The 144,179-nt window shown below is 39.5% G+C and overlaps 1 long non-coding RNA gene across 1 annotated transcript; it reads left to right on the forward strand.

Moving 5' to 3' along the window:
• Positions 1 to 27,185: 27,185 nt before the first annotated feature.
• Positions 27,186 to 92,079, forward strand: LOC133260355 (uncharacterized). Its single transcript, XR_009740780.1, has 4 exons — positions 27,186 to 27,414; positions 89,778 to 89,955; positions 90,067 to 90,164; positions 91,064 to 92,079. It is a non-coding gene; the product is annotated as an uncharacterized LOC133260355 (long non-coding RNA).
• The last annotated feature ends 52,100 nt before the right edge of the window (positions 92,080 to 144,179 follow it).

Below are 144,179 nucleotides of genomic sequence, written 5' to 3' on the forward strand. Positions count from 1 at the left end.
TGAACAAGATATCAAAATTTAATTTTTCAAAATTTTAAAGATAATACTGACAACACTGTACTGAACCATATTGGAACCCAAGGCAAAAGGAAAAATGCAAGCTGCTATACATAGTTGGCCCTTGAACAACCAGAGGTTGGTTGCAACAACCCTCCAGAGAGTAGAAAATCTGCATGTAACTTCACAGTGGACCTTCTCTATTGGTGCTTCTGTATCCGTGGATTCAACCAACCAAGAATGCTGTAATACAGTAGTATTCACTGTTGAAAAAAACTTTGGTAGAGTTTTGAGCTAAGGAGTGTCATGAGCTGTTTTATATTTCTAAAGGATCCTACTGACCACTGCATTGAGACTTTGATCATTGAGGTCCAAGGACAGAAATAAAGAGCCCATTAAGTAGTCATGGCAACAATCCAGCGAGAGATTGTAGGAGCTTAAACAAGGGTTCCAGCAGTTACAGGTGAGGGGTGGTTGGATTCTAGACATACTTTTCAAGGTTGAAATGACAGAATTTTGTGAGTGCATTTGAAGTATAAGGGGAGAATCAAGAAAGCTGAATTTGATTTTCTTGTTTTTAAACTGAGTCCCTTGAAGAGTGGAATTGTTATTTACTGAAATGGAAAAGGCTAGGGTAGGAGTAATTTAGAGGAAATCAGAATTAGCATGTTTAATTTGGATGTTTCTAATATGAGGCTTCTATTCAAGCTGTCAAGTAAAAGAGGCCAAAAAATTGTATCCACTCTGTGAAATAAATATTACCATTAGTCCCATTTTGCAGATAAGGAACCAAAAGTTACATTGTCTAAGATCACCAGCTATTAAGTGATAACAGCCTAGATTCTGATGATACAAATTGACTTCTTGCTGAAAATCTCATCAGCCCCTCTTCCTGGGATGGTACCTCCTGGTCTCCATTTCAATGGATGGCCTTAACCAGCTATTAGAAAAATTCTCTGCACTAAAGTGAAGTCTTGAGATAGAGCCTTTTATGTAGTGGGTACCTGAAAATTAAGCTGCTGTCCTCTGCCAACTTTTTCTTTGAAAGATGTGCTAAAGCAAACCACGATGTAAAACCTTAAAGAGAAGAGGAGGATTCTGCAGTTGCAGGTGGCTTAGAAAATGACCATTTATTGAGCATCTACATTAGTTGGCCCCAGATCCTGATTCTGGGGGTTCTACAGACAAACTTGCTTTAAAATACAGTCTGTGTAACTCACTAGAGGTGATTTCCTGGGGCCAAAACTTAACTTTTCTAATTCTGTGTTGAGCAAGTAGATAATGTGTGTGAGGGCAGTATCTCTGTAATATGTCTACATAGACCATGTATTTGGCTTTTTCACCCCAGAGGCTGGGCTTATTCCTGATAAGCCCAGTTGAGAGGTCCGTTCTTAACTGCTTTAGTGGCCATAGAGTGTGTATCGTTCTTCTGTGTTTTTGTTTATGTCTGTGCCTCACTATAGAAAGTACACTTCCTGAGGGCAGGGGTTTGTCTGCTCTGTTTACTGTTTAGGACAGTTCCTGGCATATAGTAGGAGCTCACTGAATATCTTTTGAAAGAAGAAATGAATAATTCTCACTATAATCATCCCTGGGAGCTTGGTTCTATTTTCATCCCCATTTTACAGATGTGAAAACTGAGCCTTAGAGAAATGGAGCAAGGTACCCCAAGCTACCCAGCAGTAGGAGGAAGAACCCAGTCACATGTTATGAAATAAATGTCAGTCAGTTCAATTCAGTCACTCAGTTGTGTCCAACTCTTTTTGACCCCATGGACACCAGGCTTCCCTGTGCATCACCAATTCCCAGAGCTTACTCAAACTCATGCCCATCAAGACAGTGATGCCTTTCAACCATCTCATCCTTGTTCAACCCCTCCTCCTCCTGCCTTCAATCTTTCCCAGCATCAGAATCTTTTCAAATGAGTCAGTACTTCACATCAGGTGGCCAAAGTATTAGAGCTTCAGCTTCAGCATCAGTCCTTCCAATGAATATTCAGGACTGATTTCTTTTAGGATTGACTGGTTGGATCTCCTTGCAGTCCAAGGGACCCTTAAGGGTCTTCTCCAACACCACAGTTCAAAAATATTGATTCTTTGGAACTCAGCTTTCTTTATAGTCCAGCTCTCACATCTATACATGACTACTGGAAAAACCATGGCTTTGACAAGACGGACCTTTGTTCGCAAAGTAATGTCTGTGCTTTTTAATATGCTGTCTAGAAGGCAATGGCACCCCACTCCAGTACTCTTGCCTGGAAAATCCCATGGACGGAGGAGCCTGGTAGGCTGCAGTCCATGGGGTCGCGAAGAGTCAGACACAACTGAGTGACTTCACTTTCACTTTTCACTTTCATGTATTAGAGAAGGAGATGGCAACCCACTCCAGTGTTCTTGCCTGGAGAATCCCAGGGATGGGTGAGCCTGGTGGGCTGCCGTCTATGGGGTTGCACAGAGTCGGACATGACTGAAGCGACCTCGCAGCAGCAGCAGCAGTTTGGTCACAGCTTTTCTTCCAAGGAGCAAGCGTCTTTTAATTTCATGGCTACAGTCACCATCTGCAGTGATACTGGAGCCCAAGAAAATAAAGTCTGTCACTGTTTCCACTGTTTCCCCATCTACTTGCCATAAAGTGAGGGACCAGATGCCATGATCTTAGTTTTCTGCATGTCAAGTTTTAAGCCAACTTTTTTACTCTCCTCTTTCACTTTCATCAAGAGGCTCTTTGGTTCTTCACTTTCCGCTATAAGGGTGGTGTCATCTGCATATCTGAGGTTATTGATATTTCTGCCAGCAGTCTTGATTCCAGCTTGTGCTTCATCTAGCCTGGCATTTCACATGATGTACTCTGCATATATTAAATAAGTAGGGTGACATTATACAGCCTTGAGGTACTCCTTTCCCAATTTGGAACCAGTCTGTTGTTCATGTCCAATTCTAACTGTTGCTTCTTGACCTGCATACAGATTTCTCAGAGGCAGATCAGGTGGTCTGGTATTCCTATCTGTTAAAGAATTTTCCACAGTTTGTTGTGATCCACATAGTCAAAGGTTTTGGTATAGTCAATAAAGCAGAAGTAAATGTTTTTCTGGAACTATCTTGCTTTTTTGATGATCCAACAGACATTGGCAATTTGATCTCTGGTTCCTCTGCCTTTGCTAAATCCAGCTTGAACATCTGGAAACTCACGGTTCACGTACTATTGAAGCCTGGCTTGGAGGATTTTGAGTATTTCTTTGCGAACGTGTGAGATGAGTGCAATTGTGCAGTAGTTTGAACATTCTTTGGCATTGCCTTTCTTTGGGATGGGAATGAAAACTGACCTTTTCCAGTCCTGTGTCCACTGCTGAGTTTTCCATATTTGCTGGCATATTGAGTGCAGCACTTCCACAGCATCATCTTTTAGGATTTCAAGTAGCTCAACTGGAATTCCATCACCTCCACTAGCTTTGTTCATAGTGATGCTTCCTAAGGCCCACCTGACTTTGCATTCCAGGATGTCTGGCTCTAGGTGAGTGATCACACCATCATGGTTATCTGGTTATAGATGTAGAGCTTAGAAAACCCACAACTGAGCAGTAGTTATCTGATTATAGTAGTGGTTATAGTAGTGGTTATCTGGTTATAGCTGCAGATTTTAGAAAACCCATAACTGAGTAGTAGCAGTAGCAGAGTCTAATAATTAAATCTTTCTGAGTTCAATGCCCAGTTCTGTTTGACCTGTCTGCATCATAATTCCATCGTAAGTGGGAGATGACAGTAATAATACGCCTATATTACAGAGTGGGTGTGAAGATTGAATGGTCCTCACACTCAGTCAATATATAATTGATTCAATCAATTATATAATATAAATAAATATATATTCAATATAATCAATATATAAAAATCAGTATATATTTAATATATAATACAAATATACTGCAATGTAACAAGTGCTATTATGGGTATTAGGTAATATTAATATATTTTGTTTTTTAACTTGTAACAGATATACACCTTGCTCCCATCTTTCACCTCAAACTTGATATTTTCCAGCTATGTACAAACTTTAGCAAGGTATTTGCTTTTATACATATTTAGCTAATTTCAGTGTGTCTTATATTACCCATTATGAAAATGGCTTTGGTTTAGTAAGCAGAATATGCTAGGATATGGTTAATGGGTAATTGTTTTGTACAACTTAGAAAACAGAAGAGTCATAACAAAATCATCTAGAGAGATAGTTTGATGAAGGTGTAACCAGTACATTTTCAGGTTTTTATTTTTAAATAATAACCAGTCACTGATGCATTAATGGCTCAGAGCAGAGAATTGATTTCTCTACGGCAAGGTGGATTGTATTTTCCTGCTACATTGCCAACTCTCATCTTTGATATTAAGCTGCCTCCCTTCCATCCAATATCTGTCAATCTGGCTTTCAAGAAAGAAGCTTCAAAGCAGTGTGGAGGCTTTGTCATTTTTGTGGATGTGTGATAGAAGATTTTGTGTGTGTGCTTTATTTGGTTGGAGCCATTTACTTTTTAGCTGAGCTGAAATTTAACTTGATATGATGCTCTGTGCAGTTAAATTCCTTAGCAGACTGATGAGGCTCTTTAATTCTTTTAAAGAGAAGGCTCTTGGAGTTGGACCTTTTTCAGGTGCCCTGTGATGCCTTAGGCAGAACGGCTGTTTGATCTGTGGAAATCTCCCTCTAGCCTGGAAGAAGTGGATGGTCTTGGCTGAGGGGGGAATAGCATTGTTCAACTAGATCACAGTAGAACAAATCCCTGAGGAAACTTTAAAAACTCAAAAATGAAATCTTATTATTGAGTGTCCCCAACATCTTCTTTCCAAAAAAAAAAAAAACACAAAACCACCAAAAATAAACAAATAACAATCTTAGCTTGATGTGCAGATGTCAGAGATTATTAGCTAGGCCTCAGTGAAAAATTATCCCATTCATTCATTCACTCACTTATTCACTTAACATTGTTTAGCATGAGTTTATTTTATGTTGAGTATTTTGCTGGTGACAGAGGTGTGAGGTGGCTATACAATTAACAAAATTTTAAAAAGCACTTTCTTTATTTTCTTTATGAAAGCTGAGATTTCAAAGCGCATGTCCCCCTAAAACCTCTTTTTTTCTCTATTTAACAATCCATATTAAGCACCTTAATATGCAAAGAATTGTGCTAGGTACTGTGGATACACGAATGTGACCCTCAAGTCTCAGTCAGGAGAAACATAGTGTATGTATTCAAAATTCCTCTCCAACAGGTTTATGATCTGCGGTAGGCAGATTTCTAAAATGCCTTCTTCCCCAGATGTTTAGTCCTTATCCCCAAGAATGTGAATATGGTGAGATATCACACTCACAATTATGTTACATTTTATGGTGGAGAGTTTTTGTGGAGTAGTTAAGATTATTGATTACTTAACTTTGGGTAAATCAAAAGAATGATTGTTTTGGGGGACCTAATCTAATCACTTTAAAAGCAAAATTCTCTTTAGCTGATAGTAGAAGAGGAAGTCAGAGGAACAGAATTTGGTGTAAGGGAGGTTACTGAGATGGAGGAGGCCACAGGGCAAGTACCTAAAATCAGCCTTGAGATGATGAGAGGGTTACCTTGCTGACAGCCAGTAAAAAAATGGGGGACTTCCTTCCTACAGATCAGGGAATTGAATTCAATCAACAACATGAATGAGTTCTGAAGCAAACTCTTCCTCAGAGTCACCAGTGGACAGTTGCCCTCAGCCTTGTGAAATCCTAAGCAAAAAATCCAGTTGGGTCTGCCTGGACTGCTCCTCTCTCTGAACTGTGAGATAATAAATGGTTGTTGTTTTCAGCAGCTAAGTTTGTGGTTGTTTCTACACAGCAATAAATGTGTAAATTTCCTCCCTGATTATTTTGAATTTTCAGAGATACTTTGTAGTTATCTTAACACCTGAGTGAATGCTAAGTGATCTAGGTAGCTCTTTGTGACTGATAGTAAAATTACCTCCTTACAGTTGCGCAGAAAGTACTAAGTTTACTTAGTACTTTCACATACAATGCTCTCGTTTGATTTTCACAGTTTACAAGAATCATTATCCCCGTGATAAAGATGAAGAGCTTAAGTGGTAAGAGTGGGATTTGAATTCAGGCGCTGGGACTTCTATTTCACTTGGGCAAATACATCAGAAAGTTGGTGTGTATGTGCTCAGTCATGTACAACCCTTTGCAACACTATGGACTATAGCCTGCCAGGCTCCTCCGTCCATGGGATTATCCCTGGAGTGGGTTGCCATTTCCTCCTCCAGAGGACCTTTCAGACCCAGGGGCTGAACCTGAGTCTCCTGCAAAGCAAAGTGAATTCTTTCTGCTGAGTCACGTGGGAAGTCCCAGAAAGTTGATAGCTTACCTACCTGCTTTCTCTTCATTCCTCCTAAACATCATCATCATTCCTGTTATCAGTATTGAGGACATTCTCCTCCTTCTGCTTATTACTAAATGTTCATTAACTAAATAATGGCAATTAAAACAAAATTAAAAAAATTTTTTAAAGTCAAAACATTTATTGAATATTATGTATTTATTTATTAAATATCTATTATAATAGATAATATCTATCATATCTATTATGGCACTTGCTGTCCAACATGGTAAACAGAATGATGAGTGTCCTTTTATTTAAATACCTGATACTGAGTCTGAGAAGTAGTCATCAAGGGGATGCATTTCTGATGCATGTAGAATATATACAAAGAAATGGACTTCTTTTTCTACAGCTAGCTTACAAAATAAAACAATCCAGCAATCTTTTCTCTGCCTCTCTGGGGAAAATTTTTCCAGTTTTATTGAGATATAATTGACATACAGCATTATATATATAATATTGTATTAATATATAATTATTATATATAGAAAACAATTGTATAATATTATATTTATTAGAATTGTTTTGCTGCTGCTGCTGCTAAGTCGCTTCAGTCGTGTCCGACTCTGTGCAATCCCATAGACGGCAGCCCACCAGGCTTCCCTGTCCCTGGGATTCTCCAGGCAAGAACACTGGAGTGGGTTGCCATTTCCTTCTCCAATGCATGGAAGTGAGAAGTGAAAGTGAAGTCGCTCAGTCCTGTCCGACTCTTAGCGATCCCATGGACTGCAGCCCACCTGGCTCCTCCATCCATGGGATTTTCCAGGCAAGAGTACTGGAGTGGGAGAATTGTTTTATATATATGTAAAACAATTGTAACATAGTTAAATTTTTTTCTTGTGATGAGAGATTATAACACAGTTACGATTCCACCACCGACCCTCAATGTGGAAAGAACTTCTAAGATCTATTCTCTTAACACTTTCAACTATGCAATGCAGTGTTGTCAACTATAAACATAGTCACCATGCTGTACATTAGAACTTATTTATTGTATAACTGGAAATTTGTTTCTTTTGGTCACCTTCATCTATTTATCTCATTCTCTCATATCCTCTCCTTCCCCCACCCTCTGACAACTACCAATTTGCTCTCTGTTTCTATGAAATTGGGTGTTTTAGATTACAGACATAAATGAGATCATCTAGCATTTGTCTTTCTCCATCTGACTTATTTCACTTAGCATAACTCTATCAAGGTCCATCCATGTTGTCACTAAAGTCAGGATTTTCTTCTTTTTATGGCTAAATAATACTATTATTTATAATAATGAAATAATTATATTTCATATAATTTATAATCATACATATGATTAATTTATATAATCATAATTTATCATATAAATAATATTTCATATTATTTATAACAATTAAATAATACTATTTCATTGTGTGTGTGTGTGTGATATTGAGTATATAAACACATTTTCTTTAGTCATCCATTAACGGACACTTAGGTTGTTTTCATGTCTCAGCTATTGTGAATGGTGCTGCAATAAACATGGGGATGCAGATAGCCTGTGGATATGTAAACAATTTCAATTTCTGTATGACCTTGTTCTTTTCTCTGCAAAAATGTTTCTTTGGGGTTTCCCAGGTGGCCCTAGTGGTAAAGAATCTGCCTGCCAATGCAGGAGATGTAAGAGACGTGGGTTTAATCCATGGGTTAGGAAGATCCCCTGGAGAAGGAAATGGCAACCCACTCTAGTATTCTTACGTGGAGAATCCCACAGAGGAACCTGGTGGGCTACAGTCCATGGGGTTGCAAAGAGTTGGACATGACTGAAGCAACTTAGCATGCACATTCTTATTTCCAGATTTTTCTTTCAGAAAAATGTCAGGGCATTTTCATTTGTTCATTTGCTGGAGAGACTGGAATCTGGGAGAGCATAAGGTGAATTTCCAAGTTGTAATCCTACCGGTTTCCTAAACCAGTAACCCCTCCCTCCCAGCCTTCCTTCCACCTTGCCAGCCCCCTGAGGATGGTGGGGCAGAGAGCAGGCCTTGGGAGGGCAACAAAACCTGTACTCACTCTCTCACATAAGACTGCCTTTTGTCCATCTGAATCAATCCAGCTCCCTAGGGAGCCTGTCTGATAATGACCGAAGGCCAAACTGCTCTCAATATAGGGCAGAACACCTACTCAGTGAAGTTCAGTTGCTCAGTCCTGTCCTACTCTTTGTGACCACCTGGACTGCAGCACACCAGGCTTCCCTGTCCATCACCAACTCCCGGAGCCTGCTCAAACTCTTGTCCATCAAGTCGGTGGTGCCATCCAACCATCTCATCCTCTGTCATAGGGTAGTAGATGTTATATTGCATAACCAACTCAATGTACATGAATTAGAGCAAACTCTGGGAGATAGTGGAGGACAAAGGAGCCTGGCGTCCTGCAGACCGTGGGGTGGCAAAGAGTCAGGCATGACTTAGGGACGGAACAACAGCAAAGTGAAGGCACTGGGCAGGCCACACAGAACTGACTTCAGGATGAGTCCCAATACCTCCTGCCTTATGCTCTAGTTCCTCACTGTATTTTTCTCTTCCTTATAAATTTTTTTTTTTTCCTTTGAGGGTAATTTTTGGGTAGGAAGAAGTAAAGTCCCATAGTAAATTAAATTTGAAATCTGGTTTGAGAGGCTATCCAGCTACATTTGTTATCATCTAATCAAAGAATTTGAGGCTAGCTGGACCTAACCAGTCTTTCAGTGTCTGTTGTAATCTGCCCATATATCTACTATTTTCATGGGAATGAGATTATGTGGGGGAGCCCTCTGCCCCAAAGAGCATTTGGTGCATAGATCACACTCAAAGATCTCTGCTGGCAGTTAATGGGATGGCTTAGAAAGGACATGTTGTGACCAGGGTTAGCTCTGGAAGGCCTCTTTATGAGGGGCTTACGGGCTGCAATCTGTTGGGACTCATCTTGAAGTCAATTCTGTGTGGCCTGCCCACTGTCTTCACTTTGCTGTTGTTCAGTCCTTAAGTTGTGTCTGACTTTTTGTGACCCCATGGACTGCAGCACGCCAGGCTCCCCTGCCCTCCACCATCTCCCAGGGTTTACTCTAATTCATGTACATTGAGTTGGTGATGCAATATAATCATCTCATCCTCTGCCACCCTCTTCTCCTTTGCCTTCAGTATTTCCTGGTATCAGGGTCTTTTCCAATGAGCTGGCTCTTTGCATCAGGTGGCCAAAGTATTGGAGTTTCAGCTTCAGCATCAGTCCTTTAAATGAATATTCAATGTAGATTTCCTTCAGGATCAACTGGTTTGGTCTCTTGCAGCCCAAAAAACTCTCAAGAGTCTTTGCAGCATCACAGTTCTAAAGTCTTCAGTTCATTCAGTCACTCAGTCGTGTCCGACTCTTTGCAACCCATGGACTGCAGCACACCAGGCCTCCCTGTTGATCACCAACAGTTTATTCAAACTCATGTCTATTGAGTAGGTGATGCCATCCAACAAACTCATCCTCTGTGTCCCCTTCTCCTCCAGCCTTCTATCTTTCCCAGCGTCAGGGTCTTTTCCAATGAGTCAGTTCTTCATATCAGGAGGCCAAAGTATTGGAGTTTCAGCTTCATCTTCACTCCTTCCAAAGAATATTCAGGACTGATTTCCTTTAGGATAGACTGGTTTTATCTCCTTGCAGTCCAAGGGACTCTCAAGAGTCTTCTCCATCACCACAGTTCAAAAGCATCAATTCTTCAGCGCTCAGCTTTCTTTATAGTCCAACTCTCACATCCATGCATGACCACTGGAAAAACCATAGCTTTGACTATATGGACCTTTCTTGAGAAAGTAATGTCTGCTTTTTAATAAGCTGTCTAGGTTGGTTATAGCTTTTCTTCCAAGGAGCAAGTGTCTTTTAATTTCATGGCTGCAGTCACCACCTGCAGTGATTTGGAACCCAAGAAAATAAGGTCTGTCACTGTTTTCACTGTTTCCCCATCTATTTACCATAAAGTGATGGGACCAGATGCCATGATTTTAATTTTATGAATGTTGAATTTTAAGCCAACTTTTTCACTCTCCTCTTTTACTTTCATCAAGCGGCCCTTTAGTTCTTCACTTTCTGCCATAAGGGTGGTGTCATCTGCATATCTGCAGTTATTGATATTTCTCCTTGCAATCTTGATTCCAGCTTGTGCTTCATCCATCCCAGCGTTTCTCATGATGTACTCTGAATATAAGTTAAATAAGCAGGATGACAATATACAACCTTAACGTACTCCTTTCCTGATTTGGAACCTGTCTGTTGTTCCATGTCCAGTTCTAAATGTTACTTTTTCACCTGCATACAGATTTCTCAGGAGGCAGGTCAGGTGGTCTGGTATTCCCATCTCTTGAAAAATTTTCCACGGTTTGTTGTATTCCACACAGTCAAAGGTTTTAGTGTAGTCAATAAAGCAGAAGTAGATGATGTTTTTCTGGAACTATCTTGCTTTTTTGATGATACAATGGATGTTGGTAATTCTATCTCTGGTTTCTCTGCCTTTTTAAAATCCAGCTTGAACATCTGGAAGTTCACAGTTCGTGTACTTTTGAAGCCTGGCTTGGAGCATTTTGACCATTACTTTGCTAGAGTGTGAGATGAGTGCAATCGTGCAGTAGTTTGAGCATTCTTTGGCATTGCCTTTCTTTGGGATTGGAATGAAAACTGACCTTTTCCAGTCCTGTGGCCACTGCTGAGTTCTCCAAATTGCTGACATAGTGAGTGCAGCACTTTCACAGCATCATCTTTCAGGATTTGAAACAGCTCAACTGGAATTCCATCACCTGCACTAGTTTGCTCACAGTGATGCTTCCTAAGGCCCACCTGACTTTGCATTCCAGGATGTCTGGCTCTAGCTGAGTGATCACACCATGGTGGTTATCCAGGCCATGAAGATCTTTTTTGTACAGTTCTTCTGTGTATTCTTGCCACCTCTTCTTAATATCTTCTGCTTCTCTTAGGTCCATACCATTTCTGTCATTTATTGTGTCCATATTTGCATGAAAAGTTCCCTTAGTGTATCTAATTTTCTTGAAGAGATCTCTAGTCTTTCCCATTCTATTATTTTCCCTATTTGTTTGCGCTGATCACTGAGGAAGTCTTCACTTAGGTTACAGCAATGTCTGGGGCAGGTGAGGGTAATCGTCCCCCTGGTCTCAGGCTCAGCCATCACCTATCTTATTGCTTGTGAGTCCGAGGAGACTATTCCAATGTGCCTCTCTCGCAGCTGCTCCTTTGGGTCAGATGGAAGGGACCTGGGGGCAGTAACCCATATCGTGTCTGGGCGATCAGTAAAACAGGGCCCTGTCCAGCAGACTCCCAGTTACTGGAGGGATTGTTGAACAAACAAGGAGCAGGAACCCAAGAACTCTCAGTGTTAGCTGTGCATGTGATAAGAGGGGGAAAAAAAAAAAAAAGCCAAAGTTCTCCTTTCCCCTTAAAAAATCCATTATGTCTACTTCTCTTCTTTTAAGAACAGATTAAAAAAAAAAAAACAAAGCAACTCAAAGTCCCATCTGGTGTGTGTCAACATTAGAAATGGTACATTGTGTTTCATCACAGGCAGGCTTGCCATGGCAGTGAGAGTTGTATTTTTGGAACGTGCTTGAAAACCCAGAGTAACTGAAAACAGATCTTGACCCTTCAGGACCTTTCCTGATCCCTGTGTTTGGGTTTTACCAGCAACTGATGTTTTTGATTGATTTATTTGTTGATGAGAACCCTGGAAAAATAAGCAGATAAAGGCAGCTGTATAGGCACACAGGTAAGAAGATCCCCATGGCCATTAGCATGGCAGTTTTCCTGCTTGAATTTGTTCTCTGAGTTCACAGCAGCAGTCTTGCTAGGCCTGCAATGTCAAGGGTTCACATTTAAGGGATGATATTTAAATCTCGTCACAAGGTAGACATGTCTCCCTTCTAGAGCCTCCCTGGAGCCTCCCTTCTCTTCTTCCTTATCTCCTTCCTGGGATCCCCTCTGCTGGTCTGCTGATAAACACAGGTAGACCGGCTCCTGATTTCTTGGTTTCCAGGCCAGAAGAGGAAAAGGCAGAGAAAGCCGTCTGTTATGACTCTCCTCTTGCTGCATTCCCTTCCTGCCCTGACCAGGTTGCCCAGTGTCGACTCCATGCCCCTCTGAGGATGGAACACATTGTTATGTTCTGATGAAAAGGAAACAGCTACCATCCCACTCATACCCTTCAGCACTTGCTGCTTTCTGCGCAACAAGTGCTCTCACACTGATGAGGGAAATCCGGAAAAATAATGCCAGCCTCTTCTCAAACTAGAGGTAGTGACAAAAGTCCCAGAGGACTCTCTGTTCAAAGGAGAGTCATAAAATCACTCCTTCAGTTGCATCGATTTAGAATGAATAGGCATTCATGAGGAGAAGTGATGATTGGACACTTTGACCAAGGTTATGCCCTTCTCAATGCTGAGATCCCTGGCAGGGAATACTGATCCCTCAGGAAAAGAGGACTAGTTTGCATTAATAGTCCAAGGACAAAAAGGACAAGAAAATTTGAAGCTAAAAAGGTGGGCCAGGTGGTGTTCTAGCAGAAAGCCCCATGTTAGTGATGGAGAAAATAAAGATCCTCAGGGCTTCCCTGGTGGCTCAGGGGTAAAGAATCAACCTGCCAGTGCAGGAGACATAGGTTCTTAGTCAGGATCCCTTTAATCCCCATAGATATCCATCTCAATAAACTGGGTATTGTCTCGGCCTTGAGAACTATGCTTGCTCTCTGATGGCCCGCTGAGTAAGTCTCCTAGAATTGAAGGAATGCAGCAATAGTAGGTCAGTACATTCTTCAGTTGACCACTGGTGTTTTGAACCAATCCTCACAAAAATGTCTTTGAAGGATTTCAGACATTCTACACCTTCTCCTTTTGCTGTCAGAAATATCTCAGAATACACATTCCCCATGTGTTAAGGATAAGACAGATGAGATTGCAATTACAAAAAGCTAAAGATGGAGTTTTAGTCCTAAAATAACTCTTAAAATTCAGCTATAAATCTCACATGGATGATCTGATCTGGGAAGACCCCACGTGCCTCAGAGCAACTAAGCCTATGTGCCACAACAATTGAACCCGTGCTCTAGAGCCTGGGAACCACAACTACTGAGCCCGTGTGCCACACCACTGCAACCTGTGTGCCCCAGAGCCTGTCCTCCTTGACAAGAGAAGCTGTTGCAGTTAGAAGCCCGCCCACTGCGACTGGAGAGTAGCCTCCACTCTCCTTAGCGAGAGAAAAGCCCTCGCAACAATGAAGACCCAGCACAGCAAAAATAAATAAATCAACAAATAAAAGGAGAGACAGAACTATTGTGGCATCATGAGGAAAGAAGTGGTCTTAAAATACAATTCCTCAAAAGAAGTAGCCCAGGTAGGTGGCTGAGGCTCATAAGTGGATAGGGGTAGAAGTGAGATGATTTTGGCAAATTGTGGACCAGGAACACTGGATGAGCTTTGGGATCTAGTGGCCAGGCTTATCATCCAACACGAGGATTCTCTCGTCAGCGACTTATATCAACAAGGTCTTCTTAGCAACCATGATGTGCATCATGACACATTATGTAAGATCAGTCTGATAATGGCACGATGTGGCAGCAAGAAGAAATGATAATTGATGGATTAGACTTGATTTCTCTCTCCTCTTGCTATTTAGAAGCAGAATCAACTAGCTCCTCTTTTCTAGGTGGAATGAACATGATGACGTATTTCTATAGCAATTGTTGGGAAGGTTTCAAGTCTTAGCCTTTCTTGTTAGTAAGTTAGGTGGGTATTCTGGTGATTACTTTTTTTAAAAAATGAAAGAACTATAGCCATATTTGGAAGTCACATTGTTGAAGGAGGAATATTTTATAATTTCACCTCATATACTCTCAGCTTGATTGTAAGATTTATAGCTGAATTTTAAGAGTTATTTTAGGACTAAAACTCCATCTTTAGCTTTTTGTAATTGTAATCTCATCTGTCTTATCCTTAACATATGGGGAATGTGTATTCTGAGATATTTCTGACAGCAAAGGGAGGTGTGGAATGTCTGACCAAAGACATCCTTCAAAGACATTTTTTTGTGAGGATTGGTTCAAAACACCAGTAATCATCTGAAGAATGTACTGACCTACTATTGCTGCATTCCTTCAATTCTAGGAGACTTACACAGCGGGCCATCAGAGAGCAAGCATAGTTCTCAAGGCAGACAATACCCAGTTTATTGAGACGAATCTCTATGGGGATTAAAGGGATCCCAGCTAAGTTTGTGTTAGTGAAAGTGATTGAGCTTGAGGTTATCTTAAATCAGACTAGCATTGCTGACACTGATGGAATGGAATGCTTCTTGGTGCCTCTTCATGGCAGTGAGTGGAGGAGGGTGGGGGGTGGATAGGGCATGAGAGTGAACAGTCCTCCCTTCAGTGTTTGATTGATGGATTCTCCATGCTCAATTTGGAGTTAAAGTGATGGGCTTGAAGTGGTTTGGAAAATGTTTTCTCTGGACTGCAATTATTGATTCTTCAGGAGAAAAATAATGTATTTTTCTTCTTTTCACTCTCTACCAGTAAGTAGTAATATTTATGCAAAGAACGAAAACTATTGATATGCACTCAGAAGGCCTGGGTTTTAATCCAGAGTCCACCATTTTTAATCACTTCTGTGTCATTGCTACACTTGTGAATCTAATACTTTTTTTATCTTCCTGAATTGTGACAACCCTATCAATTTCCCAAACTAGTTGGAAAGGGAAACGAAATTAGTTTCCCAAACTAATTTATGCACTCCATAAGAAGGATGTGTCTGTATCTTATTTAGCTCAGGAGCTCATTGTTTAGCAAAAAGCTTGTTTGTTGTACCTTATTAATGAGAACATGGGCTCTGGGGTGAGATTTCTTGGTTTTACATCTTGGCTCCTTCATTTCCTAGCTGTGTGACCTCAGGCAAATTGCTTAACTTCTCTGTGGCTTAGAATAAGGATAACGGTATCACCAACTTCACAAAACTGTGAGAGAATTAAGTGACAAATACATTTAAAGTGTTTGGAACTGGAATATATATTCAGTAAATTTTAACTACCACTTTCCTTATTACCATTGTATCTTTTTTTTTTAAGCTGAAGTATAGTTGATTTATAATATTATGTTAGTTTCAGGTGTACAATAAGTGATTCAGTATTTTTCAATATTTAAATCAATATTGAATTTGAAAATATATTCAATATTTTCAATATAATTCAATAGATTATACTCCATTTAAAGTTTTAAAGTAATGGTTATGTTTCCTTTTGCCTATTATTATCATTGTTGGTAATATGTATTTGTCAGTGAAAACAACACTCCACTTCAGTGAACCTGTTTTCTTATCTATGATCTGGGGGCTATGATACAGTAATAACTGTAACACCCTGAAGAGCTGTTGTGAGGATCAAATGAGACAACAGCTAATAGTCAAAATGTCTTTTCGAATACTGTATTTTGAAACTCTCTGGTACCATTATTTATAATATTAACTGCAGCACAGAAAGGAGAAATGATTTTCACAAAATTCTGCAGTGTGAGTGATGCAGACAGAGCTGGAATATTCTTGGAACTTTCTTCTGTTCCCAGAGTGTACTGCTTAGCTGTGGTGCACATAGCCAAAGCCTCTGGGATTACTGAGCCTTTTTCAGTATTTACATTAAGATACAGCCACAGGTCTTTCAGCAAAGCATTGTGTTTTCATCAAAGCTACCCTGGCTTTACTGTGCTCATCCTCACTGTCCTTGCACAAAGGTCTGACAACTCTGCCTTGGTTTCTGAGATGCTCGATATCAACAGTCAACTCTTTAAGTGAAGACTGGATGCTCTATGGATAAATTGTAGTTGGTACTATTGAGTATCCAGAAGAGGTAGAAAAGGGCATAAACTAGGAATCAGAACACATGAGATGAAGGGGTAATATTTATCACTTATAAATCATGGTGCCCCAGACAAGCCCTGTTGGTTATTTGGGATACAGTTTTCATATATACAAATGAAAAGCCATCAGATTATTTCTGAGATTCCTGCAGAGTAAATGTCCTTGGAATCACAAGTCCTGTGCTTTGTCTTTCTCCTGCATTGTGACCTTGGGCAAGTCACAGTCTCTCTTCCATCTATAGTGTCCTCAGTTGCTCAGGACTCTTTCCTGAAACAGACAATCCTTTTGCTGCTGGATATCAGTCACTGTATCAGGCAATGAAAATGTGCATATGTACAAAAACAGGTGTACACACACTGGGCTTCCCTGGCGGCTCAGTGGTAAAGAACCTGACTGCCAGTGCAGGAGATGCATGTTCAATCCCTGGGCTGGGACAATCCCCTGGAGAAGGAAATGGAAAACTGCTCCAGTATTTTTGCCTGGTAAATCCCATGGTCAGAGGAGCCTGGCGGGCTACAGTCCGTGGGGTCGCAAAAGAGTCAGACACGACTTAGTGACTAAACAATAACATACATACATTATTAATGCATGCTGATGCCTATTGTATACAAAGAATTGTCATAGTTCTTTGCGTACATTATTCAGTGTAACCTTTATAACAAGTTTATGAGAATGTCATTTCTGTTCTTCTTTTACACATGAGACAACTGAGTCTAAGACAGAGTAACTAACTTGCCCAAATGGCAACCTTAGTATAGCTAGGGATTGAACCTAACGAATCTGACTCCACCCGACCATGAGGTTACAGAGTCATCTATCAAAGATAAAGGAAGTATCCTATCTTCCCTAGGCTAACCTCACTTCTTTTGTATTCCAGTTATTCAACTAGTGGACATTTAGGGAATTTTGACTCTTTGGGTGCCTAGATTTTAGCCTGAAATGTAACACAAGAGTTAGCTGGATTCATGGCAAGTTGCAAGACTATTCCTGTTCATTGAGCATTCTACCTCTGAACCCAGCAGCATCCTGAAGTGTTCTGCCTTTTTCTTTGTTAGGATTTTAAGCAATTGGCTGAATGAAGGCATGAACTGGAAAAATTCTCTGTGACATGAATTTGGAAGGGTTGGCAGATCTACCAAATGACAGGCTAAAAATGAGAAAAGCTATGACCTACTAATAACTTAATATGCATTATTACATTTTAAACTCAGTTCTCAGTTAGGACTATTATTATCTCCATTTTATGCACAAGGCGACCCAAGCTTAGCATAGAGACCATCCAAAGATAACACAGCCTGTAAACTGACCTTTTTTTCCAAAATAAATTTTATAGTCAAAAACCCCCATGAAAACCACAAAAACCCAAACCTTGCAAAGCTGGCACACAGCCCTCTTGTCATACTTACCTCATTTATCCTAGTGTCAACATCTTAAATTATGGTGATATACTTACCAAACTAAGAAACTGGCATCAATACACTATTATTAATTAGACTCTAGCCTTTATCTTGATTTTACTATTTTTTTTCACATTAATGTCCATTAATGTCTAGGGCTGCTACAACAAAGTACCACAAACTGGGTAACTTAAAACAACAGAAATTTATTCTCTCACAGTTCTGGAGCCTAGAAGTCCAAAATCAAGGTGGTCAGAGGACCATGCTCTCTCCAGAGCTTCTAGGGAAGAATCTTTCTTTGCCTCTTCTGGCGGTTTCTGGTAATCTGTGGAGTTCTTTTTGTGATATAGTGTGATGTTTGTGTCTCCTATAAGTTCATAAGTTGAGATCCTAATGTCCAGTGGAGATGGGGTCTTTTGGAGGTGATTAGGTCATGGGGACTCTGCCCTCATCAATGAATGAAATTGATGACCTTATAAGAGAGGTCCAAGAGAGCTCTCTCACTCTTTCTGCCATGTGAGGATGTAACAAGAATTCTAAGAAACAGATAAGTGCTCTTACCTGACCATCCTGCACTTTGGTCTTGAATTTCCAGCCTCCTGAAGTGTGAGAAATAAATTCCTGTTGTTTAAAAACCACCAATCTGTGAATAGGCTAAGACACTTGGCTTGTAGTTGCATCATTCCAGTCTCCACCTTCAACTTCACATGGGCTCCTCTCCTTGTGTCTGTGTTTCTGTATACAAATTTCCCTCTTTTTATAAGGACACCAGGCATACAAGTTTTATGGCTCAATAAATCAAGTATGATCTCAACGTATCTTGATTATATCTCCTTGTTGTTCAGTTGCTAAGTCTTGTCCAACTCTTTGCAACCCCCTGGACTGCAGGACACCAGCTCCTCTGTCTGCCACTATTTCCTGGAGTTTGCTCAAATTCATGTCCATCAAGTCAGTGATTCCATCTAGCCATCTCAAGTTCTGCTACCGTCTTCTTCTATTGCCTTCAGTCTTTCCCAGCATCAGGGTTTTTTCCCAATAAGTTGGCTCTTCGCATCAAACAGCCAAAGTATTGGAGCTTCAGCAACAGTCCTTCTAATGAATATTTAGGGTAATTTCCCTTCGAGTTGATTGGTTTGATCTCCTTGCAGTTCAAGGGACTCTCTAATCTTCTCCAGCACAATTTGAAAGCATCAGTTCTCCAGCACTCAAACTTCTTTATGGTCCAACTCTTACATCCATACATGACTCCTGGAAAAACCATAGCTTTGACCAGATAGACCTTTGTTGGCAAAGTGATGTCTCTGTTTTTTAATATGCTCTCTATGGAGAAAGTGTCTTTTTAATTTCATGGCTGTATCACCATCTGCAGTGATTTTGGCTCCAAGAAAAGAAAATCTGTCACTGCTTCCACTTTTCCCCCTTCTATTTGCTATTAAGTGATGGGACTTGATTCCACAATGTTAGTTTTTTTAATGTTGGGTTTCAAGTCAGTTTTTTCACTCTTCTCTTTCACCCTCATCAAGAGGCTCTTTATGGGACCAGTGGTTAATAATCCATGCTTCCATTGCCCAAGGCACTGGTTCTATCCCTGGTTGGGGAACTAAGACCCCACATGTCTCATGATGAGGCCAAAAAGAAAAAAAAAGTCTTAGGTAGTGGGACATCCATGGTGGTCCAGTGGCTAAGACTCCAGGACCTGGGTTCAATCCCTGGTCAGGCAACTAGATGCCACATGTGGCAACTTAAGATCCCGAGTGCTGCAACTAAGACCTGGTACAACCAAGTAGATTATAAATATATATGATAGGCTCTTTAGTTACTCTTTACTTTCTGCCATTAGAATGCTATCATCTGCTTGTCTGAGGTTGTTGATATTTCTCCCAGCAGTTTTGATTCCAACTTGTGGTTCAACTAGCCTGGAATTTCACATGCTGTATTCTGCATAAAAGTTAAATAAGCAGGATGACAATATACAGCCTTGTTGTACTCCTTTCCTAATTTTGCGCCAGTCACTTGTTCCATGTCTGATTCTAATTGTTTTGTGACCCGCACACACATTTCTTAGGAAACAGGTAAGATGGTTTCCTAAGAAATGTGTATGCGGGTAAGATGGTCTAGTACTCGCATCTCTAATTTGTTGTGATCCACCCAGTCAAAGTCTTTAACATAGTCAGTGAAACAAAAGTTGATGTTTTTCTGGAATTCCCTTGTTTTTTCCATGATGCAATGAATGTTTCAATTTGATCTCCTGTTCCTCTGCCTCTTTGAAACCCAGCTTGCACATCTGGAAATTCTCAGTTCACGTACTACTAATGCCTAGCTCAAAGGATATTAAGCATAACCTTACTAGCATGTGAAATGAATGCAATTGTGTGGTAGTTTGAACACGGGAATGAAAACTGACCTCTTCCAGTGATGTGGCCACTGCTGAATTTTCCAAATTTGCTGACATATTGAGTGCAGCACTTTAACAGCATCATCTTTTAGGATTTTAAATAGCTCCACTGAAATTCTGTTACCTTCACTAGCTTTGTTCATAGTAATGCTTCACAAGGCTCTCTTAAATTCATATTCCAGGATGTCCAGCTCTATGTGAGTGACCACACCATCATGATTATCTGGGTCACTAAGATCTTTTCTGTATAGTTCTTTGTGTAATTTTGTCACCTCTTCTTAATCTCTTCTGCTTTTGTTAGGTTCCTACTATTTCTGTCCTTTATAGTGCCCATCTTTGCATGAAATATTCCCTTTGTATCTCCAATTTTCTTGCAGAGATCTCTAGTTAGATTGTCTGGGTTTGTCTGATGCTTTTTCTCATTATTAGTGTGGGCTTATAGAATTTTGGGAGAGAATACTATGGAAGTCACATGCCCTTGTGAATTGGCCTTTAAAATCCAGAGCTCAGGTTTCAGTTATAAAACATATAATTAGACATTTCTCCAAAGAAGACATACAGATGGCTAACAAACACATGAAAAGATGCTCAACATCACTCATTATCAGATAAATGCAAATCAAAACCACAATGAGGTACCATTTCACGCCAGTCAGAATGGTTGCTATCCAAAAGTCTACAAGCAATAAATGCTGGAGAGGGTGTGGAGAAAAGGGAATCCTCTTACACTGTTGGTGGGAATGCAAACTAGTACAGCCACTATGGAGAACAGTGTGGAGACTCCTTAAAAAACTGGAAACAGAACTGCCATATGACCCAGCAATCCCACTGCTGGGCATACACACTGAGGAAACCAGAATTGAAAGAGACAAGTGTACCCCAATGTTTATCGCAGCACTGTTTTATAATAGCCAGGACATGGAAGCAACCTAGATGTCCATAGGCAGATGAATGGATAAGAAAGCAGTGGTACATATACACAATGGAGTATTACTCAGCCATTAAAAAGAATACGTTTGAACCAGTTCTAATGAGGTGGATGAAACTGGAGCCTATTATACAGAGTGAAGTAAACCAGAAAGAAAAACACCAGTACAGTATAGTAACACATATACATGGAATTTAGAAAGATGGTAACAATAACCCTGTATGTGAGACAGCAAAAGAGACACAGATGTATAGAACAGTCTTTTGGACTCTGTGGGAGAAGGCGAGGGTGGGATGCTTTGAGGAAATAGCATTGAAACATGTATAATCATACGTGAAATAGATCACCAGTCCAGGTTCAATGCATGAGGCAGGGTGCTCGGGGCTTGTGCACTGGGATGACCCTGAGGGATGGGATGGGGAGGGAGGAAGGAGGGGGGTTCAGGAACACTTGTATACCCATGGCTGATTCATGTCAAAGTATGGCAAAAACCACTACAATATTGTAAATTAACCTCCAATTAAAATAAATAAATTAAAAATTAATAAATAAAATAAAAAAACTAATATGACTGTCAGCAACAACAAAAAAAGACAAAACATTTCTTAGAATCAGCTGTACTGTTGGCTTACTCTTTTCCCTTTCTTCTGGGGGCCTTGCACTGCCTTGGACATATAACTGGAGGCCCAGGAAATTCCTGATGAACTGATGCAGGATCTGCTGTCCCGTGCAGCCCCAACTCCCGTACCTTTCCCCAGATGTGGAACTGCTACCTTCCCTCTCTCATATACGTGACAAACCTATGCACATTGCTAATGTTAATTTACCTTTTTTGAGCTCCACTAATACATCAGTGATCACTGAAGACATGGAGTTCGACATGACCCCTTCCTGGGAGGCTTGAAAATGCAAGTTTCAGGAAAGCGGAGGTCACCTGCAAGAGCTGAGTTGTGTATAAAGACTCCTCAGCTTCTCAGGGCCCAGATGAATTGACAAGTGGGAAAATTAGAACTTGCTCTTCTCTTGAAAAGGTGGATTATGTGGATTCAAATCCTCTCTTAAATATTAATGATAACCAAACAAATCTCTCTTATTAAACATACCTCAGCCTTCACTTCAATTTAGTAGTAAGGGAAAGTAGATATAAATTAGTGGATTAAAGTTTTGGAATTCTAGCCTCTCCTTGAGTTTTTTTGCTTGCTTATTTATATATTTACTCATATATTAATTTATTTATCCTGGGAGTGGGCAGGCTGATGCACAATGGAGTGGCTGGAAAGAGTACATCACTTTGAATCAGCAGAACTTTTTATAAGTCCCAGGTCTCTTATGTTACAAGCTGTACCTAAAGCTAAGAGCCAGTTTCCCCAGCTCTAAGGTCAGATGACACATCCCACTGCAGCACTGCTTTCAACTAGTCAGCGTTTACTCTCCCATGTTTACAGACAGTCCCGTAACTCCTTTCAGGGCACTCCCCACCCCTGTTGGCTGCAGTCTTATTCCAAACATCCCAGATTCCCTGCACCAAAGGCGGACACATGCCTTGGTTGGACTTCCTGTCCTGGAAAGTGCTATAAAGGCAGAAGTGACTGGTGAATTCATTCCAGAAGAGGCATCAGGAAGAGGCTCTCCACTGGTTCCCGATATCCGACCCCTGAGAATGACTAACTTCCATTTATTTTTTTCACAAGCCAGGTTCTTCCTCTTTCCCTTGCATTCTTGAGACTCCTCCTGTTTCCCCCTGATATACATATTCTGTCTTCTTGTAGAAGACACAGTTATTCTCTGTTGCCTGTGGCCAAGAGCCCTGATGCATTTCCCTTTAACTTTCTCAGAGCTCTGCCACATTCTCCAAGCTGTTCCTCCCTCAACTTCCATATTAGTTTATCCATTCCTGAGAGCTTACATAGCTCCTTCCCTTACATTCCCAATATTTTTGTATTACCTTTGTCTTTCACTTTTCACTTTCATGCATTGGAGAAGGAAATGGCAACCCACTCCAGTGTTCTTGCCTGGAGAATCCCAAGAACTGCGGGGCCTGGTGGGCTGCCATCTATGGGGTCGCACAGAGTCGAACACGACTGAAGTGACTTAGCAGCAGCAGCAGCAACAGCAGCCATGAAATAGACAATCCAGCACACCGGTTGTTATGGGGTAGATTGCGTTACCCCCAATTCATGTATTGTAGCCCTAATGCCCACTCTTTAAAGAGGTGACTAAGATAAAATGAGGGCATTCAAGTTGGCATTAATCCAGTATGTCTGATGTTCTCAGAAGAAAAGGAAATTAGGACAGACACACACACACAGACACACACACACACACAGGCACACACCAAGACCACATGCGGACACAGGGAGAAGATAATCATCTCCAAGACTAGGAAAGAGGCCTTAGAAGAAGCCAACTCTGTCAACACCTTGATCTTGGACTTCTAGCTTCCAGAACTGAGAGGAAATAAACCTCTATTGCTTAAGCCACCCAATCTGTGGTACTTTTTTTAAGCAGCTCTGGTAAACAAATGCAGTGGTCAAAGATAGAGACTCTGGGGTGAGCCCGCCTGGATTCCTGTCTATGCACAACCGTGGACAGGTCACTTTACCGTGTTGTGCCAGCATTTTTCGGTAGTGATGTGAAGGGCAGAGAGAGGGCAGGGAGGAAGACAGCAGAAGATGCGCTTGCTCACTTGGGTAAGTCTAAGGAGGAAATGAGAGAAAAGGACCAGGTATGTAGTTTCCCTTTCCATATGGCTGATCTTCTCAAGTCACCTTTCCTCCCCTCCACATGCTTTGCTAGTGGAGTTTCCGCCATACAGGAGGAGCTGTCAGGGATGAGAAAGAGGCTCCCCTCCTAACAAGATAATGGTGAAAAATAAAAGGAAAGCAGTTAGGAGCAGAAAGGAGTGGCATTCATATGCTTTGAGGGAGTCACCTAACCTTCCTAATTGTGTTTCCTAATCTCTAAAATGGTTATAATGACCCCTGCATCTTACAGCCCTGTGGCAAGCAACTCAGGGCAGAAAAAAACCTTCTCTACCAGTCTATAAATTCCTTAAAGGCAGGCACTCTGCTTATATTATTCATCTTTTTATTACCACTTTACAATTCAAGGCTGGATACATGGTAGGCATTCTGTTTATATTTGTGGATGACTAAGAAGTGGCTGTTGTTATTGAGGGAGAGAGTAAACAGATGGACAGCTGCTCAGAGCTGGGGTTGCTGTCTCTGGGTTTTATGTGCCAGCCCCAGGCTAGTGCAGGCGATGACAGAGTAGGATTTAAGGATCAGGATGGAGCATACACTAAAAACAGTGATAGAGAAGAATACATATAGTTTTCTAAATCTAGAGTTTTCTGCTTGAATCTACATATCTGGAGTAGGTGAGAATTCCTAAACCAATTACAGTGAATTAGTTGTAAATGAGGGAGTATGTCCATTGGGTTGGAGTTGGGGGAGCACTATTGAAGTTACCTCTCTACTTTATCTCCCCCACAAATCCCCTAACAGATACACACACACATACAGAGCAGCCCATCCATACATTACAGCAGACATGAAGACATAAATATGGAGAATTTCTGGGCTGAAATTTACTAATTGCCTCCCTTTTCCTATGGGGTAAAATTCAAATCCTCATTCTCATATTTAAAACCTTTGCATCAGGCTCCCTGCCCACTTGTTTATCCCATTTCCTCCCTCCTGCCTTGCATCCCAGAATCAGAACACTATTTGCTCAGCCTCCACATATTTGCACATGATTCGCCTTCTGCCTGGATTTGTCTTTTTCCACATGTCTGCCTGGCAGACTCTCCTTTTCACCCTCAGCTCCAGCATCTCCTCCTTACAAGCAGACCATGCTGGTCTCCTCCATCAAAGCTCTTTGCACCAAAGTTTAATCACTTGTTTCTATATTCAGCTCCCACACTGAGCCTGGGGCTCCCCAGAGCAGTGTCTGCCATCTTTATCTTTGCACACATAGGTTTCAGCAAATCTGATGACGGAGTGAACAACTTTTCCGATTTCCTTTAATTGAAAGTTTACTATGTCCCATTCACTTTGCAAAACAATTTGCATACTCTCATATCTCATTTAGCCTCCTGATATGAAGAAGCTAAGGCTAAGAGAGGCTAAATAACTTGCCTGAAACCTCCCAGTAATTCAATCGAATGTGAGGTCTGGGACTCTGCAAACTGACTCAGTTTGCATCTACTGTGAGCATCTAATGCACTTAGCGAGCATCTACTGTGTTCAGGATTAGTTGTTGTAGGGTTTGCTGGTTTTAGCACAAAATATTTTAAAGCATCCTCTTTTAAACTAGCAGGTCTGGGAGAGGAAAGGTGACATAGTTTATTCAGAAAAGTCAGAAATCTAAGCAAAGGCAGAAAAGAGGAAGAAGACAGGAGAGGCCAGACTGATAAACACTCCTGATGGAAAGGTTTCTTTGCATTCATTCCCATAGGGAAGAAAGAAGCGGGCTTAACAGCCCCAGAAGGGCCCTGAGTACTAAATAAGGAAACTCTTCAACTTCAAGATCTGGAATCTGTCAGTGAGGGAGGTTGCGGTTCTGTCTCTGATGTTGATTGCTGGCTTTTCCATGATCCAGGGCTCAAATGTTGTAAGTCAATGAGAAATGCTACTCTAAATATTCTTTCCACTTAAAAACATAATTTTAATCATAGCAACCAATGCACAGGTATCCCAAATTGATACCCCTCCTCCCATCCTGCACTCTTGGCACAGGCTTCTGCCCTTCTCTGGACCCCATTTCCCTGGCTAACTGCTTACATTCCTTCAGGCTCAGTTCATGAGTCTCCTCCTCCAGGAAGGCTTCCTGATTCTCAGGCTCCCATTTTGCATTTACTTACATCATTATATATACGATGCATGCATGCATGCTCAGTTGCTTCAGTCATGTCCAATTCTTTGCGATCGCATGGACTGTAGCCCCCCAGGCTCCTCTGTCCATGGGATTCTCTAGGCAAGAATAGTGGAGTGGGTTGCCATTCTTATCTCCAGGGGATCTTCCCGACCCAAGGATCGAACCTGGGTTTCCTACGTCTTCTGCATTGCGGGTGCATTCTTTACCCACTGAGCCATCTGGGAAGTCCTTATAAATACCACTTACTCTCAAAAGTGGATCGACTTTGAAGTTAATGATGCCTAAGTTTTGGGACCCTTCCCCATGTGGGTCTCTCTGGGTACTAGGCATCATTTATATTATAGAATGTTCTACGTGGTGAAGAGAAGGCAGTGAGCAGTCAAGGAGAACTTATATATATATGTTTATTTATTATAAATTGTGCAAAGGGAGCTCAGAAGAGAGGGACCTGCATGTGAAAAGCTTTAGAAATGTGTTGATTATTCTCATCCTGAATAAATATTCACTCATTTACTTCTGAACCTTCTTTTGTGAATTGGTCTTAATATTCTTGTTTTCCAGTGGACCCACTAAATCATGTAAGCTTCAGGCCCCACAAAACTTACATCTCTATTCCACTGCCCCTCCCTCTGCTTTGCAACTGCCTCCATTTCTTTATCTCTCCCACTCAGAGCCATCCCTCATGCTTCACAGAGACTGTACTGCCTTTGTATTTTTAGGGAACAGTTACTAGCATGCAGTCACTGGTCACTGAGCATCGTTGTGGAAGTGGAAGCAGTCGTGACAGGCCTGCAAGGAGCAAAGCACTGCCTGGTCGTTTCGTTTGTCAGAGAAGAGCTGTCTCTCTCAGACCCTTCTCTAGACTGTTGTCTATAAATTTAGACAGCTGATTAGGAACAGCTCCAAGGTGCTGAGAAAAGATTACCAATAAAAAGGCTAAATCCTGAGTCATCAAGGGAAGATTATGTTATGTTTTGTTTTCTCAGTTTAAAATCAAAGGGGAAGTGTGGTTTTTTTTTTGGTTTGAAAAATATCCTTAAAATTAGCATTTCCCAAACCTTGACAAATGTTCATTCATTTGTGGAGACTGCCCCTTACTTCAAACAACACTGACTAAGCGTTGAATCATGCTGTGTGTTCTGGTTTCTTCTTTCAAAGCATTTTTAAACCTTTTGAGAATAATATACAGGACAGTTGCCTCCTCCGTGAAGCCTTCTCTAATTCCTAGCAGACTCTGAAGAACTGATTACTTCTGCCTCTAGGAGGGACTAGTATGTGTGTGTTTCTAGGAAGAATGTGTGTGTGTGTGTGTGTGTGTGTGTACGTTTGTGAATTGTACAGGTTATGTGTCAAGTACCATTCTAAATCCTTGCTTATATAAACTCATTTAATCCTCACAACAACCCTTTGCTGTGTTTTCATGTCCACAGATTTCATGAGAGGCATTCGGACTCGGACACCCACTGCTTCCTGTTTGAGTATATCTCTGTTTCACCACTTCTGTGTCCAAAGTGACATTGTCTGAGGACCAGCTGATAAATGTGAGCTCTCTGAGTTAGGTGCTACCTCTAGGTTTTGTATCCCTGGGGACAGGGGTTGCCCAATGGGTTGAGGAGAGAAGAGCTCAGCAGGTGACCAGGGCCGGTGAGTCAGTTCCTTCAGGGATTCATCACTGTTCCTGAGCAGAGGATTTAAGGCTCACTGATCCAGTCCTTTAACACGTACACAGGGGCTATGCTAGATCCCAAGTCTTCCTTTTTACATTTGTGAAATCTGAAAGATACCATGTGTCCTTTACAATCCAGGAGTAAATTTAGAAGCCCTTTATAGAGAATAAAGTATGTCACAGATTCAAAGTATTTTAATAATTAGCAAGGCTTTGAAAATACATAAAAAGGCTGCATTACAACATCACCAACTACACTGTGCTGCACAAATCAGCTAATATTGCTGGGCCAATGCATTCCTGTAAGGCAATAATCTTCCCTCTCAAATCTATCCATCACACTGTCATTGGTATAATCCCCTTTTGAAGGCAATAAGCTGTAATAAATTCCATTTTGCCCATTTGGGGCAGTTCTAACATTAACAAAAATGCCCCTAATCCTTAATGAGAACCTACTTTGTACCTGGCACAGGGCTAGTTGGGTTGGCTGAAAACACGGCGATGCCTCTTGGTATAATCTCAACCAAATTACTGAACCTCTGAGACCTTCAGTTTTCTTTTCTGCAAAACAGGGATAGCAATCATAGCTACAGGTGTGCTAGAGGCAGTGTGCAAATTGTAGAGTGAACAAAGGCATCAAATCTAGGGGAACACCATACACATCACTAGTATGAGAGACCGTGTGCTTCCTGCCCACAGTTCCCAGCAGATTCTAATAGGGTTTTTCATTGTAACAAAAATAGTTTATTGGGACGGTTTTCCAACAGATGGAAGTAAAATGTCTTGAAGAAAGGGAGGCTTTTATTGCTTTACACATAGGCAAAGAGCAACCTCATGTGCCTAACTCTTAGGTTCATTATGTGGTTTTATTGAATAGATGTGTAGACAGCACATAGAACCCATAAGAACAGTTTATAAATGGTAGCAATTCTAGTTTTTCTGCATTTTCTGACTTATCTCCTTTATCCTCTTTGTCCTATCACAACCTTAAAAGGAAACTATTTTTAATCCTTGTTTTACAAATAAAATGAGAATTGGGGAGATTAAATAATATGTTAAATTTCAATTAGGTGGTGAGTGACTGAGTTTAGGATCCTAACTGAAGCTTGCCTGAGCTGTTAACCACTGTGCTTAATCGCTCAGTCATGTCTGCCTCTTTGCAACCCCATGAACTGTAGCCCGCCAGGCTCCTCTATCACCGGGATTCTCCAGCCTAGAATACTCGAGTCGGCTGCCATGCCCTTCTCCAGGGGATCTTCCCAACCCAGAGACTGAACCTAGGTCTCCCACATTGCAGGCAGATTCTTTACTGTCTGTGCCACCAGGAGAGCCCTGTTAACCCCTGCCTTGTGCTGTTCTATGTGTGTCAGGGAAAATCCTGCCCCAGCCATCTGCCTGAGTTATGACCACTCCCATGGCGTCCTCATCCTGAAATATCATGGGAAGGACAGGGCAGCCAAGTCCATTCTTTATTGCTCCCCAGAGTTTCAGAATCACTTGTATTCCCTCCATAGTATCCTAGCCTCCAAGGCTTCTTCTCTGTGTAGATAGGTTAAGACAGTTTTCTGGAGCCTGCTCCTGGCTTACCTTTCCCCGCACAATCCCTCTGAATCCTACTTGACCTTCTAAGGGCAGGAGTTGGAAAGGGGGCTGGGAGGACTGGAAATGGATTGCAAGCCTTCTTTAAATTCTGGCCCTTCATCCTACCTTGTTAAATGAGAAGGACGAGCACAGAGAGAGGAGACTCCTAGGATAACCTCTCTGAGTAGAAGGAAACAATTGTCTCAGTCTGATTTCTGCTTTGAACCCTTACTCCTTACAGTGAGTCTCTGCTCAATCCCATTTTCTTTCTTCTTATTCCCACTATTACACTTCATTGCGTCCTTGACATTCATTTCTTCTTTGACTCCCAGCAAAATGCTTCTGTGCTTGAGGAGGAATCAAGGTAGGGAAAATAATGAGATCCTTGGGTTTCTCTAGAGGTCGGGAGGGTATGGCAGCTAATGCTGGTATTGGAAGCCAGGTCCATGGGTCATGCAGATGAATGTAGTGCAAACGTATGCACGTAAGTACTTGGCACAGGGCAATGGACAAAGTAGTGGAGAGATGTTTTGAAACTTTCTTTAATTTTTTATGTCTTTAAAAATTCAAGAGAATTTTCTATTATCTTGCTGGTTATATCTACTTCTCTTAATATAGATGTAATTTTTCAGATTTACTATCGTAGAATAAAGTCAATAGATCAGAAAGATAATACAGCCCTGAGACTTTGTGAATAGCTTGTGTTGTGGTTAATTTTATGTGTCAACTTGGGTAGGCTATGGTGCCAGCTGTTTGGTCAGACAATAGTCTAGACATTTTTATTTTTTAGATAGGATTAATATTTACAATCAATAGACTTTAAGTAAAACATATTATTCTACAGAATGCAGATGGGCCTTATCCAATCAGCTGAAGGCCTTAAGAACAAAGATGGAGGTTTCTTGAGGAAAATTGAATTCTGCTTCCAGATTGCAACATAGAAATTTTATCTGAGTTTCCAGGCTTTGGACTCAAGACTGCAACATCAGTTCTTACCTTCTTACCTGAATCTCCAGTCCACCAGCCTGCCCTTCAAATTTCTGAAATTTGCCAGTGTGCACAATCATATGAGCCAGTTATTTTAAAATACATCTCTAACTTTCTCTTGTACACACACAGAATACACACACACACACACACACATTTCTGGACGTGTGTATATAACTTAAAGATCTCAAAGGCCAAACAAATATGTTTATATATCTATCTCCTTTTGGTTCTGTTTCTCTGGAAACCCCAGACTAATAACACTGCTTGATACAGAGAGTCTCAAGAGTATGTTATTTCCCCATAGATTATATCAGTGACAACAGAGAAGCCCCATGTATTAGTCACATAGGCTGGCTTTGCAATGGCAATAAATAAACCCTCAATCTCAATGGCTTAACACTATACAGACTTACTTGTCCCTCTTATCACAGCCTACCACAGGAGACACAAACTCAAATGACTACCAGGCCAGACAGGTGCAGTAAATGCCTGATGGAGGCTGTGGGTACTGTAGTGACTTAGAGAGCAAATATCTTATCCTAAATTAGGAAATTGTTCTTACTTTGTGGGAAAAGGAGCTCATGGGTCCAAATAGCTCAATCTTCCAATAGACAGAATACACTGGGATTTTAAAATATGAAATGTCTAACTCTGATACCCTGATAATATAGTACATTCCAATTAACAAAAAAAGTTCTGGGTAGTACAAACAAAATCTTTCTGCAGGTTGCAATAGGCTCAAGGTCCTCCAGCTGGCAAGTTCTGCTTGAAAATGATTGTCCAACAATATTCATTCTTATTTATTCTGAGCTCAGGCTCAGCTTTGATCAAAATCATAGTCTAGGAAAAGGCGATGAGGTCCTGCTTATGAAGTACAGGGAACTTTATCTGTCAGGACTATGTGGAAACTCAAGACACTCATATGATAAGAACAGAAAACTAGCCTGCATGGATACTCATAAATATACATGCAACTAAGTGTACTGATCCTGAGTGAACAGACCAGGAAATAAGTGAAACCTTCAAAAGATCACTTTTCACTTGCATAGATTGGAGCCCTCCTTTGTTTAAAAGTTCTTGCCAGAAACATTTGAATTGGAGTTGGTTATCAGTACAATATTTTCTATTTGTTTGAATGACATTATCTTAATTATCTTCAGAAAAGGGATATTGAGTTCCAGGAAGAGAAGACAAGCTGTAGGCCTGAATCCCTAGGCAGAGAAAGGCGGGAGAATGGTGTTGTGTGTGGTAAGGCAACAAGAATGAATTAAGTACCATCTGCATGTTTTTTGGGAAACCAGAATCATTTCCTCAGAAATCATCCTGGACAATGGCCTTTTGTACTTAGCCAGGTGACAAAAAACACTTGGAGTGTTTTCAACAGAGGGAAGTCATGGTATAGAAAGAATTACACAGGAAATAAAAGGGCTTGATGATGAGAAGGAAGGAACCCAGAAATTAGCCACCCCGAAAGATCAGGAAGCTACTATTACCCTTAAATGGGAGGGGCTAAGGGTCAGGGTCCCCTACGAGAGGTCAGGACCACGGCAAACCATTGGCAAGCTGGAGCTAGAGCTGCAGAGAGACACAGTTGCTGCCAGAAATGCGACCGCAGCAGCAAGGAGAAAGAAGATTTTTTTTTCCCCTTTGTTTTTACCTAACCTTTCCAGCACTTTCTATTGACCATCCCCCAAAACCAGCTGGTATTGAGAAATGCACTCTAAAGAGGTTTGGTGGGGGTGCAAGAAGGACATCTAGAGTGCACGGGGTCAGGATGAGCATGGTCACAATTGACACCCAGATTCAGCCCCACAATTTCTCCCCACAGCACACGTCCAAGGCAAATCACCAGGGGCTTTTACTCACCACAGTACTGATATTTCTGAATATCAATGCCTTATCAGCAAAGTGTGTATGTTAGAGTCTTAGAGTTAAGGGATTCATTCATTCATTCACTCATTCATTCATTCAGTGAGATGATTTGGCTTAGCACATAATTGGGAGAGAAGCTTCAATGAAATTAATTACTATTTTGTTGACAATTTTTTCCCAGTCCGTCGCACAGAGATCTGGGAGTTGGATTAAGCTCTGAGCAGCTCTGAGACACACAGAATTCTCAGAATGGACCCACCAATCCAGTCTCAGAAACTCACCCAGGCTTTGTTACCCTCCCATTCTGAAGCAGGTACCACCCTTACACAATTAAAGTGGGTAAGCCCATCCAGGTCAGATTTGCCATCTTTATTTAGAGCAAATCATGGACAAGTCACTTTCTATGACACACCCTATTCCCTTCAACATTAAAATCTGAAGTTAGGTATGAGTCCTTTTTCAAAAGGCAAAAATAAAGCTCATAGAGACTAAGCAATTTGCCAAAACTCACACAGTTAATGAATGAGTCACCAAGGTAGAAATTAAGTTAATGTATGCTCATCCTGAAGCCTGTTCAATATTCATTCATTCATTTATCTATTGTCCATTATTCGTTAGGTATTACATTGCAATACTACAAGTATATCCCAGGCTTTATTGAGAAGTACAGAGTAGTATAATATAAACCTATGTTTGTCCTCAAATATTTTAGGGAGAGTGAGCCTTTTAGGACATAAGTCAGATCATGTTCGCTGCTCTGCTGAAAACCCTGGAGTGGGTTGTCAGTTCACAGAATTAAATTCAAAGTTTATCATAGTCTTCCAGTCCCTACAGACATCTCACTACCTTATTAATCAGGTACTTCCTCTGTTTCTTTTCCTTGCTGTTACTTTTCACCTTAATGCTAATCAGGCTATGGAATTTACATGTTTGTTTATTGTTTATCTCCCTCCACTAGTATGTACGTTTTATGGATGTAGAGACTTCATATGTTTGCTCATTGCCCTATTAATCATGCTTAGAATAGTGTGCCTGTCTGTATTTGTATACTAGGGCTGCCATAACAAAACACCATAGACTGAGTGGCTGAAGCAACACAAATGTATTTTCTCACAATTCTGTGTGCTAGAAGTCCACAGTTAGGGTTGATACCTGGGGAGGCTGTTCATCCTTGTTTCTTGCTGTGTCATCACATGGCCTTTCCTCTGTGTTTACGGAGGAAAAGAGACAGAGAGAAAGGGAATGAGAACTCTGATGTCTCTTGGATTATGGTCCAACCCTTATGACCTTAAGTCCAACACTTATCTCCTCATAGGCTTTATTTCCAAACCCAGTCACACTGAGTGTTAGAGCTTCAATGTATGAATCTTGGGGAAGTCCCATTTGGCCTATAGCACTGGTGCATAGGGAGTTCTCAATATTTATGGAACTGAATTGCATTTCTTTTATCCTATTTCATGTTGTACGTTCTGCACTGGCTTTAAACTCTTTGCTGTCGTGCAGAAACCTCTCTAAATTGTCAGAGGGGGTTATTCTGCTCTACAGTGAGATGGAATTATTGAAACACTGAAGGGACTTCATCCCAGGTGTCCTTTCATTGGCCACCCTAGGCCTCCTCGGCCTTAGAGGAGCAAGGCACATGTCTTCAAAGTATATCCTGGGACAAGTTTGTGTTCATCTTAAGACCAAAAATGTGTAGTGCCACCAGGGATGTTGAGTATGAGGGAGATGAGAATATCATGCAATTCACCCACAGAATACTTGGTAGAAGGAGTATTTGGCAGCTTTGTGTTGAGCGAAAAAGAATGTGCATTTGGGAGTGGGTGTATATCCATGGGTAGAAACTGGAGAACACAGAAGTTGAAAATGCATGATATGAAATCACTCTTTTGTAGGTATGGCATAGTGGAAAATACATACTGGTCTGTACCGTCATTTGCTGGCACAGAACCCCTGAAACCCTTGACATTTCCTAAGTGGTGAGAGCACTAGGAGCATCTTTTGTTCTAATATTTGGTCTTTTTTTTAAATTTAAATTTATTTATTTTAATTGGAGGCTAATTACTTTACAATATTGTGTTGGTTTTGCCATACATCAACATGAATCTGCCATGGGTGTACACGTGTTCTCCATTCTGAACCCCTTTCCCACCTCCCTCCCCGTACCATCCCTCCTCTGGCTCCTGACACAAGCTTTCTGAAAACCTTGTAATTTCCCGGATGACAGAATGTCTTTTGTTCTGATGAGGACACTCTAGATAGGCTTCTGGATGAGGGCTGGTTATCAGAAAGACCAAGCCCTGATTAGAGGCTTGGGATTTTCATCCCCACCTCCATTTTCTAGACTAGGGAGAAGGGCTAAAAATGGAGTTAATAATCTATCATGCCTCTTTGATGAAGCCTCAATAAAAATCACAATAGTGTGGGGTTTGGAGAACTTCCAGGCTGGTGAACACGTGGAGATTTGGGGAGACTGGAGTGTTTGGAGGACATGGAATCTCCGGGCCCTTCAGTACATACCTTGTCCCATGCATGTCTTCTATCTGGATGTTTATCTCTATATCCTGTTTATCTATACACTTTTATAATAAACCAGCAAACATAAGTATACTCTTTTCTTGAGTTCTGTGAACTGCTCTGGCAAACTAATCAAATCCAAGGAGAGGGTTGTGAGAATCTCAGATTTATAGTTGATCAGTCAGAAACACAAATGACAACCTGAACTTGTGGTTGGCATCTGAAATGGGGTGGGAGCAGTCCTGTGGGATTGAGCCCTTAGCCTGAGGGATCAGGAGGCAGAAGGAGAGTAGGAAAGAGAGAGGAAGGTGGACAGGGATGAGAAGGGCAGAGATTCGAGGAAGAGGAAGAAAGGAAGAAGCAACAAGGATAAGAGAGCTAAACCAAAAGTCAGAGGTAGGGTGAGAGCAGAAAGGAGAGGAGGGCTCTGGGAGAAAAATTAAATGCTCACTGTATAGAATAGTTTGAGACCTGGGAGGTAGCATCTCTCTGAGGGAAATAATGTTGCTTGAGTAGGTCTACACCTGCCTGTCAGAACTTTCTCTGAGAAACTGAGAACTAGACATGGCTTTGAAGGGGGCTGAATGTTTCTCCATCGTCTTGCTAATTTCCCTTTGTATCCTGAGCTAGAGCCCTGGAACACCACCTCATCCCCATCTGAAAGCAGCTTGATTTCACAGCCCCTGGGTCCTTGATGTGGCTGCTCTGACTTTTTTTTTCATGGGTTTTCCATCTGCTCCAACCATTGCAAATCCAATTTCATATTTGGCATAAAGTAGATTAGTTTCAAGAAATATCTTGTCATCATCCAAATCAAAATGCCACATTGAAAATGCTCAATGCCAGCTACAAATTGTCAGAAGGAGTTGAGGAAAGAGGAAAAGATTTTTGCTCTGGACAAGAGGGGGTGAAAAAATACGTATTTGAATGCATCATAGTAGATCTGTGGTGCCTAAATCATTTAAATAAAGCTGGAAAAAATATTTGAAAGCTTGACTAATCTGTTCTTTTATTAACATAGTCTTTCCCCTCCCTAGCACCCCACTTTCCTCTGTTCTAGCAGTGTCTTAACAAGAATGACTTCTGAGTGTGAACAAGTCTATTTCTTCTGAGTTTCTGAAAAAGTAAATCCTATTTGCTGCAATTCCGGGTGCTGTTCAAGTAACTCCACTAGGTTACCCCACATCTCTCTGTCTTGCCACTCACCCAAGCCCTAGAAATGGGAATTCATGGTCAGCATACAATCTCTTAACCTACCGTTAGTTAATCCACTTCTTACTAGATTGTCTTAAACACCCTTAATTTCATTTGTCAAATTCTTTAAAGCGTTATATGCATGATCATCTGGAAGAGAGTCTACATTAGCAAGTTACCAAATAAAAAGTTGATTTTATTTCCTGTGATGTAGAGAAGCACCACAGGAAGAGGAACTGGAATGTTTTGAGAAGTGAGAAGACAGGAAAAATGGAAGACTAAGGAGAGCCCTTTTTATTTGCCTACATTCCTTTATATCAGTCACTGTCTTTGCCTTTGAATTCCTCCCCCCTTGATCACTTAGCTAACTCAGTCAAGCTCTAGAATGTTCAAGGGTATATTCCTAGAAGGTCCAGGCTGTGCTTGGCATTTAGTGATTATTCAAAAATGTCTGCTGAAAGAATGAATGCAGGAAGCAAACATTCCTCTTTTGTGTTACTTTTACCAACTTCCCATCTTACCCCATAAGGTTAAGTTGAACACTTCCTTTTAACTCTCAGGAGTCCTCTACTGTGTCTCTTACCCTCTTTGCTGTCGGAAAGAATCTATTATTATGTGAGTTCCTTAAATGTAGAAATTTTGTCTTATTGATCTTTTCATTCCGAGCATGTAGCACACCTCATATATACTCATCTCATAGATACTCAATACATGTTGAGTAAATTGTGAATGAATGAAGGGTATATAAGCAAATTGATGGCTGCATGAAGGTACTGAACCTGAGTGATGAGGGATTACATCAGTCAAATAAGCTGCAAGGCCCCCGAATTTAAGTGACAAAACCCTAAGAGCAACCTCAGGGTCATCAATCAAGATATCAGTTATGGACTATATTCATATTTAGTATCAGAGAAGGCAATGGCACCCCACTCCAGTACTCTTGCCTGGAAAATCCCATGGACGGAGGAGCCTGGTGGGCTGCAGTCCATGGGGTCACGAAGAGTCAGACACGACTGAGTGACTTCACTTTCACTTTTCACTTTCATGCTTTGGAGAAGGAAATGGCAATCCACTCCAGTGTTCTTGCCTGGAGAATCCCAGGGAAGGGGTAGCCTGGTGGGCTGCCGTTTCTGGGGTCACACAGAGTCGGACATGACTGCAGTGACTTAGCAGCAGCAGCAGCAGCATATTTAATATAACCAAAGAGCTGGAAATGGGGTGCAGAGTGAGCACCAAGCAAGCCTTAGCAGTACTTGTGAGTTACTCCTAGGGGCTCCTAACCTCTTTAGACCCAGATCACCAGAGCTACCAGGCTCTAAGCATAAAAAGTTGGGGGTTTTGTGCTGGCAATTAAGGCAGATAGGCTTCTTAAGTGATGTGATTGAGGGACACCAAAGTCCTCCTCTGTCCAAAACTCCTTCCTCACTCGACATTTTTGCAGGAGGAAAATGTCCACAGAGCCCCTCTCATGTGGGAGCAAGAGATTTGGTCCTATTAGTAGCTCTCATCATGATCATTGATTTTGTTAATGAGGTACCCAAAATCCAGTAGGGGTCTGAGGGAAGGAAGTAGGTATTTTTGATGAAGAGTGGGACCAAATCTTCAGAGGTTAAAGTTCATTTCACTAACTCAGTAACTGATTCATTCAAAAAGCTCATTGAGTTTCATCTGAGTGCCAGATACTTTGCTAAGTACTTGGAATACACGATCATTGTATTGGATTATAGGCAAGAAATGAGATCCTTTCCTCTTGGATTATAGGCAAGAAATGAGAACCATATAGTATCAATTGTATCCACTCAGTTTTGGAGTTATAACATGAAATTGGATGTGTGGTAATGCACCGTACTATAGAATCTCTATTCAAGGCAATAGATGTGAATAAATTCTAGAGTGCACACAGTAATACAATATGGTATATAATTAGAAAGTGATGAGTTTGGAATGTTTATTAACCTTTGTTTTTCTAATGTAATGTATAAATTTTAAATTTATGTAATTTAAAATGGCTGTCACAAAATTCCTGATGATGTAACAGTCGGCTCTCCTGAGCTGGTACAAGTCATTTCATCTTCTAAGAGAGGTAAAATTGCAGACATGTAAAAAGACTTATGCTATTACACATAAATACAAGATAAAATGTGAACTTCCCTGAGACAAATTTGGAGACTGGGAACAAAAGATTAAGACTGAGCTAAATTTTCAATAGCTTCTTCCCATACAAAGTAAGTTTAAGTCAGTTCAATAATGGGATCATATGTCATTTTAAGAGGGCTTTTAAACGTCTAATGTTTTCTTTTGCTTTTTTGAATACAACTGACATATAGCACTGTATATGTTTAAGATGTATAGCATAATGATTTAACTTACACATACTGTAAAATGATTACCATGGTAGATTAGTTAATATCCATTACACATATAGGTATTAAAAAAGAGAGAAAGAATTTACTTTTCCTTGTAATGAGAACTCTTAGGATCTACTCTCTGAACAGCTTTCACATATCCCACGTGGCAGCGTTGACTATAGTCATCATGTTGTATATCATATCCGTAGAACTTATGTTATACCTTTGACCGCCTTTATCCAATTTCCCTTCCCCCTCTAGATTTTAACACAATCTTAAATAAGTCACTAGATTTCCCATTGCCTCCATTCCGTCTCTTGGGAACTCAGGAAAAGTGATTGTGATCCGGATTTTAGAGCCTAGATCAGAAAAAAGACCGTTCCTTCAAGGAGGAAAGGACAGCTCCTTTCTAAAGTCAGACATTAGAGGGGTTTAGTGAGTGAAAATTCTTAAACAACTGTGGATTAGGTAAATAGATGGTGCCAATGCATTTACTGTCTTATTTTCGAAACTAAGAGAGAATTCAATTCTTTTAGGTTAGACCCTCTTTCTTTTCCCCATTAGAAGTCTATGTAGAGTCCTAAGAAGTGGAAGCTTCCACTTCTTTTTTTTTTTTAATTTTATTTTATTTTTAAACTTTACATAATTGTATTAGTTTTGTCAAATATCAAAATGAATCCGCCACAGGTATACATGTGTTCCCCATCCCGAACCCTCCTCCCTCCTCCCTCCGCATACCATCCCTCTGGGTCGTCCCAGTGCACTAGCCCCAAGCATCCTTAAACCATATTACCAAAGCTTCTTATCTCCAAACTCTTTTTAAATCTGCCATATTATAACAGTGCCTATTGAAACTAGGTACTAACAATAAAATGAAAAGTCATTTACAAAAGTATATTATGATAATTTTTCTTTAGTTGTAATTTTCACTTATATTATATTCCTTTATTTTTTTCCCCACCTAGACATGGAACCACTCAAGTTCATTTCTCAGTTTGGGAGAACTGGCAAAACTCTGTAATATTAATACTAATGTCATAAGCACAGCACTAATAATTGATTTACATGCTGACTTTTTTTTTTTTTAATTCCATGATACTGGACAGCAGAAGACACTACTTTATGTAATATAATATATGTGACCTTCATCCAGTGAAACAAAATTTATCATGCACTTATTTGCCTTGTATCAAGTCGAATAACAAATGAAAAAAGTTTAACCTTCAGTTCAGTTCAGTCTCTCAGTCATATTTGACTCTTTGCAATCCCATGGACTGAAGCACACCAGGCTTCCCTGTCATCACCAACTCCCAGAGCTTGCTCAAACTCATGTCCATTGAGTCGGTGATGCCATGTAACCATCTCATCCTCTGTCGTCCCCTTCTCCTCCTGCCTTCAACCTTTCCCAGCATCAGGGTCTTTCCCAATGAGTCAGTTCTTCGCATCAGGTGGCCAAAGTATTGGATTTTCAACTTCAACGTCAGTCCTTCCAAAGAATATTCAGGACTGATTTCTTTTAGGATGGACTATTTGGATCTCCTTGCAGTCCAAGGGCGGAGAAGGCAATGGCACCCCACTCCAGTACTCTTGCCTGGAAAATCCTATGGACGGAGGAGCCTGGTAGGCTGCAGTCCATGGAGTCGCTAAGAGTCGGATACGACTGAGTGACTTCTTTTCACTTTTCACTTTCATGCATTAGAGAAGGAAATGGCAACCCACTCCAGTGTTCTTGCCTGGAGAATCCCAGGGATGGGGGAGCCTGGTGGGCTGCCATCTATGGGGTTGCACAGAGTCGGACACGACTGAAGCGACTTAGCAGCAGTAGCAGCAATCCAAGGGACTCTCAAGAGTTTTCTCCAACATCACAGTTCAAAAGCATCAATTCTTCAGTGCTCAGCTTTCTTCACAGTCCAACTCTCACAAGTTTAACCTTAGTAGTCTTCAAAAATGCAGATAAATATGAGCTACCCTCTTTTTATAATTAAATTTGTAAATGTCAAAACTTCTCTGTGCTAGATAAGCATTGTACCAGAGAAAGAAGAACAAATTATAACACCATTTGTAAAACTAGCTTATCAGTTTGCATCAATGTAAAGCTGCACAAATGTTTTATATATAGCAAACATATTTATATTAGCAATAGCAAAAATATTTATATTAGCAAACAATGAAAATAACCAGTGTATACAATAATAGGAGTATGTTTAATTAGATATACATATTTATACATTTTGATATCATATAAAATGGAATATCATGCAGCTTTTAAAATAACATTTTAACAGAACTTTTAAAATACAGGTAAATACTTTCCATTTAAGGGAAATGAGCATTCAGTGGTCTATGTGCTGCATAATCTGAATTATATTGTCAAGTCTGAAAGGAAATAAGCCCAAATATTAATAGGACTTATCTCTGGGTGACGGAATTATAAATGGCTTTTCTTTCTTCTTTTTTGCTTTCCTATTTTTCCCCAAGAATTCTATTATGGACAAGTATTACTTTCATACTGCAAACATAGTCCCTGGCTCTCTAAAATCCCTGAGGCAATCTAGAAATAGAACAAATAATCCACCAATCCATACATTAACAACAACAACAACAAAAAAGTTGAATAAATCATGTCACCATTCAAGTGAGCCCAGGTGCAGAGTGGCCTCAGAGACATGGATTGAATGAAAGAGTGGCGGGAAGAGGGGGCAGCTCAGACTAGACGGAACAGTTTTGGGTGCAGGGATGTCAGCTGAAGGAGGAAGAGGTCGGATGATAGAACCACAGCCTAAGGGGAAGAGAGCACATCCCGCAGGAATATTAGCACATCCAAGGAACTGGAACTTAACATAATTAGACCAAAGAAAGGATGAGAGGATTGCAGTGGAGTTGAAGTGGGAGGAAGTCAGGCTTAATGAGAAATGCCACTTAAGGAGTGGTGGGTCCTTCAGACGGTGCGGCTCCTCTGCTGTTCATTTCTCTGGTGTAAGATGGTCTTTCATCTCTGTTTTTCTCCCTTCTCCCCTTTTTATTAATAGATAACTACCTTTCTCTGCACATTTATGGTTTCTGCTCCTTCATAACTTCAACTTGCTTTTGCCTATAGTTTGCACTGCTGCTACTTGGTTTTTCAGCTCAAATTCTGTAGATCAGACTCGTTTTCTGTGTTTGAGATTCATGGGAGAGAAACGACTGATCCTGCTTAATTCTGGTGTCTAATCTTAGTCTAATCGGATGTGGCTTGGGGTGAGGGTAAGAAGGGGTAAACGTGAGTGTCTAGGACCAACTTTTCAACAAAGAAAGTGGGTGGGGGGATTCACTAGGAACTTGCCCAGACATTTCTGGATTGAGGCAAAAGGAAGCTAGGGGAGACTGATTCATAATGATGAATGTCAGGGGAATCCTGTGACTCTAGTGTCAGCTACTGACTGCTGACGGCAAAGGAAGGCTGGCAAACCACACCTAAGCTGACAATCATCTCTCTGTAAATTGCAATTTCTACTACCTTTTACACTTCAAAATTCATGCAAATGACATTCACAAGCCGGCCACCTAACTTTGACTCATCTAGTTTACCAGCAATTCCTAGTCTTTTCAAGCAAAATCTTCCTCTTCAGGCTCTTATTCTTGCAACCTCTCTCCCATCACATGCAGTCCTCTTATTCAAGAGTGGCATTATTTTAGTGAAATAACAATGAATTAGTACTAATGAATTTTTTCCCAAATATTAATCTTGAAGTTTCAAACATACAGAAAAGTTGCAAGAATAGTACAACAAACCACATGATTAATTCATTTAGATTCACAAAATATTGACATTTTGCCACATCTGATCGATCTTGCTCCTGTCTTTCTTTTCTCTGAATCATGTAAGAGGAAGATGCACATATAAAAAAGACTCATAAACCCTAAACCCCTCAGCATAAATGTCCTGAGAAAAAGGACTTCCTTCTACACAAACACAATATAAAGTTCACACTTTAATTTTACACCAAAGCAATTCTATTACTTAATATACACAGTTCATATTCAGATATCCCTGAGCATCTCAGTAATCACTTTTATAGATACCTCCACCCCCATGCAGTCCATTCAGGATTCAAAGGTCACACAGTATATTGAGCTGGCTTGTTTGTGTAGTCTTCTCTAATCTCTAACAATTTCTCTTGGTTTCTCAGTCTTCCAATTTGATCCAGGTTAAGCATCTTTAGGTACGCAGGTACTACAGGTGAGATTGTGTCTAGGTCAGAATATTGTAACAGGTGGCATATCACGTCCATTTGTCCCACTGTTATTGGTATGCTTGATCACTGTGCTTAATTCACATTTTAATTGACCCACAAAATTGTATTTTCATCAATAATAAATTACCTTCTGCAGGCTAGGTGGCTGATGGGAGATTGCACTGCTCTAATAGTGCAGCTATTGTTGAAAACTGTAGCTCTAGCTGCTCCTGCTGCTGCTGCTAAGTCACTTCAGACTTCCTTGAAACACAATACTCCGTTTAACTCTGCAGGATGTGTACTTGCTTAGATGAGAGAGGCAACATAGAATACTAATCAGTTCAGAGTGTAAGCCCTGGTATCACATTCTCTGGGTTCAGACCCTGGAACCACCACTTACCTGCTAAGTGACTGTAAACTTGTTCATTGATTTCTGTAAACTTCTCTTCCCACTCTACAAAATGAGAGTAATAACTGGCCACCTTTTAGAATTGTTATTTCAATTAAAATAATGAATGTAAAGTACTTGGTACTTTACCTGAGATAGAGCTAGTGTTCCATAAATATTGTCATAGTATTATTACATATGTGTTCTTTGTAAAAGCAAAGGATTTTAAAATCACTGTAAATCAAAACATCCCCAGAAGCATAGATTTGTGGATGTCCATTGCTTTGTGAACAATCCATATTGTTTACTTTGATGCCCGATATCACTAGTTTTCAAACTTTGCATTTAAGTAAGAATCACTCCTGGATGTTGCTTTATGGCAGATCCTGATTCAGTAGTCATAGGGCAAAGCCTGAAATTTTTACAAGTTCTCAGGTGATATCAACGCTATCAGTTCATGGGCCATACTTTTGAGTATCAAGTCTGTAAATTACTTCCAAAAGGAAATGCCTTGCCAAACTTCTCAACTTATACTCTCAGGTATAGGGCTGTGCTGTTATATTGAATCATCACAGGAAGCTGCCACTAGGCTTGTTTGTTTCCCTTTTGGGGATATTTCTAGCAGCCATTAGCCAAACGCTACACTGATTAAACCACTATGACTATGACTACTCATCACTTTATGTTTATACAAATACACCTTATCTATGTCTATATTCCTATATCTAATACATGCCCATGAAGGATGAAATGATGAAGAATTCTTTGATTTGATTGGAGTTTAAGTACTGATTCTTGCATTTTTTAAGCTGGTAATCTAGGTCTTGTTGTTTAACCATTTTGAACCTCAATTACTTCATCTGAAAATGGCTATAAAAATGCCAATCTTATGGATCCTTTGTGTTAAATTTTATTTATGTCTATCTATCTGTATCAGTTCAGTTCAGTTCAGTTGCTTAGTTGTGTCCGACTCTTTGTGACCCCATGGACTGCAGCACGTCAGGCTTCTCTGTCTATCACCAACTCCTGGAGCTTGCTTAAACTTATGTCCATCGAGTTGGTGATGCCCTCTAACCATCTCATCCTCTGTTGTCCCCTCTTCCTCCTGCCTTCGATCTTTCCCAAGATCAGGGTCTTTTCCAATGAGTCAGTTCTTAGCATCAAGTGGCCCAAATACTGGAGCTTCAGCTTCAGCATTAGTCCTGCCAATGAATATTCAGGACTGATATCCTTTAGGATTGACTGGTTTATTGAACTATCTGTATAGAGAGAGATAAGGAGGACAGAGAGAGAGAGAGAGGAAAAAAAATAATGCTTTGATTAATATATCCTGGCATGTAGTAGGTTTTCATAATAGTTATTTTCTTTTACTATTACTTGTGAACCTGTTGGGGTCTATTTCTATTTTCATCAAGTAATTTTTAGGGATTACAGGGTCACAGACCCACAGAGTCACATCATTTTAAGAGCTGGAAATAAGCTCTCAGTGTTTCTCCAGGACTTGTCCTTCCTTGAAGGTAAATGCATCCTCTCTCTTTCTTGAGAATTAAGCAGAAAGAGGACATGGGTCCTGAAAAGCTCACAGGCACTCATTTGCCTGCATGATGTCTTCAAATTATATTACCCACCTTCATTCTTTGTGGTCAAGATCCCAATTTGCTTCAAACTCAATAAGCAGAGATATGTGCTTAAAATTCATTTTCACACACACTCCAAATGAGGAAAAGTCCAAAAGTCTCTAAAGTCTCTGAAAAGTAAAGTTTTTACTTCTATTTCACTATGGGCTGCAGGGAGCCTTTAGTGAGTGATTCAAGTCTGTATCCTAAGGCAGGTGAGCTGACTTATGGGGGAGAATGCCATTCTGAGATGCATGTGTCATTTTGATTAAAATTGGATTTCTCTTCAGGATGTACTGTGTTTTCCTTGGGACATTCAATGCCTTAGGCTCACTTAGTTGAGAGGACAGAGTGTCACATTATGTGACAGAATTAAATGGATTCTTTGAGTGCTTTGGCAGAGTGTTAGCTTTGGCACAGGGAGATATCCTCTCTTCTCCATGCATGATGACTACAAGAGGGGAAGCTATTTTCCATTGACTCAGATACATGACAAGAACCTCAGACCTAGTTCCCAATGCCTCAGAGGGAAGAACCACAGAAGTATTATACTACCAAAGTTAACATCTTAAAGATGAGAGCTCTATGACAAATTCAATAATTGGTTTCATGGATGAGAGTCAAATTGGTGAAGACTTACTCCAGATTCGCAGCTTCACATTAGGGCAGAGCTGGATCTAGGAACTAAACTCCTGATTTCTAGGAGGACACTTTTTAACAGAATTCTGCTTTTCCAACAGGCCTAGCATTACATTCTTTCTTGTTTGCTACAAGGGTGATCAGTTTGTAAATCCATGTGTAGCTACTGTTTTCCATGGCACACCAGCTGGAAGTATCAAAGGGTCCCAAAAGGTGAGCAACAGTTTCTGACTTGATCCTAAACAACAAAATCTATGGGACCGTGCTCCATCCTAACCCTCCCTTTCTGGTCTTAGGGTCTCTTGGATGGTCTTTGGTAAATTCACAGAGGGCACTGATTCTCCTCCAGAAATCGTAAGCATTTCTGATTTCTGTAATTTTGCCTTATGTCTCTCTAATTTTTTGTGCCTAGGGATAGCTGCATCTTAAGACCATATCCTTAGTTGAGTCCACCTTCTAGCCCTTCCAGTAATGTTATCTGGTATGGCCACTACCTTGAATGAAGGAAAGACTCTTGTGAGTCAGTTTTGACTTAGAACAGAATTGTCTTAGTCTCAGCATTTGACAGCCTCTACTTTTAGAAAATTTTTATTTAATGGGCACCTTCTACTGAAAGTAATCCTCCTTCTGGAACTTTGTCCACACATCCTTGCAGGGACTGAGCCAGAAGATAATTCTCTGTGAAATTAGAATAATTTCATGTGTTCAGAATAAGACACTAATGCTTAGAGATGGTAAGGGTCCCACAACAATTAAATGGAAGGCCCAGAGGGAGGGTATGGGGAGGGAGGAGGGTTCAGGATGGGGAGCATGGGAATACCTGTGGCGGATTCACTTCGATGTTGGGCAAAACTAATACAATGTTGTACAGTTTAAAAATAAAATAAAATAAAAAAAAAGAATCAGAGTTTGATTCCCTGTGCACCTGTCTTTATTGCCCACAGCCTACCCGTTAATCCACACTGATTTTCTTACCCAGCCTGGCATTCAAGTTGAAGAGGAGAGGATGTTTGATGACCTCATGGTCTTCAATATCCATGAAATCTCAGCCTCGGCTTTTCAAGGAAGGGAAGGGCAGGGAAGCATGTACCCAATTTGCACAAGCTACCCCATCGCCTTCCAGACCTTTGAAATAGGTCTTTGTGAAAGCTACTACTATCCACTTAGTCAGGGAAAGTTTGCAAGGCCTGGACTTCTAGAGACTTCCCTGCTTATCTCTAGAAATAAGAAGCCCAAGGAAAGTTCTTCCTCTCCCCTCAACAGCCTATGAAAAGAATAGAGTCTTCTTTGCCATGAAAAGAGAATACAGCCCATAACCATGAACCCATTTATCTACCTAAGAAGAGATGATGACAGTCATGGTGATGATTGTGATGAAAGTGATGATGAGGAGGAGGAAGAAGAGGAGGAGGAGGGAGCACACCTCTATGGACCAGGTAATATGCCAGGCACTTGACATAGTAGATTTCTAAAACTTTTGACAACCTTGAGAAAGAAATATGATTGCTTTCATTTTAAATGTCAGAAAACTGAGTCTCTGAGGGGTTCACACTAAAAAGCAAGTAAAAGTCAGTACTGGGATTATTTCAGGAGAGGGGTCATTCTCTTCTCTCCACAATTTCTCCCATAACCATTTGCTACACGAATGCTCAATTACTTTGGACGCGTGACTGTCTCATGACAATGGAAGCTCATGTCATCTTTCACATGTGGGAGTGATTCTAGCAACCATTCCAGCAATTGAGGAAATGCAAGGTGCTGTCGGAGGATTCAGTTATTTATGACCCAAGGATTCTGGGTCACACTTCTCACTCCAGGAGACGTACCTTTTTGCACCCCTTCCTCCAGAGAACATGAAAACTGTGATGGCAGTGATTCAGTCACAATTAGTAAACTTAACACAGGAGGAAAACGTCAGTCAAGCGTGTCCTCTTCACATTACATTCCTGTCTTCGTTACCTTGGCCCAGTCCATCCATCTTCTATTCTCAAGGGGGATGAGGGGACAGCCATGTAGGGGAGAGGGCTGTTTGGCTGATCGATGTGGGGTTTTCGTGCAGAAGGCAACCAAGGTTTTTGAGTGGAATTATTGAAGTCTGCCTGCTTCACTGATGAAGGATCTGAATGAAAACTGCCTTTAAAGAGTTCTGAAAAGGGAGATCAAAGCCAGTCCAAAAAAGAGAGAACACTTTATTTATAGTTTCCACATTAATTCAAAACAATCTGATGAGCAGTTTTGCCCATGCACACACTTTCCACAAAAACAAATGCCTCTCAGGTTGCTTTTCTTCTAATATCATATCAGTGCCCAAGGTGAGAAACTTTCTGTGCTTCACTCGGCAGATCCTGTCCAAATTTACAATTAAATGGAACTGACACAGCTGATAATACTGGAGCTTGTTTCCTTTTCAGCTGGGGCCTTTCTTTTGGAATCTTGGTTATTATGTTGGCCGTGTTCCAAACTGATGGAACTCACTGTACCATTGTCCTCGCAGGCACTGGGACACTGAGTGCAGTTACAGTGGTGGGTCTCCAGCTGGGGAGATTTTGTCCTCTGGGGAGACATTTGGCAATGTTTGGAGACATGTTTGATCATCCCCACTGGTGGTGGGAGAGTTGTTACTGCTAACTCTAGTGGGTAGAGGTCAGGGATGCTATTAAACATCCCAAGTGCATAGGATAGCTCTCCCTTCCCTGCCTAATATCTGGCCCCAATGTCAATAACACTAAGCTTAAGAAACCTGGAGATAGAGGACAGCTGGCTGGTAGGGGAGATTGGAGAGGCTCTCATTCCTGAAGTTGTAGAAGTGGTCTCCTCAGTGGACTTTGCTGGTCAAAATTCTCCATGGGAAGGATGTACAATAAGCCCAAGAGGGAAACCAGAATGTCAGACAGAAACAAAAGAGCTATAAACAGATATTTGCTTTAAGATTATGGAACCACATTGGCAGAACCATGGAGATACATGAAGGAAAGGAAGCTGAGTAGGTCTGAAGCAGTGTCTGCCAGTAGGTCTTGCTGTCTGTCTCTCAGTGTTATTGTTCCTGCAAGGTAGAATATGAAAACATGGCCTCTTTTGGAGGGCTAGTAATGAGACAGATACTTTTGGAATATTTACACTATTTTTTTCTTAAGTATCAGGATGTCTTAAATAGGGGTCTGAAAGAAGTGACCTACTGATGAATTAACCATGTTGTAGGTTAGTCTTTCATTCTGTCAACATGACATTTAGGAAAGAAAGAATGAATAAATGAAAGAAAGAAGGAAAGAGGGAGGGAGTGAAGAAGAAAAGGAGGATGGAAGGAAGGCAAGCAGGCAGAAAGAAAGAACAAGAAGAACAAAAGGAAGAAAGAAAGAAAAAGCAGGAAGGAGAACAGAAAGAGGGAATGGGGGAGAGAAGGAGGAAAAGAGGGGGAGATTGTCTGAAAGATTATAGGCATGGCACAACCCCAGCATTCTCTGTCTCTATCATCACACCTGGCCTCAGTCACACATTTATGTTACTAGCCTGATCCCATAAACATTTCAATTTTTTACTCTTCTGGTCTCAGATTTCATCATTACCTCCCAGATGTTTAGCATTAGAAAAATTCCTCAAACCGTACTATGACTTGGTCTGTCCACAAAGCTGGTCTTGATTTCCTCTACTACACAAAGAGAAACCTTAGCATTTAGATCACTTTTCATGAGAGGTGTGGGAAGCCAGCCAATTGCTTTATGGTCACTTTAAATAAAGGATCGTGAAATGAATATTAGATGAATAACCACAAGCATCATCTAACCCAGTGGTAATTTCCTATTAGAATTACCTGGGAGCTTTTGTAAAACACCCTTCCTCCAATCCTACCTCCACGATTGAGGTAGGATTTAATTGATTTAATTGGGCAGGAGCAAGCCTGGGCACGTGTATTTTTTGAAAGTTCCCAGATGCAGCCAAGGCTGAAAACCTTGATTTAGTTTGTCTTCCTCATTCTCAGAATAGGAAAGTAAAGGTCAGAGAGGCATAAAGTTTGCCCATAACCTGTCTGCTAAATGCATGTGTTTCTACTTCTTTTGCATTCTCTTGTCCAACCAGGGCTAAGTATGCAACAGAAAAGATAAGAGGGAAACCCAAGCAGTGTGTGCTAGGAGTTTTTCCAGCTCTTGCTAGCAGAAAGACCAGTTGATTGGCAGCTTTTGGAGGGAGCCAGCCTCTCCTGAATTTCGCGGTTGAGCAGAGGACTGTGGGTGTTCTGGTTCTCAGAAATACCCCATAGCCATGGTGGGTGGCTTGCTATGTTGTCTTAGCTTGAGAAACACCTTCTTCTACTCGCTTTGTTTGAGTCCAATATTTTCTTTGCTTAGAATTTCAGCCATATCAGCATTATCTAAGGCACAGATGGGGATTTGCTTGGAAGGATATAAAGATGTTTGTTCTTCTTTGAAAAAATAAAAAAATTCAATTGGTCATTATAGTGATGTTTATAGGAAAGGAAACACCAAATTTCTGTTAAGCAAAACAAAAGCCTGGGGTGTGTGATGGGGGATATAGTGACCATTGTGTGTAAGAGGGACCAATGCCTGGTGGTGGCTTGACTCAGTTTTGCAAAACAGTAAAGGCATCACACCTCCTGGGTCCAAATTCCAGCTTCACCAACTATACATTTTGCAGATAGGCAAGTGCTCAAGCCCACACACAGAGTTAAGGCCATGAAAACACAGTCTCTCAAAATCCCACCTCTTCCAAATATTTTAAATACACCAGGCACTTTCTGTATGTATTCTCATTTACTCCTGTAGTGCCCCTGTGTGGGGTGATATTCAAGTCCACAGTTTATGAAAGCATCAACTGAAGATCAGCATGATGAGGAATCCTCTTCCAAAAATCACATGGGGAGAAATTAGCAGAGCTAGAATTCAAAGCCCGGGGAAGGCAATGGCACCCCACTCCAGTACTCGTGCCTGGAAAATCCCATGGAGGGAGGAGCCTGGTAGGCTGCAGTCCCTGGGGTTGCTAAGAGTCGGACACGACCGAGCGACTTCACTTTCACTTTTCACTGTCATGCATTGGAGAAGGAAATGGCATCCCACTCCAGTGTTCTTGCCTGGAGAATCCTAGGGTGGAGGAGCCTGGTGGACTGCCATCTATGGGGTCTCACAGAGTCGGACATGACTGAAGTGACTTAGCAGCAGTAGCAGCAGTGGAATTCAAAGCCAGTATTCTTTAAACTAGAGATAAACATACGTACTTGTATGCTTCATGGGTTTTTATTGAAAGCTTGCTTGTGCTTGGAAAGTAGGTTTTAGTTCCTTGGAATGAGCTAGACTTGATAGCATTAATCAAGAAATTGATGTATTGAGTATTCATTGGAAGGACTGATGCCGAAGCTGAAGCTCCAATACTCTGGCCACCTAATGCAAAGAACTGACTCATTGGAAAAGACCCTGATGCTGGGAAAGACTGAGGGCAAGAGGAGAAGCAGGGGACAGAGGATGAGATAGTTAGATGGCATCATTGGTTCAACGGACATGAGTTTGAACAAACTCTGGGAGATGGTGAAGGACAGGGAAGCCTGATGCGCTGCAGTCCATGGGGCCACAAAGAGTCAGATATGACTTAGCGACTGAACAACAAAAATTTTCATATTGTCCTCAGATGCACTTTCTGGATGTTCATTCCCATCTTTGACTTCATTTCAGACGGATCACAAGGCTTTTCTCACCTCCTTCCAGTTACTTTCAATTATTATGAGTCTCATTTTCAGATATTATAAATAACAGCAGTTAATCTCTAATTCAATTCAGTGCTTTCCCCCTCCCCTTTCCTTCCAAACACTTTGATCCTTTTCCTCCCCACGCCTGCTCAGGTCAGACTCACATTTTTATAATCTGTAAAGTGAAAGAGGTATTTTCTGGGTCCTGCTTGCTTGCTTCCCCCTCCCTTTCTTTGGGTCTTTCTTCCCTCCTCCTCTACTCCCCCTGCTACTTCTACTTTCCCCAGGATCAGCTCAAGGAGAAAACTGAGAAATTAAAATCTAAAAATGGTTTCACACGACTGATACTATCAGACCCGACACCTGTGCCCTCTTTCGGCAGACACCCAAATCTGGTATTGCCTCTCTTGTGGGATATGGCAGGTTCTTTGGAGGCACGCTTACATTTGGTGAATCATCAGGAAGATGCACAGGACTCAGCAGATAGTGGTACACACAGCTGTAATTTATTATGACTAAAGGATACAGAGCAAGATCAGAGGAAGGAAAAGACATGTGGGGCAAAGTCAGGGAAACCAGGCACAAGCTTCCGAAGACCCTTCTCAGTGGAGTCACAGAGGACACACTCAATTCTCCAGCAAGGGGCTGTGACATGTATGAAGTGTTGCCAACTAGGGAAGTTCACTGGGGGCCACACATCCAGAGCTTTTATAGAAAGGGCTGGTTGGTAGGCAGCCTCTGCCTGGCACATGCCAAAATTCTAGATGGCTAGAAGGAAAGCAGGTGTTCAGTGTAAACCACATGGCTTTGCACAATTTAGGCAGAGGGAGCCAGAACTATTATCAGTTCTGGGAAGAGTGGGAACACCCTGAGTTCCCAGACACACTCAAGGCCAGTCAAGGCCAACCTTGTAAGCAGGTCTTTCATAGGAGAGCAGTCAGGTCTGCTGTGTTAATCTATTTTGCACACACACACACACACACACACACCCTCAGTTCAAGGGGCCCTCATCCTGCACCATTCACCAGTCTTCTCTCACTAGCATGTTGAATCCCAACTCTCAGTGCAAGGCCAGCCAGCTGCATAATTCTAGCCTCCTCCTCCTGGGAAGTCTTGGCCCAGGCAGATTTTCTCCGAACCCGTGGGGACAGTGAACGCCTTTGTCTATGAGCTCTGAAGTTCCAGGCCTCTCCTGCTGCAGCTTCTAGCTTTGCTGACAGTTCCAGGCAGCCTTCTGCCAGAGTTAAGAGCCTAACAACTTATTTTGTTCCACCAAACTTTAAGACACACCTGTACATCTTCTTAAGAATTTTCTCCCTATTGTGGATCCCTGTTAACCCTGGAGGTCATTGAAGCTCATTTTCTTGGGCAGCGAAGACTTTTCCCTCTATCCTCAACAATGTTCTGCGAAGAAATCGCTACTGGACAAATTTTCAGGTTGCTCTTATGTAAAGAGTGGAGGTGGGTGATGAGCTAAAGGGTTCAGGAAGGGACTTGGCCACTACTTAGTTTTTTTGTTGATATTTCCAGTGCTTCTTTTAAGAATTTTCAAGTACTTGCTATTTTATTGTTTAGAGCTTTAGCTTTTGCCAAAATTCTGAGAAATAGGAAAAGTCCCAATTGGCATTGTATTACTTGATTTCTGTTTCCATAGCTTTCATCCTGTTCCCATGGCCACTGCTCTGGTCCAGGCTTAATGACCTCCCGGTTTGCCTGGGCATTTGTGGCTTTTCTGTTTCTCTCACTTACATTCTCTGTTCCATGCAGTGTTCAAAGTTATCTTTCTAATATGCTTTGGTTTTGTCATTCACCTGTTTAATCTCTGATGGCTGTCTTGAGGCTGTGGAAATGTTCACACTCCTCAGTATGGCTCACAAAAACCCTCAGAGCCTAACTTACCTGCCTTTCCAGTTCCATGTCTGGCCATTTCTGGTTTGCCTCCAAAATTCTTGTTTCCTTTTGTTGGCCTCTTTCTTTTTCTAGACCTGTGTTCCTGCTGTTTCTTCTGCTCATCTATGTGGGGAACTTCTACTCACTCCTAAATGGCCCCAGGTAGAATGACCTGGTTCCCTTGCTGTGCCCCATAACACTCTGTGCAACCTAGGTCTACCCATTAATACTATGCCAATTTGGGCAAAAATACTTAACTTGTTTGTGCCTCAGCTTTATCATCTGTAAAATGGGGGTGACAATATTACCTACCTCGTGGGGGCATTAGGAGGACTACACTAAATAAGTAAATATTATAAACCTCATGGGGGCATTAGGAGGACTACACTAAATAAGTAAATATTATAAAACATTGAAAACTATGCCTGGCATAGCTCACACTCTACAGTATTTGTTACATAAATGAATGCCTGAAATTTACATGTTTTAAGATCCATGTGCCCCTTCAAGACAATGAACTGTAAGGGCGAGGAGTCTTCCCTATCTGTTTTTGCCTGCCCAGTGATAAGCATCTATAGAAGGTGGTCAGTAAAGACCTGGGGAGAAATAGTATGGATTAAATGACATGGTGTATGAGATTTTCCTTAAAATAGCACAAGAGGGAAAGGAATGAGTATGAATAGAGATAGAAAAAGGTTGGATAATTGTTGAAAGTGGTTATGAATACATGGGAATTCATTGGGCTATTCTATTTTTATACACATTAGAAATTTTCCACAATACAGAGTTAATTAGAAAAAAGGAACATTTAAAAATCTATTCAATTAATGAATTAATGTTCTCCTTTTTTTTTTTTTTATTCTTCTCTTTCTGTACTTCCTTCTTAGTATTTAGCTTCAAGCTCTGATTTTGGGGGGAAAGAGTACAGTAGGAAGATGGGATAGCTAGGAATCTTTGCTTTCCTGGGTATGGAATGTTCATTTTCCCCTTCCGTTTTGGAACTAGAAATTGCACTGCTACGTACGTCTGGAAATGTTCTTTCTCTATACAACAGGTTGCTCTCTTACTTGAAATGAGATAGTCATTTATGAAAGCTTTGTCAGGAATTTGTGGGTTTTTCTTGTTTTCATACTTGGTCAGAGTCACCCAGTCATCTTGGAGCATCCCAGTTTGACAACTGATAAAGTCATTTCAAAAGCCTCACATTTTCTGATTTGCATTTCCTGCTGTCTGCTAAGGTCATGGCCTCTGGAAGGGGCTGTTCTGTCAGACCACAATCTGTCCCCAGTGTTGGCAGCCGGCTGATAGCTATGTCTGGCTGCAGGAGACCCCAGGTACGTACCGCTGTCCATCAAGCACGGGAAAGGACCACCTCAACTGTCGAAATGGAGCCGGGTGTTGTCAAAATTCTTTGTAGCCATGTCAGTAGGGGGCTTTCTTCTGCTCTCCCGGAGGATAGCAATGAACTACTGTACACCTAGAAGGGCTGTTTAACAGAGAAGGAAGCGAATTTATTGAGTGACTGCTAAGTGTCTGGAACTGTTGTAAATGCTCAGCATACATCTCTTTATTTCATCCTCACAACTGTCAGGCATATTTAAATTCTAAATTGTAGATTAAGACTGAAGTTCAGAGAGGTTAATTATTAACTTCACTGTCTTGTGAGTAACGAATTTGGGATTAGAACCCCCAGTCTGGTTTCAATGGTTGAGTCCTTTCCATGGTGGTTTCCACTACTTTCTGCAGGTTTCTGTACCCAAAGGGAGCACAGGGGCTCTCTCCGGCACCGTGGGAGAGGGGAGGGGTGCATCTGAGTGGCAGCTCTGTGAGTCCCGAGGGTGACACCAACAGAAGGAAATTGCTGGTGCCGTGAAACACTTTTATTCACCTATTCACTTCCTTAAGCTCTATTTTGGACTTTTGCTTCTTTTGTGCAGAAATAGCTCCATTTTTCCTTATCTTTTAATGCTCAGTATGCCGGGTCAGTATTTCTGTCTCCCATTTTTCTGCATAAATGTCACTACCTGTCCCCAGGTGTTTGTTTAGGGCAGTTTTGCAGCTAATGGAGGCTTCTGTCCTTGTTTGAATGACTTCTTTTGCTTTGCTTTTAATCAGAGTGCTGAGTTAATTCTTCTCTCTGCCTCTCTCTCATCTTCTGTGTCTTTGATGTTTATGTTTCCACCCAGATGTTTTTGCTAACAAAAGAAAAAATATTAGAGATAAAGAAGGTAGCAAGCATGATTAGACTTTCTTAATCTGGAACTCAGGAAAAAACCTGTGGCATTTCACGGTGACCAGACTTACAGCTTATTGTATGCTAGGACAAGCTGCAACCCAGTTCCCCACAGGGTGTGGTGGGTGGGTGGAGTTTCCTGAGAGAAGAGAGCCCCAGGGGATTCACCCTGATGGCATACCTGGGGTGGGATTGCAGAGCAACCTCTCTGTACCACAACCTAGATTCTGCTTTGCAATCTTGATGTTTGCTCTACTGTATAAGCTTCATGTGGTGAATGCAGCCCATGCCCTCCCAATTCTGTCATCTGAAGGTATCAGGGTTTCCTGAGCCAATCCAGACTTAGGACACTGGTCACCAGCTGGGTAGTACTCCCCTCTCCACAGTAAGAGGGAGTTTAGAAGACTTGCTGACCAGAGCCTGCTAGGACCCACCCCTCCCTAGACTCTCTGCTTTCCAAGACTTGCCCCTGGCCCCTCCCCACCAACTCCTCCTCCTTCTGGTCCTCCCTGGCAAGCTGCACACCAGACAGTTAGCTGTTCTCCTCTGCAGGACATCTGCTTTCTTACAGAGGAAAAATATATAGTTTTGTCTTCCCAAAACCAACTCTGCCTAAATCAGAATGAACTCATGCATGTCCTCTCATTTTGCTAATAGAAAGCTGAACCTTTTAGAAAGATGGGCTTCATCACAATAGTCCTTACACCGCTTACCAACTGGGCCTTGGCTTCTAGTTCTTGGATGGAACAGAACCTTCACTGAAATAGGAAGTAAACACAAGGCAGGTAGGGTCAGGGCATCTTTAAGGCTGTGATATCATTGTTTTTGGTTCTTTGTGGACTCCTATTGAGGCCTGCTTCCCTGCGAAGAGCTTTGTCTTGTTTACCTCCAGCAGGCTGCTTTTTCAATCAAACAATAGGCATCCTATTGCCCAGTTACCAGAGGCAGTCACTGTTTACTTGCCTTCCGGAAGACAGATGCAGGGAAAATGGCTCTTATGTTCCCGCATCAAAGACTGAGGCTTTGTTTACTGAGATAATGAGCTGCTCTCAGGCAGGGGATGAGTCATTTATTTATCTGTATCTCTCCTTTGCATCTAGAATTCTACCAGGACTTAATAAATGCTCAATAAATGTCTTTTGAAGGGAGAAATGCATAAATATCTGGTGCTTCCAATACCATTAGTGTTAATAAAAACTGTTGTGGGACATCCTGTGAAGATGAACTAAAAGAACCTAGTAGTGTTATTATTTGTTCCCATTTTATTTAGGAGTACCTGCAAGAGGTTCAGCAACCTGTTCAAGAGCGCAAAGATTGTAAAGGGCAGAATCAGGATTTAAACTCAAGTCTGTCTGTTTCCACAAGACCCTGAGTTTGGTGCATGTCACTGACAAGTGCCAGGGCATTGACTTAACGCAAATAGCTACGGAAACACAAAGGGAGTCCCTGCCTACTCTGCCCCGTGGAATTAGAATTAGAATCTTTCTTTTCACAAACAAAACACTAAGTGATTTGAATGTTGAGATTTGTTCTACAATGTGGAGAAGGGCAGGTGAGCGTTCAAGTTGGACACTACACACACAAAGGCAGAGAGCAGCCAGGAGGAAGGCAGGCTGGATGGCTGGGGTCGGGGTGGGGAGATGTTCCCAGCGGAGCAAAGAAGAGGATGGAGGGCAGTTAGCTGGAGCCAGAGTGTAGGTGAGGCAAGATTCTGTCTGACTAGGACAGCTTCCAGAGAATTCCATAATCAACTGGACAGTTGAAACATAAATTTGTCTTCTCAGAATTCAGCAGTGGAAAAAATCTTCCTGGGAGAAGTTTTACTGGAAGGGTGACCTCCCTACTTTTCCACTAGCATGGTGGAACTTCCAGCAGAGCACATTCTAGAAGAAAATATTGGTTCAGTTGCCTTAAGGAACTTAAAACAATGCAACAAGTTGAACCCTTAAGTCTTTGGGTTTCCTCCTTGTAAACATTCTGCCTGTTGATGCCCTCACTGTTAATTGCAACTGAATAATTTGTGTAAGTTAATGGCCCCTTTCTTATCTCTGCAGATTGAGGGAACACCACAAAGGAACCCTTAGAATGTGAAGTCATAAATGACATTTCTAGCCACAGATTCATATTTATGGCATGCTGATCAACAGTGAGGCAGTGGCTTGGCTACAGGTACTGTCCCACATGCCTATTTCCTTGTTATCTAAGTAGATCTGTATCACTGTTTGAGATTATCAAACTCTGCTGACAACTTCCAACCAACGCTAGAGTGAGAGGCAGAGTCCCTGGCTGTAAAATAGAGCTGTAAGCTCTATGATGATGATATTTGTTGATGATATGTACCCATAATGTATTAAGGTGATCTAGAAATCCTCTAAGCCTAGCCCTCATTTTACAGAAGAGAAAAACACGTCACCTCTCCGGTGACGTGACATACCCAAAGTCACACAGGAGCTCTGCCCTGTCCAATACAGTAGCCACAGGTGACTAGGACGCTTGAAATGAGACCAGTCTCATAGGAGTGTGTTATTGGCATGAAAGGCACGGGGGATTTCATTGACATAGTATGAATATAAAATAGTTGATATTTTTATATCAGTTGCTTGTTGGAAAGATAATATTCTGGATATATTAGGTTAAATAAGGTATATTCTTAAAAATATATCACTTTTCTTTACTTTTTTCGTGTGGCTATTAGAAAATGCAAAATTGATGCTATGTGACTTAAATTACGTTTTTATTGGACAGAGCACTTCTAAAGCTTGAATGGAACACAGGTCTCCTAACTTTGATGTAACTTAGTGTGGGATGGAGGGTACTGGCTGAATCAGGGGAAGCCAGAAGCTGAGAGATAGGTTAGGAGGCCACTACAGCAAGCACACCAGGGCAGGGGCTCTGGGTGCTTACTGTTAGTCATCGGAACAGGTTCCGACCACACCGCCAGTCGTCCCCCTCATTCCTCCCCTCTCTCCCCTGCTCCTTTTCTAATTATCCAGAACCCTGAAGCTTGTGTTCTCCTTTTGTGTCACTCCAGGTGTGCAAGATTCTACCAGCTTCCCATCTGCTTCAATTTACAGCTGCTCTCTCACGCCCTCTCTGTGGTTCTTCAACTTTAAACAACTTGTCATTTCTCTTCCCTATAACACTTTTACTTAGAAATCATTTCAAAACAGCACTGTACTTTGAAAAGAGGTAGAATGAGCACTTAGGAAAGGAATGAGAACTACTTTTCACTCCCTTCCTCACATTATCTTAACCCCAGCTGCTGAAATCTGGTTTCCAAAAAACACAGAGGAGTTGGTGGAAGGAATGATCAGGCTGCTTATGGAAAACAGCTTTGAGTATTTGTATTGAGTACTAGGCAGTCTGTTCCCCTGCTGGCTCCAGATCCTTTCTGTGAAAGAGTTCTAAGCTCAACTTCTACAAACAAGACACAGGAACTCTTCCTTCATTGACTCTGTAAGGGTTTAACAAGCATCTATAGTTTCCCAGGCACTGTGCTGGGCTCTGGAGCTACAGTGGGGCTTATGGCAAACACAGCCTTATAGCAAATAGAGGAGAAGGATACAAATCAATGGGCTGGGATGGCTGATAGCTGTCAGTTCCTGCAGACTCTGGTGGGCTCAGCATGAGCTGGCAGCTCACCTCCTTGACCAGGGTGAAGTTGCTGATAGAAATGTGGCCCTGACAAAACCTGGAGTCCTGTTTCAGTCTGGACACTATTTCTGAGTTCATTCAGAATTTTGAAGGCTGTATTTAGATTTGGTTCCCTCTACCCCATCCTTTCTAGTATTTTAGTCAGTCCCTAGCCTCCTGGACTAAGGTCACCTCTTCTGGACTCAGTGCTGAAAAAGCACAGACTTCTCACTCCCTTATTTCACCAGTGCCCCCCATCTGCTCTTCTGCAGGCTGCTCTTCACTCTGGCACTCCTACACCTCTGCACCATGGGATCTCAGGACTGGGTTCAGCCTGATCCTGAGGGACATGACTTAGTGACTAAATCACTACCACCCAATGATCATATTGTTTCGTTCATAAGTACTTTAATGTTTTTCTCAAAAAGTTAAGAATTCTTCTTGAGAACAAAATGCCATAATATTATCATACATAGAATAAAATTAGCAGTAGTTTCTGAATTTTAAAAAAGTCAAGCTGATGCTCACATATTACTATCATCTTAATTTTTCATACTCTGAATTAGGACTGAAATAAAATGTATAAATTGCAATGCAGTGGTTTATATTTCTCTTAAGTAGCTTCAGTTTATAGATTCCTCATTCTGCTTGCTTGCTTGTTCTTTCTCTTTCATGATCTTGATCTCTCCTTATACTCACAATTTATTTATTTCTTAAAGAAACCAGATCATCAGTCTCTACAGTTCCTCACAGTTTGGATTTTTCTGTTGTTAACACGCTCTTCCGTCTCTCATGTTTCCTTTACACTGGTGATTGGTTTTAGAGCTGTATTCCATATTTAATTTGATTTTTGGCAAGAATCCCTCATGGGTGGTATTTTGTACTTCCATCAGCAAACTGTCTGAGATGTCAGACACCAGTGATCATTGTTTCCTAGATGACCCATCATCCATCCTTGCATCTATTAATAGCATCATGAGTTGCAATATGGCAACATTCTATTTCTATCAGTCCTTCATTTGTCAGCTAAAATGCTTCTATAAAGAAACGTTTCCTTAGTTATTCTTTGGTTCCCCTAAGACAAGTTCTTACAGGAAATGAAGAATAAATGTTTTACCTTTTTCCTTTATTATTTTTCAGTTTTAAAAATAAATGAGATGATTTTGTAACATTCTCCAAAGGAAAACAAGACAATTGTATGCTTCTTTTAATAACTTTATAAATTCAAGGATAAAACCATGATTGAAACGTTTCAATCTGTTGTGATTATTCTTGATGCCCAAATTATCCCAATTTAGTCCATCCAGTAGGAGTCTCTTAATTTGACTCCTGAACTCTTAAGACCCTTCAGTACAACCTTAGTAGACAGTACAGCTTCTGTCATAGCATCACATCATCCTATCACTTCACCTATAAATATTTCAGAGATTCCCTGAGTTCTTTTAAAAGTGGAAGACCACAATCTGGATATGAAGGATGCTCATTGCTACTGATAGGGTTGGCTATTATTTCTAAGCCTTTTCAGTGGATAGAGGCAGGAGATAAAGGTAAACCGTCAGAAGTTCATATACTGGATACTTATAAATCAGATGAGGGCTACATAGTTTTTACTCAATATCTTTGATTATACAGTTGTATTTCTTTTCTCTTATGTCAAGCATTGTATTTATCAGTGACACCAATATAACTATTCATTTCTTTATCAAATAGTTCCCACACAACAGATTCAGAACAATAGGAACACTACCATAAACCATGATTATTAAAATCAATTTCACATTTTTGCAGTTCATTTTGTCCTTAGGGTACATATGCTGAAGATGTTTAGTAAATTACTGTGTTGTAAAATCATTTGAAATATTTTCTCTCCTGTGGTTATGGCACTAACTCAGTATACTATTGAAGTCAATTGTTTTACTTTTGACAGATATAGATTGCTTATAATTTATTTTTAAAATCATACAAAATATTAATATGTTCCAAAGTTATACCATTAATTAAACTATATACACAGAACTTTAGCTACTCTTTGTTTCCATCTCCTATGTCTTCCTTCCCCATGGAGAACTATTTCTTTAGCATTTTTATGTTTTATCCTTTCATTTATTCTACATATAAGAAAATATGTAGATGCATTCCCTCCTCCTTTATGAGCTAAAAGATAGTATGCTGAACTGAACTGAGGTAAACTTTTGGGGAGAAGACTCTCCTTATTGTTGGGGAAGATACTCGTTTTCAGTCACATATTAAAAAAGTAAACAAAATTAAGTTTGTTACTTAGATCTCCTAAGCAATGTCCTGGGTTTTTTACATGCTCTTCTTCATTTAATTAAAAAGAAAATCTACGAGGAATATGTTATCAACATTCCCATTTTATAGATGAGGAAACTGAGGTCCAGAGGCATCAATGAAGTTACTAGTGAGTGAAAGAGATCCCTTTTTTTGAGAGCATATATATCTACACTCAGTAAATTTTGCAGAAAGTGCACTATCTAAAATGTTGTGGGAGGAAAATCAATTTCAGTTATCTCTATTAAAGAGAAAAACCAAAATTAAGGATGTTACTTAGACTACTACGCAATGTCCTTGGTATTTCACACGGTCTGCTTCATTTAATGGAAAACAAAATCTACGAGGAAATTGTCAATATTCCCATTTATACTTCAGGAAACTGAGCCATTAACGAAATTGCTAGTAAGTGAAAGAGATGCTTTTCCTAACTGTATTTATCTAAACTTAGTAAACTTTGTGGGAAAGGGCATCGTCTATCTAGAATGTTTCATGAAAAAACTTGATTTCAATTCTATTTTTTAAAAAATGAAGTATGTTACTTAACGCTACTCATCATGTCCTCAGAGTTTTACATGCTCTGCTTCATTTAATTCCAAATAAAATGTATGAGGAAGGTGTTATCAACATTCCCATTTTATAGATGAGGAAACTCAGACACAGAGACATTACTGTCATTACTAGTTAGGGAAATACATGCTTTTTGTTGAGCGTATTTATCTATTTAGTAAACTTTGTGGGAAAGGGCATTGTCTGGCCAAATTGTTGGGGAAAAAAACCAATTTCAATTGTCTCTATTAAAAAAAAAATTAAGTGAGTTGCTTAGATCTTCGAAGCAACGTCCTGGTTGTTTTGCACACTCTTCTTCATTTAATCAAAAAGAAAATCTACGAGTAAGGTGTTATCAACACTCCCATTTTATAGATGAGGAAACGGAGGCCCAGAGGCTTTAAGAAAGTAATTAGTAGGTAAAAGATGATGTATTGGTGAGCCTATTTATCTATACTTAATAAACTTTGTTGATAAGGGCACTGTCTATTAGATTTTGGGGGAAAAAAACTCAATTCCAATGGTATTAAAAATTCAAGAATGTTACTTAACTCTACTAAGCATGTCCTTGGTATTTTACATGCTATTTCATTAATTAAAAACAAAAATCAGTAAGGTAAAAGAAAATCTACAGGGTGTGGGGTAAAAATAAAGATTTTAACACTCTTAGAAAGAAACAATATTATGTATGTGAGATCTCCTAACCAATGGTGGGTGTTTTACATTTTAAGCTTCATTTAATTAAAAAGAAAATCTATGAGGAAGATGTTATCAATATTCCCATTTTACAGATGAGGAAACTGAGGCACAGAGGCAGTAATGAAGTTAGAAGAAGTGAAACGGATGATTTCTTTGAGTGTATTTATCTACACTCAATAAACTTTGTGGAAAAGGGCATTGTCTATCTAGATTGTTGGAGAAAAAAACTCAGTTCCACCTCTCTCTTATAAAAAGAAGAAATTGAGTATTTTACTTACATCTACTAAGTAACATCCTGGATGTGTCATATGCTCTGTTTCATTTAATTAAATCAAAGAGGAAGGTGTTATCAATACTCCCATTTTATAGATGAGTAAACTGAGGCACAGAGGCATTAATGAAGTTACTAACAAGTGAAAGAGATGCTGTATAGTCAGCATATTTATGGACAAAGTAAAATTTGCATAAATGGCAGTGTCTCTAGATTGTTGGTGGAAAAAGCTCAATGTCAATTCCATCTATTAGAAACAAAACAAAATTAAAGATGATACTTAGATCTACCAAGCAAAGTCCGTCTTGTTTTACCTGCTTGCCTGCATTTAATTAAAAAGAAAAACTACAGAGAAGGTGTAATCAACGTTCCCATTTTATAGATGAGGAAACTGAGGCCCAGAGGTATTAATGAAATTACTAGAAAGTGAAGAGATGCTTTCTGGTGAGTGTATGGATCTATACTTAGTAAACTTTGTGGGAAAGTGCATTGTCGGTCCAGATTATTGGGGGAAAAACTCGATGTCAACCCTTTCTTCTAAAAAAAAAACAAAAAAAAATTAAGTATGTTACTTACGTTTCTAAGCATGTCCTTGTTGTATTACAGAATCTCCTTCATTTAATTAAAAAAAATCTACGAAGAAGGTGTTTTCAACGTTCCCATTTTATACATAAGGACACTGAAGCACAGAGGTATTAATGAAGTTACTAGTAAGTAAGTGAAAGAGATGCTTTTTGGTGAGCATATTTATCTATAGTTAGTAAACTTTGTGTGGATGTGAGAGTTGGACTGTGAAGAAAGCTGAGCGCCAAAGAATTGATGCTTTTGAACTGTGGTGTTAGAGAAGACTCTTGAGAGTCCCTTGGACTGCAAGGAGATCCAACCAGTCCATTTTAAAGATCAGTCCTGGGTGTTCATTGGAAGGACTGATGCTAAAGCTGAAACTCCAATATTTTGGCTACCTCATGCGAAGAGTTGACTCATTGGAAAAGACCCTGATGCTGGGAGGGATTGGAGGCGGGAGGAGAAGGGGACAACAGAGGATGAGATGGCTGGATGGCATCACCGACTCGATGGACGTGAGTTTGAGTAAACTCTGGGAGTTGGTGATGGACAGGGAGGCCTGGTGTGCTGTGATTCATGGGGTCACAAAGAGCTGGACACGACTGAGCAACTGAACTGAACTGAACTGATGCTACACATACTCTTATCCATTTTTTTTCTTTCATATATCACTTTTAAAATATTATATAAACAGAATCATACCTCATACAGCCTTATAAGGATTGGCTTGTCTTACCTAGCATATTTCTCTAGAGACTGATCCAGGTTGTTGTTCTTTATTATAGTATTTATGGTATGGATGTACCACCATTTGAAGGATATGTGGGTTGTTTCTAGGTTTTGACTATTACAAATAAAGCCCTAGTCTTAATTTCTCTGGGATAAATACCTACAGATGTTATTGTTGGGCTGTACATTAGTGTGTGTTTAGTTTTTAAAGAAACTTCTAAACTGTTTTCCAAAGTGGCTGTACCATTTTACACTCCGTGAAGATTCTAACCCATCTGCATTTTCCTCTCTGCCTTTCAGGCTATTCATGTGTTTGTTTCATATATAATGTCCAGGTTTTCAGTTGTGTCACTTCCTTTGGCTCAGTGGTTTGTGGTGGGAATTCTGGATTGTTTTTTTCCTTATAGCTAAAATACCATATCTCTCTCCATTGCTTTCAAGACTTTTTTTTTTTTTTTTTTTGGTCTTTAAAATGTTTTCAGAAGTTTCAGTATAATGTATCTTGTGAATTTGGAGTTTTGGGTTGTTTTGCTTTTTTGATTTGGAGGTTGCTTAGCATTTTAATTTGTAGGCTTACATCTTAGGAAAAGTTTGGGAGGTTTCCAACCATTATTTCTTTGAGAATCTTTACAGTCCCTTGGTGACACTGATAGCAGAAATGCTAGGTCTTTTATTATAGTCACCCAAGTCTTTGAGACTCTGTTCCTTTTATTATTATTATTTTTTAATCTGTTTTCTCTTTGTAAGACTTGGTGATTTCCATTGCCCTATCTTCACTGACTCTTCCGTATTCTCCTTCCCTGCATTTTGCTGTCGAGCTCTGCTGCTGCTGCTAAGTCGCTTCAGTCGTGTCTGACTCTGTGCGACCCCATAGACGCTGCCCACCAGGCTCCCCCGTCCCTGGGATTCTCCAGGCAAGAACACTGGAGTGGGTTGCCATTTCCTTCTCCAATGCATGAAAGTGAAAAGTGAAAGTGAAGTCGCTCAGTCGTGTCCGACTCCCAGCGACCCCATGGACTGCAGCCCACTAGGCTCCTCCGCCCATGGGATTTTCCAGGCAAGAGTACTGGAGGGGGGTGCCATCGCCTTCTCTGCTGTCGAGCTCACCCAGTTTGATTTTTGAATTTCAGCTACTGTATTTTTCATTTCTAAAATTTCCATTTGGTTCTTCTTTATATCTCTTATTTATTTGCTGAGACTAGATTTCTTCATTGAAACTCTTTTTTTTTTTTTTGGCCACGCCGTGTGGCTTGAGGGAACATAGCTTCCCCAACACAGATTAAACCCAGGCCACCACAGTGAAAGTGCTAGATCACCAGGAAGTTCCTGAAACTCTATTTCATTTGTTTCACATTTGTTTGTAGTTCTCATTGAAGCATATCTGTGAAGCCTGAAGCCTTATTTAAAATCTTTGTCAGATTATTCCACTATTTCTGTCATCTCGGTGTTGCCATCGTTAATTATCTTTTTCATTCAGTGTGAGATCTTTGCAGTTCCTGAGATGATGTGTGGTTTGCAGTTGAAACCTGGAAAACTTTGTTATGAGTCTCTAGACCTTATTTAAAGATTTTGTTTCAGCAGGTTTCCTCTAATACCATTCTAGCAAGGAAAAGGTTCAGGGGCTACCGTCTTGTTATTCTCAGGTCAGGTACAAGTCCAAGTTCTCCAATCAGCCTCTTTCGACACGCAAAAGGGAATGTAATGATTCATTTTATATGTTAATATGCGGTAGGCCATGGGATGCTCAGATTTAAAATTATTTATGGATGTTTCCAGATAAAGATTAACATTTGAGTTCTTTGACTCAGCAGATTCCCCTCCCCAGTGTGGCAGAACATCATCCAATCTGCTGAGGATCATTCTTCCATTCCTTCTTTCCTTACTGCTACTCATAGAAAACATCCAAATTTGAGAAGCTTTTTCTTCCCTGTAAAAATGGTTAAATCCTCTGACTGGTCCACACAAATCTTTTTTCAAGAGTCGTTGAAATCCAACCTAGCTGTTTTCCAGATGGATGAGGAACTATGTCCTCCAAAGGCAGTACCTGTTATCTAATTTGCACACAGGCATCTTTGGACCAGAATCCACCCTAATTATAGAAGCTTAGAGTTAGGGCAGAGTACTGGGAACAATGCATCAGCGTTGGACCCTGTGATGGAGGAAGGGAAGGGAAGAAGGGCACTGAGGCAGATAACTACCAGACAGAACCATTCTGAGGGAAGAATTAAGATGGCAGTTTTGGTTTTTCAGTTCAGTTCAGTCGCTCAGTCGTGTCTGACTCTTTGCGACCCCATGAATCACAGCACGCCAGGCCTCCCTGTCCATCACCAACTCCCGGAGTTCACCCAAACCCACGTCCATCGAGTCAGTGATGCCATCCAGCCATCTCATCCTCTGTTGTCCCCTTCTCCTCCTGCCCCTAATCCCTCCCAGCATCGGGATCTTTTCCAATGAGTCAATTATTCGCATGAGGTGGCCAAAGTATTGGAGTTTCAGCTTTAGCATCAGTCCTTCCAAAGAACACCCGGGACTGATCTCCTTTAGAATGGACTGGTTGGATCTCCCTGCAGTCCAAGGGACTCTCAAGAGTCTTCTCCAACACCACAGTTCAAAAGCATCAATTCTTCAGTGCTCAGCTTTCTTCACAGTCCAACTCTCACATCCATATATGACCACTGGAAAAACCATAGCCTTGACTAGACGGACCTTTATTGGCAAAGTAATGTCTCTGCTTTTGAATATGCTATCTAGGTTGGTCATAACTTCCCTTCCCAGGAGTAAGTGTCTTTTAATTTCATGGCTGCAGTCACCATCTGCAGTGATTTTGGAGCCCCCCCAAAATAAAGTCTGACACTGTTTCCACTGTTTCCCCATTACTAATTTTTTCACATAATGGTATACGGTGTAAATACCATCTGTTAATTGTTCTGGAGTTAGATGGGGGAGGACAGTACCTGGATACAATAAAGTACTGAGTCTTGCTAAGAACTGTACACTCAGCCCTCCATATCCATTGGTTCAGCATCAGTGGATTCAACTGACTGGAGATCAAAAATATTTTTTAAAAAAATGACAAAAATTTCCAAAAAGCAAAAGTTGAATTTACTGCAAAGGCAACTATTTGCAAAGCATTTATTTTGTATTAAGTATTATAAGTAGTTTATAGGTGATTTAAAGTATGCAGAGGCTGTGCATAGGTTATATGCAAATACTACACCATTTTATATAAGGGTCTTGAGCATCCTTGGATTTTGGTATCCATGGGGAGGATATGGCAGGCTGGTTCCAGAACCAATTCCCAGAGGATACTTAGGGACAACTGTACTTGAGCTAGGATGAGAGACATCCCACTTAGGCAAGGAGGGTGACAATAACATCTAGAGACACAATTATCAGATATTGATTTTTTTTCAGACCTGTTTCATTCAATAAAATGAATGTTCAAAAACTCAAGGCAATCTTTACATCTTGATCTAATTTTCTCTAGTAACATATTTTAAAGTTCTTGATAGCAAATGACGTTGATATCTCATAAAGGTTTATCAACCTCTTCATGCACATGCAAAACACTTATTTGCGCCAGTACAAGTGAGTTATTGTATGCATTGGTAGAGTCTCCTAGAGGTCACATTTTATATAACACTGAATTTTAATAAAGATAGCCTCGAGTCTCTAGCTAAATTCCTGCTATTCTTTATTCCTTGAAGTTCCACATTAACTAATATTTGGCAGAATATAAAATTACAATTGGGTTTGAAAGAGAAATTTGTTTCTGAAAGCATGTTAGACGTGTCGCCTGCGTTATGCAAATTGGCACCAAGGCAAAATGGAGATTTAGTCTTATGAAAATCTCTTCTCTTTGAATTCTACCTTTATTTAAAATAAGGACAATTTGAACTCCCAAATGGAAAATTCCCACAAACCTACAGGGACTGACTTTTGTCCAGAGAAACAATGTCTGTTTAGTTCTCCTGTTATGCTGAACGAGGGATGGGGGCTAAATCTTAAGCAAACTTGATATTTAGACTCAGTACAGGAACAAATGTTATTCTAGGTTTCTTCATCCTTGTCTTCAAATTATGACATTGCTGTAATCAACTCCAGGGTTGAGATATAAGATTAAAACTCTACTCAAAAACTAAATTGAGATACTAAATAAAAATCTTGGGTACAAAAGTTGGTCGGTGGACATAAGTCGGTCCCTTATCTGACATAATCTGTAGATTTGTGGGATGTTTCCATTTGGAAGTTCAAGTTGTCCTTATTTTAAATAAAGATGGGGGGAGGTTTAAAAGGCAAGGGGACATATGTACAGCTATGGATGATTCATGTTGACGTTTGACATAAAACAACAAAATTCTGTAAAACAATTTTCCTTCAATTAAAAAATAAATAAATAAAGATAGAATTCAAAGAGAAGAGATTTTCATAACAACTAGGAATAATTAAGATAATGCTATTTATTTTTAAAAAGCATTTTGTAGCTGATGCGTATGGAATAAATATTGCTATGCAACCAGAAAAATATGGATTCAAATCTCAGCTCTGCTGCTTGCTGGCCAATACAGGGGCTGCACTTTGAAGTTTATTTATGCTTCAGCTTTATCCCAATGTTTCTTTAAAAACAAGGCTAAAAGAATTGTTTCGTAAACCTCTAGAACCACCTTATGCTGCCCCCATGTGTCTGAGGAAAGAGTGATTATATTCACCTCAATTTGCATGTTAAAATAATCTGGAGACATGAAAAGAGTAAAAGGCTCTGTTAGTTTGTTTGTTTGTTTTTTTTCTATTAAGACAGCTTCCAGGTAAGTCTATTTATGTAACCAGATTAGGGGAGGACAGAAGGACAGGGGGTTTTAATTGTGTAATTCACAATTGTGTTGTTTTGTCTAGAAAAGTATCTGGCTGATAGTAGTGCTCAGTTACTCTTTATTGAATAGGTAAATTGAGTGAATGTGTACTTGACTTCATTTAAAAAGTGATGAAGCCAGTCCTTGAGTCAGATCCTGCTGCAATGTTTGTAGTTATGGAGCCCTGCCGGTGTCCCTGGAACAGATCTTAAAACCTTGGCTTGATCTGATCTGATCTGATAACCTCTTCTAGTGGAGCCCTTTTCAGTTTAGAATGAAATCTGTATTTTTTCTATAGCATCTAAAGCACTGTACAGTCTGACCCCTTCTTACCTTTCAATCCTCATCTCCTGTCACTCTCCCATTTCAATCACCCATTGATTATTATCTGTTATCCTCCTTAAACCCATCGGGCTAGTTCTTACTCAGAAACTTTGCTCTTACTGTTCCTTCTACCTGGATTATTAGTCTTCAGATTTTCCTGTGCCTGATTCTCTTTTATCATGGGAATATCATCCCAATTCATCTCCTCAGACATACTTTCCATGGCCGCTGTATCTAATGGGCCCTGGCCTGGACTACCATCACTCTTTATCCTATTACCGTGTTTCAATTTCCTCATAGTAGTTCTTATTATCAGGGGTCACCTTTTTATTTATTTGTTAATTTGATATTTAAGTTTCCTCAATCCCCACAAAAATTTAAAGTACCACCAGAACAGAAATCTAATCTTTTTTTTTTTTTTCATGAAGTATATTCAGCGTGCAGAACAGTGGCCAAGGCCAATACAAAATTAAAACAATAAAAGAAAGCCATATCCGTTATTTACTTACCTGTGGGAAAGTTACAACTCTCATGTAATAACATGTATAATTTGCCTTGCCCAATGCCTGGCATATATCAAGTACCCAAATAATCTAAGTTTCCCTTGACTGTGCTGTTTCTATCTGAGCTTAAAGGAAAGGGCTGCAAAGAATCCTGTATAAAATCATCTAAAATAACAGTGGAACCAAAGTTTTCTTTTCTTGTGTGTAAATAACTAGGAATGGAATTTCTAGGTAGTTATACATATTTAGATTTCTGAGAAATTGCACACTGTTTTCTAAAGTGACAACATAATTTCACACTTCCATCATCAAGTACAGGGTTCTGATTGCTCCAAATTTTCACCAGCATTTGGTATTGTCAGTCTTTTTAATTTTAGCATTCATGAGGATATAAAATGGTATTTCGTTATTTGATTTTCATTTTTATTGTGACTAATAATGTTGAGCATTTTTCATAAATTTGTTGTCCATTCACATATCTTCTATTGTGAAATGTCTTTTCAAATCTTCCATCAGCTTTTCACTAGTATGTCTTTTTGTTGTCAATTTTTAGAATTCGTTGTTCTAGACACAATTCCTATGTCAAATGTATTGTCAATGCATGTCAAGGCTTATAATGCACTGACAATAACTTCACATTTTTCAAGTGTTTTATAATTTTAAAATTTTTATTTATTTATTTAATTGGAGGATAATTACTTTACAATATTGTGATGATTTTTGGCCATACATCAATATGAGTCAGCCATAGGCATACATTTATCCTCTCCAGCCTGTAACCCCCCTCCCACCTCCCTCCCAACCCCATCTGTTTTGATGAGTTTTTATTTTTATGAAATCTAATTTATCAACTTATATTTTATGTCAAGTGCGTTTTATGCTATATTTAAGAAATCTTTGCCCACTCCAAAGTCCTAAAGATATTTTGTTTATTTTTTTAGGAGCCTTATGGTTTTAGCATATACATTTAGTTTCATGATCTACCTCAGATTAGTTTTTTGTACACAGTTTGATGTAGGACCTCCAATTTTTTACATGTATGTATCCAGTTGCTTATTTGGATTTTTATGAAAATGCTACATTTATGAAATTTATGAAAATACTACAGCATTATGCGTAACAGGGAAAAAAGGAAATTACCCGAAAATTCATCAATAAGAGAATGGAAGAACATATTTGTGTTTATTCTAACAATGGCATATTAATCAGCAATACAAAACTAACATGCAATGGCATGAAGGAATCTCAAACATGTAATGCTGAGTGAAAGAAGCCAGAAATAAAGGACTGCATACCACTGATTCTGTTTATACAAAATTCAAGAACAGACAGTGTTATTTTTGGGAGTGAAAATCACCATAGCAGTTGCCTGTGGAGGGAGGGTGGTTTAATTACAGGGGACATGAGGGAGCTCCCTGTGGGGATGGGAATGGCCTGTGTCTCGATCAGAGTAATGGTAATACAGGTATAACATTTATCAAAACTCATTGATTTATGCACGTAAGGTCTCTGTGTCTTACTGTGTGTAAATTTTATCTTAAAAATATGGAATAACTGTTAGTGACAGAGAGATTGCAAGCACAGACTGGGCCATTACATATAAAGGCAAATTTTTCTAAATATTTCAATATCCCAAGTTCATCTCGTAGCCATTGATGTTTATAGTAGTGAAATTAAGATTTTTTCCTCAGAATCTTCTTTTAATAATTCAGAGAATCTACTTCAGTCAGTTCATTTCAGTCGCTCAGTCGTGTCCGACTCTTTGCGACCCCGTGAATCGCAGCACCAGGCCTCCCTGTCCATTACCATTTCCTGGAGTTCATTCAGACTCATGTCCATCGAGTCAGTGATGCCATCCAGCCATCTCATCCTCTGTCGTCCCCTTCTCCTCCTGCCCCCAATCCCTCCCAGCATCAGAGTCTTTTCTTCACATGAGGTGGCCAAAGTACTGGAGTTTCAGCCTTAGCATCATTCCTTCCAAAGAAATCCCAGGGCTGATCTCCTTCAGAATGGACTGGTTGGATCTCCTTGCAGAATCTACTTAGAGAGTTTTTAAAATATAAACTTTTAATATTTGAGAGGTTTTGATCTTTAAAGAGGCATACCTTACTTAAGACAACCTGTGACTAAGACATCCCTAATAACTGACAATGTATGAAGTGCTTATATAAGTATATAAATTTAAAGAACAAATACATATATATATATATATGTATGTATGTATCTACTTTAGAGTCATAGAACAAAGCCACAAAAAACTATATGTAATTATACTATAAAAGATTGATGTGCTTCCTGGACTTCACAGTGTTTTTTCAAGCTGAATTGAAATACTCAATTCTGAAACCCCAGCTAGAATTGCATATTAACAACAGAATGCTTGCTGCCATAAATGTGTAACTGCTTTGGGATTTTCTAGAAGAATCCCTTTGAGCCTCTCAGACTCTGACAGAGAAGAATCAGCTGGCACAATTTCTACCCCAGACCGTCAGCAGAATCCTAAGCAGCAGCTTTATTTCATGCTCCCTGATTTTTTTGTGAGTGTGCCTTTCTATTGAAGCTCAGAACCACTTGCGTGTTTATTAACCATGACTGTCTTTGCACATCTATCAGCATCACTGGGGCTATAAGGAGGAGAAATACTGCTGCTTCTTGGTATCAGAAGGATGGGTAGCTTCCAGGGAACCTATCAAACAGAGCCTTCTATTGGGCCATGAACAAGACTCAGAGTACTAGCACACTTCCCATTGTCTTATGGGGAATGAGTTATCAGACTACAGGCAGAATTATGAACATTTGATCTCCTTGCTGCCCAAGGGAACTTGCTTATATATATATGTATATACCTAGTACTACAGAGGTTGTTTCTGAAGAAGCTGCTTGAAGGGGTTAAATGAAATCATGCATAATTCTAAACTCCATGGTCTTCATCACTGCCTGGGAGTTTTCTTTCTCACAAGAGCTACACATATATACATACACACACACACATAATTGGAAGCCCTGTTTTGTGAGAGAAGGTGTTAAGAATTTATTATCTATAATGCAAGAAGATGGATAACTGGAGATCAGTTTGGAAAATCAATGCATCCAGCAGGCATTCATTGAGGATCAATTATGTGCTAGATTCTAGGGGCCCAAGAAATTTACAGAAGCTCACTGAACTGAGTATGGGATGAAGTATTCAAGGTGATCATACTCTGGGGTGGAGTTGATGGGAAGCAGTAAAATAGACAAATGTGATCTACTTAATGGGTTCAACAAATAGCCTAAAAGGAGTAATCAGAAATGACTGTTGAGCTTTTTTAGGCTATAAAAAAAACCCTGATAATACCTAATTGATCACATTAATTGCAAAAGATATTCTTTAGGTACTCCCTTTATTACATTACATTCAAAGGACTCATTTCCATGTGAAAATCTACATTACATTCAAGGGACTCATTTGCATGTGAAAGTCAACATCAAATATGGAGTCTGAAATAAAGAGAGGCCGGTATGTTCAGGCATTAAGCAAAATTCAATCCAGAATAGTCTATATTCCTTTAGGGTAGTTAGTTTTACTCTGCATATATGCTTCTTACTAAGGCTAGAAAATGTTGAGGTCTGCCCTGGACCAAAGTCATCCTTCTGAAGGAGCCAATACTGGTTGGTTACTTGCTCTCTAAATATATGTTTCCAACAATTGCCCCTTGCAAGAACTGCTCACTTCTCCTCTGATGCTTCTTCATCCACAACTGGATGTTTGGAAGGGAGTAAATGACATTAACTGTATTTCTCACAAACAAATGTCTTTTCAGAGAGCTATAAAATAGCAATCACAGTGTCACTGGAGCTATTCCTTGAGATGGTTGTTTTGCATTTTCAACTTATAAAGAAAAAGGGCAAGTTTTGAGCTTTGAATTAGTAAAGAAAGCAGGCAAATTGCACTGGAGTCCACTCATAAAATTGCTTTCCTTAAAGGACAATAACTGTAGAAAACATTCCCTTCTAGAGCTGTCAAAATTCAGGGCTACTAGCAAGATATTTGCTACCGACTATTAAAGGGTATGTGGGAAAAGACAGTCTTAATGTTCCTTTAGGATATTATAGCTTTGGCTATGGACACCCCAGTACTAAGAGCTGTGTTACAAACTTGTCTGCAGCCACAGCTGTGAAACTTTGTTGGAAAAGCAGGCACAAAAATCAGAATCAATTTCTCTAAAAAGAACTCATTTGTCCCTCCATCCCCTGGAGCAGGCTAGTAAAACTAGCTCTGTTGATGACCAGAGAGTTCAAACTCCTTTCCCTTACAACTTAGCTGATGATCAGAAATACCAAAACCTTTGGAAGCATAAAGGGCAAATAGTCAATCAAAATCACATTGCCTCTTTGCAAAATTGTGAAGAGGGGTGAACGGTCTTTAAAGTCAGAGAGTCTATTTTCAACATAGATTCGTGTATTCTTGGTCCTGTTCTGAATTCATGTGCAGGGGTTTTAAACTCTACTATTAATAAGTAGGGTGGGAGGCAATTCAGGTAATGAGACATGGAGTATTTTAGAGCTGAGACCTTAGATGCCATCTCTGTACTATACCTCTCATTTGAAAAAGAAGCAAACAGAGAAGGCAGTATATTATTCAAGTGACAAAGTTGGCCCAAGTCTTCCCAGTTGCACTGTGAGGTCAGCTGGGAGCTTCTTCCAGTCTTGGCATGGGTACTGTGTACTGAGTTTGTCTGGTGTATTGGTTATGGGGTACTTGAACATCAGGATTTCCATGAGTGCATTTTCCTTGGCTTTATCAATTATAAGAATACAGCCAGTGTGCAGAAATTAACCGTTTTTAGGGAAAGGTAGTGAGCAATGCTGGGAGGTGGGTGGAAGAGAAAGAAGCCAGCTAAGTTTATGAATTCCTACATTTGAGGAAGACACCACACAGAGAGGCTTGTGTACATCATCTCATTTCATTTTTATGACATCTCTGCCAAGGGGATATTTTATCTCCATCTGAAAGATGAGGAAACAAATTTTGAAAACTGAGCTAGCAAGAGGCATAACTGAGATTTACAACTAGTTTTCTCAGGTTCTTTATCAGTTAGAGACCATTTGTTTACAAGTGACAGAAAACCCAATCCAAACTGCCAAAAACCAAGAGATCTGTTAGTGTTTGTAAGCACTGAGGCCAGAAGGATCCCTGGCTTCAAGTTTGGCTGGATTGATCATCTAGTTTCACCATCCCTCATTTCTCAGTTTTGTTCTCCTTCCCGTTATCTTTGTTCTCAAACTCAGGTTTGACAATAATATGGCTGTCCAAGGTCCAGGCCAATAGCCTCCCAAGTTCAAATTCAGAAGAAAAGGAAAGATTTCTAAGCAATACCGACAAGCATCATATTGCATTTCTGAATGAGTCACATGCCCACTAGAGTCCATTACAGTGGCCAAAGGGGTTGCAGTGTTCTGATTGGCCATTCCTGAGTTACGTGACTAATCTAGAGCCGCAGGCGATGTTACACATCTGAGTCATACGGTCTGAGGATGGAGGGATTAGTTCTCCATTCTGTTAGCAGAAGATGGGTGAATGGCTAAGAGATAAAAACTGCAGCTGTCATTCAGGATCTTAAGTCTGATGCCATTAATAAGATCTGAAAAGAGCATGTAGAAGCAAACCACTGGGGAAACATACTTGAAGCTTGGGGATTGTAGTAAAACCTCACTAATATTGTAGGATTGTGCACCACTGGGGAGGAGAAGAGGCAATGAAATTTAACCCACTGAGTGTGTCATGGTGATATAATTTAATCAGAATACGTAGGCTTAGAGACAAAAAAGATCTGCTCTCACAAGTTTCATCAATCACCAGAGAACTAGGATACAACATATTAATAAATGTTGATCAAGTGGTAATATATGTACTTAATGTAAAGCCATTTTAGTATCATGTTAAAATAAATTCACCAGGTGGCCCATTGACAACTTGGGTTGTCAGATGGAATTCAGCAAACACTTCCTGAGTACTTCAGTTTGGTCTGTACTGTGTAGCAAATAGGGATAGAAGCTTGAATTGAAGAAACCCAAAATAAGGATGAATCAGCAAAGTCAGATGCTGGGAACATTGGGCTGGAGGTGGGCTGTGGGTCGTGTGGGGCACGTAGCAGACACTTGCAGCACTCTGCTCATGGCCCCCTACCTCACCAGCTCATCATGGACCCACCACGCTTCCGGCTGCAAGCTCCTGCATTTCTTTACCTTAGAGGTTCCTCTTGTTACAGGAGACTCTTACTGTGTGTAGCAGACCAGAAGAACCAGAGAAGTAACTCCTGTGCCATCCTAGCCCTAGCAGCTCTCATCAATGACTGGTAGAAATGGATATCTAAAAACACCCCCAGCTCCCATGTCCCTCTGGTGGAGTAACTCAGAGATATTTCGCAGTGGCTCCTGGGGTTTCTCCAGTGAAATAAAGTTTCAGTCATCCTCAGTGGAAGCTGGTTGATAATATATTGATTGTCTTCCATTCCTTGTATTACTTCTCCGTCTCCTCTACTGACCTTCACCTCCTCAATAAGCTACTTGGACTCAATTCTTTGCTTCAGAATCTACCTCTGGGGGAAACACCTAGATTGGAGGTGGAAATTACGGCTCCTGAAGATGTGAACGTGTGAGTTACGGGTTAGGAGATGTCCAAGGACTAAGGAGGTAGTTTCAGTGTTTCACCAACTCAGGAATTCTATGTGTATCTTCAGAGACTAGATTTTGGTTTTCCAGAATTCCAAATGAGACTTTATTGAGTAAAAGGATTAAAAGAGGGTAGCCTAACTTCGAGCCCTTGAGAAGAAATCAGAAAATCTCAGCTGTGGAAGCCAAAGTGACATCAGTCTCACACTGGACACTTCTTGATCTTTCCGCAATAGCAGCCTTTCATGACTTCCTCTCTTCCTCACCTACAGCATCATTTCCTCCTTCCTTGATGTACTGTTGTTGCTTATGATTTTTTTCTGTCTGGAGAATATTTATTCCCTTGTTGGGCTTGTAAAATCCTCCTTTAAAGCTCAGCTCTTCAGTTCTTCCAGAGCAATCCATGCTTTCTGTCTAAGAGCACCTCCATATTATATCCATTTGCTGATTGCGCCCCCACTCTCTCCAAATGCTCCTACTCCCAGCTTGTGAAAGAAAGAAGGCAAGAGTTCTGTTCATCTTGAATCCTTGCCCTTAGCACAGGAGTTTAGCACACCTCATTAAATAAAGAAGTGAAAGAAGAGGAGGGGAGAAAGGAGAAAAAAAGTGTTCCAGCAGTCTGCACAATTAGCAGCAAATACAACTAGGGGAACAAGGAATTGCATAGCTACCCTTGAAACCAATTTGGCAGCATGGCAGAATAGAAAATATTTGTTGATCTTACCCTTGGAGGCATATGCTTTGGAGAACTTTTAGGGGATGGAAGAAAGAGAAGCATAGGGCAGGAAGTGCAACTTCTGTTTATGAAAGAGCAAGTGGTTCAGCCTGACTGGGGTGTGAGTGAAGTCCAGGGGACAGGGAGATGAGGCCAGGCATGATGGATCATGAGACTTGGGCCATGGACCGGCAGCAAGCCTCGAGCAAGAGAAATGGAAGAAATGCAGAATTCAGAGCCACCGAAACAGAATCTGCACTGTAAGAGGATTCCAAGGTGATTCAAATCACATTGAAGTTTGAGAAGCATTAGGAAGTCATTGCCGGAGAAGGCAATGGCAACCCACTCCAGTACTCTTGCCTGGAAAATCCCATGGCAGAGGAGCCTGGTAGGCCGCAGGGTTGCTAAGAGTCGGACACGACTGAGCGACTTCACTTTCCCTCATTGGAGAACAAAATGGCAATCCACCCCAGTGTTCTTCCCTGGAGAATCCTAGGGACGGGGAAGCCTGGTGGGCAGCGTCTATGGGGTCCCACAGAGTCAGACACGACTGAAGCAACTTAGCAGCAGCAGCAGCAGGAAGTCGTTGCAGATTTTAGAACCAGGATGCACTCAGAGAGAGTCAACAAGGTCTCTCCATCATCTGGGCAAAGCAGCACATTTGAAATTACCAACAGCCTTAAGTTTCCGGTTCTCATTTCTCTTCCTAATAAAGCCAGAGATGAACTTCACTGCACACTATCAGTGACCTGCTTTGCCATCTCCTTCCCTTTACAGATGGCTTTTACGTGGGAAGCTGTATGACAGGAGGGAAGGGTGCTGTGCAGCAGTGTCTTCTGAGTGTAGGGAGAGGCATGTCTATGCTTATTCTTCCATCAAGCTCCCTCTCCTCACACTTCCCTCCCCCAGGTCTGCCTTCTTTCCTCATCAATTGCATAGAGAAGATTCCCCCATGCATTCCAGGGGCTAAGGATCAGATGAAATGAACAAAAGTCTGTTAAAAAAAAAAAAAAAAAAGAAATATCTAAAGTGACCTATAATTTTATACTTAAAACATTTAAATTTATATTCTTGTTTCAGAGACTAAGCTAACCCAATAAGAGTTTCAACATTGGATTTTTAGACTAACAGTGATTTCAAAATTGTTTTGAAATTTACTATTAAAAAAAATAAAAACCTATTCTTGGCTTCCCTTTATTGTTGTTTGATCGCTAAATTGTATCCAACTTCCTGTGACCTCAGGGACTGTAGCATGCCAGACTCCTGTGCCCTCCACTATCTCCTGGAATTTGCTCGAATTCATGTTCACTGAGTTGGTGATACTATCTAACCATCTCATTCTCTTTCCCCCTCTTCTCTTGCCTTCAATCTGTCCTGGCATCAGGGACTTTTCCAATGACTAAGCTCTTTGAATTAGGTGGCCAAAGTAATGGGCCTTCAGCTTCAGCATCAGTCCTTCCAGTGAATATTCAGGGTTGATTTCCTTTAGGATGGACTGACTTGATCTCATGTGAGAGTTGGACTATAAAGAAAGCTGAGCACTGAAGAAAGCTGATCCTTTTCAACTGTGGTGTTGGAGAAGACTCTTGAGAGTCCCTTGGACTGCAAGGAGATCAAACCAGTCCATCCTAAAGGAAATAAGTCCTGAATATTCATTGGAAGGACTGATGCTAAAGCTGAAACTCCAATACTTTGGCCACCTGATGTGAAGAACTGACTCATCTGAAAAGCCCTTGATGCTGGAAAAGATTGAAGGTGGGAGGAGAAGGGGATGACAGAGGACGAGATGGTTGGATGGCATCACCGACTAGATGGACATGAGTTTGAGCAAGCTCTGGAAGTTGGTGACGGACAGGGAGGCCTGGAGTGCTGCAGTCCATGGGGTTGCAAAGAGTCTGACACGACTGATTGAATGAATTGATTTGATCTCCTTGAAGTCCCAGGAACTCTTAAGAGTCTTCTCCAGCACCACAATTTGAAAGCATCAATTCTTTGGAGCTCAGCTTTCTTTATGGTCCAACTTTCACATCTGTACATAACTACTGGAAGAACTATAGCTTTGACAAGTCAGACCTTTGTTAGCTTTTTAATACACTGTCTAGATTTGTCATAGCTTTCCTTCCAAGAAGCAAGCATCTTTTAATTTCATGGCTGCAGTCACAATCTGCAGTGATTTTAGAGCCGAAGAAAATAAAATCTGTCACTGTTTCCACTTTTCCCCCTTCTATTTGCCATGACGTGATGGGACCAGATGCCATGATCTTAGTTTTTTGAATGTTGAATTTCAAGCCAGCTTTTTCACTCTCCTCTTTCACCCTCATCAAGAGGTTCTTTAGTTTCTCTTCACTTTCTGCCATTAGAGTGGTATCGTCTGCATATCTGAGGTTGTTGATATTTCTCCTGGCAACCTTGATTCTATCTTATGATTCATCCAGCCCGGCATTTTGCATGACATATCCTGCATAAAAGTTAAACAAGCAGGGTAACAATATACAGTCTTGATGTACTCCTTTCCCAATTTTGAACCAATCCATTGTTTCATGTCCAGTTCTGTTGCTTCTTGTCCCACATACAGGTTGCTCAGGAGACAGGTAAGGTGGTCTGGTGAATTTTCCAATTTGTTGTGATCTACACAATCAAAGAGTTTAGCATAGTCAATGAAGCAGAAGTAGATGGTCTCCTGGAATTCCCTTGTTTGTCCATGATCCAAAGAATATTGGCGATTTGATCTCTGGTTTCCTCTGCTTCTTTGAAGCCCAGCTTGCACATCTGGAATTCTCAGTTCAGGTACTGCTGAAATCTAGCTTGAAGGATTTTTTTGAGTATAACCTTGTTCGCATGTGAAATGAGTTCAATTGTCTGGTAGTTTGTACATTCTTTGGCATTGCCCTTCTTTGGGATTGGAGTGAAAACTGACCTTTTTCAGTCCTGTGGCCACTGCTGAATTTTCCAAATTTGCTGGCGTGTTGAGTGCAGCTCTTTCACAGCATCATTGTTTTGGTTTTTAAATAGCTCAGCCAAAATTCCATCACTTCCACTAGCTTTGTCCATAGTAATGCTTCCTAAGGCTCACTTTCCCTTACACTCCACTATGTCTGGCTCTAGGTGAGTGACCATACTGTTGTGGTTATCCAGGTCATTAAGTCTTTTTTTTTTTGGTATAATTCTTCTGTGTATTCTTGCCACCTCTTCTGAATCTGCTTTTGTTGGGTCCTCACCATTTCTGTCCTTTTTGGTGCCATCCATGCATGCAATGTCCCCTTTATAACTGCCATTTTCTTGAAGAGATCTCTAGTCTTACCCATTCTATTGTTTTCCTCTATTTCTTTGCACTGCTTATTTAAGAAGGCCTTCTTATCTCTCCTTGCTCTTCTCCGGAACTCAGTTGCATTCAGTTGGATATATCTTTCCCTTTCTCCCTTGTCTTTTGCTTCTCTTCTTTCCTCAACTGTTTGTAAAGCCTCCTCAGACAACCACTTGCCTTCTTGCATTTCTTTTTCCCTGGGATGGTTTTGGTCACTGCCTCCTGGACAGTGTTACGAAACACAGTCCATAGTTCTTCGGGGACTCTGTCTACCAGATTTAATCCCTTGAATCTACTTGCTTCATTCTGTCCAAAACAATAATTGCCCTTGAATCTTCCCCAGGAGCATATTAGACACCTTCTGACCTGGGGGCTCATTTTCTGGTGTCATATCTTTTTGCCTTTTCATTGTCCATGGTATTCCCTAGACAAGAATACTGGAGTATATTGCCATTTCTTGCTCTAGTGGACCACATTTTGTCAGAATTCTTGACTATGACCCATTCATCATAGCTGGTAACTTCTTTGATTTATGCAAGCCTCTTCTCCAATACAAGTCTGTGATCCATGAAGGGGTGTTTTCCCCTTATTCCTGGAAAATTACTACCTTTCCACAGCTTTCACAATCAGACAGGTAAATTCCTCAGAAAATTTACCAGAGGCAAAATATCAGGCTATATTAAGATAATACCTTGATATATTAATTGTTTTATTAATCTGAGGACTCATGTAGCAATTCCATATGACCAAATAATAATTATAATTTGGTTGTTATGGTGGCTACCTGCATACTGTTAAGCACGCCTGCTTAAATCTATTTCTTAGCATCATTAAAGAAACTATCACTTAATTCTGTCTTTGTCAAATAGCTTTGGGCTATATCTGTAGGAGGCCAGCTATAAGTCAATTACCCAGCTACCAGGAAATAGATATACCCTCTTGCATCTGAGTAATTGAATCTTCCAATTTGCATCCAGATGTTCCTGTGTGGAAGCTGCCTATGACCAAGAAATATGTACAGTGCAGATCAATAACTCAACGGGATAGCTTTTTTTTTTTTTTTTAATTCATGGTTTTCCATGTACTGTGTAAAGAGTGAATTGCATTGTTTGTTTAATATCTTGCACATAGTTGGGGCTTGGTGAACATTGTTGGAATGTGGGAATAAATAGAGCAGGCTTGAAAATGGCATATCTATCATCCACTCTTTGCATCTATTCAGTGTTCCTCTTTGGATAGCCTGCATTGATTTGAGTACATATAACCATTGTGTGACTTGATTTTAAGTGCATTTAAACTTAAATAATGATGCTCTATGGGAATATTCAAATGAGATTCAGTTGAAGAGCATGAATGTTGATAATAGGAGAATTAATTAAGTCATGGGAACTATCTCTGCCACTAATTCTCTGTGATAGACTTGGCCTGATTACCCTATTTGAACATATTGCTGGGATTTAATGCAGCGAGAGTTTTCTAATCTGAAATAGAGAAATTCTTTCCAATTCAAACTAGACAAGGGTAGTTTGTATTTGCAAAGCACAGTGGATTCATGAAGGGGATGCTAAGGGAGGGTTTCTGGGTGGGTTTCTAGATGATTGAAAGTATGTCAGTGTCTGACCAAGCAAAGAAGGGAAGAGGGCTGAGAAATCAGTACAAGGAAAGGGAAATTTATTAGATTCCTTCTCTGGTGGGTTGAGGTTTGTGGATCTACAAATGAAGACCTTTTGGGGAGTGCATATAATTCCAATTAACTAAAACCCTTTGTGAATCTTTTATTTCTAGAAGGAAAAGAAAGTACACAAGCTTTAAGTGAGACAGACTAGGGTTCTAACCACACCTATGCAACTAACAAGGTTTCTCTGAGCTTCTGTTTCCTTGTTTGCAAACTGGGGTTGCTGTAAATATGAATAATATATGCAAACATTTGTCACTGCAAATGCCTGTCACATGCTGACAGCAATGTTGATATTTATTCCCCAAATGGAAATTCCTAGAATTTTAACTTGGACTTAAGGCTTTAATGCTTTCCTGGGCAGGCTGTGTGGTATTTCTCTGCTTTAGTTTTCTTACCAAAAGAAAGGGAAATGGTAATACCTATTTTATATAATTATTTTTAAAAATAGCTAAGAAAATACATGTAAAGCAATGACAACAGTGTCAGGCACATAGTAAGTGAGTGAAGTGTTTTAATTATTTGAGTGTTTTAATTATTATTTCATATTTTTAACAAACTTAGCCATAAGAAAATCTATATGAATCCACAGAAATTATAATAGCAATAGTTAAAATTAACTGAATGTCTACTTTACTGGAGGTGCTCTAAGTATATTTCTATTTAATTTTCACAACCATACAGCAAGATAGGTGTTATTATTCTCACTTTACATGAGCATAATCTGAGGCCCTGAATAGTTGTACCATTTATCTGAAACAACAGAGCTAGTTAAGACCAAATTTGGGTTTCAGACTTCCCCAGTCAGTGCTTGGTCAGACACTGACATACTTCCAACCATCCAGAAGCCCACCCAGAAACCCTCCCTTAGCATCCCCTTCATGAATTCCAAAGTCAATGCTCTGTTTGCTATGCCACATGAACAAATGTGACTCTGACTGGTTTAGGGAGCACCATGAACAAATGTGACCCTGACTGTCTGAGGAAGCACCATGACTTATGTGTGGGTGCTCAGTCGTGTCTAACTCCAGGGTCCTCCAGGCTCCTCTGTCCATGGCATATCCCAGGCAAGAATACTGGAGTGGGTTGCCATTTCCTACTCCAGGGGATCTTCTGGACCCACGGATAGAACCTGAATCTCCTGTATCTCCCCATTATGGGTGGATTCTTTACCACTAAGCCACCTGGGAAGCCCCCATCTGCTTTATAAGTGAAGGGTAGCAGATCGTTTCTGCAAAGAATATTTAAACTAGGATGGAGAAGAGAATGTTTTAGCCCTGTGCATGTACAAGATTTGTGTTTAAGATTGTGAAGGTAAAGGAAAAGATGAGAATTCTTAAAACAAACTTGGTATGTAGGCATTCAGTGTTCTTGGTATCTGACACATTCTGTTATCCTAGACTATCTCTTTGATTATACCATATTACCCATCTCCTGGATCAATAATTCTAAAAGTAAACAGGGACGATCTGATCCCCCAGGGGATAGTAGGCAGTATCTGGAGGCAATTTTAGGTGTTACATCTTGGGGCATGGCTGCTACTGGCTTTTAGTAAGTAGAGACCAGGGATATTGCTAAACATCCTACAATGCACAAAGTAGAGTTATTCACAATAAAGAATTACCAGCTGAAAATATTAATAATGCCCAGATTAAGAAATCACAAACTAGATTAGTAGCTTCCTAGTCATCTTCTGTATGTTTATTCTCTTCTGTTCCTCCAAACTTTCCACTACTGAATCACTGAAGTGATTTGCATAAAGCATAAACCTAATGATACTATCCTCTTACTTAAGAAACTGTTGGTTCCTCTTGATCACAGAAAATACAGATTATTTAATATGATTCAGGACCTGAAAATCTGACTCCAGCTGTCCTTTCAAACCTCCCTTTTAAGATACCCCTCATACAAGGTGCACTTAACCACCCCCAATGTTTCCTCTCTCTTACATAACTCTGTATACACACACATTTGACCCCTCTAAGCAATTTTTTGTTGCATCTTGACGGTGTTTCTCTGTACCTGAATTGCCATTTCCACTTCCGTGCCTCATTTTTCTATTACTCATGTGTTTACTTGGGTATCTATTGAGTGACTGCCTTGGGTGGGGCACTGTACTGAATCACATAGATACAGTGGTAAGAAAGGCAGCTTCAACTGCTTCTCCTATGCAGCTTGGAGTTTAGCAAGGTGAATGAATGAGTGATGTGATAAGGGAAAAAAAGTACTTGGAAATATGTAACCTGGATAAGGTCAGTTGTTGAAGAAACCTTCTAGGAGGAATTGACTTTTAAGGTGAACTGCAAAGGTGGTTAGAGTTATTCAGGAGTTGGCTACGTAAACATGGTTGAAAGTGTCTTTACCAACCTACCTAAACTTCAAGGTATAGTTCAGATGTTAACTTCTACTAGGCACCTGCCCAGATTTCCCCACTGGAGCTTAATTTCCATCTATTTGGCTCTCAGAGACCTTTTAAGGTCTATTATAATATTTATCACCATCTGCCTTGCATTATGTATTCATGGTAAACATGATAACTGAACTCATGGTAAATATTTAAATTGAAAATTGCCATACATTACAAAGGATTTATAAGCAGTGTTCTCTTATCTCAGAACTGCAGTTTGAATGCTGTGGAACACACTTTCCTCCCTCATCATAACAGCTCTACCAAACTCCACACATATATCTTTAAAAGGGAATTATTCTGGTACGCGGTGTTGAAACTGGATGATGAGAAGTAGACGGAGCAGCATGCACACCAAAGTTAAGTCTTTGCTGGAATTTAGGTAAAACCCTAATCCATGCACTCATTCATTCATTCAGTGAATATTTCTTGAGCACCTACAGTGTGCCAACTGCCAATGTTATGTACTGAGAACACATTGCTGAGCTAAACTTACATAGTTCTTATCCTGCATCTAGTAGAGGACAGACATTAAGCAAAGAATAATAACAATAATTGTAGGTTTACTAACTGATATAGCTCCAATGAAGGACCCATCAAATTACAAGCAGTGGATCCACTGAAGGATACTATGAAGGCATCTGACTAAGGGATTGATCTGGTGCGGGCAATGCAGAAGGAAGTAACATTGGAACTAAAGTCTGAACACTCACAAGTCTGGCTAGTGATGGGGAGGGAAAGAAAGAGAATATCAAGGAGAGGAAGCAACATGAGCTAAAGAAGGAGCATTTACAGAAGGAGCCCTGTGAATTAGGAAAACTGAAAGAAGACCAGTGTATCTATGCAAGAGACACAAACAGGAGTAAACCATGAGATGAGACTGGGAAGATGGGCGAGGGCAGTATACAGGGCCTTTCAAGCCCTGTACACGTTCATGGCTTTTATTCTAGGAACAATGGGAACACACTGGATGATTTTAAACAGAATGACTTGATCAGATTTGCATTTTAAAAGATCACTCTGGCTGCTATATATGGAGAACCAGAAGTTGTACATGTAATGGCGCCCTGAAAACTTGCTTCATTAATGACCCGCATAAGTGATAAACACCAGAATGTGACATTTGATAAATTAGCTGCCAGTCATTTAATACGGCCTTCGCACTAGCAAACCCTGACGCTTGCTGTTGAAGAGAAAAACAGTCTGAAAGGAAGGTGGGGAATTAAAAGAAAACTGAATAATTATTCAACTCTCAGAGTCACTTTTCCCTAGTAGGAGTAGTAGAAGACACAGTAAGAAAGTCTAAGCCCATATTTTACAAGCAGGAAATAGAAAAAGGATGCTGTTCGAAGACAGTGGTTTTAATGCATATTTGCTAACATCTTTGGGAGTCCCCATGGTTCTGCACTTTAGAGGTGTTGTCAACACTGGTGCTGACCATAAAGTTTAAGGTTTACATGGGTTTGTCTGTACCTGAGGATGACACAGCCTCTGAGATCAAAGTTTCCACAAGAGCCTTGAATCATATTAAAGGAGAAATCATGCCAATGGGTACACGTTTGTCACTTTAAAGAGTCCATTAGAAGGAAGCAAAGAAGACCTCCGAGGGGGAGAGAGAGAGAAGACTGTGCTTCTTTGGGCTTTGTGTGAGTAATATAGCAGGAGACCCAAAGATTGCCCTTGCCAAATGATTTTTGCTGAACCCTTTGTCAGGAAACAAGACTGGGGCTCAGAAAACAGAAGCAAGGTCGCAGCAAAGGGTAATAGAAAGAGACCCCAGCTCCCGGCCTGAGAAGCTGGGAGGGATGAATTACCAGGCTCCCTCTGTGACCCAGCTGGGATTGGAGATGGAATCGGCAATTGTCCTGCCCTGACCTCATGCTCCCTTTCAGTGCATTTACATTAGCAGCAGATGGAGGGCTGCAGGATGTCCACGGGAAACCAGAGGCACTTAAATATCCATGGCTCTTTCTTGGTGCTTAGCCCAAAGTGAGACTACGCAGAAGACATGAGTGGCAAATTGGCTACATCTCATATGCACACCTAGGCCACAGAGTTAAATGTACAAGGCTTATATGTATATGTACAAACATGTATACGCACACATTAAAATGCACACTCATTTATGCTGTCAAATAGCTAATCATGCTTGTTCATAGACTACATCCTTATGTGCACACTCATGTACATGTGTGCATGTGTATACATACTTGCACATGTAACTGTGAATGTGTAGAAGAGTACACATTAGAACACACTGTGTTTTAATAAACGTATATACATAAAGATAGATGTATAGATAGACACACATGTTTACATATGACACATACATATACTTGCACACATATGTAAATACCTCAGTATAAAAAATTATAAGCTGAAATGACTAGGTTTAGTTTCATTCTATGTGGAAAAAAGTTGGATCCGAAAGACCAGAGCCAGACATGGCTTCAGCCCTGGCTCACAGGCACCCAGTGTCCTGCCCAGATCAACTCTTCCTCTGAACCTCAGTTCTGTGCCGTGGCTTATTTTATTTTATTTTATTTTTGCATTTAAGAAGCTCTTTGTATCAGGTTTGTCACAGAAGTCCAAAGAGATTCCCAGAAGAGACGGCATTTGTTGCAACGGGTGAAGGGAATCAAAGGCAGACAAAATAGCATCAGAAAAGAGACAGGTTTATAACACTAAGAAATTAATTTGAGTTCTTCTTAGAATGCCTGGGAGTTAGAGGAGGAAAGAAAGTTATGCACCATACAGGCATACCTCATCTTATTGTGCTTTGCAGATGCTCTGATTTTTTACAAATTGAAAGTTTATGGCAAGTCTGTTGGTGTCATTCTTCCAACAGCATTTGCTTCCTTATGTCTCTGTGTCAGACTTTGATAATTCTTGCAATAATTTCAAACATTTGCATTACTACTATTATATCTGTTATGGTGATCTGTGATGAGTGATCTTTGACGTTACTATTGTAATTGTTTTAGAGTGTCACGAACCACACCCACAGAAGATGGTGAACTTAACTGATAAATGCTGTAGGTGTTCTGACTACTCCATCCACTGGCCATTCCGCATCTCTCTCCTTCTTGTTGGGCCTCCCTGTTCCCTGAGACACAACAATAGTGAAATTAGGTCAGTGAAGGCGATGGGACCCCACTCCAGTGCTCTTGCCTGGAGACTCCCATGGACAGAGGAGCCTGGTAGGCTGCAGTCCATGGGGTCGCGAAGAGTAGGACACCGCTGAGCGACTTCACTTTCACTTTTCACTTTCATGCATTAGAGAAGGAAATGGTGACCCACTCCAGTGTTTCTGCCTGGAGAATCCCAGGGACAGGGGAGCCTGGTGGGCTGCCGTCTATGGGGTCACACAGAGTTGGACATGACTGAAGCGACTTAGCAGCAGCAGCAGTGACCCTAAAATGAGCTTAACTCCCTTAGAAAGGGAGTATCATGCATCTCTGACTTCAAAATCAAAAGCCAGAAATATTTAAGCTTAGTGAGGAAGGCATGTTCAAAACTGAAATAGGCTAAAAGTTAGGCCTATTGAGCCAGTTACCTTTAGCCAAGTTGTAAAAACAGAGAAAAAGTTCCTGAAGAAAATTTAGCAGTCAACACATGAATAATAAGAAACTGAAACAATTTTATTGCTGAATACAGAGAAAATTCTAGTGGTCTGGATAGAAGATCAAACCAGCCTTAGCATTCCCTTGGGCCGAAGCCAGATCCAGAGCCAGACTCTAGCAGTCTAGAGTTCTATGGAGGCTTTAAAAGATGAGGGGGCTGCAGAAATATAAAGCTAGAAGAGGTTGGTTCATGAGGATTAAGGGAAAAAGTCATCCTCATAACATTAAAAGTGCAAGGTGAAGCAGCAATTACTTGTATAGAAGCTTCAGCAAGTCATCCAGAAGATCCAGCTAACATGATAAATAAAGGTGGGCATGCTAAACACAGAGTTTCAATGCAGATAAAACAGCCTTATGTTGGAAGAAGATGCTATCTAGGACTTTGACAGCCTGAGAGAAGTCAATGCCTCGCTTCACAGCTTTACAGGATAGGCTAACTCTCCTGTTGGGGGCTACTGCAGCTGGTGACTTTAAGTTGAACCCAATGCTCATTTAGCATTCCAAAAACTCCTGGCACTCCTAAGAATTACAGTAAATCTACTCTCCTATGTTCTAGAAATGGAACGACAAAGCCTGGATGACAGCACATCTGTTTATAATATGGTTTATTGAATATTTTAAATCCACTGTTGAGATTTACTGCTCAGAAAAAAATTCTTTTCAAAATATTACTGTTCATTGACAATGTGCCTAGTTGCCCAAGAGCTCTGATGGAGCTGTACAATGAGATTAATGTTGTTTTCATGCCTGCTAACACAACATCCGTTCTGTAGCCCATGGATCAAGGAGTACTTTTGACTTTTAAGTCCTGTTATTTCACAAGATTACAGTTGCCATTGAGAGTGATTCCTCCAATGGATCTGGGCAAGGTAAACTGAAAACCTTCTGGAAAATATTCATCATTCTAGATGCCATTGAGTACATTCACAATTCATGGCAAGAGGTCAAAATATCAACTTTAACAGGAATTTGGGAGAAGTTGATCCCAGCCCTCAACGTATGATTCTGAAGGGTCAAGACTTACGTGGAGGAAGTAACTGCAGACGTGGAGACAGCAAGAGAACTAGAATTAGAAGTAGAGTCTATGATACAACTGAATTGCTGCAATCTCATGATAAAACTTGAAAGGATGAGGAATTGCTTTTCTTATGGACGAGTGAAGAAAGTGGTTTCTTGAGAAGAAAACTACTCCTGCTGAAGATGCTGTGAAGATTGTTGAAATAACAAAGGATTTAGAATATTATATAAACTTAGCTGATAAAGCAGAGTCAGGATTTGGGAGGATTAACTCCAATTTCAAAAGAGTTTCTACTATGTGTAAAATGCAGTCAAACAGCATTCCATGCAGCAGATAAATAATTTGAAAAGGGAAATATCAAGCATTGCAGCAAATTTTATTGTTGTCTTTTTTAAAGAAATTTTCACAGTCACTCCAGTCTTCAGCAACCACCACCCAGATCAGTCAGCAGCCATCATCACTAAGGGAAAACCCTCTGCTATCTAAAAGGTTATTGTTGTTTTTAGTCTTACTGAAGATTCAGACTGGGAAGCCTGGCATGCTGCAGTCCATGGGGTCACAAAGAATCGGACATGACTGAGTGACTGAACTGACTGAACTGAAAGATTCAGATGATGTTTAGCTTTTTTTTTTGTTTTTTCTTAGCAATAAAATATTTTAAATTAAGGTAGGTACTTTTTTGTAAACATAATGCTGTTGCACCCTTAATAGACTGTAGTATAGTGTAAGCAACTTTTATATGCACCAGGAAACCAAAAACTTTGTGTGACTCCCTTTTTTGTGATATTCTCTTTATTGTGGTGGCCTGTTACAGAACCAGCAATACCTTTGAGGTCTGCCTGTATTTTGAATACTCCTGGCCTCTGCCAGGAGAATGGATTGTGTTGGGAGATTTTAAGCTTGGGAGTGATAATCAACAGTAGATTTGTGTTTTAGGAACTGTGGTCTGGACATAGGGTGGTAGATATAGGCATATCCCTTAAAGAGTGAAGACCTTTAAAAAAAAGGCTTTTGCAACCATCTGGATGGAATGTGAAGGTTTAAAATCAGGCAGGATCTGCAGGGAAAAACATAGCGATCTCCCTTCAGTAGTCCTGAAGGATGTGCTGCAGGTACTCTGCACCTGTTGCCAGCCTCAGTCATTAATCTGGACACCTGGGGAAGTCTGATTCCCCAGGTGTCCAGTGTTGCATGGAGCATATGCTTATCAGAAGACTGTTGGATGACTTGTGACTCAGACCTCTTTTTATTGACTTGCAGATTGCAAATAGGCAACATATGTATCACTTTACTTTATTGGTCTGGGGAGACCACTCCCCTCCCCTCAACCTGAGAATAAAGAATCAATGAGAAAAATTACCAGTGATCCCAACAAGATGGAACCCCAATGAGTTACTTAGAGAATGGTGCAAAGGACAACAATAGGCAAAACTGAAAGGTATGTTGGTTACACAGAACCTCACACAATACAAATCAAAGAGTGAATGTAATGTTAATGCTGTGCTATGCTTATTTGCTGAGTCATGTCCAACTCTTTGCGACCTTATAGACTACAGGCTACCAGGCTCCTCTGTCCATGGGGATTCTCCAGGCAAGAATACTGAAGTGGGTTGCCATTTCCTTCTCCAGGGGATCTTCCCAATCCAGGTATTGAACCCAGGTCTCCTGCATTGCAGGTGGATTCTTTACCATCCAAGCCACCAGGTAATATTAATAATAACTTGGAAATGCCATAATATTAAAATGCCATACTCTTCATATACTATTTTTGCCTTCATGGATACCTAAGTAACAAGGCCATAAGAAGAATCTCTCTTACTTTTTCCATTTCTAATCACTAGACCCTCTTTTAAATGGTGTCTTTTATAAGGTCCACTCCTGATACTCTCCTAAAGAGGTTAATTTTAAATTTAGCTGATTAGGGGCTTTAATTATGTCTACAAAATCTCTTCACTTTTTCCATGGAGCACGACATAATCATGGGAGTGATAATGCATCACCTTCTGCACATTCTACTGGTTAGAAGTGGCAGGTTTCACCTACACTCAAAGAAAGATAATTACGTAAGTGAATATATCATTGAAGACCATTTTAGAATCCTGCTGACTACAAAGGAGGATGAATAAGTTTATCACAGTGATTTGATTTTATCACATGGAAGTCTGAACTCACTGCTGAAGGTCAGCACTTGCATAGAGAGTATTTTCCCATGAGTTTTGAATGCATTCTAGCTATCTTGTTTTATTTTTTTTTCATTATTCACGTCCACCACAATTTCCAGGATGTCTTCATGTAGTAAACATTAAGATTATTTTCATTTTAATTGGGGAAATTATTTCTCAAGAGAACAATATCTCTAAGAGTGTGATTGGTCAAGTTGTTTACTGAAAGACAGTTTCTACTTTTCTATTCGTACTTCATGTTTTGCCAAATATCTGCAACATTATAATTTATTCTATATTGAGCTGCAAATTTCCCAGTTTTGCTATGTAAGCTTTTGAGATCATTCTTGCTGTATTTCAAATCTTTTTTTTTTTTTTTGCCAGGAGAAGGAAAGAGAAAATGATTGAAATGTGATGGTTGAGATTGACAGATTGAGGTGGACACTTCGAGGGCTACACAGATCCCCCTCCAGGAATGAAGGATTTACTGACTCAGTTGTTGAAAGTGTTGCTGGAAGATGACCCTCATCTATCAGCCCTCCCTGAGGACTGTCATGGGCTAGAGGAAACTGCTTTGCCCAACATCACATCTCTTTCCAGGGATTGCCTACATCCAATAATTGATAAAGGTAAGTGTATCAGGATCTGAGGAGTCCTTCCAACTCTAGAGCTAGCTGTGGCAAGATCTGATCCAATTAGGGGATTGCATGCAAATTCATCTCCTCCCTGTTCCCAGTCCTGCTTTCTTGGCCTCCCTTCTACAGGTGATGATCTTGGGAGGACTCCTTAGTAAATGATCTACATGCTAAACTCTTATTTAATCTGCTTTTGAGGGGACCCAACCATTCTGAAGGAGATCAGCCCTGGGATTTCTTTGGAGGGAATGATGCTGAAGCTGAAACTCCAGTACTTTGGCCACCTCATGCGAAGAGTTGACTCATTGGAAAAGACTCTGATGCTGGGAGGGATTTGGGGGCAGGAGGAGAAGGGGACGACAGAGGATGAGATGGCTGGATGGCATCACCAACTCAATGGATATGAGTTTGAGTGAACTCTGGGAGTTGGTGATGGACAGGGAGGCCTGGCGTGCTGTGATTCATGGGGTCGCAAAGAGTCGGACACGACTGAGTGACTGAACTGAACTGAACTGAACCTGCAACAGCCGACAAAGGATTTGGGCCAGTTAAGGATTGGGCCTTCTTTGTTTTAATCCTGGTCTGTTATTATCATCTTTGCCAATTTTAGGTCAGTTTTCAATAATTGAGTTTCTTTATATGTAGAATTTGGCTGCTTCTTTGAATATCTGGTAACTTTTATTGAATGCTGATAATTTAAGTGTTACTTTGTCGCACGCTGGGAATTTTTGTGTTTCTATAAATATTATTGAGCTTTGTCTTGGAATGTGGTTAAGTTACTTTGAAATAGTTTGTTCTTTTAAAACTTTCTTTGTTAGGACCAAACATTTAGTCTAGGGTTTATTTTCCTGCAATTCTAAGACAAAACTCTTCTCTACATCAATTCACTCATGATGCCCTGTGAATTATATGGTTCTCTTCTCTAGTTGGTGAGTATAGCCTGTATGAGTTTTGCAAATGTTTCTTCTAATCTTCTGGGGTGGTTTTTTCAATGACTTTGAGGAGTCTCCTCAAATGCGTGCACTGATTATTACTTAGATGAGTATTTGACATGGACCTTCTGTGATCTCCAAAGTTCTCTCTCTGTGCAGACCTCTAACCTTCAATATCATGCCCTGCAAACTCTAGGTTGCCATGTTTCCTCCAGATTCTCATCTCTGTGTGCTTAATTCAGGAAATTCACTGGGTTCTACTTCTGTTCTCAACCCATGTACAACCAGGAGATCTTCTCTAGGTACAACTGAGCCTCTGCAGGTTTTGTCTACATGGATTCAACCATACATGGATTGAAAATATTCAAAAAAATGCTGCAAATTTCCAAGAAGCAAAACTTGAATTTGCCACATGCCAACAACTATTTATATAGCATTTCCGTTGTATTAGATATTATAAGTGGGCTTCCCAGGCGGTGCTAGTGGTAAAGACCCTGCCTGCCAATGCAGGAGACTATAGAGATGCAAGTTTGAGCCCTAGGTCAGGAAGATCCCCTGCTGGAGGGTATGGCAACCCACTCTAGTATTCCTGCTGGGAGAATCCCATGGACAGAGGAACCTGGCAGGCTATAGTCCATGGGGTCACAAAGGTTGGACACATCTGGAGCGACTAAGCACACGTGCACACAGGAATTATAAGTAATCTAGAGATAACTTAAAGTGTATGAGAGGATGTGTGTAGGTTACATGCAAATACTGCACCATTTTGTGTAAGGAACTTGAACATCTGCAAAATTTGTAGATACCAAGGGATGATTGTAGTAACATTTGTGAGGACCATCTAATTTATTTCCTATCTCAGGGATCACTGACTTTCATTGTTTGATGTCCAACGATTTGAGAATGGTTTCATATATTTTGTTTGGGTTTTTAGCTGTTTTTAGCTTTAGCTATTCCAGCTGGGTAAATACATTCTTTTTACTCCATATTGGCAGGAAGTAGAATTTCTTCACCTGAGAATTTATCCATATTCAAAATTAAATTATAAAAAGCAATTTCAGCCACTGGAGAGCTAACTGGCTGGGATCATTTCATAGACTTTAGTTACTTTGTTTATTCATTTGATTAACGTTTGTGGTTACCATGCCTCCTCTTCTGCAGTACCCATTTTTCTTCTGGAGCCCCAGCACCTGCAAAGGTGATGACATCTGTGGCACTGTGACCTCACCTGTCTCTCTAGCTCTAGGCCTGGCAGTAGCTTCCTACTATTGCTAATCTTTGAGTTTCCTCTGGGAGACCACCATGGAAGCATGTTCCCTTCACCACAAAGGGAACATAGTTGACCAACAGGCCCAGCTGCTCACAACTCAGTGGATCTACTTAGTGTGGTAGTGTTTTCTCCAGGCTGATCCCAGCCTATAGCAGGGGATCCAGATCCAGCTCAATCTCACCTGGTATAGGACTCTGCTAATGACTCTCTGCTGCTTGGAGACTCCATTCTCCTGTCTGACATCTTGGCAGAACTGTGGCTGCAGTCTGGGGTTCTTCCTACCCAGTCCTTCCTTCCTGTTCTCATTTCACAGATGTTAGATTTATCTCACTGAAGACTCTAGTTGCCTGCCTGTGCTCCCTTCTACTTTCCCCAATAAATCTTTTACCTACTTCAGTTCAGTTCAGTTGCTCAGTCCTGTGCGACTCTTTGCGACCCCATGGACTGCAGCACACCATGTTTCCCTGTCCATCATCAACTCCTGGAGCTTACTCAAACTCATGTCCCTCAGGTTGGTGATGCCATCCAACCATCTCTTCCTCTGTCGTGCCCTTCTCCTCCCGCCTTCAATCTTTCCCAGCATCAGGGTCTATTCAAATGAGTCAGTGCTTCACATCAGGTGGCCAAAGTATTGGAGTTTCAGCCTCAGCATTAGTCCTTCCAATGAATATTCAAGGACTGATTTCCTTTAGGATGGACTGGTTGGTTCTCCTTGCTGTCTAAGGACTCTCAAGAGTCTTCTCCAACACTACAGTTCAAAGGCATCAATTCTCCAGTGCTCAGCTTTTTTTATAGTCCAACTCTCACATCCATACATGACTACTGGAAAAACCATAGCTTTGACTAGACGGACCTTTGTTTGCAAAGTAGTGTCTCTGCTTTTTAATATGCTATCTAGGTTGGTCATAACTTTTCTTCCAAGGAGCAAGTGTCTTTTAATTTCATGGCTGCAATCACCATCTGCAGTGATTTTGGAGCCCCCCAAAATAAAGTCTGACACTGTTTCCACTGTTTCCATTTCCCCATCTATTTGCCATGAAATGATGGAATCGGATGCCATGATCTTAGTTTTCTGAATGTTGAGCTTTAAGCTAAGTTTTTCACTCTCCTCTTTCACTTTCATCAAGAGGCTCTTTAGTTCCTCTTTGCTTTCTGCCATAAGGGTGGTGTTATCCGCATATCTGAAGTTATTGATATTTCTCCTGGCAATCTTGATTCCAGCTTGTGCTTCATCCAGTCCAGAATTTCTCATGATGAAAAAAGTTAAATGATGCATATAAGTTAAATAAGCAGGGTGACAATATACAGCCTTGACATACTCCTTTCCTGATCTGGAACAGGTCTGTTGTTCCATGTCCAGTTCTAACTGTTGCTTCTTGACCTGCATACAGATTTCTCAGGAGGCAGGTCAGGTGGTCTGGTATTCTCATCTCTTTAAGAACTTTCCACAGTTTGTTGTGACCCACACAGTCAAAGGCTTTGGCATAGTCAATAAAGCAGAAGTAGATGTTTTTCTGGAACTCTCTTGCTTTATTGAGCATACAACGGATGTTGGCAATTTCATCTCTGGTTCCTCTGCCTTTTCTAAATCCAGCTTGAACATCTGGAAGTTCACAGTTCATGTACTGTTGAAGCCTGGCTTGGAGAATTTTGAAAATTACTTTGCTAGTGTTTGAGATGAGTGCAATTGTGCAGTAGTTTGAGCATTCTTTGGCATTGCCTTTCTTTGTGATTGGATTGAAAACTGACCTTTTCCAGTCTTGTGGCCACTACTGAGTTTTCCAAATTTACCGGCATATTGAGTGCAGCACTTTCACGGCCCCATCTTTTTGCCTACTAATCCCACCTTATCGTTGGCCTTTTGGGAACCCAGAGTGATACACTGACTTTCTCTTGTTTGGCTTTTCAGTTATCCCAATACTCCATAACCAGGTTGCCCCTTGTTAAATTTTCTCTACTAAACCATCTGGCATGACTGCTTTTTATGCCAACTTGTTGTTTAGTTGCTATAAGTCATGTCTGACTCTTTTCAACCCCATGGACTGTAGCCTGCCACGTTCCTCTGTCCACAGGATTTCCCAGGCAAGAATACTGAAGTGGGTTGTCATTTCCTTCTCCAGGGTATCTTTCCAACTCAGGGATCAAAACTGGATCTCCTGAGTCTCCTGCATTGCAGACAGATTCTTTACCACTGAGCACCAGGGAAGCTCTTAAACATGAAGTCCTCGTTATTTCAAGAAGATACTTTAGGGACAATAAGTGGCCTATTTATTGGGTAGGGCTTGCCCCTTGCCTCTGCTTCAACCAGAGGAGGTCCACATTTCAATGTTGCTATTGGGCTACAGCAGTGAATTTCTGAGTATAAGTGGCCAGCTTGCCTCCCACATATTCATTTTGTTCACCAGGCATTCTCACACCCCTTGCTTGCAGCCAGGGTCTGCCATTTGTGCAGCATGAGACATAATGAAGTGTGGAGATCACCAGTTAGAAGGCTAGAGGATAACACTCAACAAATTTCTGGAAACTCAAGTATAGACTGGTCTTGAAGCTTGTCCTGCTTCATCTCAAATGGTGTACAAATAGCAGAGGGTTTATTTGGCATCCTGGGGTCTGGAACTATTTATAAATAGCACATACTGAGTTTGAGACATGAATAATGTGTCGCACTGGCTGGACAGGGGTAGGGGGTTGACTTTGATTGTCTTTTTATTTCCCACTCTCTCTGGAAACCCAATTGATTGGGGCTAATTTGCAAGCTGCCTGTTTTAGGCAGGTGCAGGCTCTCAGACACTGCTGTTAATGTAGTTCTTTATTCTACTCTGAACTTTTGCCTCCTTCAGAAATAGAGCTTTGCCAAGAAAAACAAGTTCTGTGTTTGGTAGTAAGCCAGTTAAAGCATATGACCATAGTTCTAGATGCCACTACCCTTCAATTTCAAGACAGCATCCTCCCAAAGAGGGCTAAGTAAGGGGGTTGCACATTTTCTCAAGTTTTGTGGAGTGGGAGAAGGATTATGGTGAAACATTTGACCTGGCTCATATAGACATTTTATTACCTACCCAGATGTGTTCCTCTCCCCAAAACAGGCCTTCCAATCACGGTGACTGGGACTTAGTTGTGCCAAGAGCTTACTATCTGAGCCTCCATTCAAGTCAGTAAAATAAGAATTGTAATGATATATGTACATCCTATTTTTACAAGACTATTATAAGAATCAGATTCAAAACAAGCTAACATACGTAAAGACCCTATTAATATACAGTGCTGTCCAAGTTCAAATAGCTTTAGATGCCAAGTGATATAATAGAAAAATAGATAAAGTACAAGCTGTTCTTTGAGGGTGAATAGTTTAACATCTGAATTTGGGGTAGACACAAACATTTGAACCATAGTGGAAGGGGACAGAAAGTACAGCCATAAGCTGAACTTGCTAAATGGTCCACTTGTTAGATGAGATAAAAGCAAAGAGGGTTTTTTGTTTTAAAACCAAAACAAAACTGTATTATGATACTGTATGAGAAAGGGAACATTTGTTAGCTATTGATGGGAAGTTAGCCCATGGCACATAAATGGTGCTTAGAACACAGAAGTGAAGATGATTATTATTGTTATCATCTGTGTCTAATCAGAATCTATAATGATTAAGTCATTACTTTTAGAGAACAGGATGTGGCATTTTGTGAAGACCAAGATTTTCGTATGAACCATAAACAGATTTGCATCTCTCACTTAAAAAAAACATGGTCAAGAGGCTAGACGAGAGCTTTGAAACTCAAATTTGGTTTCCATTCCTGCAGCACCAGCATCACCTGGGAGCTTTTCAAATACAGGATCTCAGGCCTATCCCAGACTTACTGAACCAGGATCTTCATTTTAACAAGATCCTCAGGGGGTTTTTAATGGATGTTAAAATATGAAAAGGTTTGGTTTTAAAGGAACCATCTCTCTCTCTCTGCAAGTTTCTTGGGGAGTATCTACATGGAAAAACTATGCTACCAGATCATATATAGGGATTATTCTAATTTTGGATTTCAGGAGAGGGGACTTTTGTCACATCTGACATTCCCCTATTAGCCTGATTCTCACCAAACATATCATTCTTAACATCAATCTTTCCCCGCAACTCGTTCTTAAATTCCTCTTATGCTCTGTCTATCTTCCTTTTCTTTTCTCTCATTCTTCACTCTCTTTCACCATGGTATTCTGCAAGACTCCATTAACAAGCAAGAGCACATGCATGGTGAACAGAGGGTGCCAGTTGGGTACTTCTCTTTCAAACTCTGCCTTCAGGATGTCATGCTGGTAGCCTGAAATCAGCCATGACAAGAATATTTACACTGGGAAATTGCAAACAATACAAATCAAATCTTCCCTTTGTCTTAGCTAGTATACTAGCATAGGACTGCCTCTCTTTTCTTTCTCAGAACTTTTTATTCTTCTCCTTCTTTCTTGGTTATTAACCCTCTTTACTTCTTCTCTTCCATTTCTGCTTCTTTTCTCTGATCTCTTCCTTATTCTCTTCTGGGAAACCACCATCAACAACAGCATGACAATACAACAAAATAAAGAACAATCAACATTCTCTTAACCCAAACAGCATTTAAACTTCTAGAACCTCTAAAAAAAATAAGATGAAAGTTACTACAATACTGCAGTTAAGGAAAAGAAAAGTCATGAATTTTTAAATGAAATTAGAAATAGTGAAGTATCAGTTTTCTCTAACCAAACATAGATCAAAGTGTTCAGAAATATTCTATTATTTATCAAATCTCTCTTTAGATTAAAACAAATTTCTTCCTCAAATGTATATATTTGAAATAATGGAAAAGTAGTGTTTTAGTAAATTAAGTCATTTTCTTTAAATTCTAAGCCCTGCTGGCCTTGAACCACATGAGTTTGATCTGTGTGTATCCATTTGTATGCAGATTTTATCCAGTAGTAAATATTACAGCATCACACAATCCACGGTTGCTTTAATCTGTGGATGCAGACCCACAGACACAGAACCACAGATACAGGTGAACCTCAGATATGGAGGAACTATGGATGTGGAGGGCAAACTATACATGGATTTCAACTGCATGGAGGGTTGGCACCAAGTTGTTCAAGGACCAGCTATTTTAGCAAAGGTAGGCTAGGGGTCAAGACACTATGCTGGGATCTCTTACATCTGTGATTTTTTTCTATTATTTTATTGCATATAGATCTATACCCAAATATTTCATAGGATCAAAAGTTTTAGTAGGCTGAACTGGGAAGCTAAATACTTTGCATTATATTCTTACGTAGGAAACTATGGGTGACATTCTCATCAACCAACTCACCGATTAACTTTGAAACCAAAGGATATTTATAAGTTTGGAATTTTGTGTTTATTTTTTTCTTTTATCATGATATTGGTATGTTCTTTGATACTGACTACCAATCTGGATGCTGATGTTCATAAATAAATGTTTTTGCGTTTATCAATGTTCAGCTTCTCATGTAGAACACCTGTCACGATGCAGTAATTGATAGAAATGGCTGTACAGAGGATAAGAGTATATTAGGTTGATGAGATTTTAATTGTTCATTAAGTCAATCATTTCTTGAGTGAATTGTTTATTTATTCCTTAAGTCTGTGATGTGCGTTGACTATGCACCACATCTAAGTGATGTGGGTGCAAAAATGAATAAGACATGCCCTCCAAGAGTTTATGTTTATGGTTAACATAACAAAACATCTTCTTTGCTGCTTGAGTGGGCCTCTCATTGCAGTGGCTTCTCTTGCTGCTGAGCACAGGCTCTCTGGCTCATGGGTTTAGTAGTTGTGGCTCCTGGGCTCTAGAGTACAGTTCCAACAGTTGTGGCCCATGGGCTTAGTTGCTCCATGGCATGTGGGATCTTCTTGAATTAGGGATCGAACCCATGGCTCCTTCATTAGCAGGCAGATTCTTTACCACTGAGCCACCAAAGAAGCCACCCAAAGAAGTGGTTTTAAAATGAATTGTAATAAATGAGTAAAACAAAGAACATATGAAATAGCACACAATACGAATAGGATAAATGACAATAATGAGGGAAAGTTCAGGATGTGCTCAGTGAATATGTATGAATTCAGAGGTATTGAAGGTTTGTGTGTGGATGGAGGATGCTATGGTCTGAAAGTTTGTGTTCCCCCCAAATTTATATGTTGAAATTCTAATCCCCAGTTTGGTGGCATTAGGAGGTGGGACTTTCGACTAGGTCATAAGAACGGATCCTCATGAACAGGTTTAGTGCTCTGATAAAGGAGACCCGAAGAGCTCCCTTATACTTTTCACCATATGAGGACACAGCAAGAAGCCCCATTTATAAACCAGAAAGCAGGCCTTCACCAAAAGGTCTTGAACTTCAAGTCTTCAGAACTGTGATTAATAAATTTTGTTTATAAACCGCTCAGTCTGTGGTATTTTTATTATGGTAGCCTGAAAGGAATAGGGCAGAAATGAGAAGTTGGGAAATGAGAAGATATTGATGTTGAGGCTAGTTTGAAAGTTTTTTGCCTACTTTGAAATATCTTAAAAGTCGATAGAATATAAATGCAATCATAAATCTCATATGAATGAACAAACATATGTCAAAGATTTTAATGAACTCACCAATTGATGCAGATAAGGTGATTATGATTGGTTCAAGAGAAGATGAAAAAAAAAACACATATGAGCTGTAAATAATACTGAAATGAATTTAAAAATATGTGCCAAGCTGGCTTATGTTGGGGACTGGAGCTGTGGGGGCGAGGCTGAAGGAACAGAAAGTGGTGGGAGGGCAGGAGAATCAATTATAATCACCTTAGGTGAGACACATTTTCCTATCTGCAGGAAAGAATCATTTACTTACTATCAGTTATTTACCAGTTATAGAGTTGAAAAATGGCTGGAAGATGATGAAAAGCTCAGAGAGTCCAGAGAATTAAATAATCTATAAAAATGTACTTAGACTACACTTAGCCTTCTGCCTAAGAGGACTAGATATTTTATTTCACAGCATTTCACAACTTTTTTCTACAGCATTAACTTATTTCTGCATACTGTGTATGTATTAGAGTAGTAATATAAATTGAAGAATATGTTGTAAGAATCTGCACTTTTCACCATTTAAACTCCTTGAGAGGCTTTCTCTGTGGTTCAGTGGTAAAGAATTTGCCTGCAATGCAGGCAACATGAGCTTGATCCCTGGGTCAGGAAAATCACCTGTCGGAGGAAATGGGCACCCACACCAGTATTCTGGCCTGGGAAATCAGATGGACAGAGGAGCCTGGGGGGCTAAAGTCCATGGGTCTCAAAATTGTCAGACACTACTTAGCGATCAAACAACGACAACAACAAACTCCTTGAGAGGGGAAATCGGTCTTGTATCCTCAGTCTGGCGTAATGTTGTGTGTAGTAGCCTCTCACTAAATATTGACTGAGAGTTGATTTGGGAGCAGATCCTCTTGGAAGGTAATGATGTTGCAAATGATCATTATGATGATACTGTGATATTGTGAGTGTACGTATTTGGACATATGGAAATACATGAGCTAATTATTTAATAGTACTAATAATTATAAACACCCCACATGAGTAATTACAAAAACTATTAGTAATTAAAAATTCATTCTAGCAATAAAGCATGGATAAGTACACTTCAATCTGTTATATGCACAGGAATGGCCAGAAAAAGTGGCAGTGACTTACTCTGGCTAGTATAAAATTCCGATTCATGAACATCAAACTGTCAAAAGTGTTTGACCTTTACTTTTCTCTGGTGTTAGCTTTTGTTCTTGCCCCTTGTTGGTCTCTTGAGTAGAACTGATTGACAGGGGTGTCAAATTCCATCCTGGCAGCTCTTTTTAAGGAGGACTGATGGTCATGTAAGAACAGGCATTAACCTTAAACATGGCTTATTAACCCAGATGCCTTGAGGCTATGTGCTGAGGTGCCAGTGCTTCCTTTGGGCTCAGTCAGTTGGGCTCCTAGGTGTTAGCATTTTCAGCAGAGACCTGGGTCTACTTAGAAAAAATAAAAATTTCTTCCTTGTAAATGAAATTGTTGTTACTGAGTATGAAAAGGAAGGGGCAATAACAAATAATCTCTTATCCAGATACAATATTTCAGCAAAAGTATTTTTGGAGTAGGTCAACATTTTTTTTTAATAAAAGCTAAAAAAATGTTGCACACATAAAGTCAGAATTAAAAATTGTGATGTGGTTTGGAAATGAGATTAAAGAGTTGAAATTTACTATCTAAGCAACTTTACTCTCCTTTAATGTAAACTCAGTTTGTTTCTGCCAGGTAATTTGCTACCATAATGAGTTACCTAGCCTTCTAGTATTTGGATGGTGTGATCAAATCTCCTACTTAGAAGGCACGAAGCATCTTGAAATGCCTTAAGTTTCTTTAGATGACTCTGAAATATAATTTTCAGATACTATGGATTCTTCTAATGAGGACTATCTCACTTATATAATATATAACATGGTTATATATTATATAATTATAATAAATACATATTTATGTATTTATACAACATAATACATATTATATTTCATAATATATGTGTTGTTATATGTTATGCAATATAAATATTTATATAAAATATATGGTTTATTTAATTGTAGATTTATTTAATCATAAATATTATCATATTGATACTTATAAAATTATATATGATATATAATAAATACTATAAAATTATAAGCAAGCCAATAGTAAAATAGGGATAGAGACTCAGAAAAGCCAGTGCTTTACTTCTTTTAATTTTCCAAGATGAGAACAAAGAAAGAAGGTATCTGAATTACCTATCTGAATGAAGGTAATAGGAATTCTGCATTTGCATAAAGATATGTCTTTCAAATGGCTTTTGGAGGGCTAGAATAAGCATAGACGAGGATGCCAGATGCATAATGCTGGCCCAAAGTGGTCCCAGGGGTCAGTTTTCTGGTGAAAGTGTAGGAATGTGCATTTAAATTGGACATACTGTTTAATATGATGGACAGATATAGTCAAGGCTGGGAGATTATTCAAATGAAGAACATAACACTTTGACCTATGACAAATCTGTTGTGGAAATTCCAGTGGGAAGAATAACAAAATGAAGCAAACCCAGCTCCACACTTATTTAGAATCTTCTTGTTGATGATGGTGGCAGCTGGCCTGACATGACCGGGGAGGGCCAGAGTAAATTTTCCTTCTCCAAATGAATATTGGACAGTTCTGCATACCATTAAAGGCTGTTGTTCCTCAGCTATTACAGACAATCTTATGCTCTAGGCATGAAGTCATAAATGCAGTTTTAAATTTTTGAGATGATTTTATTAACTGACTACTTGACTACAGAGAACTCCACCAACAAAGATGGCAGCTTAAGTACTGTTCGGCTTCCTCCTTTCAGATCTGTTCTGGAGGAGCCTGGGAGACTGAAGACGTAACGGGTACAACAGCTGGGGTTGAGGTGGCCTGAACAGAAGGTGAAGTAAGGGTTACAAGCATTCTTTATCTCCTCTCTCCCAAGTTGTCTAAGAGGCAGTAATTGATTCTTCCTTCTCCAGATATTGTGAGCAGCATACTCAGTCACAGAAGTCAGCGGGGATGACATTAAGGCAGAGCACGGCCCTGGTGAGGTGATCCACACAGACGAGAATTAACTAGGCACCTTCAGTAATGTCTTGTTCATGTCCTCCCCCTCCAAACTCTGAGGACCGGTAGATTGGAATGGTGAAGACTGCATCATTCAGTGCTGCTTATTTCTGAAACTTTTATGTGTACATTCAGAAGAGGTTATGTTATAGAATGGCAGCAAATAGAGTGGAGTGTAAATTCTGTAAGACCTGGGGCTGACTGAGGGCCCTCCTTCTACTTCTTAAATTCAGCCATGGGGATGTGGACCAGGATCAAGGTTTTGGGTCTTTCTCAATACACATTTAAAGATAAAATAGCTAACTAATAACTCCCAAGGACCATGAGCTCACAGGCCAAAATAATCAGACTCTTGATCAAATAACCTCTATAGAGTATACATTCACACACACACACACACACACAAGAAATTATATTACAATGAAAGACTTATTGAAACAGAAGCCTCAATAATTTCACTAAAGTAAAATAAAGATCCAAGGGATCTATAAAACCATGTTTCAGGTCGTAAAAAAAGAGAAATATGGAAATATTAGGTATGAAAATAGTAAATTTGATTTAGAAAACACAATGCCTGGAATAAATAGCTGAAGAATTAAGTAATGAGTCAGAAATCAGATTTGAAAACTTCCTTAGAAGGCAGCAGAAAAGAAGGGCATTATACCCCAATGAAAGGCATGATAAACGAGAAGGTATAAGCATCATAATACATGTATATTGAACAATATAAAGGGGTCAAAGGAACAGAACTGAAGTGAGGAATAGAGAAAGTCACTAACTACATTTGGAGATGCTGAAACACTCCTCTTTGAAACCGAAAGATCAAATAGCAAAACAAAACAGGCAAACAAACAAGACCAGTGATACCACCTATCTGAATATACTTGAGTTTTATTTATCTCTATACACAGACACATATTTATATCTGCTAGTATCTCTGCTGCTGCTGCTGCTGCTGCTGCTAAGTCGCTTCAGTCGTGTCTGACTCTGTGTGACCCCATGGACAGCAGCCCATCAGGCTTCTCTGTCCACAGGATTCTCTAGGCAAGAATACTGGAGTGGGTTGCCATTTCCTTCTCCGTGTCAATATCTCTATCATCTGTATTTATCTAATTTATATAAACTCTGTACTCAGCAAATAGATGATGTATTTTATTGTTGATCAATCCAATCAAATTCAATCCATCAAATCAAATCAATACCATCAATCCAGTCCCAGACAATCAAGTCAAATCTAGTCAAACCACCAACATGGAGGCAAGATCCTTCACCAGCAAGATCACATCTTGCTGTAGGCTCAGTTGATAGTAGCATTTTTTAAAAATAAAGTATTTTAAATTAAGTTACATACATTTTTTAGACATAATCAGTTCAGTTTAGTTGCTCAGTCGTGTCCGACTCTTTGCAACCCCATGAATCGCAGCACACCAGGCCTCCCTGTCCATCACCAAATCCCAGAGTTCACTCAAACTCATGTCTATCGAGTCGATGATGTCATCCAGCCATCTCATCCTCTGTCATCCCCTTCTCCTCCTGCTCCCAATCCCTCCCAGCATCAGGGTCTTTTCCAATGAGTCAACTTTTCGCATGAGGTGGCCAAAGTACTGGAGTTTCAGCTTTAGCATCAGTCCTTCCAAAGAAGGATCACCCAGGACTGATCTCCTTTAGGATGGACTGGTTGGACCTCCTTGCTGTCCAAGGGACTCTCCAGAATCTTCTCCAACACCACAGTTCAAAAGCATCAATTCTTTGGCACTCAGCCTTCTTCACAGTCCAACTCTCACATCCATATATGACCACTGGAAGAACCATAGCCTTGACTAGACAGACCTTTGTTGGCAAAGTAATATCTCTGCTTTTTAATATGCTATCTAGGTTGGTCATAACTTTCCTTCCAAGGAGTAAGTGTCTTTTAATTTCATGGCTGCAATCACCATCTGCAGTGATTTTGGAGCCCCAAAAAACAAAGTCAGCCACTGTTTCCACTGTTTCCCATCTATTTGCCATGAAGTGATGGGACCAGATGCCATGATCTTCGTTTTCTGAATGTTGAGTTTAAGCCAACTTTTTCACTCTCCTCTTTCACTTTCATCAAGAGGCTTTTTAGTTCCTCTTCACTTTCTGCCATAAGGGTGGTGTCATCTGCATATCTGAGGTTATTGATATTTCTCCCAACAATCTTGATTCCAGCCTGTGCTTCTTCCAGCCCAGCGTTTCTCATGATAATGCTATTGCACAATGAATATAAAACAGTATGTTGTCAACATAACTTTTATATGCATTGAGAAGCCAAAAAATTTCATGTGATATTTTTATTAAAATATTCTCTCTGTTACAGTAGTCTAGAACCAAACCCACAATATCTCTGAGTTATACCTGTTCCCAACTCCAATCTAATCTAGCTATCCTGTCTCACCTGAGGTGGGAGGAAAAAAAAAAAATAACAACTCAGAAATCCTTGTGAAGTTTACTATCCAGAGGCATAAGCTCATTAAAGACAAAGACCTAATCATAGGATCACAGAATGCTTCCCCTCCCCTATGGCTCACCATCACACCACTAAAGGCCTATTTATAAGTTTTTGTTTTTAGCCCAGTCAAATCAAACCAAAGCACACAAAACTGAACCAAATCAAACCAAAATCAATGAAATCAAATAAAAAGTGAAATCAAATCAATCCAATCAATCTCATGAAATCAACCCCTTGTGCCTAGAAAGCTTTATGCCATTTCTCTGTCCTCTGTTTCCTTATCTGTAAACTATTAACATCTGTTTCTAGACTCTAATGAGAAGTATGACAATGCACTTCAAGGTGTGTTTCATAGAACTGGAATTGCAGTAGGTGTTCAGTACATACTAACTCAATGGCCTCTGTGTAAGTCATGGGTCAGTTCCTCCCAGGAGTATATTAAGTTCTTAGGAAGATGAATGACCCCACCCACGCCTCTGTGGGGTACTTCAGTCGGATTGTTGCTTGGCAACAATAATCCATTTTTCTGATAACCTGATAGTGTTAGTATTGCTTCCTGCAACACTACTCAGAAATGACTTGATCCCTGGAGAGAATCTGCTTCTTTGAGTTGCAATCACCTTTTTGTTTCCTTCAATGAAATCACTGTACCATTCTTTCTGATTGAAACTAATCATACTTGTGGAAATTACATGGCTTAAGGATTTCCCCTTAAGAGAATTAAATTTTTCAGGCAGTAACACTGCCATTGCTGTTACAGAATTTAGCAAACACTATTTTCAGTTCTTTTGACATTTTAAGGGTGCAAGATCAGCAGTTACTTTCTTTGATGAAAATTCTACACCCTCATTGACCATCTATAGGTCACTAACTTTTGAATGATGAAATGAAATACATATATGATCTGATTGAGTCATGATGGATACTTTCTGGGAGATATTCATAAATTAAACCATACCGACACACCAGGGAACCTGTAATATAATACTTTCTCTCAGGGGAAAAGAGACTGAGAATGATTCTTTACTTATTTCTCTTTACAAAGTATATCTTCTTGGTAACACAGAGGCTGACAGTATTTGATGATGGAAAAGTTATAGTCATGAGTTTAATTTTTAAATAAGAGAAGATTATATTGAAAATCATAAAATGATAACATAATATCTTGAAGTGTTATGGTATGTTTTCCCACTGGAATTCAGAAGTTTTCACATAAATTCTTCTCTTTGGCACTTTTGTCCATTTTGAAGCTTTGTTGGTATAAAATGCAAACAAAAAATTTTAAGTATTTTATGAAGATTCTGCTGTCATATTTATGACTTCTGAGCATCTAATATCTTTTCTAAGTTCAACATAGTACAATTTTAGTAGTATATTCTAAAAGATTATTTGGATAAATCACTACCTGGCCCACTTTCTTTCTTAGCTTTATTGATAGAGTATTACATGCATAGTATTGGCAAAGAACTATTACAACTGTACTCTCTTATTTGATCATTATAGTCAGGGCATATATTTTCTAAGTATTACAGATGAGAATTTGGAACACAATGTAGTTCAATGATAACAAGTCATCTGATTCTTAAATCCTAAAATTTTAATGAATCTTATGCTCCCATTTGCAAATGGTAATACCAAGGATGGGGAAGCCTGGCATGCTGCAGTCCAGGGTGTCCCTAAGACTCAGATACAACTGAGCAACTGAAAAAAAAAAAAAAAAAAAAAAACCAAGGCACTGAAAGTTAAATGCTCAAGATCACAGAACATGTTTGTTATGGAAAATTTGGTAGGTTCTGATAAGTATAAATCACTGCTCAAAATAAAAATCTACTGAGAATTATCAGTGTTGGTTATTTGATGGAGCAAGTGCGTATATTGCTCTCTTATTCCTAGAGGCTTCTGATGACAATTAGATTGAATTCTCAACTCTGTACATAATCTACCAAGCCCTGCCACATCTGGCCCCTGCCTATTTCCCATCTCATGTGTGACTCTGCTTACCATTCTATAGCCACACTGGTCTTCTTTCTGTTCCCCAACACTCCTAATTCATTCATACTACAATTTTGCAGTTTCCACCCCCTCTTTGAGACATATTGTCCCCACGTTTTCTCACAGTTTGCCACTTCTCCCTTTCCCTTGTCAGCAAATACAGCCTCTTCAAAGAAGCTATTTTGAGCAGTGTTGCAGTTTCTCTTCTCTCACCCTGGTCCTTCTCTCCATCATATCACTCTGTTTCTTGTTCAGGTCACATTTTTTGTTTGATTTTGCATGTCTCCCAACTAGAATATAAGATCCATTGAAATGAGGGTTGTTGATATTATTCATCCTATTTACTGCTGAATGCCCACACTTAGAACACTGCTTAGCCCATAGTAAGCATTTTATAAATATGTGTTGAATGGGTGGATGCTTTCCCTCAGGAAACTGAAGTAGGGTTTGGAGGAAGAAGATGGATTAGAGAACAGTCTCTTGTTTAGCTTTCACTTGAAAGGGATTGAATGAATAAAAGTTAGATTTCAAAGAATAGAGCACAGCCCAATATTAGGGATTCAAGAGCAATAAGAAACATACCTATTAATATCTTTTAAAAATTTATTTATTTTAATTGGAGGCTAATTACAGTATTGTAGTGGGTTTTGCCATACATTGACATGAAACAGCCATGGGTATACATGTGTCCCCTGTCCTGAAACCCCCTCCCACCTCCCTCCACATCCCATCCCTCAGGGTCATCTCAGTGCACCAGCCCTGAGTGGCCTGTCACATGCATCGAACCTGGACTGGTGATCTATTTCACATATGGTAATATATATTACCATATACATCTAAGGGCAAGAATCCCTTAGAAGAAATGGAGTAGCCATCACACTCAAAGAGTCTGAAATGCAGTACTTGAAGAATGCAATCTTAAAAATGACAGAATGATCTCTGTTTCCAAGGCAAACCATTCAATATCACAGTAATCCAAGTTTATGCCCCAACCAGTAATGCTGAAGAAGCTGAAGTTGAATGATTCTATGAAGACCTACAAGACCTTCCAGAACTAACACCCAAATAAGATGTCCTTTTCATTATAGGGGACTGAAATGCAAGAGTAGGCAGTCAAGAAACACCTGGAGTAACAGACAAATTTGGCCTTGGAATACAGAATGAAGCAAGGTAAAGGCTAATAGAGTTTTGCCAAGAGAACGCACTGGTCATAACAAACACACTCTTCCAACAACACAAGAGGAGACTCTACACATGGACATCACCAGATGGTCAATAATGAAATCAGACTAATTATATTCTTTGCAGCCAAAAGATGGAGAAGCTCTATGCTGCTGCTACTGCTGCTAAGTCGCTTCAGTCGTGTCCGACTCTGTCCGACCCCATAGATGGCAGCCCACCAGGCTTCCCCGTCCCTGGGATTCTCCAGGCAAGAACACGGGAGTGGGTTGCCATTTCCTTCTCCAATGTGTGAAAGTGAAAAGTGAAAGTGAAGTCGCTCAGTTGTGTCTGACTCTGTGCGACCCCATGGACTGCAGCCTACCAGGCTCCTCCGTCCATGGGATTTTCTAGGCAAGAGTACTGGAGTGGGGTGCCATTGCCTTCCCTGGGAGAAGCTCTATAGGGTCAGCAAAAACAAGACCAGGAGCTGACTGTGGCTCAGATCATGAACTCCTTGTTGCCAAATTCAGACTTAAATTGAAAAAAGTAGGGAAAACCACTAGACCATTCAGGTATGACCTAAATCAAATCCCTTACAATTATATAGTGGAAGTGAAAAATAGATTCAAGTGAGAAATAGATCTGATAGAGTGCCTGATTAACTATGGATGGAGGTTCATGACCTTGTACAGGAGACAGGAATCAAGACCATCCCCAAGAAAAAGAAATGTGAAAAAGCAAAATGGCTATCTGAGGAGGTCTTACTAATAGCTGTGAAAAGAAGGGAAGCAAAAAGCAAGGAGAAAAGGAAAGAAATACCCATTTGAATGCAGAGTTCCAAAGAATAGCAAGGAGAAATAAGAAAGTCTTCTTCAGTGATTAGTACAAAGAAATAGAAGAAAACAATAGAATGGGAAAGACTAAAAATCTCTTCAAGAAAATTAGAGATACCAAGGGAACATTTCATGAAAAATGGGCTCAACAAAGGACAGAAATGATATGGCCCTAACAGAAGCAGAAGGTATTAAGAACAGGTGGCAAGAATACACAGAAGAACAATACAAAAAAGATCTTCACAACCCAGATAATCACAATGGTATGATCACTCATCTAGAGCCAGACATCCTGGAATGTGAAGTCAAGTGGGCCTTATGAAGCATCATTACAAACAAAGCTAGTGGAGGTGATGGAATTCCAGTTGAGCTATTTCAAATCCTAAAAGATGATGCTGTGAAAACACTGCACTCAATATGCCAGCAACGTTGGAAAACTCAACAGTGGCCACAGGACTGGAAAATGTCAGTTTTCATTCCAATCCCAAAGAAAGGCAATGCCAAAGAATGCTCAAACTACCACACAATTTTACTCATCTCACACACTAGTAAAGTAATGTTCAAAGTTCTCCAAGCCAGGCTTCAACTGTGAACTTCCAGATGTTCAAGCTGGTTTTAGAAAAGGCAGAGGAACCAGAGATCAAATTACCAACATCCGCTGGATTGTTAAAAAAGCAAGAATATTCCAGAAAACATCTACTTCTGCTTTATTGACTATGCCAAAGCCTTTGACTGTGTGGATCACAACAAACTGGGGAAAATTCTAAAAGAGATGCGAATACTAGAACACCTGACCTGCCTCCTGAGAAATCTGTATGCAGGTCAGGAAGCATAGTTAGAACTGGACATGGAGCAATAGACTGGTTCCAAATTGGGAAAGGAGTACGTCAAGGCTGTATATTGTCACCCTGCTTATTTAACTTATATGCCAAGTACCTCATGAGAAACACAGGGCTGGAAGAAGCACAGGCTGGAATCAAGATTGCTGGGAGAAATATCAATAACCTCAGATATGCAGATGACACCACCCTTATGGCAGAAAATGAAGAACTAAAAAGCCTCTTGCTGAAAGTGAAATAGGAGAGTGACAAAGTTGGCTTAAAACTCAACATTCAGTCAACTAAGATCATGGCATCTGGTGCCATCACTTCATGGCAAATAGATGGGGAAACAGTGGAAATAGTGAGTGACTTTATTTTCTTGGTCTCCAAAATCACAGCAGATGGTGACTCCAGCCATGAAATTAAAAGACACCTACTCCTTGGAAGAAAAGTTATACCAACCTATATAGCACATTAAAAAGCAGAGACATTACTTTGCCAACAAAGGTCTGTCTAGTCAAGGCTATGGTTTTTCCAGTGGTCATGTATGGATGTGAGAGTTGGACTATAAAGAAAGCTGAGCACTGAGGAATTGATGCCTTTGAACTGTGGTGTTGGAGAAGACTCTGGAGAGTCCCTTTGACAGCAAGGAGATCCAACCAGTCCACCCTAAAGGAAATCCATCCTGAATATTCATTGGAAGGACTGATGTTGAAGCTGAAACTCCAATACTTTGGTCACCTGATGTGAAGAGCAGACTCATTTGAACAGACCCTGATGTTGGGAAAGATTGAAGTTGGGAGGAGAAGGGGACAACAGAAAATGAGATGGTTGGATGGCATCACTGACTCAATGGACATGAGTTTGAGTAAACTCTGGGAGTTGGTGATGGACAGGGAGGCCTGGTGTGCTGTGGTCCATGGGGCCACAAAGAGTTGGACATGACTGAGCGACTGAACTGGACTGACCAAATATACATATTTCAATGCTATTCTCTCAAATCATCCCATCCTTGCCTTCTCCTATGGAGTCCAAAATCTGTTCTTATAATCTGTGTTTCTTTTGCTATCTCACATTAGGGTCATCATTACCATCTTTCTAAATTCCATAATATGTGTTAATATGCTATATTGGTGGTTTTCGTTCTGTCTTACTTCACTTTGTATAATAGGCTCCAGTTTCATCCACCTCACTAGAACTGATTCAAATGCATTTTTTTTTTAGTAGCTGAGTAATATTCCATTGTGTATATGTACCACAGCTTTCTTATCCATTCATCTGCTGATGGACATCTAGGTTGCTTCTATGTCCTGGCTATTGTAAACAGTTCTGTGATGAACATTGGGGTACACGTGTCTCTTTCAATTCTGGTTTCCTCGGTGTGTATGCCAAGCAGTGGGATTGCTGCGTCATATGGGAGTTCTATTTCCAGTTTTTTAAGGAATCTCCACACTGTTCTCCATAGTGGCTGTGCTAGTTTCATTCCCACCAACAGTGTAAGAGGGTTCTCCACACCCTCTCCAGCATTTATTGTTTGTAGACTTTTTCATAGCAGCCATTCTGACCAGTGTGAGATTGTACTTCATTGTGGTTTTCATTTGCATTTCTCTGATAATGAGTGATGTTGAGCATCTTTTCAAGTATCTGTTAGCCATCTGTATGTCTTCTTTGGGGAAATGTCTGTTTAGTTCTTTGGCCCATTTTTTTGATTGGGTCATTTATTTTTCTGGAATTGAGCTGCATGAGCTTGCTTGTATATTTTTGAGATTAATTCTTTTGTCAGTTGCTTCATTTGCTATTATTTTCTCCCATTCTCAAGGCTGTCTTTTCACCTTGATTATAGTTTTCTTTGTTGTGCAAAAGCTTTTTAATTTTAATTAGGTCCCATTTGTTTATTTTTGCTTTTATTTCCATTACTCTGGGAGATAGGTCATAGAGGATCTGGCTGTGATTTATGTCAGAGAGTGTTTTGCTTATATTTTCCTCTAGGAGTTTTATAGTTTCTGGTCTTACATTTAGATCTTGAATCCATTTTGAGTTTATTTTTGTGTATGTCCAGAAAATTGCAGAGGAAGGTAAATTGCCAAACTCATTCTATGAGACCACCATCACCCTAATACCAAAATCAGATGAAGGCACCACAAAAAAGGAAAACTACAGGCCAATATCACTGATGAACATAGATGCAAAAATCCTCAACAAAATTGTAGCAAACATAAATCAACAACATTAAAAAAAAACATATATCATGACCAAATGGGCTTTATCCCAGGGATGTAAGGAATCTTCAATATTCACAAATCAATCAATGTGATACACCACAATAAAAAAATTGAAAGATAAAAACCACATGATTATCTCAATAGATGCAGAGAAAGCCTTTGACAAAATTCAACATCCATTTATGATAAAAAAAAAAAAAAACCCTCCAGAAAGCAGGAATAGAAGGAACATACCTCAACATGATAAAAGCCATACATGATAAACCCACAGCAAACATTATCCTCAATGGTGAAAAATTGAAAGCCTTTCCCCTAAAGTCAGGAATAAGACAAGGGTGCCCACTCTCACCACTACTATTCAGCATACTTTTGGAAGTTTTAGCCACAGCAATCAGAGAAGAAAAAGGAATAAAAGGAAGCCAGATTGGAAAAGAAAAAGTAAAACTCTCACTGTTTGCAGATGACATGATCCTTTACATAGAAAACCCTAAAGACACCACCAGAAAATTACTAGAGCTAATCAATGAACACAGTAAAGTTGCAGGATATAAAATTAGCACACAGAAATCCCTTGCATTCCTATACACTAACAATGAGAAAACAGAAAGAGAAATTAAGGAAACAATTCCATTCACCATTGCAATGAAAAGAATAAAATACTTAGGAATAAGTCTACCTAAAGAAACAAAAAACCTATATATAGAAAACTATAAAACACTGATGAAAGAAATCAAAGATGACACTAATAGATGGAGAAATATACTACGTTCATAGATGGGAAGAATCAATATAGTGAAAATGAGTATACTGCCCAAAACAATCTATAGATTCAATGCAATCCCTATCAAGTTACCAATGGTATTTTTCAGAGAACTAGAACAATAATTTCACAAGTTGTATGGAAATACAAAAAAACCTCTAATAGCCAAAGCAATCTTGAGAAAGAAGAATGGAACTGGAGGAATCAAACTGCCTGACTTCAGGCTATACTACAAAGCTACAGTCATCAACAAGACAGTATGGTACTGGCACAAAGACAAAAATATAGATCAATGGAACAAAATAGAAAGCTCAGAGATAAATCCACGCACCTATAGACACCTTATCTTTACAAAGGAGGCAAGAATATGCAATGGAGAAAAGAAAATCTCTTTAACAAATGGTGCTGCAAAAACTGGTCAACCACTTGTAAAAGAATGAAACTAGAACACTTTCTAAGACCGTACACAAAAATAAATTCAAAATGGATTAAAGACCTATTAATATCTTGGAGCAGTAAAATATAATAATCTTAAAGGGGATATATTTAGAGAACTTGATTGCATTCATGGTCATTATAATTAATTTACATTTATTTTTATGCTTCTCCTAGTATTTGGTAGGGCTTCCCAGGTAGCTCAGTGGTAAACAATTCACCTGCCAATGCAGGAGACACAGGACACATGTGTTTGATCCCTGGTTTGGAAAGATCCCCTGGAGAAGGAAATGGCAACCCAGTCCAGTATTCTTGCCTGAAAAATTCCATTGACGGAGGAACCTAGCAGACTATAGTTGATGTGGTTGCAGAGAGTTTGAGGGGACTAAGCACAGCACAGCACTATTTAATAGCATTATTTTGATCATGTTATAGTGGATACTAGTATAAAGGGAAATCAAAGAAAGGGTTATACAGCTCCCCTAATTAGGCCACATCATTAAAGATAAATTAACCCTAGAACCAACAAGATAGTAAAATAATCAGATAATAATAAAAACAAAGAAAATATAAAGGTTGGGAGGAAAAATGTTATGATTGCTGCTTTAAAGATTCATCTGCTATTTGAAATCATGCATATTCTATTTTGTTTATGGCAGTAATTCCATAGCACTGAATAAACAAACTTTGAAGTATGCTTCTATTTTTTTTTCTTTTCCCCTAACCAACTTGCTTACATGACCAAAGATACTACCCAGTGTAAAGTCATAAATATAATTAATCCTTTATTGTTTAAAATTATATTTGGAATTAATTTTTTTATTATATAGTAGATTAAGTTTCAAGGACAGTAGATAAGTTCTTTTGTGAATTAAAATAAAAAACTTTATTAAAACCAATATATGGATTGCCTTGAAAATGGAAATCTTAAGTAGAAGCACATCTAATATGCTCCATTTTCCTCCTCCTAAGGGATATGAGACATCAGATAATATTTATATGAGCACATAGATGATAAATGTGAATGAGTGCTTTTAATGATTAATTGATCCTGGGAAATAGGTAAGAATGAAGAATTGCATGGCTTATTTATTTATTTTGCAGAAAATTAAGATAGTGGGAAAAATTTTTTTTCTTTTAAAATTGAATATAAATCCTAAGAAACAACACTTACCTCCTCAGTTTTAATAAGTTTGCTTTAGTATCTCTGTATTTCCCCCTAAAGACATTTATTTTCAATTCTATAACCAGAATTACTCCAGTGGTTTAGTATACATGAAAAAATTCCCTAGTTTAAAAGCAAAATGGCAAAAGACTCAAAGCAATGCTTCTCAAAGCTTTCCAAACAATGGAACAGACACTGTGGGGTTTGGCTTCTCTCTCTTTACCCCATACCTCTATTCACAAACTTGCTTTATGTGATGAGAAACAAAAGGGTATTATTCTGGCTTTGCGTTTTTGGCCAAGTCCTAACAAGTTGGTGCTTTGGTGTTTAATTCAATCACCAAGGAGTGTTCTCAGAATATACCCAATGGGCAGATAAAAAGACCAAGAAATATTTCACTGAAAGCCAGATCTTTTGATAATATTTGTTCAGTTATGTTTTTAAAGTCAATGGAATCACTTTCAGAAACTCCCTATACAGCAAGTCTCCAAAGGCCTAAGGCCCATAGCCTGGAAACTTCCTTTGAATACTAAATAATTATTAGAATATCTTTTTTAAAGTGATACTAAAAAGTTCTGATATGACTTCCCTGGAGAGAGTACTATTGAAAGAGAGATATTTTATATTCTCACAGAGAATGTACTCATCATTAGTCATACAAAAGACAGTTTGGGGCAAGGGCTTGATTTTATTTTTTTAATTGTAGGTGATGGAAGAATTTAAAAGCTATAGATATCTAATTAATTCCATCAGCATTCCATGATGTTGGCCTGAAAGGAAATATAGATATTTTTTTAGGATGGGAAGGCAAATGGGATAGGAGTAAGGATGCTGAGCAGACGACCATGATCTTGCCCCACTTGCACAGCAATTGACAGCACTCTAAGTCAGGAGGGCAGTGGATACAGTTCCAAAGGAATTGCTCCTCGAGGTTGCCTGTGTGTCTTCTTTTGCTTTCCATGAACACCTCTTCCTGGGCCTTGCACATGGGCCACTGTATCTCCAACCCAGCGACCGTGTTTCCAGTTCCTTTCACACAAAACATCTGATTTCTCCTGTAGTCCCAATAGTGTATAGACCTCAGAAGTGGCCACCCTAAGAAGGTCATGGTTTCTGGGAGAGTTAGAGCCTCTCATTCTGTGATTTTTACCACAATTTAGCAAGAACTGAAATTATTAGACCTCAATTTACGTTTTATTAACCAAGCAGATGAAACTGCAAAATCAGAGTCTATTTGTATAACCAGTTGAGAGCATATTTCTCAGTTTGGCTGAGCTCTACAAATACTTCCTCTCCACCCCCTTAACAATATTACCTCATTTTTTTTTCCTTCACATATGCAGGGCCATTCATCCTATCACTTCTTTCCTCATAGGAATAGAAATTATCTGAGCTGATAAGTACAGTTGTAAGCAGGGAAGTAAGGAATGAATTCAAAACCATCACTGGTATGGCTACCATATGATCAACTAGTTGTTGGATAGAAATTACACCTTTTATTCTGACTGCCTTTTACCAATGCATGTAATAACTCACTTTGAGAACAAGCCAGAGTATATGTCGCCCTTAACCATGTTCCAATTTGAATATCCAGGAAAACAAAATGTAATAGTCCATGCCCTATTACTGGTCAAAAGCCCCTCTGGACATTAAATTCTTAGTCATGTTTCTCTGTGCTTCTTTTATTCTCAATTTCCTAGTTTTCTTATCCCTCAAACTTCTCTTCTGCACCTACTTAAATTGCTATCCCATTGTGAGTTGTCAAACGTACATTTGATATTCCCTATAGTTCCTGTCCTTAGCTAAAACCTGGCTGAATTGTGAGGATGCTCATCCCATCCATATTTTCAAGGAAAGGCTTCTCATTTTCTAACATACTATGTGGCGGGTAGCCTCTAAAATGTTCCCTAATGAACTCTGTCTCCTGGAAATCACACTCTGTGTGATACCCTCCTATAGAGCATGAACTGGTCTAGTAACTTGCTTCAAACTAACAGAATATGGTGGAAGTAATGAAATGTCATTTTTATGACTAGGTTACAGGTTTGTAAGTTTCACCTTGCTAGTTGATCCTCCCTTGTGGGCTTTGATAAAGCAAATACCATGTTGGAGGGACCCTCATGGCAAGAAACTTAGGGCATCCTCCAGCCTGCAGTCAGCTAGGAACTGAGGCTTTCAATCCCACAGACACTGAGAAATTAAAATTCTGTCAACAAACACATGATCTATGAAGTAGGTCTTTCCCCAAATGAGTCTTCAGATGAGAACTCAGCCCTGGCTGACACCTTGATTGCGGCCTTGTAAGAGACCCTAAGGCAAAAGCTCCAGGTAACTATTCCCCAGATTCCTAACCCACAGAAACTCTGCGATAAGAAATGTGTGTTGTTTTAATTGATAAGCATGAGGAAATTTGTGTTGCTGTTGCACACATACCACCTCACAAACTCAGGTCTTTATAAGACAGAACTGGCATCTTTCTTGTTCAATCATAAGACTTTTAAACAGTCACTCTTCAAGTTTTATGAGAAAATCCCTAATTATTTTCCTGTTGTCCCATTTGGTGTCACAAAGAGTTGGACACAACTGAGTGACTAATTATACATGCATGCATTCAGCTCTATATGTCCTATCCCTTCTCTTTACTGTCATCTATCCTGACAGGGAGGCCTGGCATGCTGCAGTCCATGGGGTCGCAAAGAGTTGGATACAACTGAGCAACTGAACTGAGCTGATCCTGACTTTTCCTTTAATAAAGACTAGAAATTGACAAACATAACTTTTCCAGGTCAATGGACATTATTATCCCTGTAACTTGAATCTCAAAATGGATTACAAAGCCAGTACTTAAGAAAAAAAGAACTTTCCATTTCTTTTTTCTCATCTGCAAAATCTTCATCATTTACAAAATTTTCATTATTTGATTCACTTTAACCAAAGGACAACTGGTTTCTGTTCTTTCATTTAAAATGGGAGCACTTCTGAAATTCTAATTTCTTAATCTCTATTCAGAGCATCCTATTCCTCTACTGTGTGTGTGTTGTGGCGTTCTTTCTTTCTTTCTTTTTTTTTTTTTACTAGCCTACACATTTTAATCTTATGTTCAATCACACTAAGATCTCTTCTCCAGACTCCACTTTACCTGATCCTTCCTGTCTTCTTATAGTGTATTAGTCAATGTGTACAGTTACTATCAGACAGATCTGAGCTAGAATATCAGTCATTACTTGCTGCTGTGAGATAAGCCAATTACTTAAGTTTGGTTTAATTTCCTTATCTGTAAAATAAGGATATGCCTGGCACATTGTAGATAGCTAATAAATATTTTCAATTAATATGTATTTTATAAAGCACAGGCTTGGTTTAATGGACCATTCAAAAAATAAACCAGCCAATATCTGAGAATCACTTGCCCTATTTTTGTTCTGTCATTCCTGCTTTACAGAACTTCAAGCCTAAAGCGATTCAACTTACTACATTTTCTGTACATAGACTTAAGTTGCACAGAAGCATTGGGAGAAAAAAATCACATGACCTTGATAACTAGTATCCCAATAAATGTTTTGTCCCTGGGTCTCAGTTGTACCATAAGAGATGCCTCAAAATGCTTCTATCTTTTCCTCATTAGATCTTGCTCTCATTTATAATACTGACAATTTAAAATTATAATGGCAAGAAAAATCTTTTAGAATACTGAGGGTTTTTTTTTTTTTAGTTTCATTTGTTTTCTTTACATTTCTATATAAATGTAAATATATTATGTGCTTATGATGGAAATCTCTAGACTTTCCATTACTTTCTTAGTATTTTGGGGAGTGACAATGGAAGTGGAAGCCCATGAGAAGTTAATCTTAAAGCAAACAAGTTAGAAATGTTGCATAACAAATCAAAACTACATTGAGGTACACATCACACCAGTCAGAAAGGCCATTGTTAAAAAGTCTGTAAGTAACAAATGCTGGAAAGGATGTAGAAAAAAGGAAAGCCTCCCATACTGTTGACAGGAATGTAAGTTGGTGCAGCCACTGTGGAAAACAGTATGGAGGTTCATCAGGAAACTAAAAATACAATTACCACATGATCCAGCAATCCTACTCCTGGGAGTATATTCAGACAAAACTATAATTCTAAAAGTTATATGCACTCCTATGTTTATAGCAGCAGTAGTCCTAATAGCCAAGACATGGAAACAACCTAATATCCATTAACAAATGAATGGCTATAGAAGATGTGGTATGAGTATTATACACATATACATACATACATATATATATATACACACACACACACAATGGAATATACTCAACCTAAAAAGAATGAAATAAGGCAATTTACCACAACATGGATGCAACTAGAGATTATCATACTAAATGAAGTAAATCAGAAAGAGAAAGACAAATACCATATGATGTCATTCACATGTGAAATCTAAAATCTGACACAAATTGAACCTCACTATGAAACAGAACAGCATCGGGGACATAGAGAACAGACTGGTGGTTGCCAAGGTGGAAGGGGGTGAGAGAATTTGGACTGGGATTAGCAGACACAAACTGGAATATATAGGATGGATAAAGAACAAGGTCCTACTGTAGCACAGGGAACTATATTCAGTGTACAGTGATAAACCATAATGGAAAAATACGAAAAAAAGTACATATATGTACAACTGAGTCACTTTGCTGTACAGCAGTAATTAACACATTATAGTTCAACTATATTTCAATAAAAAGAAAATTTAAAAGATAAAATTAAGAATGTGGCATAGACTTTATGAATTATTCATGTACAGCTAGCATAGAAGAATTGTCTTTATAGTCTCTGCTTCTGAACATGCATACTCAAAGAAGACAGTGATGGAGAGAAATAAGGCTCAGAGGTCATATGAACATGCTCTTTGGCACTTTAATATTCTATTTTAGAAATAAAGCATTGGAGTTTTAAACAATGCTATCAGAATCTCAAACAAAATGTGATGAGTGTTCCCCTCTATTCAAATGTTCATACCAATTTGAGAGAACCTGCCTTGGTTTTCATTTCCTCTTAGCCAATCTTGGGCAATAATAGTATAAAGAAATGCAAGTTATTTAGACATACTTAAAAATGATGTGTTTCAAAAGAACTTCGAAGAATCTCTGGAAATGTGTGATTTGGATTTGAAACAAATGTTAAGATGTTATATCTATGAAGCTAAATTATGTAATCATGAAACGGGGACAGATTGAAACATGTGAGAATTCTATGCAGATGAAAATCCCATGCCTGAGATTAGGAGCGGTCTTCTCTAGACTCCTCACTTCTCTGGAGCTGGAGGACATCTGAGCTTTCCAACCTAGCTGCTGGGAGATTGGAACGCTAGATAGCAGCCTAGGCCTGCCCCGTAATGCCTGTAATGCCAGGTGATACTTCAGTGCTTCAGATATGGACATAAATTGATATTCCCAAGTGGAGCCTTTTATTGGGGCTTCCCATGCCTTGAGGAAATGACTAACAGCTCTTTGGGAAAACAGTTCGAATTAGCCATTTCCTGTTTCCACCACATTTGGGGTGAAATAAAAGTGTCCTCTTGTGTAGACCAGTTTCAGTCCAAACAGGAACACAGGAAAAAAGTGCTGTACTTAGAGGAGGAGAAAGAGGAGAGGCAAAAAGAGAAGCCAGTGAAATATTTGGAGATAAGTCCTTCTACAGAGGCCATTGCAAAGTAATGAAAGAACAGGAGGTGTTGGTCACCAAAGTTTTCTAATTCAGAGAGGCTAGGATCTCATGTAAAGTGCCTTTGTATAGATTTCTATGACAGTGTTTTCTTATAGTGTTTCTGTACTTTGTAATATAATGTAAAATAACATTTTGTTGAGGTGTCATCTTGGTCTTTTGGAAAATAGACTGAAAAAGAGGAATTTCATGTTAAGCTCCAAGTAAATCTGTTAGAAAATGTAGCTGCCACTTTTCAATTCTTTCTTTTCCTGATTGCTCTGATTTTGTCTATTTCTTTAAAATAGTGTATTGGACAGTCTCACAGTCCAAGAAACATTCTTCATGAATGATGGTTGCAAATGAGTAGCTTCATCATTCCATTTAATTCCATTCAGTGTCTTTGTGTGAAACAAATCCAAAAGCCTGCCTTGAAAATATTAGCATAAGGCCCTTTCTCTTAGAATGGGGCTGAATATAAAGGGCTTATATCTTGAAAATTGTCTTGAGCTTGAACAAATGAGGTAGTACTATATGGTTGATTATATACATTATCCCTAATGCATTTTGGAAGCAAATGGCCTCCTTATTTTATTTTCTATTTATGTATTGAACTTGTTTGCCTACATTTGAAAGGGAGAGAGTTAGGGCTTCTGATTCACAAATCCTTGTTAAGTAGAGAAACACCAGTAATCACTGCTCCTTGTTTTTCTGAAAGCCCATTATTGGGTACTCATTGTAATGACAGATTTTCCTCAATAAGTTCATTTTTTAAAAATCACTCTTGAAAGATGGTGATTGAGCTATCACACAGAGATGTGAGAAGGAAAAAAATTCATCCTAAAGTATACAGGTTTTAAAAAACCAGTGGATCCAAAGAGTTAGATATTAAAAGTTAGTTAAATTTATTATAAAATTTGGTAACTATTATATCTGCACTTAAAAATAATGTATATTCTGTTATTGGTGAGTGGTCCTGTACACATAAGTTTAATAAAGTTTGCTGACCATGATTTCCAAATATCCCATGCTTTTATGAATTTTTAAACTTTATTTTAAAAAATAGCCTTGAAAGTTTGGAAGTGTTAGTCACTCATTTGTATCTGATTCTTTGTGACCCCATGGACTATAGCCTGCCAGGTTCCTCTGTGTCCATGGAATTCTCCAGGCAAGAATACTGGAATGGGTAGCCATTCTATTCTCCAGGAGATCTTCCTGACCCAGGAAGTGAGCTTGGGTTTCTTGCATTGCAGGCAGATTCTTTACCACCTGAGCCACCAGGGAAGCCCCGCCCCGCCCCCCCCCCTCAAAAAAAGCAGCCTTACTGAGATATACAAAACTGTGTACGTATCTAATATATACAATTTGAATAGTTTGGACATATGCATACACCTGTGAAGCCATGACCACAATTAAGGTGATAAACATGTCCTTCTCTTCCAAAAGTTTCTTTGCGACTCTTTGGGTGGTTTTGATTGTTTTGTTTTGCTTATTAGTTTTCTTGTTTTAAGAACACTTAACCAGTCCATTCTGAAGGAGATCAGCCCTGGGATTTCTTTGGAGGGAATGATGCTGAAGCTGAAACTCCAGTACTTTGGCCACCTCATGTGAAGAGTTGACTCATTGGAAAAGACTCTGATGCTGGGAGGGATTGGGGGCAGGAGGAGAAGGGGACGACAGAGGATGAGATGGCTGGATGGCATCACTGACTCGATGGACGTGAGTCTGAGTGAACTCTGGAAGTTGGTGATGGACAGGGAGGCCTGGCGTGCTGCGATTCATGGGGTCACAAAGAGTTGGACACGACTGAGTGACTGAACTGAACTGAACCTAAGATCTACCCTCTTACTACACTATTAAGTGCACAAAACAATATTGTTATCCATAGGCACTATGTAGTACAGCTTTCTTGAACTTACTTGTCTTGCACAACTGAAACTTATACCCATTGAAAAACAATTCTCCATTCCCCCCTCCTCAGCCCCCAGAAACTAGCATTCTACATTCTATTCTCTGCTTCTGTGAGCTTGAAAACACTGTGGAGGTTCCTCAAAAAATTAAAAAGAGAACTACCCTGTGATCCAGCAATGTCAATTCTGGGTATATAGCCAAAATTATTGAAATCAAGATCTTGAAAAGACATCAACAGGTCCGCATTCACTGCAGCATTATGCACAATGGCCAAGATATGGAAATACCCCAAATGTTCACTGACCAATGAATAGATAAAGGAAATATGGTATTCTCATACCATGGAATATTATTCAGCCTTAAAAGAGAAGGAAATCCTGCCTCTTGCAACAACATGAATGAAACTGAAGGACATTAAGCTGAGTGAGTGATATAAGCCAGTCACAGGATAAATGCAGCATGATCTTATTTGTATAAGGTACTTAAAATAGTCAAATTTTTATTGATTTTAAAAAATCTATTTTTTCTGTTGGTTATTGAGAAAGATGTGTCAAATTTTGTTTCCCACTCTGTAGACTTGTTTTCCATTTATTTCTGTCCACATTTACATATTTTGAGACCATGTTGTTTGATGGCTACAAATTTAGGATTGTTGTGTACTCTTTTTGGGTTGCCCTACTGACTACTGTGAAATATTTTTTTGATAGTGATCTTTCTTACCTCAGGGTCTACTTTGTCACATTATAATATGTCTACATTAGTGGTTAGTTTTACTTAGTATTTCACAATGTATATTTTTAGTCCTTTTATTTTCAACCTTCCAGGGGCACATGTTACTTAAGATGTCTTTCTAGCAGGCAACACAGATGTGCTTCTATTTTTCATCCAATCTGATAGTGTTTTCCCTTAGTTGAAGTGTTCGATGTGCAATTTAATTTTTAAGATATAAAATAATAATTGCATTTATAATTTAATACTGACATCTTAATATTTAGTTTTTACCTATTCCATCTTATTTCTCCTGTTAATTTCTTTGAGATTAACAAACTTTTTTTTAAAAAGCCCATTCTTCATTAACCAGTACACTAAGATATTTTAAAATATATTTGTGAGTTCTTAGCGCATGCTGCTAAGTCACTTCAGTCGTGTCCGACTCTGTGCGACCCCATAGACAGCAGCCCACCAGGCTCCCCCATCCCTGGGATTCTCCAGGCAAGAACACTGGAGTGGGTTGCCATTTCCTTCTCCAATGCATGAAAGTGAAAAGTGAAAATGAAGTCCCTCAGTTGTGTCCGCCTCTTAGCGATCCCATGGACTGCAGCCCACCAGGCTCCTCCATCCATGGGATTTTCCAGGCAAGAGTACTGGAGTGGGGTGCCATTGCATTACTTGCATTAGAGGATAATGCAAGTAAATTTGCACTTTACCACACCCCAAATAATTCAAATTCTCACTAACACTTGAACTTCGTTTAACTTCTGCTATGGACTGAATGTTTGTTTCCCCCTCAAATTCATGTGTTGAAACTCGAACCCCTAATGTGATGGTATTAGGAGGTGGGGCCTTTGAGAAGCAATTAGATTTAGATGAGGTAATGAGGATGGGGTCCACACAATGGGTCACTGTCCTTTACGGAAGAGACCAGAGAGCCTGCTTGCTTCGACCCCCAACCCCCACCCCAGTGTGAGGACACAGCAAGAAGACAGTCTCACAAATGCCAGGAATAGTTCTCACCAAGAATCTAATTTGACTGGCACCATGATCTCAGACTTCCAGCTTCCAAAACTGCAAGGACATAAATATCCATTGTTTATGTGTATGGTATTTTGTTACAACAGCCCAAACTAAGACAACTTCTATCTTTTTGGCAATTATTGCTATATATTTTAGTTGAATACTTATACCTCAGAAGACATTGTCATAACTGTAAATTCTCTTTGGGGCTTATCCACATCTTTACTCTTTTCTGTGATCTTTATTGTTTCCTGAATTTCTGTTTCTCTCTGGAATCATTTTTCTTCTGCCTGAATAACACATTTTGTGCTCTTTTAATCCAGGTTTAAATTCCTGTAGATTTTTAAAATTTTAAAATATTTTTATTTCATCTTCAATTTTAAAAGATTTCCACTAGGTAATAGTGGATATCACATCTGTTTCTGGTAAGACCACTGGTAATGCAACATGTTTAAAGGTGCTTCTATTGTCTCTGAGATTTTTTTCCATGACACTGAAAACCTTTGTAACTATTGATGGAGGTGCATGGACCATGATAGTTACATCATGACCTCTGCTTGGCCAGCAGTAATGACATATATCACTATTTAAACAAAGTTAAAATGTAAAAAGAAAAGACTATATCTTAAAACAGATAGAATGCCAGGTGAATAACACTCAGAACAGTTTCTGGTGAAGAATCAATATAAATTATTAATTTTATGTTTAGAAGAATGGGAACATGATCTAACCTCCCCCAAAAAGACTCTAAATAATAAGACACTCAATAATAAGAAAATGAACAGTCCAATAAAAAAGGGACAGAATAGAAATCTCATCCAAGAAGATGTACAGATGGCAAATAAGCATATGAAAAAATGTTCAATATCATATGTCATTCAGTTCAGTTCAGTCGCTCAGTCGTGTCCGACTCTTTGCGACCCCATGAATTGCAACATGCCAGGCCTCCCTATCCATCATCAGCTCCTGGAGCTCACTCAAACTCACATCCACTGAGTCAGTGATACCATCCAACCATCTCATCCTCTCTTGTCCCTTTCTCCTCCCCACTTCAATCTTTCCCAGCATCAGGGTCTTTTCCAATGAGTCAGTTCGCATCAGGTGGCCAAAGGATTGAAGTTTCAGCTTCAGCATCAGTCCTTCCAATGAACATTCAGGACTGATTTCCTTTAGGATTGACTGGTTGGATCTCCTTGCTGTCCAAGGGACTCTCCAGAGTCTTCTCCAACACCACAGTTCAAAGGCATCAATTCCTCAGTGCTCAGCTTTCTTTATAGTCCAACTCTCACACCCATACATGACTACTGGAAAAACCATAGCTTTGACTAAACAGACCTTTGTTGGAAAAGTAATGTCTCTGCTTTTGAATATGCTGTCTAGATTGGTCATAACTTTCCTTCCAAGGAGCAAGTGTCTTTTTATTTCATGGCTGCAGTCAACATCTGCAGTGATTTTGGAGTCCAAAAAAATAGTCTGACACTGTTTCCACTGTTTCCCCATCTATCTGCCATGAAGTGATGGGACCAGATGCCATGATCTTCGTTTTCTGAATATTGAGTTTTAAGCCAACATTTTCACTCTCCTCTTTCACTTTCATCAAGAGGCTCTTTAGTTCTTCTTCACTTTCTGCCATAAGGATGGTGTCATCTGCATATCTGAGGTTATTGATATTTCTCCTGGCAATCTTGATTCCAGCTTGTGCTTCTTCCAGCCCAGTGTTTCTCATGATGTACTCTGCATATAAGTTAAATGAGTAGAGTGACAATATACAGCCTTGACGTACTTCTTTCCCAATTTGGAACCAGTCTGTTGTTCCATGTCCAGTTCCAACTGTGCGTCCTAACTTGCATACAGATATCTCAAGAGGCAGGTCAGGTGGTCTGGTATTCCCATCTCTTTCAGAATTTTCCAGAGTTTGTTGTGATCCACACAAAGTCTTTGGCATCATCAATAAAGTGGAAATAGATGTTTTTCTGGACTCTCTTCCTTTTTTGATGATCCAGTGGATGTTGGCAATTTGATCTCTGGTTCCTCTGCCTTTTCTAAAACCAGCTTGAACATCAGGAAGTTCATGGTTCACATATTGCTGAAGCCTGGCTTGGAGAATTTTGAGCATTACTTTACTAGCATGTGAGATGAGTGCAATTGTGTGGTAGTTTGAGCATTCTTTGGCATTGCCTTTCTTTGGGATTGGAATGAAAACTGATCTTTTCCAGTCCTGTGGCCACTGCTGAGTTTTCCAAATTTGCTGGCATATTGAGTGCAGCACTTTCACAGCATCATCTTTCAGGATTTGAAATAGCTCAACTGGAATTCCATCACCTCCACTAGCTTTGTTCGTAGTGATGCTTTCTAAGGCCTACTTGACTTCACATTCCAGGATGTCTGGCTCTAGGGGAGTGATCATACCATCATGATTATCTGGGTCATGAAGATCTTTTTTGTACAGTTCTTCTGTGTATTCTTGCCACCTCTTCTTAATACCTTCTCCTTCTGTTAGGTCCATACCATTTCTGTCTTTTATTGTGCCCATCTTTGCATGAAATATTTCCTTGGTATCTATAATTTTCTTGAAGAGATCTCTCATCTTTCCCATTCTATTGTTTTCTTCTATTTCTTTGCACTGATCACTGAGGAAGGCTTTCTTATCTCTCCTTGCTATTCTTTGGATTCAGTGCTAAAAAGAAATTAGTCATCAAACCATGAAAAGATTTGCAGGAATCTTAAATGCATACCGCTAAGAAGAAAAGCCAATTTGAAAAGGTCAATCTGAAAAGAAAAAGGTCAGTCTTAAAAGGCTATATACTGTATAATTTTAAATCTGTCACATTATGTGAAAGCAAAACTATGGAGGGAGTGAAAAGATCAGTGGCTGTGAGGAGGCAGAGGGGAGGCAGGAATGGATAGGCAGCACACAGAAGACTTTTAAGGCAGTGAAACTATTCTGTCTAATACTATAATTGTGAATACACTTTGTTTTGTATTTGTCAACATTCAGAGAATCTATGGCTCCAAGATTGAATCTGAGTGCAAACTATGGACTTTGGCTGATTATGATGTGTTGATGTAGGCTCATTAATTGTAACAAATGTACCACTCTAATCTGGGATGTTGATACTGCATGGTGGGGCATGGGATATATGGGAATTCTTTATATATCCTCAGTTTTTCTGTAACCTTAAAATTGATCTGTAGTGAAAATGAAAAGTGAAAGTGTTAGTTGCTCAGTCCTGTCTGACTCTTTGTGACCACATGGACTGTAGCCTGCCAGGCTCCTCTGTCCATGAAATTCTCCAAGCAAGAATACTGTAGTGGGGTGCCATTTCATTCTCTAGGGGATGTTCTCAACCCAGGGTCAAACCTGGGTCTCCTGCAGTGCAGATGATTTCTTTATCTCTGAGCCACCAGGGAAGCCAAAATTGGTCTATAAATGAAGTCAATTAAAATGTAAAAAAAAATGTACCTGTGATGTAGAGAATGATTTGAAGGGGTGAGTTCAAGGAGACCAATTAGGATCTTTATTTAAATTTTCAAGTAATAAATCATTAAATCTTGAACAATGATTAGTGTGGGGGTGCAAAGTGGTCCAATTCCTAATATGTTTGAAAGCATATTAAACAGAATTTCTGATAGACTGGATATGGGTTATTACAAAAAGTGGAATTACAGATGAATGAATGGTTTAGTATAAAGAAGAATGGAACTGATATTTAATAAAACAAAGGCAGGGGAAGAAATTTCATTAGGGTGTTGTGTAGGTAGAGAAGGGAAGATCAAGATTATGATTTAGACTATTTAAGTGTCTAGTCAAGGCTATGGTTTTTCCAGTGGTCATGTATGGATGTGAGAGTTGGACTGTGAAGAAGGCTGAGAACCCAAGAATTGATGCTTTTGAACTATGGTGTTGGAGAAGACTCTTGAGAGTCCCTTGGACTGCAAGGAGATCCAACCAGTCCATTCTGAAGGAGATCAGCCCTGGGATTTCTTTGGAAGGAATGATGCTGAAGCTGAAACTCCAGTACTTTGGCCACCTCATGCAAAGAGTTGACTCATTGGAAAAGACTCTGATGCTGGGAGGGATTGGGGGCAGGAAGAGAAGGGGACAACAGAGGATGAGATGGCTGGATGGCATCACTGACTCGATGGATGTGAGTCTGAGTGAACTCCGGGAGTTGGTGATGGACAGGGAGGCCTGGTGTGCTGTGATTCATGGAGTTGCAAAGAGTTGGACACGACTGAGCAACTGAACTGAACTGAAATAAAGTGTCTATTAAATATCTAAATTAAATATGGAGTAGACAGTTGTATTCATGTGTCTAGATTTCAGGGGACAAATTTAAGGTATGGATCTAAATTTGGAAATCATCAATGATAAGATGGCATTTCACATTCTAAGAATGTGATTACTTAGAAAGTAAGTTTTAGATAGAGAAGGCTGGTACTATAGCCTTGGTGACTTCAATGTTAAAGATTTGGAAAACAGAAAAATCTGACTGAGAAGACTGAGAAGGAATAAACCCTTTGGTTGGAGGAGAATCAGGAGAAAGTGGGGTCCTTTAAGCCAAAAAGTTACAGAAGATGGATCAACAGAAAGAGAAGGGTGTTCCATTTTCTAATAAATTGCATTATGAAACATCTTACATTCTTTTAAAAATGATTGTTGAATTTCATCACCTAATATTTTATTTAAGATTCACATATTTTGATCATTTATAACTGAACTAGGAACATGATTTTCTTTCATTAATCAGTAATTATTTGTAGATTAATGCTACAACAGTTTCTTGACACCAGCTAAGCAAAATTACCTGGGTGAGTGGGGAATATAAGTGGTATCAGTAGAAACAACACATGTCAATTTCTATCCACATTAAATGAGGAATCTTCAAGTGTGTTTCTCACAATTTTTTTTTTGTTTCTTTTATGGTTATAGTTGTAAAGTTCTCAGATGCATGCTTCTCTCTCTCTTCCATAGTTCATCCAGGGTAAATTTTGGAGGAAGAGTCCAGCAGTCAGTACTGATGAAATTTAAAGAAAAAAAAAAATTGGAGATAAATGGTATCTTGTGGCTCAGCTGGTAAAAATCTGCCTGCAATGAGGGAGACCTGGATTTGATCCCTGGGGTGGGAAGATCTCCTGGAGAAGGGAAAGGGTACCCATACCAGTATTCTGGCATGGAGAATTCCATGGACTGTATAGTCTATGGGATTGCAAAGAGTTAGACACAACTGAGTGACTTTCACTTCACGTACAATGTTAAATCAAACCCGCCATGGGTGTAGTAGTCTCTCCATTTATTCACACCTATTTTATACTTTTAATAGGATATTAAAGTTTTCTCTCTTAAGATGTGCATGTTATTAGGTTAATTTCTATGTATTTATAGTTTTTAAAATGCTGTTTTATTTTCTACTCTCTGTTTCAATTACTTATTGCTGAAATAAAAAAATTGCTATTGAGTTTTCTGTGTTTAGAAAGCTTGATGAACTCCATTATTATAGTTTGTTGATTCTGCTGGATGTGCAGTGGAAATGATTATAAACTCTCAACATAAAAGCATTTTTACATTTATCCAATTTTTTATGCTTTTCATTAAGAATTATGTTTACTGTCTAAGGATGTAGTCTTTGAGATGTTAGCTTCTTTTTAATCTGGTTTGTAATACTTTTTGTCATAAATGAATATTGAATTTTGTCTACATGTTTCTGAATCTACTAATGAAAGTGAAAGTATTAGTTATTCAGTTGTATCTGACTCTTTGTGGACCCCATGGATTGTAGCCCACCAGGCTCCTCTGTCCATGGAATTCTCTAGGCAAGAATATTGGAATGGGTTGCTGTTTCCTTCTCCAAGGTATCTTCTTGACCTAGGGATTGAACCCATTCTCCCGCATTGCAGGCAGACTCTTTACCAACTGAGCTAACAGGGAAGCACTAAGAATACTGGAGTGGGTTGCCATGCCCTCCTCCAGGGGATCTTCCCAACCCAGGGATCAAACTGGGGTCTCCTGCATTGCAGGCAGATTCTTTACCAGCTGAGCTACCCCTGAATCTACTAATAAGACCTGGTAAATTTTTTTCCTTTTGGCCTTTAATATGTTAAATTACATGAACATATTTTATGCTGATTCATCATATTATTCTTGATATAAACCTTACTTCATCATCTATAGTTATTTAAATAATACTAGGTTTGCTTATCTAATATTTGTTTTAGGATTTTGGCAATTATATTCATAAGTAAGGTAGGTATGAAACAATAGGGTTTCTTCAACAAACTTTTTTGAGAAGTTTTAAGCTTCAGAACATTGAGCTCCGTCTCCCAGTTAACTCTGTTATTAGCACCTTGCATTTTTTACAGTTGATGAGCTATAACCGAGACGTTATTATTAACTGCAATCTATAGATTATATTAGGGTTTACTCATAGTGTTGTAGGTATTGAAAAATGTATGGTGTAATGTAGCCAGCATTACAGTATCATACAGAATAGTTTCATGACCTAAAAAAACTTCAGTGTTCCTTCATTTGTCTCTTCCCCTGTCTCAAGCCTTGACAGCCATTGGTCATTTACTGTCTCCATGGCTTTTTCTTTTCCAAAATGTGATATAGTTGGAATGAAATCATACATTTTGTAGCCTTTCAGATTGGCTTCTTTCACTTAGCAACGCACATTTAAGGTTCCCACATGTCTTTTTCTGGCTTGATAGCTCTTTTTTTTTTAATCACTGAAAAATATCCTGCTGCCTGGATGTACCACAGACTATTTTTCCATTTATCTATTAAAATATAGGAAATTGTATATATATATATATATATTTTAAACCTTACATAATTGTATTAGTTTTGCCAAATATCAAAATGAATCCACCACAGGTATACATGTGTTCCCCATCCTGAACCCTCCTCCCTCCTCCCTCCCCATACCATCCCTGAAAAATGGAACTGGAGGAATCAACCTACCTGACTTCAGGCTCTACTATAAAGCCACAGTTATCAAGACAGTATGGTACTGGCACAAAGACAGAAATATAGATCAATGGAACAAAATAGAAAGCCCAGAGATAAATCCACGCACATATGGACACCTTATCTTTGACAAAGGAGGCAAGAATATACAATGGATTAAAGACAATCTCTTTAACAAGCGGTGCTGGGAAATCTGGTCAACCACTTGTAAAAGAATGAAACTAGAACACTTTCTAACACCATATACAAAAATAAACTCAAAATGGATTAAAGATCTAAACTTAAGACCAGAAACTATAAAACTCCTAGAGGAGAACATAGGCAAAACACTCTCTGACATACATCACAGCAGGAAATTGTATATTTTTGTATGGTCCTAATCTAGTTTGAGAAGCTAGGTTGTTCTTGAATCATTAATTTTTTTCTTTATTCTGGAAAACTTATATAAAATATATTAGCTGTACCTTGAAATCTAATGAAATGTCCTTTTGAAACTATCTGGATCTTGGACTGTATCAGTGAGTATCCAGTCAGAGGACAGGAATCATAGAGTAATTTGAAGAGAAAAAAAGAATATAATATTCAATAGTAACGAGGAACTCTAAGAAACAACAGCATGTGCACAGACAATTAACTCCTTTTATGGCCAAGGCACAAGTCCAGGGGGAACAAATTTGGAAAAGGGAGCCCTCTTCCCCACCAAAGGCTAAGATTTAGACTCTGTTGTGAGATTATAAATCTAAAATCTATTTATAATTTGTGTGATTATAGTTCTCCGGATGGTGGAAAAGTTACTTTGGTGCCATAGGACCAGGCTGATAATGAGGAAACTTCCTACTGGGTCATCAGAATTTGCAGGAACCTGCCTTCTGGGGTCCTGATGATGGAACTAGGTGGGAAGCTGGCCCTTGAATCATGCTAAAACATAAGAAGAAGCTGCCTACTGGGGCTCCTGAGAGATTCTCTAGAAAAGGGAATAGGAGGTTTGTATACAGATGTTCCTGAATTTCCTGGGGACTGGGTTAGGAGTTAGCAGATCTCAGCAGGAGGTTTTTGCTGGATCACCTGTGAAAGTCCTTGAAAGGCCAGCTGGGGAGCCTGCATAACTTGCCGAGGACAACCCCCTCATAGAGGTGCACTGAACTCGTGGGGAAGCTGCAAGGGGACAGCTGGTGGAACTTACTAGTATGCCACCATGGGAGTGCCACGAAACATACTGGTGGGCACTGAATGATACTGAAGCCAGAGGAGAGGAATAAGTACATGGAAATGGAGAGAAGCCTCCTCTTCCTTCAGTGTTCCTCCATAGCACTCAGTTAGCCTAACATTATGCCAGCTGGCAAAGAGGAAATGTTTACAGGGTCCAGCTCCAGTATTACAAAGTGCGACAATTAAGGGAGGATTTGGGGCTGAAAAACAGTAAGTTTCTAGCTGGTACAGGGGCTTTTTTTCATTGGGGGAGGGGAACGGAGAGTAAGAAGAGAGAGATATTTTTGATTATCATTTCCATTTTTATTAATGTTTGGTTGTTGACCTCATGGGATTTATTCTTGTTTCAATTTTGGCATTTAATGTTTCCCCAGGAATTGGTCTGTGACAGCTGGACTGTCAAATTTATAGCTGAGTAGTTTCCCAAATATTCCTTTAAAAAGAATATAAAAATAATAATATTTTTAAAAATATGTTCATAGGTTTTTTTTTTATCCATTAATAGCCTTTATGCCTTATTTTTGGTATTTGTTGCTGTTGGTTTGCAAAATGGCCCCTCTACATGGAGGACAGGGAGAGAGTGAAAATAGAGGCAGATCACTTCAGATAGGCAGGTGGCAGGTTTAATAAGCAAGGGAACTTTCACACAAAGCATGTCTTGCATCGCTGCAAGAGAAAGAGATCTACACACCTGCCTACCAGAATCTTAAAAATTTATATAGAGGTCTTAAAGGGGTTCAGTCACGTATGCCATCAAGATGGTCTCAACAACACTCCACTCTCTCAAGGCTGTGTCCTTGAAAGTAGCTCCCACTGTTGGAACAGTGGAAAGAGTGTGCATTCCAAGGACAGGGGAGGGGGCTAGAAGCCTCTAGCCTGAGTCCAGCCCAGGGGGTCAACTGGTGGTGACATCCCCTCGATGACCTCTTCCAACAATTGAGAGGTTATCAGTGACCACCAAAAATTGCATGTATTTTCCTCATCTTAATTTAGGGTGAAGACATGTAACTATTCCTTGGTACAAACCAAAGAAAGATAAACAGAGAGTGTGACTTGCAGAACAGGGAAGTTGAGTCAGTGTTCCTCATTCTCTTTCTTCTTCTGCCACAGCTTCCATGGACCCCTGATCACTGCTGGAGGAGAATTGCCCTGTGGATGTGACGATCAACGATTGTGATGTAAGCAAGTAAAAAACATATATATATTATTATGCTATGGCAATGATATTTGGGTTTTTGTTGTTAACTGTCCTTAATTACCTTGACTAAAACAAGAATACTTCCTCTCTTTCTCTCTGATTCTTTCTCTGTCCTTAATCAGTCTTTCTGGAGGCTTATCTACTTTGGAAATATTTATAAAAGAAAGATCAGCCTCTGGGTTAGTAGAGAGCAGTTGATAAAAGCACAGAATATAAATCAATCTCTGGTCCTTACTAGCTTTGTGATCTTGAGAAAGTTATGCAATTTCTCTGTGCATTGCTTTACTCATCTGTAAAATGAGAATGAATAGCCCATATCTAAAGTCTGTCATGAGAATTCAGTGAGTGAATATATGTAAAACACTTAGAACAGCCCTTAGTATATAGTGTGTGCTGTAAACATATTATCTATATTTTTTTCTACTTTATTCATTTCTGTCCTCATCTTCCTTATTTCTTATATTCTTACTTCTTTGGGCTTATTCTCTTTTTTTCCCTCTAGCATTTTGGAGAAAGTTTAGCTTACTTACTTATAAACTTTCCTGCTGTCTGGTCAATAATTTTTAGGATATATTATGCCCCTCACATTACCTCCTTCACTGTTTCCCAGATGTTTTGACATGGAGTGCTTTTATGCTCACTCAGCTGTAATTGAGTACTTTGACTTAGGAATTTCTCCTTAACCCAAGTGCTATATAGTTGTTTGTTTGTTTGGCGGGAGGCGGAGGATGGTTTACAGGTATTTGGAGTTTGGATAAGACTTTATATTTGGTTTTGATTCTTAATTTATTGAATAATAATTGGCAACTAAGACTTTTTTTGCAACTTATTGAGGCTTTTTGGAGAAGGCAATGGCAACCCACTCCAGTACTCTTGCCTGGAAAATCCCATGGACGGAGGTGCCTGGTAGGCTGCAGTCCATGGGGTCGCTAAGAGTCGGACACGACTGAGCGACTTCACTTTCACTTTCCTGCATTGGAGAAGGAAATGGCAACCCACTCCAGTGTTCTTGCCTGGAGAATTCCAGGGACAGGGGAGCCTCATGGGCTGCCGTCTATGGGGTCACACAGAGTCGGACACAACTGAAGCAACTTAGCAGCAGCAGAGGCTTTTTATTTTTGGTGACTTAGTACTTGATTGAGTTGTATGAATGCATCCTGTCTGCTTGGAAAAAAAAAAGGGTTCTCTGGATATAAAGTTGCTGATGTATCTTTTGATTCAGTTATTAATTATTATATATTTGTTGCTGTTCAGTTGCTAAGTTGTATCCAACTCTTTGCAACCCATGGACTGCTGCACACCCTGTCCTTCACTATCTCCCAGAGTTTGCTCAGTTTCACGTTCGTTGAGTCGGTGATGCTATCTAACCTCTCATCCTCTGCTGCCTTCTTCTACTTTTGCCTTCAATATATATGAATTTTTAATTTGTTTCCATGAACTATCTGTTTCTGAAACACGGGGTTTAAAATCTCCAACTACAACTACGGATGTAGCTATTTATCTTTGCAGTTCATCATTTGCTATCAGGGATTATGTATTAATATATATTTTTTGTGTGATAATATGTTCATTTTTATCATACCATTGGATCTTTGTTCCTTTTATTAGGTTACATACAAGATAAAATGTTATTCATAATGATTTTTTTTCAGTTCTATTTAGGCTGAAATTAATGTTGCTACACTGTATTTCTTTCAACTACATTTACCTGGTGTATTAGTTTTTACTCTTTTATTTTTATTTCATTTTACATGTGTTCATTGTTGCACATGTAATTATGAATTGGTGCATAAAGGACACATACATACCTGCTATAAGTGTGTGATTTATAAATTTATAAATGTCTTATTTAATGAGAGTATGAGAGCTTAATGGAATGAGGTGGTAAAAGAAACCAAGAACAGAAGCATATCTCTGCATGACTGTTTCACTGCTTTGTTTCTGTGTGGTGCACTGTGCAAGGGACACTTTCCATGAAACTCGTGCCTGCGAGAGTTTACTGAAATGCTAAAACTTTATTGCACTTCTCTCTTTTTTAGTTCTGGCTTATAATGCAATTCCAGAGCAACTTATACTAAAAATCATTTTCCCTTAGTTTTTGAGAAGGCATATAAGCATAAAGTTTTCTTGATTCCTCAACTAAACGCAGCACTCAAGAGGCTAAATCCTTATCAATGCTGGGATGGGAATGGTGTCCTTGAACAATATCTTTACTTACATATTTCCAGTGTTCTGAAGAATTCTGCCTTATCCAGACTGTTTCTTGGAAGTAATTTATGGCCAGAGCTCTTTCTCAATATTAATCAGGATGAGGTCATACTAATATGTGCTTATAAACAAAACCTCCATAGAATGCAATAATGATTTATTTTTTTCTTTTTATTTATGTCATGATTTGATGTGGGAAACACTACTCTCCTGCATGGTTCTACTTCAAACGGGAACTCAAGGACATAGGTCGGTTACAGAGCTGTAACACGCAGACTTTTGAGTTGATCTAGCAAAGGAAAGGGGCCAGTCTCAAGAGTGATTTATACAACTGGCAAATTAGCACAATCCAGAACTCAGTCACATGTGCCCAAATTAGCTGTCAGGAAGACCATGACCTGCTTTCTTTCTGTTAATCCAAGAAGAGGAAATGCTGGTGAACTTGGCATTGCCATGTTAAATGATCCAGTTGAAATCTTTGTCTTTTGATTGGTATATTTAAGCGAGTTAAAATTTTTTATAAATTTTAGTTACTTCTGAAATCTCATTTCATACTTTTTTAAATTTATAATACTTACTGCTTATATCTTTTGTTTTATTGTACCAACTTCCTTGTGTGCATGTGTGAAGTTGCTTCAGTCGTATCCAACTCTTTGAGACCCTATGGACCGTAGACCACCAGGCTCCTCTGTCCCTGGGATTCTCTAGGCAAGAATACTGGAGTGAATGCCATGCCCTCCTCCAGGGGATCTTCCCAACCCAGGGATCAAATCCTCAACTCTTACGTATCCTGCACAGGCAGGTGGGTTCTTACTGCTAGCATCACCTGGAAAGCCCACTAACTTCCATAGATGAATTTCATTTTGTTAGTTTGAAGGTCTTACATTGAGGTTTATAGCTACTTTCCCCCCCAACCAGCTTCTTGAGCTTATCAGCTTTTGTTTTCTTTTGCAGCAAAGCTGTCTCCTACCTCCTCTGGTCTTTCTCCCTGGTCCTTCTACATCATCATATACTTATTCCTTAGAAATGCACTCCAGATGCACTTTAATAATTCGGGAGGCTGTGTCATTGGTTATTGTTTATTTTTACAGCAATGTATTTTAGTAAGTATTTTACTTCTCATTGCTTTCATTGTCTTACTACTGGAGTTCTTACTCTAAGACTTCTTTCAGAAAGTTTCTGTGGTAAAATTTCTGATGCACCCATTATTGAAAATATTTGTGTTTCAAGTCTATTTAAAATAGAATTGGCTTTGTTACAATATTCTATATTTTCAATTCCTTTCCTTTACCATTTAGTTATCATTACTCCATTATTTTTTCATCTCAGATATGCATGATTCTTGTAATTTCCTTTCAGGTAATTTGCTTTTACTCATGGAAGTTTTTCTCTTTCATGTGGATAATTTAAATCTGATAACTAGTTGCACCTTTGACTTTTCTAATCTCTATTAAGCTATTTAATTCTTACATGCTTCTTTAATTTGAGGATATTCCTAATCATTTAATTACACATTTCCTACCTTTTAATTAGCTTTTCTCAGATTTTACAGTGTTTTTTATGTAGATATGAACAATTATTTTTCTTTCTTTTATATTGCTTGACTTTAAATTATTCTTTTTTGACTTTATGCCTTCTGTGAAAGTTCTAGACTTGATATTTCAGCTCAATATTTCATTTTTAATGCAATGTATTCTATTATTAAACCTATCTATTCAACCCTTTATTTCAACAATTCTGTTTTTACTCCACTTATTTCTAATTAGTTCTTTTCTGTAATTGCTTTATTTCTCCTTGGAATTCTCGATATCCTTACATGCGTGCATGCTAAGTCACATCAGTTGTGTCCAACTCTGTGTGACCCTAGGGACTGAAGCCTGCCAGGGTCCTCTGTCCATGGGGTTCTCCAGCCCAGAATACAGGAGTGGGCTTGCATGCCCTCCTCCAGGGATCTTCCAATTCAGGACTGAACTTACATCTCTTACATCTCCTGCACTGGCAGATGTGTTCTTTACCACTAGGGCTACTTGGGAAGCCCTCCAATATCCTTACTTCCCTCTTAGAACATTTTAGTGTAGATATTTAAGATTCTTATTTCTCTCATGTGCATTTATTCTGCTTCAACCAGAATAAGTCACCCAGTATGTGGTTTTACATTTTATTAATATTTGAGGTCCTCATCTCTGTTCCTCCCACCCCCACTTCATATTCCATTGGGAATAACTGTCATTGTGATCGCCAATGTCAACTTGGGAGTGCGATTGAATCATAGGCCCTTTTTCTAGATGTGTTAGGGAAGTGGCAACAATGGCGAGAGTGTTTTTGATTAAAGAGCATTTGGAGTTACCATCTTGGCTCAGTTACTCTCAACTTTACCACACTACTCCCAACATTTACTCTAGGGAAAATTCCCCTACTCTGGGGAAAATTCCTTTGTCCTTTTGAATGTTTTGTCCACCCCAAAAGTTGACTTTCCAGCTTGTCAAATTATGGAGAGTTTTGGTGTAATGAGGTAGAAACATAAAGAAAATAAGCAGCTTTTGGGTCAGATCCAAAGCACATGCCTGAAAACCATAGGTGTTTATTTAGTTCCTAATTTGTGGGTCAGCAATCTAGTCTGGACAGTTCTTCTAGTCTAGCTGGAAATTGCTCACTATTGGTTGTGGGTTGTCTCAGAGTGACTATTGCATCTGTGGGCCCTTTGGCTGCTCTCTGGAGATACCCGACATACCCCCATGTCTCTTCCGTACCCCCAGCAGGCTACCCTAGATATGTTCTCAAGGGAAAGGCAAAGGTGCAAAAGCTAAGACAATTGCTATACCCACGCACACTTCAGGCCTCTGTGTATATCACATTTGTTACTATCCCTTTGTCTAAGGCAAGTAACATGGTCAAGGCTCCCAACAGACTAAGAATTCTGCAGAGTTGTATGGCAAAGAAGGTAGATACAGAGAAAGATGAGAACATGGACTTTGCATGTCTACAATAAAGTGATCATAAACTGAGTTAAATTAATAACTAGTTGAGCTTTTAACTTTTCTAATCTCTCAAACTATTTAATCTGTTTCTTACACGTATATTTGGTGAAAAAATATAGATATTTATGAATCTTGTTGTATACATACTAAGCATTTTATAGCATAATATGTGTTGTTATCCTTTGTGAAGCGAAAGTCACTTGGCTGTGTCTGACCCTTTGTGACCTCATGGACTATACAGTTCATGGGATTCTCTGGGCTAGAATATTGGAGTGGGTAGCCTTTCCCTTCTTTAGGGGATCTTCCCAACCCAGGGATTGAACCCAGGTCTCCCGCATTGCATGGGGATTCTTTACCAGCTGAGCCACAAGGGAAGCCCATGGCTTTACCACACTTCAGAAACATTCTCACTTCTAGGAACTCCTGTGTTTGGAAGTGTTCAGACATCATTCAACTTTCCTTGAATCACAGAAGTTTTTCCTATACTTTATAACTCTCTCATTCTGGACTTGGAATACTCAGGATTTCAAAGAAATTTTTTCATATATTTGGAAATTTAAAATGCTTAACTGTAGTTGAAATAAATTAGATTAACAGATGCCATAATCTGTTGCTTTCTGTGCTCCAAGTTGATAAATTCTTCATTGTTGTCATTTTTTGTGAAATAAATTCATTTTTTCTATTGAATAATCCAAGTTTAAGTTTTTTGTATAGAATGCTTACTTAGTTTGGGTATTACCTTCTATATTGGGTAAGTTTTCATGCTATGATAACTTGTGATCCTAATTTGTGATCACATTCAGGACTGAGAAAAATAGATGATGCATGGAGGGAAGATGCCTTTGTCTAGAGGAAAGGGGCATGTTGCTCTGTTACACAAAAAGGAATTATCATGTCCTATTTATAAAATAAAATCACTTAATTCACTACCAGACTAGCATATCCCTAACAGGCAATAATATAGACGTTAAAAATGAGTCCTCTTATCACTACAGATATTTTCCTCTCATCACTACAGATATTTAAGCAAAAACTTCAGTTTTTGCCTGGGATCTTAGAGAAGAGAATATAATAATATAAAAATTGGGACAGACTAGAAGATTTCTCAGTTTTTCCCCCTACTCTGTGTTCTATGATTATTTCAATTTAGATTCCTCCCTGTTTCAAAGATATGAACATTATTATGCCCTATGACTGTCCCAGATGGTATACAGTTAAACGGTGGTTGTTCATCTGTGTATTCGTACAACATTGTAATCTTAGCAGAATTAGGCACAAGCACTTCTTAAGAGTCAAAAACCAAATTCAAAGACTTGTGTTCTCACTTCAATGACCCATACATGACTTGGATAAATAAGCAGTGTTGCCTTGGTAAATAAAACCTTCAGATGAAATACTGGCTTCTCCCTTGGTATTTTTTCAATGAAGTAGAAAATTTGTCTTAACTTCCACTAAACTAAATGTGGAAGAGTGGCATTATTTCTTGAGTGCAGTGAGTATTATTCACATGCAAGAGGAACATTGGGCAGACAAGTGTTTTGAAAAAAATTAGCCTCATTCAGTTGTTTCATTCAATAATTATTTACTGAGAACCTCTGTGGCAGGTATATTGCTGGGAACAAGAAAAACAAAGATGAATAAATTCTGTTTTTTTTTTCTCCTTTGGGGATCTTAAAAATTTACAGGAAAGGTAAACAGGGGATATACACTACAACACTGAAAAAAAAAGTTGTGTTTAATTATATATGGAGGGCAATGGGAACCCAGAGGGGGACACTTAGCCCAGTGGCCAGGGAAGACTTGCAGAAGAAAATAAAATCTGAGCTGAGCAACAATGAGCAGGATTAGAGGTTGCAAGCTTGTGTATGTAGAACATGGAAACAATTATTAAACACTTGCTCTATAAAAAACATATGTGACATTAGGGGAAAATGGGTCTCATATTAGGCCATGAAGCACGTGTCAACCATTTTTAAAGATTTAATATCTATTCAGCAGTCCCCAATCTTTTTGGCCCCAGGGACCTCTTTTATGGAAGATAATTCTTCCACAAACCAGGAGTAGGGGACTGTTTGGGATAATTCAAGTGCATTACATTTAGTGTGCACTTTATTTCTATTATTTTTATATCAACTCTACCTCAGATCATCAGGCATTAGAACCCAAAGGTTGAGGACCCCTGCATAGATCACATAATGCAATTAGCTTCAATACTAAAAGAAAACCAGAAAACTGCCATGTGCTTGGAAATTGAGAAACGCACTTTCAGATTGCTTAGGAGTCAAAGAAGAAATCAAAGTGAGAATTTTAATTAATTCAATTCAGTTCAGTTCAGTCGCTCAGTCGTGTCCAACTCTTTGTGATCCCATGGACTGCAGCACGTCAGGCCTCCCTGTCCATCACCAGCTCCTGGAGTTTACTCAAATTCATGTCCATTGAGTTAGCAATGCCATCCAACAATCTTATCCTCTGTCATCCCCTTCTCCTCCTGCCTTCAATCTTTCCCAGCATCAGGGTCTTTTCAAATGAGTCAGCTCTTCACATCAGGTGGCCAAAGTATTGGAGTTTCAGCTTCAACATCAGTCCTTCCAATGAATATTCAGGACTGATTTCCTTTAGGATGGACTGGTTGGATCTCCTTGCAGTCCAAGGGACTCTCAAGAGTCTTCTCCAACACCACAGTTCAAAAGCACCAATTCTTCAGCGCTCAGCTCACATCTATACACGACTATTAGAAAAACTATAGCCTTGACTGGACAGACCTTTGCTGGTATAGTAATGTCTCTGCTTTTGAATATGCTCTCTAGGTTAGTCATAACTTTCCTTTCAAGGAGTAAGCGTCTTTTAATTTCATGGCTGCAGGCACCATCTGCAGTGATTTTGGAGCCCAAAAAAATAAAGTCTGACACTGTTTCCACCGTTTCTCCATCTATTTGCCATGAAATGATGGGACCAAATGCCATGATCTTTGTTTTCTGAATGTTGAGCTTTCAGCCAACTTTTGCACTCTCCTCTTTCAGTTCCATCAAGAGGCTCTTTATTTCTGCACTTTCTGCCATAAGGGTGGTGTCATCTGCATATCTGAGGTTATTGATATTTCTCCCAGCAATCTTGATTCCAGCATGCACTTCATCTAGCCCAGCATCTCTCATGATGTATTCTGGTAAATAATGAAAGTTCTATATACCAGAATTTTGGGGATGTACCTAAAACAGTATTTGGAGGAAAATGTTTAGCTTTCAGTTCTGATGTTATAAATGCAAAAAAAAAAAAAAAGATACTAAATATAATGAATGTAGCATCTTACTAAAGAAGTTAAGAAGTAAATGAATTAATATCATGCAAATGGAAGCAATAACAAAAAGTAAAAATAAAAAGTATCAACAGATTCAAAAGCTCTTATTTTTTGTGGTAGGTTGACTAATGCCCCTCCCCAATATATCCATGTACTGATCCATAGAATTGAAAATACTACCTTATATGGTAAAAAAAAAGACTTTGCAGATATGATTAGGTTAAGATTCTTGGGACTGAGAGCTTATCCCCAGTTGTCTGGTTGTGTCCTAAGTGTAACCACAGGGTCCTGTAGGGAAAGAAAGTCAAAGGAAGAAGGCAGTGTGACAACAGCAACAGAGATTGGCATGATGTAGCCGCAAGCCAAGGGTGATGATTAATTTTATGTGTCAATGTGACTGGGTCAAAGAATGCCCAGACATTTGGTCAAACATTCTGGATGTGTCTGTGATGTTGTTTCTGGATGAGATTAGTGTTTGAATTTATAGACTGAGTAAAGCATCTTTGCTCTGTCAGGTGGGTGGACCCTATCCAGTCAACTGGAGACTTGAACAGAACAAAAATGCTGAATAAGAAGGAGCTCTTTCTGCTGGACTGGTTGAGCCCGGATGTTGTTTTTCTGACCTTTGGACTTGAACTGAAGCATCAGCTTTTGTGTCTTAAGACTGCTGATGTTCAGACTAGAACTTACACTATTGACCCTCCTGGTTCTTAGACCTTCATACTTAGATCCAGACTATAGCTACACCATCTGCCTTCCAGCTGGGTTTCTAGTTTGTTAACTATAGATCCTGGAACTTCTTAGCCTCCATAATTGTATGCGTCAATTCCTTACAACAATACATATATACAATTATACATATAATGTTATAATGTATATATAATTATACATATGTATATATTTATAGTTTCCTAGAGAACCCTAACTATTTATACATCAAGCAATGCTAACGGTCTCTAGAAGCAAGAAGAGGCAAGGAGCAAGAAGATTTTTCTGTGGAACATCCAGAAGCAGTGCAGCTTTGCTGCATGTTGGTTTTAGCCCCGTGAGATTTGTTTCATAATAATGACTTCCCAAACTGTAAAGAATAAGTCTGTGTTGTTTTCAGCTACCAGGTTTGTGGTAATTTATTTTGTTATAGCAGCTAGGGAACTAATGCAGCTAACAGACACATTTCTGCTGAGATTGATCTTGGACAAAAGAGAGGAAGAACAAATACACAATATGAATGACAAAAAATTAGGAAATAATACAAGTACCATAGGTATTGAAATATAGTAAGAGGATACTATGAACAACTTTGTAAAAATGAATTTGAAATATTTGGTGAAATTAAAAAATTTCTGGAAAACGTTATTAAAACTGACTCAGAAAGAAATGAGAAACTTGAACAGTGATATAACCATTAAAGTAATTAAACAAATAGACGATATTTCCCATAAAGATCTGTTAAATGTTTAAGAAAAACTTTTAATCCTAAACAAATTATTTCTGATTATGGAAAAGAAGAAACAATACCCAATATATTTAGTGAGATTATCATAGCTTTGATACCAAAGCCTTACAAAGGCAATATGATAAAGAAAAATTATAGGCCAGCTTAATTCTCAAACATAAATGCAAAATTAAAAATTAGACACTAATAACTGAATCCAGAAATCCATTAAAGAAAATCTATCATGATTGAAATGGGTTAATTCTAAGGAGTATAAGTTGGATTAACATTAAAGAATAAATATAAAATTATAGGAGAAAAAGAATAAATCACAAAATAATTTCATTAGCTGTAGGAAAAGTATTAGATGTAATTCAATACTTATTCATTACAAATAGTAATTATAAAGGACTTTCAGGAAGCTGATATACCCTACTTAACAGAACACAGAAAATGTCATATATAATGGTAAATATTTAATATCATTTTCTTTAAAACAGGAATAATAAAACTGTAATCATTCCTTCTATTCAATATTTT

This window comes from Bos javanicus, chromosome 14 (genome assembly GCF_032452875.1).
Source record: "Bos javanicus breed banteng chromosome 14, ARS-OSU_banteng_1.0, whole genome shotgun sequence".
NCBI lineage: Eukaryota > Metazoa > Chordata > Mammalia > Artiodactyla > Bovidae > Bos > Bos javanicus.